General features: G+C 37.8%; 4 protein-coding genes across 12 annotated transcripts; 2 read left to right on the top strand and 2 right to left on the bottom strand.

Moving 5' to 3' along the window:
* The first annotated feature begins 13,184 nt into the window (after nucleotides 1–13,184).
* On the top strand, nucleotides 13,185–22,067 carry LOC148848064 (protein tesmin/TSO1-like CXC 2). 3 transcript variants are annotated; one of them, XM_088950190.1, is made up of 12 exons: nucleotides 13,266–13,399; nucleotides 13,703–13,816; nucleotides 14,398–14,558; nucleotides 14,654–15,434; nucleotides 16,863–17,347; nucleotides 17,465–17,539; nucleotides 19,523–19,703; nucleotides 19,790–19,885; nucleotides 19,968–20,034; nucleotides 20,376–20,541; nucleotides 20,637–21,032; nucleotides 21,691–22,067. In XM_088950190.1, the coding sequence occupies exons 4-11, from the start codon at nucleotides 14,892–14,894 to the stop codon at nucleotides 21,007–21,009; spliced, it is 1,986 nt and encodes a 661-aa protein (XP_088806316.1). In that variant the 5' UTR covers nucleotides 13,266–13,399; nucleotides 13,703–13,816; nucleotides 14,398–14,558; nucleotides 14,654–14,891; the 3' UTR covers nucleotides 21,010–21,032; nucleotides 21,691–22,067. The 3 variants fall into 3 exon arrangements, with proteins under 3 accessions (XP_088806315.1, XP_088806314.1, XP_088806316.1); XM_088950189.1 differs by lacking the exon at nucleotides 13,703–13,816 and having other exon boundaries at nucleotides 13,185–13,399; XM_088950188.1 differs by lacking the exons at nucleotides 13,703–13,816; nucleotides 21,691–22,067 and having other exon boundaries at nucleotides 13,185–13,399; nucleotides 20,637–21,220.
* Nucleotides 22,068–36,015: 13,948 nt separating this feature from the next.
* LOC148848063 (protein NETWORKED 1D-like) lies at nucleotides 36,016–53,235 on the top strand. Of its 4 annotated transcripts, none has more exons than XM_088952444.1 (6): nucleotides 36,104–36,246; nucleotides 36,401–36,602; nucleotides 37,168–37,461; nucleotides 44,726–44,836; nucleotides 46,151–50,418; nucleotides 51,811–53,235. In XM_088952444.1, the coding sequence occupies exons 3-6, from the start codon at nucleotides 37,359–37,361 to the stop codon at nucleotides 53,029–53,031; spliced, it is 5,703 nt and encodes a 1,900-aa protein (XP_088808570.1). In that variant the 5' UTR covers nucleotides 36,104–36,246; nucleotides 36,401–36,602; nucleotides 37,168–37,358; the 3' UTR covers nucleotides 53,032–53,235. The 4 variants fall into 4 exon arrangements, with proteins under 4 accessions (XP_088808573.1, XP_088808570.1, XP_088808572.1 ...); XM_088952445.1 differs by lacking the exon at nucleotides 36,104–36,246 and having other exon boundaries at nucleotides 36,464–36,602; nucleotides 37,168–37,182; nucleotides 37,305–37,461; XM_088952447.1 differs by lacking the exon at nucleotides 44,726–44,836 and having other exon boundaries at nucleotides 36,016–36,246.
* Nucleotides 53,236–54,510: 1,275 nt separating this feature from the next.
* On the bottom strand, nucleotides 54,511–58,108 carry LOC148848062 (small ribosomal subunit protein eS1z-like). The gene is made up of 7 exons (XM_088950187.1): nucleotides 58,012–58,108; nucleotides 57,867–57,914; nucleotides 57,674–57,779; nucleotides 56,361–56,498; nucleotides 56,084–56,269; nucleotides 55,666–55,866; nucleotides 54,511–54,911 (listed from the first exon to the last, which is right to left on the bottom strand). Exons 1-7 carry the CDS (start codon nucleotides 58,020–58,022, stop codon nucleotides 54,816–54,818), a joined length of 786 nt encoding a protein of 261 aa, XP_088806313.1. The 5' UTR covers nucleotides 58,023–58,108; the 3' UTR covers nucleotides 54,511–54,815.
* Nucleotides 58,109–73,910: 15,802 nt separating this feature from the next.
* LOC148848061 (multisubstrate pseudouridine synthase 7-like) lies at nucleotides 73,911–126,964 on the bottom strand. 4 transcript variants are annotated; one of them, XR_016101200.1, is made up of 22 exons: nucleotides 126,634–126,964; nucleotides 126,443–126,521; nucleotides 126,129–126,327; nucleotides 125,848–126,058; nucleotides 124,494–124,566; nucleotides 121,823–121,879; nucleotides 120,664–120,743; nucleotides 120,523–120,585; nucleotides 120,317–120,404; nucleotides 119,412–119,514; nucleotides 119,197–119,300; nucleotides 116,870–116,943; nucleotides 115,751–115,815; nucleotides 113,287–113,465; nucleotides 94,096–94,163; nucleotides 93,946–94,006; nucleotides 93,637–93,661; nucleotides 76,776–76,813; nucleotides 76,621–76,689; nucleotides 76,185–76,536; nucleotides 75,528–75,670; nucleotides 73,911–74,192 (listed from the first exon to the last, which is right to left on the bottom strand). XR_016101200.1 is itself a non-coding variant. In XM_088951776.1 (19 exons), exons 1-19 carry the CDS (start codon nucleotides 126,834–126,836, stop codon nucleotides 76,146–76,148), a joined length of 2,205 nt encoding a protein of 734 aa, XP_088807902.1. In that variant the 5' UTR covers nucleotides 126,837–126,964; the 3' UTR covers nucleotides 75,684–76,145. The 4 variants fall into 4 exon arrangements, 2 of the variants coding, with proteins under 2 accessions (XP_088807902.1, XP_088807903.1); XR_016101199.1 differs by lacking the exon at nucleotides 93,637–93,661; XM_088951776.1 differs by lacking the exons at nucleotides 73,911–74,192; nucleotides 75,528–75,670; nucleotides 93,637–93,661 and having other exon boundaries at nucleotides 75,684–76,536.
* Between the last annotated feature and the right edge of the window lie 5,706 nt (nucleotides 126,965–132,670).

The raw sequence follows: 132,670 nt of genomic DNA, 5'->3' as shown, positions 1-132,670 counted from the left end.
GATCAAAGCTTGTAGACTACACCATAAACTCCACGTAGCCATCGACATGTGCTAAAGCTTTGACATCAAAGCCAGACTGATTGAACTAGATCAAACAAGGATCACATAAGAGATTAGAACCCCGGCCTCAACCAAAGCAACGCTGGTTGCATGGATCTCAGTTTCTTGGAAGTTGGGACCTTCTTTTACTTTGTCAAATAGGAGGCAAAATATATGGAACAACCCATGAGTGGCTGGATATACCAAGGTTTGCCACCTTATTACCCATCAAATATATTAATACTAATGAAATGAATGAAGCACTTTGTTCTCGCCCATCAGGGCAAGAAGAAGTAAAAAAATGCTACTATGTTCTCTATTGGTGCTCTCAAATCACCCGGACCAGATGGTGTCCATGCTCTGTACCTGGCCAACTATATAGGTGAGGATCTCACTGCTTTAATTTGCGTCTCCCGACCTACCCTTGTGCTCATCCCAAAAAACGAATACGTTTGCATTATAAATGATCTTAGACCAATTGGTCATGCATACAAATGGATTAATGTCCCATATATACAAGGTGATGACTACGATACTAGCTAGTTCACCATCTCAACAAGATAATAGATTCTCTTATCAACTCGTATCAAAATGCTTTTGCTTCGGGAAGACAAATTCATGACAATAGAATTCTTGCCTCATAAATTGTCCATACCATGAGGAAAATGAATGGCAGACAAGCAAGTTTCATGCTTAATTAAATTAACCTTTCAAAGGTAGTAAAGATGAGGCTTCAACCCTCATTTTTGTTCTCTAGCTAGCGTGTGCCTGCATCTCCACTGCTACTACGTACTTATTCTATTTTGCTCAATTTTCTTCTTTAACGTGAATTCATGCGGCTAGTTTGGTTTGGCTATTAGAATGGATGCCTATATGTATCAAAGCCTTGATGAATGGCCGTCTTACTGATGGGACCAAATCAATGACACCCCTCAAGATGGCATTTCTTCGTTCAGCAAATTCTCAAGCTGAGGACCTTGAAATCCAGGAGAACAAGATATCAAAATGCCTTACGCAGCATCTGTCCACCTTCTCGTTGGTCCCCTCTTCCAAAACCATGTATTAAAATTAATGTTGACGATGCATCTATCCACCTTCTCGTTTGTACTTGCATCTGAACGTTACATTGTATATTGTATTTCTACATCTTGTATTTGCACTGTATATATTTATATCAGTCCTCTTTCCAAACTGAGCAATATGTACAGTACAAATACATACAAAATACGCTAGATCTACATATTTGTATCTTTACTCCTTCCAAACTGAGCCTATGAAAAGCTCAAGAAAACCACTTGAATCTGCACTTCTAGAACCGGATATGAAGTAAACAATCCACCCGGCCCGGTGGTTACTGGTTAGCCGATCTGTTTCAAGTCTCAACTTATTATGTGTTTGGCAGTGTGGACACTTTTTGGAACCAATTTTCAAGAAAAAAACGTTTTTCATGTATGTACTGACAGGTAAACACCACATAGGATACACATCAGTCAACCGTTGGGGGAAATGGTTCACCGATGCATAAAATGTCAACATTGGCGGGCCCCTATTTTTGAAGCATGCCCGATTTTTTAATAATCGGCTGAACCAAACAATGAGATACATGGGCATTTGTTGAAATGCTTATGTGGATCCAACGTGGCACTGTTTTTTTTAAATGGCCACAGTTCTAAACATCACCTTAGGCTGTATTTGGTTTGAAGGAAAAAATAGGAAAATGAGAAAAAAGTGGAAAAACCTTTACAAACATTGTATGGTATTTGTGATTTGATTTCCCTAATAAATAGAGTTGTTCAATCCTGTTAGGGCCTGGGCCTGGGCCTGGGCTTGGGCTCTGTTTCAGCAGGTCCACTTGTGTCTTCAGGCTGGTTGCTACATTGACATCATCCAATTAGTCCATTTGATTGACAGAAATTTTCATCCCTTATTTTAGTATATTCACTGCGAAAGAAAAGAAAAAGAACGCACATTAGACTTTGATGGACTGTAATAGTCAGTCAACTAGCCGACATAGAATACTACAGCCTGTCAGCCTTCTTCTTTTCTCAACTGGAATCTGCACTCCCTCTGCAAAATATTTCTTTAGTCCCTACATTTCTTTCAAGATTCAGTCACAAAAAGAATTAAACAAGTATTATTTTGATCGGTTATACTATGATCATGATGATTGATAAATCACATTCCAGCATCTCACCCGAGTTGAACCAAGTAGTAACTCGGCGTGATGGGATCGATTTGGTAGTGGAGACTGGAGACTGGGACTTTGTGGTGCAATCATAGACTCATTATTCAGAAACACTCAAGTAAAGGGCTCACCGTGCTTGTTGGCTACTTGCTGACTTTCTGAGTTCTGACTGCTGAGTGCCTGAGTCAACAACAAACCACAGCACCCTCTCAATACGGCATATCTCTTTCTCTGCATGAGCTCAGACAAAGTTTTGTCGCGAGGCACGTGCTAAAGTGCGCATGGGGGGGGGGGGGGGGGTGGACAGTCTTCTCTCGCGAAAGACCTCACAAACCCCAAAGTGTGGGGACGCGAAGGGAAGGTGCGGTTACTAGGTAGCTGCTGATTCTGGGCCTGTGAAGGTGGGGGAGTCGCGTAGCGTGATGGCCTTTTATGCAAATGGGACCACCGGCCCATAAAGAAAAGACATCCGTGATCCGTCCCATTAAATATCGCCAGACAAGAAAACAGACCAAACCAAACATACTGCTCACATAATCTTGGATCCTCGGATTGTTGGGCCCATTAGTCTAATCGTACACGTGTCTTGCTAATTCATGTACATTTGTCCTCGATCGTCATTGGGCCCAAGTGTTCGATGGCTTTCTCTTCTGCATTGATTGAGTTGATAATGATTTTATTTTTTAATTTATTTAATCATGGGCCGATCAACTTGATGGAACGGTTTGATTGGTCATCAAGAAATAAGAACGATAGAGGCAGGGCGGGAAAACACGTGCACGCTTGTAGCATTTTTAATGGAGATGGAATTTGGATAGGCTCCGATCGGCCCATTCATTCATTACTTTCATGAACCAGCGGCATTCACTCCAATGTTGGCCTGTTGGGATGTCCTTCAGGCAAGGCTTCAGTTTCTGAGAGAGTTCCACTACACCTTTCACTCTTTCAGTGAGACACGGTACCACCATCCGTAGAATACACGCATTCTGTGAATCTTTTTCCCTCCTGTGGCGGGTGGTGTTCCCTAGCAAGGAATCGAAATTCACAGTTGAATTTTTTTCCTGTTTGGGGAGTCGAGGAGTTTTACATTTTAACCATTGAATAATGTAAGCGTAGCTAATATTTAATTAGCGTTGACAACTAAATTCGAGAAGGGTTCTGAGTAGGAAGTGGAGACTGCAAATATGAAAATTAGTGCCTCCAAACACTTCATTATTTTTTTACTATGTTTCTTGCTCTTACTCTTGGCGGGTGGAGAATGGAAATAACAGTATGGGCGTGATGTGGTCCACCATGTATGATGTATGGGCCATCCACCATTATATGTGATCATAACAGCATCAAGTAGTTGATCCACAACATCCAATTGAATGAATTGGTACGTAATGGCATTTGGGTGATGGTAGTGACTGGTAAAAAATGTATCGAGTCCCTACCGTACCCATAATACAGAACACCTTTTCTGCTTCTATCCATAACTCGGACCAGTGAGCTTATTGGTATGGGACGGAGAGAAGACCGGACTGCTCATTGGGTCATGGTTTTAACAGTTGACCGGGTCTGCTAGATTGTCAACAGGGGTGCAAGTTTGGCCGGGTTGAGATTAACCCTAACCCAACCTGAGCTGTGGAACCCTCAACATTAACAGGCTAACCTAACCTAAGTTTTTGGGTTGGGCTGACATCGGACTGGATTTGGGTTGGCCAATTTTTCTTCCTCTCTTTCTTCTTTCTTTTTGCCAAATTCTTCAACTCAAGGGTTGAGGTTAATTCAATTTTGGCAATTAAGGGCATGGTTGTCATGCTAAAAAATATTCTATCCTTAAAAAATTGTTGATATACATGTATATACAAATACATGCATATCAATTATTGATATGGATAGATACATATTGAGGACTTGTATTATTTGCAGGAATAGGGTCTAGAATCAGAATCAGACATTACAATTACAACTTTATTGTTGAGCAGAATTGGAATCCCATTCTCATTTCTGGTGAAATGGCATTTCTCTATTTGATCATTCTTTGGAAATAAAATTCCACTCCAACTGATTCTAATTTCCTTTTCCACTTTTGTCTGAATCAAAGACTATAGGAATAGAGCATTCTAGTTTCGATTCCAACTATGGTTTTTAAAACTGAATCGGACAATGAACCAGTCAGTGGCCTGATTTCCGGGTCAAACGGTCCAATTGTTCGAACTGAACAGACGGCCCTTTTTGACAAAGAATAAAAAAATAAAAAAATAAAAAATAAAAACTGATCAAACCGCTGAACGGTTTGAATGCCTAGGTCAACGGTTTACTTGCCAAACCAACGATTTTTGGGGAAATAATAGTTCTAGAGTAAAATAGAATCGGTCAGGTGACCGATTCCTAGTTTTTCCAGTCCAATCCGGTTTTGAAAACCATAATTCCAACTGTAAACTAAACGGACCCTTACATTCTTATCTACAAGACTACAACCTTAACTTTAACTGAAACTTCAATCCAATCCAACTTTTTCGGCTGAGTTCAGATTGGATTTGTGCTAACGGACCCAAGTCGCAGCCCTAATTGTCAAGGCTATGAAAACTGTAAAATAAATAGGACCACAAGGGTCACCGGTTCAACCGAAGGTTGATCCGGTTCTGACAACGCATACAAGTAGAGGGAGATACATTAGTCAGCTCAGTGAGGTGAGAAGACGGGTTGTTCGGTTGTTCCTTGATCGCAAGATCGCCTTATCCAAAGGAATGTCTTCTTTAGCTGTTTAGGAAGAAAAAAGAACCAGAGATCTGGGCAGCGGATAAGACGAACAGAAAAAGAAAAGGATATATACTAATGGACAAAACAAAAAAAAATTCTCCCTCCTCATTTATGAGTTATGACCAAAATGCTCTAAAGGCGGGAAAATTGGAATGTAAGAAGGCATTTAGATCGGATATTATTTATTCTCCTCGTAGTAGAATCTTTTCTCAATCCACAACTATCCAAACAAACAAACTGTCTTTTTATCTTTTTTTTTTCAAAATTATCATAACGACCAAAACTAAATAATGAGAGTTTTGGACCGAATTGAAGCTTAAATCCAATTGGGCCTTATATTAGATTTCTTTTTGGGTGAATGTCTTGTATTAGGTTGTTAATTACAAATTTATCCCCACTTCTAGGGTTACATTTATTTTTCATGGAAAACAAATCATTAAAAAAGTTTAAAACACTTGGGGTTATTTTAGTTCCTACATCCCATATTAGATGTTAGAGCTACTTAAAATGTGAGTCAATTATGTAAAATTTATAATTAGTAAATTTAATTTTTATATATGTATACATGTATAAGTTAAAAAAAATAAAATAAAATTTCTAGACTTTTTGAACTTTCTTCATTTTAAGCACAATAAATCAAAGTTTGGAATACAGTATAGATTTGGATCAAATTTGGACGTAGTTAAATTCTCCAAGAATATGACCTAAATACAACACTGATAGACTCCAAGAGTCTACCATCCAATGATCCAATTCAATTATCTTAGGCAGCCTTTGGTAAGTCTTTCCGTGCAGTCATTATTTTTTTAAGTAGAATCCGGAATCTTAAATCCAACAGAATTTCAGATTTTGGATTTCCACTAAATGAATCGGATTCAGATTTGGTTGAATAAATCCAATCCAGCACTTCCTACTTGAGCAGTTGAGCTCTTTATTGCAAGGAACAACCTTTCGGCATTCCTATTGTCTTACTAATTCCTTCAATAAACGTGGTCCAAAGGATAGGTGTTCAACTACCTCCATCAATTCAACCTTTTATGGTCTTGCCAATCATATGTCCGCCTGAACTTCCTCCTACACAGAATGTCTTCATTATATCAATTTATAACAAAAAGGAATGCTAGTCTTGTATGTGATTTTTTTTTTTCCTTTGCTAACTTGTTATAGAGCAATCATGCATGCAACTCCTCTTCTCCTTTCAAAAATCATTTATATTCATTTAGTGGAGGCACTTAGACTTCATTTTAGCAATAATGAGTCAAGAAAACATTCCCATTGAATCTCCCTTCCTTAAGGCTGTGTTCCGTTAGACAGAAAAAGGGGTCTATTTGGTTTACACAGAATTGAAATTGGAATTAGAATGGCCTATTCCCCTCACCTGTCTGGTTTAATGTTTAGACAGGAATTGAAATTGGCTGGAATGAATTCCCATTCCCAAGGGAGGGGTGGGGGAATGCCATTCCACTAGGAATGTCCAACCAAATGGTCAATTCCTATATTAAATCCATATTCCCATGAACCAAACAGATCCTATGAGAGAAACATGAAATGGAGGGAAAGCATTCATGCTTTATGATATATATATATATAATCTACCTGGGCTGTTTAAGACAAGAATTTTAATCATCTATTAGAGCTCCCTTTTTTTTGTAGTTAGACTTAGGTCCTGTTTGTTTTTCGGTAAGTTACTTACCCGGATAAATGCAATTACTTAGGTAAGATTTTATTGGAAAACACTTATCCAAGTAAGTGCATTTACCCATGTTCTTTTATTTTTCATGTAAATAAGGCAATGACCATTTTAGCCATATAAGTCCATTATTGAAAGGGGCATTTTTGTCCCATTCAAGTGTTGGGAATTTTCTCTTAAGTGGGAAAGTTATTTACCCACCTATGAGATGGGTACCACTCACCCGGGTAAGTGATACCCAAGAAAATAAACTTTTCCTGGTCCCCGCATAAATCTGAAAATAAGAATATGAGATTCTTGGTCAATGGGAACCAACTTCACCCCTTGTCAAAATCCAAAAAAAAAAAAAGAACACCCCCTTAAGGAAATGTATGTTAGAAGGGTCTCATGTTTGATATCCCGCATCTTTTTCTAGGGAAATACCAAGTGACCATTTCAGCTATTGGAACGTCGGCTTAAAAGAAAAAGGTTATTATCTAAAGTTTCCCTTCAATTCTATTTCCATTTCTCTTAAAATTATCATGTTATTTTCAAAATTAAAACCTCCATAGAACCCCTAAGAGAATTTTTGTTAACAAAAACTTACCTTCTATCAAGTCACCGTTGGTGACCATTAAAGATGTTATCTTCACTAACTATTTCTAATGATCAAACTACTCCCCTAATTCTCTGTCAAATATTTGTTTAAAAAAAGATAAAAAACAAAAATATTTATTTTTTCTCAAATGGAGGGGATAGTAAAATAAATTTATCATTATGCAATTTTTCATTCATGGCAAACTCAAAGGGAGGGGTAGTATAGTAAATTTATAAAAACGTACACATCTCATAATGTTAGATATTTTGAGAGGGGGTCTCCAGTGGTTTTAAGGCCCTGTTCATGAGTTTACCCTGAGCAAGTGTTTCCTAAGTAAATATTGTCTGAATTCCAACATTCTTGTGTGATACAGGTCATCCAGGTAAAGGGAGGGAGGGAGAAAGCGTTATTTTAGTGCGAGTAAGTTGTTTACCACTCTCCAAGAGGGTATCAGATCAATTACCTAGTAATCATTGCTTACTGTGGGACACAATATAATGGTAAATGAGTGCAAGGATTGTGGTCAATTAACTGATTGACCAAAAAAAAAGTCAAGAAAAATTTATGAAAAGGGAAAGTAAAAGGGGAATTTAGATAATAGCCCTAAAAAAAATTCGCTATAATGTGGGCTGAGGGAACATTGGTCAAGTGCATGGTAAACCAATAGCCTAGTGGGTACAAGTGCTTCCAATTTATATGTGTTTCATTTTATCTTTAAAAAAACACAAAAAAATATTTGGTAGAGATGGAGGTTGATTGGGCCTTTTTTTTTTTTTGGATTATTATTATTATTATAATATAATTATAATATAATAACTGTATGACATTTTCAAATTTCAATGTGCCACATCATCTTAGTGATTCAAAATCAGGAAGGCTATTAACACCTCTTTCCCAAATCCTGAACCTCATCATTGCAACAATGTTTTTTTTTTTGAAAAAACAGATTGCCAAACACGGTTAATATGCATTTCTATTTTTTCCCCTGAAGTGTCAAGCAAGCTTATGAAACAGAATACTTGTTAAATGCTCTGCTGCCAAATGCCTACCTAGTGAGCCAAGTGGAGCACTCAATAAAGGGGATAGGCTTGGCTGAATGGAATAGCTGTTCAGCAGGCCAGGGGATAAGCTCTACACCGGTTATAAATACATATAGCCCACAAGCATTGGCGTGAAGTATTATTATTGGTTTTACAGCCTGCTATACAGCAAAGGCGTTCAGCTAACCCGGATTCTCAATGGAGAGGTCCACATTAAACAAGCCTAAACAACTACAGGATTAGCATTCTCATGTGGTCTGGACTTGGGACTGTCTTTGCATGGTTTTAACTTTTACGTGGATTGGGCAAAATAAGCAGATGCGCTGATCCACTTTTTGGTTGTCATTATGGCTTACGTCATTAAGCTGCCATGCAAATACCTTGGCAGCACTGCCAACAAAGCCCTGCTGCAATATTTAATTGCCCTTCGCTGCAATTTGTTTTATCCAAAAAAACTTACCCCCTTTCAATTTTGGGAGTTCAGGGTTGGATTTTTTAAGCCGAAAGTGCAGTTGGGGTAGGTATTAGCTCGAAATTGATGTCAATTCATGGGTGAACATTGATGTATAGAGTAGGAATTTTGACATTTTAAATGTTTATAAGTTTGTAATGGAATTTAGAAATTTACACTTAGTCTGCCCATACTTTTTAGTTTATTTTATTTTCAGTTTCTCAACATCTTTTCTGTTGGGATAGAGTATGATGCATGAGGTCCATTGCCACAAAATCAAATAACTGTTCAACCTAAAAACTTAAGTTTGGTGAAATACCTGAATGGATTTTTTCTTTTCTTAGGGGGTATTATTTTTTTTGGATTTTGATTTCCATTGACCAAGAAACTCATGTTCTTTTCAGATTTATGTAAGGACTAAAGAAACTTTATTTTTCTTGATAATAACTCTCCCACAGAAAAAGTTGTCAAAACTTGAATGGGACAAAAATGATCATTTTAATAATGGATTTTCATGGCTAAAATGGTCATTACTTTATTTACCTGGAAAATAAAGGAACATGGATAAAGAAACACTTACCCGGATAAATAACTTACCGAAAAGCGATCGGAGCCTTAAAAAGTGCCAAATGACCATCTCAACTACTGATTTGAATCTAATCTTAGAGCTGCATTATATGAACTAAAAAAATTGACTCTTCTGGAAAGCCTTTGAAGAATTTCATTTAACAACAATGAGATTTACATCATTCCTTTCATTACAAAATGTGTTCACACTATATTTTGGTACAGTAGAAAGCCACATTTTAAATTATATATGAGAAGCTGCTTTTGGGGCAGAATATCAGCCAATGAACCAGGTACTTGTCAAAAAATGCTTCGAATTCAGTAATTTTTGAGGATGAAATAATCACCGCAATGATCTTTGGCAATTAGTTTAACCAAGTCATTAAATGGTTTATATATATAGATTAAAGCTTGTTCGATTGTTGGTAATTTTGTTCCTAACAAATCCCTTCTCTAAATACATCAGATTCCAACCCAAACAACATGGTTTGATTATGTAAGCATGACATGGCAGTAACATTGGTGGATTTCACACACCAATAAAGCTCTGATGATGTTTCTTTTGCTCAACAACAGTCAGTGAATGGTACAGGTACCTGTGAATGACACCACTATCAATGCTTATACGGTCCAAAAAATAAAAACATTATACAAATGTATTATGGTTTTTCTCAAAAAAAAATGATATATTTTCTCAATCATATCACAATTTTTAAAATCACGAAAGAATAGCAATTAGGCAATTAAGGGGCATTCATCAATGTGTATCATTTTGTTTTTCAAAAACTAAAAAGAACTGCCACATCAGCAAATAAATAAAATTACTAAACTGTCCATCAGTGTGTGTGTTTCGGTGTTTTGCGGGATTTGATTCTACATTAACGCTGGAACAAATCATCTAACACACCAACAAGCCAGCCCTAGGTTGGTTAGGTTGGTTATCTGAGATTCTATATAATGATATCAACAAATGTCAAAATGATGAAAATCTATATTTACCTATAAAAGAGCGAATGCCCCTTTTTTCTGCAATTTTTATCAGACGTTTTCTATTCTTCTTGTCTAAACATACAATGGGCATGAAGAGGGCATATATGTCCTATACTCTTATTTTAGAAACTGTCCACCTATAATTGTTCAGAAACTTGCCACTTATAATTGTTCAGAAACTGTTCATGAATTATAAATAGTTTTGTCATAGAGATGTTATCACGTGAAAATGCACATACACGTTTACTAGTAATTATTTTAAAGTAGGAATTGTTTCTTAAGGCAATGATGAACCAATCAATTCTTAAGGTGCTTTTAAGATGAAACCTATTGAAAGAACCAATCAATTCTTAATGTGAAGTGTGAAAGATAGTATTTTAGAAAAGGAGAAAACCTATGATGGCAGAAAGATATGATATCTGAATGGCTTTGACCAATGACAACCCTCGTGAATTTGGATGAAAAGCACTTCATTGGTTCCTATTTGTATTATGTTATTTGATTGGTTGTTAGTTTTCTCATATCGTATCTTTTGGCATCATAGTCCAACCCATTTAATAGAATATCCATAAAATCAACTAAGAAGGTATTTGGTAGTCAATCTTCAAAGGCATTTCCACCTCCATGTGAACATTTCCCTCACTTATTTGTTTGAGCATTTTCAAAACATTTCAAGCAACATTGTATGCCATGGTTTCAGTGAGAAAAACTTTTGCAGAGAAACAATATTTCCACGTGACCAAAGTGTCTCTTATTTTGAGAAAATGGCAATGATACCAAACATCTCCTCAAGTTATCCTCAAGTTAAGCTATTTGGAAAAACAAGAATAAAATTATTTTTAATAATAACAGTACAACACTTCTTTTGTGAAGTTAATTCAAGCCTTTCTCTTGATGGGAGAGTCAGAATCTCTATAGCTTGCATTGCAAGAGATCATTCAGGAGCGGTTCTGTTTATTGATCTCAAAGTGTACTATATTGGGTTAACCAATATTAATGTTGCTAAAGCATGGGCCACATGGGAAGCACTAAACATTGCCATCAACATTAGGGAAAACTCAATTTTGGTTGGAGACTCGAAGTTCATCATCGATTGCCTCGGGAAGACCGTTGCCCTGTTGTGGAGATTGAAGAATATTACTGAGGAATGCGTTTGTGTGAGCTCTCTCTTCCCTGCCGGTGTCTATTTTCGTCATTCTTTTTGAGAGGCAAACCAAGTTGTTGACTGTCTTGATTGTAACACCCTTACTAGTGAGAGTGTTAATGTTGGGCGGCTTCTGAGGGATTTGAGGTTTATTCGCTTCAGTGATATGTGGGGACGTGCTATCTCCTGACTTGTGTGGCATATTTCGGCTTTATCAAAAAAAAGGGAAAATTTTTTATCAGTACCTTGAACTTTAGGGGTTGTATTAATTCAATCCCCAAATTTTAAAGCATGTATGTAGTACCCCAAACTTTTAGAATGTGTCTAATTGGCCCTTGCCATTAACAATTCATTAGTTAATTTTAAAAATATCAAAACTACCCATTAGGTGTAATCTAATTTTCTTTAACTACCACTTCCACATAAACCAATTTAAACAAAACTCCTTTCCATTTAAATCTTGATCCTAGTAAACTATGTTGTTGTTTCACCTTGATTCCAAATAATCTTATTTTCTAGCTTGTGGAATGATAAATTATTGCTTACCAACAATGAAACCGTGGGCAAGCTACAACATAATCAACAATCAATAGAACCTTTCCCTTGTAAATGCTAAGATTGACATTATTTCCCCTTGCATCCTAACTGAAATAGGAAGGTTGCAACAACTATCCATGATGGATTTTAGAAATTATAATATATAGGAATTTTTTATTACTTACAAAAAATAAAAAAAAAATTAAAGAATATATAGGAAACCATAGCAATGGTAGTTTTAACCGTTGTCAAAACTTGGTCAATTCCTGATACCATCGTTGGCTCGTTCAAATCTATTCTTGGCACCGTTGTTAGTTCTCGACACTGTCATAGAAATGGCGCAACTCTTCAGTCTCAAGGTAGGAGACAATGAATAGTATATTCTTTTAAGGGCACATGTCATCACATGATATAGATAACTGATGGGTTGTTAACGACAGGACCTATTAGATACATTCTGAATGTTTGGGGTACTGGATAGACATGTTTTAAAGTTCGGGGATTGACTGAACACCGTCACACAATCCCTAAGGCTTCATTTGGATGCAATGTAAATCAAGAATCGATGTAAAATTTACACCGATTTGGTTTTATATGCATTTGGAAAGAGGATGTAATTATTATTGACGTAAAAGTACACTTCGATTCAATTTTACGTGCATTTGGATGGAGTATAATTTTACGTCAACAATCGATGTAAAACCTCATCAGTTCTAAAGTTTTACATTGACAATCGATATAAAAACTACATCAATTTTATCAACGTAAAACATCACACTTCCACCCATCACTATTTTAAAATAAGCAACGATCACTTTCTGATTCTGTGTAAAACGTCATCAATATATTTTACGCTGATTCCAAACGCAACCTAAATTTCAGGGGTTGCACCCACGAATCAAAAGAAGCGCGGCGCCCGAATCACCGGCCAAGTAGAAATTTAAAATTTGTAGAAAATCGTAACGGTAGATGCATAAAATAAAATTGCACATAATCGCCGTTCTTAATTATTATTAAATTATAATTATACAGCTAATTCAAGAAAGAAAGCGTCACAGAGAAAGAAGATAAGAGGGAAAGCTGACGGTCTTCAGGTAACAGTCGCACTCAACGTGGCAAAGCTTACGGTGAAAGTGCCATGTGAGACTCAGAAATGGCAACAGTTTTATTTTTTTCATTGAAAAAATAACTATTTTTATTTTTGGTGGTAGGGTCGGCCGGTCGGGTTATCGCCACGAGAAAATCTTCTCTTCCCGCCTTATGCTCCTCCTTGAATCTCCACAGTTTGGTCGAGAGAGAGAGAGAGAGAGAGAGAGAGAGAGAGAGAGAGAGAGAGAGCTATGTGGAAGAGCGCTGTGAGCTCTTCGAGCTTCCCTCTCCATGGATACGCCCGATAGGAACCAGATCAGCACCCCAATTTCCAAATTTGAGGTGATTCCACGGGCTCTGGTGCTCTCAATTTCGTATCTGGTGTTGTTTTCATCTTTTCTGCACTGGTTCTTAGTGGTTTTTGAATTTCTTTTTGGTTCGGTTTGAGATCTTTACTAGCTGTTGAGCTTTTCGTTGTTACTTGGACTATGAGGAGTTGATTTAATTGTCAAAGTTTTCAGCTTGGTTATTTTAGACTGGTTTTGGGTGTTAGAAGATTAGATCTTTTGTCATTTACTACGTTCTTTTCGTTGTTTTGATGATGTTGTGTGATGCATTTTGAAGACTTAACTGGCTTTTTTTCAGGTTCCTTCATGTGTTTGGGTTGATTGGCTTCAAATTGTGGTGATTTTAGGTGTGATTAGGTTTTGCTTTCCTAGTATGAGGTGATTATAGCGATGCACTGGAGTATTCTTAGTGGTACTTGATTTTTCCCATCTCCCTTTTCATGTATCGGAGCTCGAGTTCATTTTTATTTTTATGTTTTATAAATAATAATGGAAGTTGAGTCTATTTCAGTGTCAATTTGGTGTAACTAGCTCTGCTCCGGTGCTTCGGGTTCGGTATTCTCACCATTTGATCTTCATCTACTGCTTGCAAACTTTTTGAATTTGATGTTGCATTTTCCGGTGTTTTGTTTTGTTTTGTGTTTTTTTTTTGGTTAATTCTTTCGACATGTCCTTGCTTTGATTTTTTTTTTCTGATATTTAGTTGGTCCACGAGTGTCACGGGGAGATTTTTCCCTTCGAGGTTTCTGCTTATTTACGTCTGATTTTTTTTTTTAAACTCTTTCTATTTATTTTCTTCTTCTTCTTCTTCTTCTTCTTCTTAATCATTTATTTATGTAATTTTGGTTTGAGAATCGCTTCTGGACTTTTAAAGCTTGTGCCCTATTTTTCTCTTTGCGCTTCATCATGCTTTTTTCTTCTTTTTATTCTTTATGATGGTGATTCTTCAAACTTGGAAGGCTGTATTGAAAGAAAATTTCTGTTTACATGCAGGATTCTCCCGTCTTTAACTATATCAACAGCCTTTCTCCCATCAAACCAGTTAAATCTGTACACATTACTCAAGCATTCCACTCCCTTAATTTTGCATCTATTCCATCTATTTTTACTTCGCCACATGTCAGTTCAAACAAGGAATCAAGATTTTCAAGAAGGTAACAGATGTTTCCTAGCACATATATGCAAACAATTATCAATAACTATCTTCCATTTGATATCTTCTTTCATAATTTGTTCCTTTTGCCTTCAGGTATCACTTCTCAGATCCATCAAAGTCTGGGCTTTCGGACAACAAAAATGAAGGCAATACAAGTGCAGGTGTATCAGAGATTGTTCAACCATCTGAGTGCTCTGCTGATCAGCAAGGATGCTTTGCTCCAGAGCATATTAGGGAGGTCAATGTTGAGCCACCTACTGAGAACTTGAATTTAGCTATTGAGCTTCCGAGGACCTTGAGGTATGATTGTGGTAGCCCTGATGGTGACCTGATGCCTGGCAATGATACTAAAACCAACCCTGTGCCAGAAATGGCTGTTACACCGGTGTCACTGGTTCAATTTGTCCAAGAGGTCTCGGAAGAAAGATGCCAGTCATTTGAAACTGAAGCAGAGTTACAGGAGATGCATCAGGCTGAGCAAAATAAAGAAGAAGGGGCAGGATGTGATTGGGAAAACTTAATTTCTGATACTGCTGATCTGTTAATTTTTGATTCTTCCACTGATATGGAGGTTTCTAAGGGGCATGATCAGAACTTAGTGGATCCTGAGACTACTTCCTTCACTTCTCTTATGTCAAAGCTTCCTCAAGAAAATACCAATGATTTACATAAAACACAACCTGTTGGTCCTTTTGGTTCCCGTGAACAACACAAAATGGAGGATCCTACAGCTCAACCAAGAGAATTAGAGCAGAAGGAAACAGATCAAACAAAAAACATCCTTTCAGCTACTTTTTTAAATAAGCAAGTAGTTAGCGACTCAATTGAGAAAATGGATGACAAAGCAGGAAGCAGCATCTCATTCAGTTGCAAGGTAAATGTTGCAACTAGGTTGATTGAGCTCTGTGAATATGAGTTGCATGAATTTAGGTATCCAGGACCATGAGCACTTTGATTTTGCAGCATAATGCTTTCTCCATTCTTATTTTTATTTGTACTGGGGTTCAGTGATATTTCTTTCAGTTCATGCAATACTTGTCTGTTATTGGTGTTTGTGAATTATCTTAAATTGAATTGACATGTCACATGTCTAATTTTTAGGACAATCCTTCTTTTATGATGCTGTAAGAAAACAATTAAGTTCTCACAATTTTACAATACTACAATAGATATGGCACTAAACAGAATGTAATGCTTTCTCTGTGTTCAGTTTCTTATGTCATCCATTTTTTCCCGTGTGTTTTCTTTTTTGTCCACAATGTAATTTACCAGCAGAAATGGGGTCTCTAAGAAGACAGTGGCAGAGACAATTGGAATTGTCAGAGTTATTTTGTATATGTATGGACTAAAGATCAGGCAGAAATACCTATATTCCTACAGTGATCTCACAAAGACTGTATGGGTGCATAACTATGATAAACTACAAAAGGCTCAATCAAAATAAGAATATTTAGATTCATTAGAATGAACTCAGTTCATCCTGTTCTTCCAACTATAGAGAATAAAATGTATGGTACAATTCCTTCATGCATTTTGTTCTTGTAGGTACGTCTATTGAGTCCAATGCTTGTATCTGTATACAAGTAGGAGGACATATGAAGGCAGATTTGCACTCTGCCATAGTTGTCAAGGCATCTAGGTGACAGAGGGGTACCTAGTTGCCCAAGTGATAGGAATTTCATAAAATAAAAAAAAAAAAATTTCCCTTGTTCCCTAGTTTTATATATCACTCAGCATGCATATGATTGAAAAATAGTAGGCACCTGGTTGCCTAGGCAATGCCTTGACAACTATGCACTCTGTATTGATGTGTTTTGTTTGTTCAGAGAAATAGTAATTTGGAACTCAATTTATGGTTAAAGTGTTCTTAACTAAGGAATGCCTTCTGCTTTGGCATTAGGGCAAAATGGTATGTTCATTTTTCTTGTCTAAATAGTAGATGCCAAGAAACATGACACCTGGAAATTATTGCTTGTAAATCAATAATGGGAATATTAATAATACAAAAAGAGAAATACAACTATTGGTCAAACAAAAAGAGGGAGGGAGGGAGGGAGCATTCAAATAATTCATGGAAAGGAGCTTGATCTTTTCTCTACTTCCACCTTAGAGGACCTGTTTTGCTATTCTTTTATTTTACTTTTTTCAACCAAGTGATATTTAATTATGCTAAGCTTTAGGTTGTAGTTCTGGGACTTCTTGGTTTAGCATTTACTCTGATCATTAGATTACTTGTAATAAGTGTTTATCCATAGTATTTTCAATTGTACATTAAGGCATAAGTGGTTTTCTTTGTGTGCAGCCTCACCTTGCCAACCAGCGTGGCATGCGGAGGCGTTGTCTAGTTTTTGAGATTTCTGGAGCTCACAAAAAGAAATTGGCCAATGATTCTAATAGCAGTTCTTCAGTCTCACCTCAATCGGATGGAAAAAATGCATCTGATGAAAAGCAACTGGTTCCTGTTAAGCCTGGAAGTAGTTCTTCACCATGTATCCTTCCTGGTATTGGTTTGCACTTGAATGCTTTGGCAACTACCTCAAAAGACTGTAGAATTGTCAAGCATGAATCTCTGCTGCCTGGACGACAACTCATAAGCATGCCAAGTTCGATTGCTTCTTTTCATTCTTTGACATCTGGTTCAAATTCTCTAAAATCTATGACTCTGAATTCTGTGGAGAAAGACACAGGTCTAGCTGATAATGAAGCACAGGCTATGCAAGATGCTTCTCAGGTGTCTGCTTTTGGAGTTAATGAAGAGTTTAATCAGACTAGCCCCAAAAAAAAGAGGCATGCATCTTTGCTTGATGGAACTCTTATTGATGTTTGTGATATTTTCTCACATTCCCCTTTTTTCCTCCCTCTTTCACATTGTGGATTTTAATTCAAGGTCACATTATCATGCAGGCGTAGATTAGAACATGTGGGAGAAAATGATGCTTGCAAGCGTTGCAACTGTAAGAAATCGAAATGCTTGAAGCTGTAAGTTTCTTACATATACTTTGGCTTCTGTTGAAACTCAAGTGTTTCAAATATTCTTTTCCTACCAAATTTTCACCATGAACCTTTTTACAATTTTCTTGAATCTTGATCTGATGTTTCCAAGTAATTAAGATCTCCCATAGCATTATTGTTAGGTGTACTGCTATTTGTTAGGGTTTTAAGTCTATTGTCATGGTGTCTGTTTAAATTTGGTCAAGTTTTTTGGATAACTGTCACAGAACCTTCACTCAGGTGGGCTCAGAAACATCCTCCTGTATCCCTGGCTTCTTTGAGTGAGAAATGATTTTTATTGGAAATGCAATTAAGTCTTAATGATATCACCCTTTTAAAGAATACTAAATTTGAGTTATTGAGTCATCTATGAGAGTTGGTACATTTGCACAAGGTTGCATGTTATCCATTTTTGGTGGGATATGATCAGTGTTTTAAAAGCGCAAGGCGCAAAAAAGGCGCAGGGGTCAATTTGCGCCTGAGGTGCAAGGCGCAAGGTGAGGCGCGTGCCTTTTTGAAGCAAGGTGCAAAAATATAAAAAAATAAAAAATGTCAGAAAATAAAAAAAATGCCAAAAGATAAAAAAATATTAAACATAATATTAATAAAATATAAACATAAATTATAAAATAAATGTTTTAAAAAACCTATTATCTAAAATTAAAATACATAAACATAAGGTGTAAAGCATATTCAAATGAGAATATAAAAATAAAATCAAACATATAAAACATTTTCAAGCATGTAAAACCTCTAATCTCTTTTTTCACTCAATTGCATTACTTCAAGTAGCTAATATAATGTAAAACCTATTACATTCCTGATTCTATGAGCCACCTTTGTGCCACGCTCCTCGAGGGGTGCCTACTAAACATATGATTTCCATCTATGGCTATTATTTCTTGATAAATATTATTTAATGTTTGACGTAATCCTGTTTTTTCTTCCTTTTGTGGTTTAATTAAAAAGGAATCCATTTAAAAGCTTCTTCTGGAGATCTTGAGCTTTTTTCTAAAAGTCCAGATAAAATAGTGCAGAGCTGTGGCCTGTGGTCAAGTTATTTTCTTGGGTGTCAGTGATGGAGGAATTTAAACATCAGAATTTGCGTCTGTTGTTTTGTTCTCAGTCTTGGATGAGATTGTAGTCTGAGGTGGTCCCAGGCAGCCTTTAATGGCCTGGGCTCTATTGGAATGTTTCTTTGGATGAATATATTACCTTACCTTTTACAAAAAAAAAAAAAAATCCCTCTTTGCTTCCCAAAACGTAATATTGCCAATTCTATTGGAACTGGAAATATAAAGTAGATCCTAAGAGACATGTGCTCAACTGTGGGTGGCCTAGATCCTATGTGGGAAGGGTTCCTTTATATAGTGAAGACTCTATTAGAAACTATTTTTTTTCCTTTCTGGTGTGTGTATGATGAATTGGGACTGCATATTTTTGTAGCTTTTATGAAGAAAATAATGATTACATTCTTTCTTTCTCCAGGAGGTTTTTTATCTGCATGTAATTTGAATTATTTTTTTTCTTGGATTTGGCATGCTTAGTAGACTACCTTTTTAGTTTAATGCTCCTCTTTTCATAGTAAATTTATCTTTTTATTAAGATGATACAAAAACAAGATCCCATGTGTTCTTTTTTCCATAGTAAAAGTTATATTCATGTTTCAAAGAAAAACTCCTTGGATCCTATGATATTATATTGCAAATCGCACAATTTTGAGATCCAGTTTGAATTGGATCATACATGAGCAATATTATAAATCATCTTCTGTTTTGTTTGTTTATATGCATGTAAGCAATTTTACTCGGTAAGTTCATAATTATCTGGTTTGATGTTTCAAGTTGATTGACCTTTGATTGTCACTTTTCATTATGGCATGAAATTTCATGTTAGAAAGTACTTAGAATTTAGGTTTCATTCTTCACTAGAATGCCCTCATGGTTTTAACATTCAAATTTTCTCATGTAGTTATTGTGAGTGCTTTGCTGCTGGTGTCTACTGCATAGAGCCTTGTTCATGTCAAGAATGCTTTAACAAACCTATTCATGAGGATACTGTTCTGGCAACTCGCAAACAGATTGAATCTCGAAATCCCCTAGCATTTGCTCCTAAAGTGATTAGAAGCTCCGAGTCTATTCCAGAAACTGGGGTTGGAAAATTAATCTGAACTCTTTTATTTACCCAAGAGTTTGGAATTGATGTTAAAAGTGTTGTGCTTTTTCTCTTCTCCTGCAGGATGATTCAAACAAAACTCCAGCTTCTGCCCGACATAAAAGAGGATGCAACTGCAAGAAGTCAAGTTGTTTAAAGAAATATTGCGAATGCTATCAGGTTTTGCTTCTTGTGGCTCATGGCTCATCTTATATGCTTCTCAGTCTTTTATAACTTCTGATTTGGTGGTTTGCCTTTAAAGGGTGGCGTTGGATGCTCAATTAACTGCAGATGTGATGGATGTAAAAATGCCTTTGGAAGGAAGGATGGTGAGTGTTTATTTGATGATTTCAAGTCAATTAAGATCTTAACACACTTGGAAATTATTATTATTATTATTGTTATTATTATTGTTGTTGTTGTTATTATTATGTTTTTTCTTTTTGGTTATTTTAATAAAGTAGGCGATTAGTTGAACATTAGTTTTTTTACTCCAAAATCTTGATTTATATTCTTTTCTATCAAATATAGGCTTCTTCCATATTTGTGAAGTTAATTTATTAGGTTGACAATTGTTATGTTAACTGTTCTATTCTGTTTCTTTCCCATTTACTTCTTACAGTGAATTCAGTTATTGTTTATTTAAATATTTATTGTTTCTTTTATGCAGGATCTGCTTCAATGGGAATGGAAGAAGCTGAACCAGAGGAGGAAGAAAAAGAAACTTGTGAAAAGAATGGGGTGGATATAAGCGTCCATAATAATGAGATTCTGAAGGACGAGGAGCAATATTCAGATTCTGTGTTGCCTATAACTCCATCCTTCCAGATATGCAGGTTTGACATTCTAAAAGTTGTTGGTTGGCTGATGTTATTACCATTTATTCTCAGTGTAATCTTATTGAATATTTGAATTCTATATTATACGGCAGACCATCTGAGCAACTGCCATTTGCCTCTAGTGGAAAGCCACCAAGATCTTCTGTATGTTCTATTGGGTCGTCTCCTCAGCTGCATACTAGCCAAAGACTTGGCAAGCCGGATTTGCTACACCCCCAACCCAAATTTGAAAGGCATTTCCAGCTGATTCCTGAAGATGACACTCCTGAGATTCTCAAAGGCGATTGCTCACCCATCAGTGGTGTGAAGATGTCTTCTCCCAACTGCAAGAGGGTCTCACCTCCTCACCTTGGGTTGTCCCCTAATCGAAGGAGTGGACGGAAGTTGATACTGCAATCTATTCCTTCATTCCCATCTCTCACTCCTCACCATGAAAGCAACAACTTTGCATTGAAGTTCAGCTGAGGTGCTTCCTTTTATGGTGTCGGGTACGTTTTGTAGTTGTACCAGTAGTCTAGTTTTTTAGGGTACCTGTATAATAAATATTATATTTTTTCCAAAGTTTTGTAATATTATCCAACCATTTCTGTAATAGTGTAATTTATCCTTTTACTATATTTAAAATCTAGTTTCCTTTATATATTGAATTATTTAATTATGTGCTGTCGGATGCCAAGTTTGTTAGTCATTGCCCAGAGCTTTTTATACTTTTTTTTTTTTTGTGGATGCATAGTGTTAGAGTGAATAAATTTTTATTCTCTCATATCCCTTTACGTGAAAGCCCACTGGGCTTGAAGCTTGGATAATCACAAGCCCATCCGTACCTTGTGCTGAAATTTAATTAATTATTAATGGGGCAATGTGATTTGAACACTAAACCAGTTGGTTAAACTGGTTCTGATATCATCCCAAGAAACTACTGTTCAACCTAAAAGCATAGAGGTTCTGAATTAGTTTTTTTTTTTTTACCTCTTTAACACAGTATGATGTAGTGTCATTGGATAATTCTAGTTATCTCATACGTAGTATCAGCCTCATGATTCCTCATATTTGAACTGTTTCAGTATTTCTCAAAGGTATTGATGGTTTACTGAAATAGTGAAATGGGTCAAGACCTTTGGAATCTTATTTCTTTGATATTTACAGAGATGATGATGACTAACTTGAAGGGTTGAAGGCGGGAATTCCCTCATGAGTCTTTCAGAAGAAAGTGAGTTTTTCGTTTATTTGGGGAATAATGGACAGGAGCCTTTATTTATGGTTAAGTCTCGGCTGGCAAGCCCACAAATAGCTCGGGCCAACATCGAGTAATGAGCCTTGCCTGACAGAAACAGGTTAACATATGGGATCAACACCTCAAGAAAAAATATTTAGCCAGATATATGTTTTCTGAAGCTTTTTTTTTGGGAAAATTCCAATAGGTGTCATGTATTTTTAGGCCGAGTGCCAATTTATTAGTTATGTATAAATTATCCTTACAGACTGCTAATCTTCTTTCTCAAGAATGAAACAGAATTCAAACACACTGAAATCTACAGAAACCGAAACATAAATTTTAAAAAAATTAAGACAAAGTGTCAAATCAACTGGATCCAGATTACTGAATCAACTAACAAATAATATCTGTAGCCTGTGACGAATCACGGAAAAAATTAAAGGAAAGAAGTTGTAAAGCTAAGAAGGTGAAGAGACTAACTTGCGCCTGGGAGAGACCAGAGGGGCACGTTAGCAGGAGCATGTATGAGGAAGGATGGACCTCAGTCCTCGCATCAGCCTCCGATTTCTCCATTAAAAAAAGGGCGTTTGTAAAGCAACAGGTTGATGAATTGAGATCCGGGTGCAACGACAGTCGACAGAGGAGTTTCACTTTCAGTTTCAGCGACCCGTTCGATTCTACACCAGTAGTACACCGTGTCCGTCACCGTGTCCGTCAATCCGTCTGTCCGTGGAAAATAACCAATGTATTGAAACCCGAGCGGAGGCTGATGTGAGGACATTCAGTTTCACCAGTATTGAAACCCTTCGTTCGAACAGAGTTGCAGCGGCGACGACACCCCTCTCAGTCCGTTCTCTTCCCCTTCTCTCCTCTTCTCAGCACTCCATTTCAGCAACAACCCATCACTGCCACCACCATAGTTGCCGGAGTCGTCAGGGAGCTGTATCCAGAGGACCCGAGTAACAAACAGCTCTGTAGCGAGCTGCCGAACTCAGTCCTCCATTTCAGCAACAACCCGTCACCGCCACCACCATAGCTGCGGAGTTGTCAAGGAGCTGTATCCGGAGGGCCCGAGTAACACACAGCTGACAGCTCTGTAGCAAGCTGTCGAACCCAGCCCACTATTTCAGCAAAAACCCATCACCGTGGGGAGCGCTATGCACCACTACTGTTTGAGAGCTTGAAGAGGATGAACAGTGACGGTGAACAGTAGTTCGAAGGAAAAACCGGGAAGGGTATTTCTTACACAGTTGTTGCTGATGGTTGATAAAGAAAATTTGATGACATTTCAAGCGCATTTGTTTCTTTTTCCATAACACTTAACGCTGATTAACAATAGATACTAAAGTGTCACTTGGATACTAAATTGTGCATAAAGTTATGGTACTAAATTGGTAGTCAGCCTAGGTATCCATCCGGAATTTTTTTTTTTTTTAAGTCTAAGGGTGCAAATTGGTAGGGTGGGCCAGATTTTAGTTCAACCCAGGTCCAACCCTAAGAATTGGACCTAAATCCTGACTTTGAGATTAGGCCGGGCTGTGTGTGTGTTAAACCTCTTCATGGATTAGGCTTGGGCTTGACTTTTGTCAAAATTTGAATAGGCCCAGTTTGAAGCTTGAGCCTAAAACAATGCAAAGTTGGTCCCAAAGCCTGGCCCGTGAATAGGTCTAGTATGCGTATGCATGTATGCTTATATGTATAGTTTATTAAAAAATATGCATACATGCATGTACACATGCACATGTGTCTATATATGTAGACATGGTTTTCAAAACCATACTGGACCGGACAGTTGGATTGGAGAAATCGGGAATCGGTCAGTTTTACCCTAGAATTGCTATTTCGTCAAAAACTGTTGATTTGGTTAGTAAACCATTGACTTGGGAGGTCAAACCTTTCGAACCATCCAATTGTTTTGGCTGTGTTTTATTTTATTTTTTATTTTTAATTTTTTTTTATTTTTTGTCAGAACAGGCTGTCTGTTCTGTTCAAATGGTCAGACTGTTTGACCAAGGAACCGGACCCTGACCGCTTCCTTATTTGATTTGGTTTTAAAAACCTTGTATAAAGATATACATGTATATAATCGGACTAGGCTTGGGTTGGGATAAGGTTGGGCCAGGCTCGTACTGGGCTTGGGTTGGGTTTGGGCTTCCTAAGGGCTAGGCCAAGCCTGAGAATAAAAAATTTAACCTCAGCCTCTGTGAAATTGCAGACTGGATCGATCTGGGCTTGGGTTGGGCCTGCCCAAGTTGCACCCCTAGATGCGTGGTTATGAAGTTTGGCTCCTTAGCCTTAGGCGCAAGGTGCTTGGTTGGGTTAGGACTTTAGATAATAGATACATGGTCATTGGTATGTTTCCTGAGGCGATTATGGCCTCATCAATGGCATCCATTATTTGGAGTATTATTAAACACAAGGTTCAAAGTATCAACACGTATCGTTCTGGGACCCCTCCGATATGTCCCTATAGTGGGTGTATCAGGGGGTCTAATTGGTTCAGGGGGTGGAGGAGCCCTAAACTGACCCCCCCTGAACCAATTGCGAAAAAGAATTAATAAAAAAAAGCATCAAAAGCTGTATTGATTCACCCAATACACCCATACCGGCATATTGATATTTTGAACCTTGATTAAACATAAGGTTCAAAATATCTATACAGCCTGATACACCAGTAGGGGCATTTTGGACTGTATCGGGGCTCACTCCTTTTTTTTGGTTTTTTTAAAACCTGGTTCAGAGGGATCGTTTAAGGCTTGTCTACCCCCTGAACTGGGTTAAACCCTGAAACACCCCCTATAGGTAAGGGTGTCAATAGACCAGTTTTGGATTGGACCCCATCTAGTCCAAAATCAATTTGAATGATGGATTGGATGGACCAACAAGACATATTGGATTGGACCAATCCGGTCCAAAATATTTATTAGATTGGATTGGACCTTGTCCCTCCGTAACAAATTTATATTAGATTGAGTTGGATTAATTCAATATCTGGTCCATTGATTTAAGATAAGAATATATGTGTCAATGGACTGAGCTTTGATTGAAACCAATCTAAACCAAAATGAATATGAACAGAATGAACGGTCCAGACATTGAATTGGACCGGTCCAAATTGGTCTAAAACATTTATTAAATTGAATTAGACCTGATTCATTTATAATGAATTCACATTGGATTAGATCGGATTGGATCAAATCGAGTCCAATTGACACCCTACCTGTAGGGGCGTATTGGGAAGCCTCGGATATGATATACATCGGCCGATACATATCAAAATTGTGAACCTTAAATTTTAAACAGAGAAATGTGTGAGGGATATAACGGGTTTTGGCTTGACAAATGTGATGTGGATAAGCTTCTCGTAGAAATCATCCTTCAAAATCATTGGCAAGTATTGTCATGACATCCAAGGTAGGGGGAGGGGGATCTTTTAATCTGGTGGAAACCTCCAGTAGATACTCGATAGTTCTCAGCAGATCTGATTTTCGGGCCAGATTGGCAATTTGGTAAAGGCTGAACCTTTAATTTAGGATTCAATCATGGGTTGAAAACATTGGTTTGGAAAAAGGGTGATGCCACCCTATGATCCAAACGGTCTAATTTGTTTTCGATTTCGGGCCATTAGATAGGAGACCCTAATCCGATTTTTTGGGCGGGTTAGCGAGTCGGGTTTTGGACTTTTTGCCACGTCGAAATCTCAGCCAAAGACTCAAAACAACGGCTGAAATGGTAGGGAGCCGAACGAATCGGTCAATGAAGTGTAATGTTGGTTCGTTCAAAATGCGGCATTCTGTATCCCCTCCAAAGATTACTTGTTTGCTTTTAGTTGTCATTCCGCAACAGCACAGTCAAAAAAGTGGCCTCATTAATATTATCTGATAAACGGGGTCCAGTGACAACCAACAAATCCCTACTAATTGCCTGATGCCTCAAGAGCAGGGTGTCAATGGACCGGTTTTAGATTGGATTTCATTTAAATCAAAATCAATTTTGACATATTAGATGGACCAATAAGACATATTGAATTGGACCATTCTAGACTTAATGAGTTAATGGTTCAAAGTATTTATTGAAGATTGGACCTGATCCATTGTAATAAATTTATATTGGATTGAGCCAATATTTGGTCCATTGATAGAAAATAAGAAGGACCAGGTTTAGATTAAAAATAATCTAAATTAAAATAAATCTGAACATATTGAACACACACACACATATATATAGGGATAATGACAACAAATTATACCATTCTAGCAGGTCCAAAGTGATGGAGCGCGATCCGGCTGGTCTTAGCTGTCCGCTGCCTTGCTTCCGAACGGGGTAGCAGGGATCCTGAAACGGAAGAGATGGGAAAGCTCCGGGGGGACCCGGTGTAGAGGCTCCGAAGCTCAAGTTAGAATCCTTCAAAAGCAAGGTAATACCAGATAGCGCAAAGTTTGCATACCTCCGTTGCCGGGGGGCAGGGGGCTCTTATAGTTACTTCGTGTACTCGTCTCGAGGCCCTTGTCAGATCGGGTATGATTACCCTTGCGTTTGTCAACTCGGCTGTCATCCCTTCTGTCGAGACAGAACCGTCACTGCCTAATCGTCTAACCGGAGATGGCGGCGTCAGTGGCGGTGGCAGGTGGCCTTTTAGAGTGCTGCTGCCAAACGTCAGATCCCAAGTCAGTCAGGCGAGGCGCCCTCGGGCACGGACTTCCCCGGTGTCAGGCATGGTACGACTTGTTTGGCATTGGTGCCCAGAAGATGATGCGAAGTGCTGAGCGAGGCGGTCTTGAGCTCGGAGGTATCCCGAACTGTTACAAGGTGGGTCAGTTCGGCGAAGTGTATCCCGAGCTGTTACAAGGTCAGTTCGGCGAAGTGTATCCCGAGCTGTTACAAGGTAGTTCGACGAAGTCTATCCCGAGCTGTTACAAGGTAGTTCGGCGAAGTCTATCTCGAGCTGTTACAAGGTGGCAGTTCGGCTTAGTCTATCCCGAGCTGTTACAAGGTGGCAGTTCAGCTAAGTCTATCCCGAGCTATTACAAGGGTTAGTTCGGCGGAGTCTATCCCGAGCTGTTACAAGGTGGCAGTTCGGCGAAGTCTATCCCGAACTGTTACAAGGTGGGTTAGTTCGGCAAAGTGTGTCCCCTTGTTCCCGCCTAGGCTTGGCCCCTTTTGCCGAGCTGTCATTTCTGCCACGTGTCTCATAATAAAGAGGTCGGGCCAAATCTTCCTTCATCACAAAGTATTCAAAAAATCAATTAAATCACAAAAAATATATAAAAAAAATTATACTTTAATGGATTTGCCACCAGTGGGCTCGGGTAGTTCGCCACTACAAGTCGTCACTGCAAGTGCTTGGGTGACTCTCTTTGCCATTGCAAGTTCACCGATCGCTGTTGGATGTCGAAGTTGATGATCGCCATAGGTGGTAGGGTGTGAGGGTTGCGACTTAAGAGGACTAAGGAGTGAGGAGGGAACTCGTGAACCCTAAAGGCTAAACCGAATAAGGGACTGGGGATTGGGATTCGAAAATCGTGGGATATAATTGACATTTTATTTTTTGTTTTTTATTTAAAACATTAAAAATAAAAATATTAACTTGCGAACCACTGCCCGAGTCGAATGGTTTAGCAGTCTGACTGCCCGGTTCAGCAGTTTTTTTGACTTTTCAACATTTTTTCAAATTTTTGGTTTCTAGTAAAACCGAACCCTGATGGTTGATTGATTACCGATTTTTCTGGTCTGACCGTCTGGTCCAATCTGGTTTTGAAAACCATGCTTAAAACAAGATGAACAAAATTTTCAAATAAAAAACATTATTTCTGATACCAATAAAATGATTATTAAAAAAAACTGTTTTCAGTTCTATATGTAAGGCTGAAGTGGGATACTATTTTCTTTGTAGTGTTTCTTTTTTGGTTTTTTTCTCCAAACCCTTTGAGTTTGAGGTGTGCAGTTTTATTGAAACCAGAACAAAGAAAACAATTCATGTTAGTGAACATTCCCAAAAGTGGTGTTTGTCAATGTGACCATTTCCTTCAGATAGTATTTTTTTTTTTCAAGCAAATGGGTGCACCTAACTAATGTGTTTACACTATTTTCACAATCTGAATATAGTGGAAACCCATTCTTCTTTGTTGTCTGCTTTCATTTTTAGGAATGAAGAGTCCACCGACATATTAAATCAGAAAATATGTAGCCAATAGACAAAAATCAGTAAATATGTAGTCGATCAACACATTTGAGAACTTGTTTCTAGATTTTGGGAACTTATTTACAGGTTCTAGAAAGCAACAGACATTTTCCTCCAAAATTTGAAGTCAAAGATCACAATAAGACAATGTCTGCCATGCATGCAAAAACAGGAAATTTCCATAATTCAGAGCATAATCCCTAAAATGTGAAAATCATTAGCAATTATTATTCATAAATCAGAAGTAAAGTGGAATAAAGAGAAATGCATGTGGCAGGTCTTAAGGGTCCCCCTGTTTGATGGATGGTTAGGATCTCCTATGCCATAAATACAAAGTCACCATTACTGTAAATTTCACACCTGGCAGACCCACAACATAATAAGTTTCATTCTCTGTATTCTTCAATATATATATATTTTTTGCCTCTCTTTATTTTGTTTATTTTTTATTTATAAGATAAGATCTTGTAGTTTAATAATGGATACGGCACTAAACAGAATAATTGGGACAAGGTCCAGATGATGATGATCTTAGAAAGCTTTTAAGGGGCTTGTGTTAAGCATGTTGTCTTCCTTCGAGAATTTTTCTCAGCATCTTATCAAAATTTAATAAAAGAAAAAGAAAGAATCCTATGCTAAATTGATGAGACTCTTTAGATTTTTTCAGTCTATATTACATGTGATAGCAATAGCTGGGTTCCCTTTTTCTCTTTTAGATTTACATTTAGATGGTGTGTGGCATCGATGCCGTTGCTCCAGAAAATAGGCTATTGACAAGTGCTTTAGAAAATGGTAATATAATATGTTTGGAATTGTTTTTTCATAAAAAATGATACTCTAAATTATGCATTGGAAATCTAGAAGGTGTGATTTAGAGAGACATTAAATTTGATGTTTTCTCTATTTGGAGCTCGTTGCTGCCAATAAAGACATGATATGACAGTGACGTGGATTTCTTATAATGAGTACCAATATTGAAAACAGATATAAAACATTGATACCAAACAAAAAGTGTTGCTGTTGCCCAAAAAACATCCGACAACGTTTCTAAAAAAAAGACAATTTTCATAAAAAACAATGCTTCCAACCCATACAAAAAACGGTGCTATATATACAGCATCTACTAGTAACTGGTTACAGCTAATCCAAACTCACCCCTCTCCATCAAATATTACAGGTTACAACTATGCTTTTGTTCTCTATACTTAATGCCCTTCTGTTTTGTGCTTTTCCTTTGCAAATGCTTGGGTCTAGGAAGATAGGCCTGGAGCCAAACTATAGTGGTTAGGATGATCAGGACCTACGTTTAATGGGTCCTACCTTGAGGACTAATAGGACAACAAATCAGCCTAAATCCTTGTCCAAAATGTCTGTTTTTAGAGGCAAAATAGTTGTATTCTATGAAGGGTCTGGAAAGGATGCATGGATCATACAGCCTGAAAGCATCTGACCATATGAATCTTTGGCCCACACTCTCTTGGGTGGGACCCATCGAATGATTTGTCCTTTTCTTTTAAATATCATCCATGTGATAAGTTATGAGGGCCTCAGTCTGCAACTAGTGGTCCCATGTTCCCAGACCTGAGCCAATCCATACCTCTCTCCAAATTGGTTACATCTTGGTGAGTTGGGGTCTACTACGTACATTGGCCATTAACAAAATTACTACAGTGTGCCACCTCTACTCAGCACTACTACTACTCACTGCACTGATACATGAGTTTCACTGAAGGTTTGAATTGAGATACTTGCACAAGTTCACTGGATATAGCACATTTTGAAGACAGGTGAACACTGGTAAAGTAGCAGATCCAGATTCTCCATTTGGGTTTTGTTCAGGAGCATCACACATTGCTATTCTGCAAGTTTCTTTAATTTAACTGAAGTTTGAGAAGTCAGTTCAGCCAATTCAATCCTTGTGGAATCCCAGTAGAGATTAGAAAACTCCCCTCATTTATGTTTATAAACGACCCATATGTAATATTAAAATTCTCAGGGAGGAGAGACCCGCATTAGTTTCAGAGGTTTTGATTTCACTGTTTCACCTTTGCTGGACCAACTGACCCACATCGAGGTTTTAATTGAGGGGTTGATTTCAGAAGGTCCTTGGCATCTCTACAACCACCCCACCTGTAAATACTTTACTGTTTTTATTAAGCCCCATAGCTTTTTTTTTTTTTCACAGATCAACTATACGTTTTCTGCTGCCTCTTCTTTCTCATCTTTTGATGCAAAACTAGAATCCAAAACAGACATCTATCTACGGTGTATTTGCTTAGGAACCTCTTTGCCTTTGGCAACCCAACAATCAAAAGCCTCCAAAGCTGTGGCCTTTTGTCTAGTAATATATGCATCTACATGCACGGCTGTTGATTGAAAGACCAGACTCTTGGCCAAAAACTGAATACTCTGACCTCATAGCCTCATAAGCTATTCTACTAAACAATCCAAAATTCTACGGTTCCAATAATTCAGCCTCAAACGTCTTTTCCCATAAGAAAGCCCAAAAATTAACCCTCCCGCTCCCCATCTCCCAACCTTTTTAACTTTTGAAAACTCTGTCATCCCATCCCATCAACAAGATCTTGATGGGCAAGTTTAGGGCATGTACTGGAGCGGGTCAGGTCCGAGATCTCCAATCTTTAACACAGGGTTGGATCAGTACAGACGGTTCCATATACAGACCAAAACAGTTGGATTGGATTGAAATTTGAAACCCCTTATGTTTCCAACATGGCCAAGCCGGGTCTGGATCAGGATATGGGAACTTGGGAAGGGGAAAACCGTCTCATATTTGGACCCAGAACTGATGAGCAGAATCCTTTAGATCTGAAAGGTTCTCATAACAGTAGAGTCCATGTCCAAACAATTGGAATGTGAGCGATGATTGATGGATATGATTGGTCAAAATTGTTTGATTTGTATGCCATATTGGAGATGGAGTTGCACCCGTGAACGGCCAGAGAGTGCAGCCAAGTTTGTAGCCAAACGAGGCTATAGTTCCCCTTACATTCAGGGAAAAATTTGGGAAACAAACAAATTACGTACCAGAACCAGACAACCGCGGCCAGGATTTTACCAGAAAATACAGATAGACAGAAGCTTTGACCCGGATCCTGATCAAGCTATTCTTTTGGGCCCATAGCTTATACGGGTAGCTTATGTCTGAGCGTTGATTAGGAGGAAAAAAAATTAAAAAGAAAAGAGAGAAAATTCTCGGTTGACTTAATAAAAATGAGAAGTTCTCGTGCTTCTTATCCCACTTAATTAAGTTTTAAAAATTAATACTATGGGAATCATCCCAATTCCCAATTATACATAGTATGGTAGTAATGATTCAGTTGCGTTAATGGGGCTAGCTTATTTGGTGGGCCCAAAATTTCTTGGAGGGCCCAATGGGCCAAGGTGATTGGGCCATCTTAATCGTTTGTCCACAATTCGATTATCATTTATTCGTTAGAAAATTAATTAATTAATTAATTACTCACGTGAACAACTCTTCCCATATTCTTCAGTTATGATCTAATTAATTAAATTTTTATATTAATTTTTTAAGAAAATTAAATAGATGGGAATCGGGGAATGGTCATCAACTCAACTATTCATTCGGTTTGTCTCCTACATTGGAATTTCTTAATTGGTATTGATGACCGGCGCCACCGCCCAGGCGCTGCTGCCCAGTGCCCGCCTTTAAAATTTAGAAGGTTTAAGTTGAATGATGAACCTAAAGACCAGATCACACTGTGTTTGGTTTATCGCAAAATAAGAGCTTGTTTGGGAGGGTTTCTTCGTTGATTGAACTTTATTTATATTGACTGCGCTTGGTTATCGAAAAGTTGATTTTGCTGCTCATCATGTAAGTCTATTTTCAGCTTTTGGGAGTTTTACCGAATATAAAATTTCACCACACCACATTTCAGGTTTTTCAGCTCATATAACGCTACGAAAGCCCTCTCAATTGGACACTAAACCAAACCGGTGTAATTTAGGCACCCAACTCTCTCATTCTTCTTATTTTCTAATAAACCAAACGGCACGGGTACAATTTGGGCAGCTCTACATTGAGCATTTGTTAAAATTTGAAATCCAATGCATTTGAATTTTTAACATGAGCAGCGTGTGCTATAAAGCATATCAAAATCGGCCATGACTATGGCCCCATCCTAAGGCCATTGCAACTTCAGCGGATTGAGCATTTTTTAAAATTTGAATGTGGGGCTGTATAAATTCTTTAGAGTGCCCAATTTGCAATGTTATCATACAGATACAATACAGGCACCTAATACATTCTTTTCTTCTCTAAATTAAAATAAAAAATACTCATCTATCATAATTTTGAATACAAATGGCTAATATGGGAGTATGGGACTAAATTGGCTGGAATTACAAAGCCGGGTGATCTATAACAAGTAAACACGTCAGTATTCGATACACAATTTTTTTTGGAGATGAATAGATTGCAATCCACCTCAAAAATCTGAAATTATAACCTCCTCCTAACCTATTAATAGTCTCTCTATAAACCATATCTTGCTTGTAAATTTAACATTAATTCGCGGTCAAGATTCAGTCCAACCCTAAAAATCTTAACTCCATCCTAATGGTGGACTGAACTATAAAAATCTTACAAGGCCCCTATGCCGTGTATAACTAATTAATACTGCATCTCCCCACGAGTTAATACTTAATAGTTTAGGACATGACCATCTATATAAATTAAATTATATTTTGGTAATGGTAATAACCCATGTAAGACATGACCTAAGTAGCTCCAAAAATTAAAAAGCTTAGTAAGCTATCCGAGGCATCTTTGTTGTTGAAACTTAAAAGTAATATATAATTACAAAAAACAGGGTGGGTTCTGTATTTGCAACGAAAGTATGATCTTAGACCTCTCCAGTCTTCCCTGGTTAATGAAATAACCGCGGATTCTGATGAAACCACCACCAATTACCAAAATCTGCTCTCTCAGCCTCAACACGACCAGGCCAAGTCAATACCAACTTGGAATCAAATCTTTAGCAAAGGACGATTGGTGTGACTTAAGAAGCAACACAGGACTCTTCAACTATGCGAATCCGATGACGACAAACGGCAGCTCTACTTCTGTTTTTTCATTTTGATTTGATTGGGTTTGGGACTCTTGAAACACGGACAGTCCCTCCCTGCAGAGGGTACAAGTACATTATAGTAAACTGGGCCAAAACTTTGTTCCGGTTATCCGGGTCTTCAGTACGATCTTCTCGCTGTTCTCTCACTTGTCAGAATCCAACTCGCATTCTCATGTTTGTGTGCCAACCACAACCAGGCTTCCTTGCTATTTGCGATCGAGCAAGCGAGCTGTAATCCTGTTATCTTGATATCGCAAGGCCAACTCAAACCCAGAGCTTGAGCTTTCAATGCACAAGATCTTGGGTTCAGGGCTGTCGGACCCTTAAATGGGTCTGGGGTCGCCAAATTTAAATTATTTAATCACATTGGTGCTTGTTCGGATTTGGAAAACAAATATTTTACTACCCAAAATTTATCACTTGGAGTTGGATGGGAATGGGACCCATTCACTGGTGGGTTTTCATCATCTGATCACGCAACACATGACTGAGTTCCGGGACAGCTCCATGATGATTTACGGATCCTGCACCCCCTAAACCCAATTTATTACCAAAACACTCAATGGCCATTCTGTGGGCTGTGGGCACTACTACTGCATTTGTTGTTCGTATGTGGTACTTAATTTAGGTACCATTTTCAAACAAATAGTGGAAGATCTTTTGATCAAATGAACCTTATAAATTGTAGGTACCATTCAGAAGGGAAAATCTATGATAATGGAATTTTCATTTTTACTTTCCAATTATTCAGAAAAAAAAAATCGATTCAATTTTATCGTTTTTGTTGATGCAGCAGTTGCTTTTGCTTTTAAAAACAAAATCAATTATATTGTCAAATACCTTTTTTAAATTTGTTTTTTTTTGTGTAAATATTCTTAAATTAAAATATAAGAATTGAAGACTAGCTCTGATTGAGTCTGATAAGTACCAATAATACACTACCAACAGAGCTTCCAACATGAATGCCAACATGATTTAGAGTCGCATATCTCAAAATGGTTGTGGTTTTACAAGTATGGCCTAATCAATGACAATATGCAAATACGAAATAAAGACTAGCTCAGATTGAGTCTGAATAACTACCAATAAAACACTAAGCTTCCAACACGATTCATAGTCTCACATCTCAAAATGGTTGTGGTTTCACAAGTATAATCTAATTAATGACAGCGTATAAATACAAAATAAAGACTATCTAAAAAATTGAATCCCAATAACTACCAATCACACACTACCAACAAAACTTCCAACATCATTTATAGGCTCACATCTCAAAATGATTGTGGTTTCACAAGTATAGCCTAACCAATGACAGCATATAAATGCAAAATAAAGACTAACTCGGATTGAATCTAATAACTACCAATAAAACACTACCAACAAAGATTCCTACATTATTTATAGCAAAATGGTTGTGGTTTTACAAGAATGACCTAATCAATGACTACATACAAATACAAAATGTGTTTGAAATGTGCGGGTAGAGACACATTGAAGACATTGTTAGTAGCAAATTTATTTATTATTTTCATAATATCATCACTAATATCTCAATTGGAATGCTAGAAATAGGGGTGGCAATTTTTCTGCCAATTTGCTAACCCACCCAATCCACCCCGTATCTAATCCACCTAACCCGTCCATTTATTTGGCAGGTTATGTGATTAACCCATCACCCAATCCGCCCATTTAAATGGGTTGGGTTGTGGATAACTATTGGGTTAATCATTACAAACGTAAGTATTAATTTTTTATCTTTTTTTTTAATTTTTTTCATTTGAATTAAATAATTTATAATTAATGCATTAATTTTCTAATAATTATTGAATAAATTTAGTTTTGTCTTAAATCAACACACTTCACCAATATAAATCCAAATCAATTTGGCCTGAGTCCGAACTAGTTAAATGCGGTCTAACTCAATCCAACATATACTGATACAGGTCGACCCGAATCCGAAATAGACCTCGGGCAGGATGATTTGATATCACTTGCTTTGCCTAGTTTGGGTTATTCAGTCCAACCAGTATTCACACAGCCTGACCCGACCCGATACAAGCCGATTTGGGTTGACTCGAATTCGAAATGGTTCCAAATGGGATGATTCGGTGTTTGCATGCTTTGCCCCAGTCTGGACCGTTTGGCCTGACAACATCCACACAACCCAAACTGAAACCGGACTGACCCGATCCAAAATTAAACGATTCAACCACCATTGATGTGATTAGCTCAAATATAATCTAATTAGATAGTTCAAGTTGGTCTGACCGATTTGAACCAAAGTGGTTCGATCAAACCTAAAATCCGAACATAGTCAAATGGCTCCGCCACTTGTGAAAAAAAACATGCATGTAATGAAATTTGAACCTTCATCACTTATATAAATAGTAAGTACTATTACCACCAAACTATGACCAACTTATTTGTTAAGAAAGAATTAGTTTATTTTTTATGTCCATAAATATAAGATTAATGGGTTTGGATGAATTTGATTGAATTAAAGCGGGTTTAGGTTGAACTCAACCCATTTAATTTTATATAACTGGATCATTAATAGATTAGCGGATAGCTCAACCCAAACCAAACCCAACCCAATACGCACAATTGCCACCGGTCGCCAGAACCGAAAATGGTTGACTTGGTCAAACTGATCCTTTCACGTTTTTTTAGTTTTGTTTGACAGAATATCAAACGGTCGAAGAGGACCTTAGTAATTTAAGTAATTTGTCAGTTGTTTGGTAATTTAAGTAATTTGGTTTATCTATCAGAAAGGAGAAAACAAGTGCAACTACTCCCAGTCAACCGCCCGAGAAAGAACAATGTCGAGATTCTAAGCTAAGGCTAGTTTCGTAATTTTGTTGTTTAGTTCCAAGAAACAGTCGCTGACACATAAACAGAGCAGCGACAAAAAGCCAGCGAACCCCGAAAAGCACAAGTAGAATTTGTTTGTGCTTGAGCAAAGTGGGATTAGTGATCACAAATGCGATTATAGTCCATGAACACAGCTTGAGGTGTTAATATAAACTTTGTTTTCATTAATTAACAGAGCCAAAATCTGGAAAAATAATCCAGGAACCACGTGTTTTGGAGGGCACGAGATTCGAACCTGACCGGATTAAGCGACACCCATAGTTTCAGTCCGACGGTTTATGGATTTTTTTTGTATAATCCGGCGGTTTATATATGGTTCTTAGGTAAGCACGTTCATTCTGAGAAAAATAGAAAGAGTTTCAGCATTTGTCTCCTTTTTTTTCTCTGTTCTTTGGTTATGTATAAATAAGCAAATCTTCTTCCTTTAACACTTCGCTCTCCTTCCTGTTCCCTGTTTTCCTTTACTCTTTTTGACAGAGTTCGACAGTCTACAAACGGTCACCAGACACAGAATATAAAGCAAAGCAAAACAGAGAGTGAGAGATAGAGAGACGGAGAGTGAGAGAGGGAGGGAGAGAACACAGGAATCTGGCGAAATGGGGTAAGTGGAGAAAAAGCAGCTGAGGATCTTTTTAACACAGCTGCTGATCAAAGCAGCATTGCCTGTTTTGATTTTCTGGTAAGCTATTGATCTTGTTAGTGGCAGAAAGAGCATGTTTTCCATGTTCTTTTACTTAAAACCAGTTCTTCAACCTCTTCTTTTGTGTTTTTGGATTGATGGGGCTCCAAACAGTACGCTTACTATTTCTGGGTTCATGCTTCTTGAGTCATTTGTGCTGGTTTTCTGATGTAGGCATTGTTTTATCAGCTAGTTATAATGTGTAGAAGGTTTGGATTTTTGGGTGCTCCGAATTTTACTGGACATTGAGTGATCATGTTAGATGAAAGAGTAATTTGCGTGTTGGTTCCTGGTTTTTGCCTGAATCAAGTAATTCTGAGTTATTGCAGATTCAGGAAGTTTGTTAATTAAGTTACTGGCACATTATAGCTTTTCTGGGTTCTTTAATCTCAAGGTCCCCTAGAGACTGACCCGTTGTGTAGTTTGCATGCTTAAAATGAAATTCCTGATCTCCCGCCATTTTGACATGATCTCGAGTAGCTAGTTTCATCTGTATTATTGGTACTACAGTCTACAGCTGATTTGTCTATAACTCATCCTTTTCTTTATCACTCTTCTTTTGCAGATTTCCTCTGTTTAGGTACAAGGAGTAAAGTTCAAAGCTTCAAGCTATTTTTTCATTATCAAGTCGGGTATATTTAGACTTAATTAAGCATAACTCTGGCTTGGATTCATATTCCCGGTTTTTTTTACTGGTACAAGGATCAGGCTCATGTGAGATCAGAAGAGTTAGTACTGGTGGTGTTGGCAGGAGTCATGGCAACCCTTTTACATGCCGAGTCCAGACGACTGTATTCTTGGTGGTGGGATAGTCATATAAGCCCAAAGAATTCAAAATGGCTTCAAGAAAATCTAACAGGTGTGTTGCTTGTTTCCCTTGTCAGTTTTTGCTTCAAGGTTGAACTTGGATTCGGTACATGCATTGCTTCTCTGTTTCAAAGAAAATGAAATTCATTCTCGTCCAATCTTCTACATACAATTTTCTTTTAGATCAAAACCTACCGTATTTTCTTTGTTAAGTTGTGTAGTATGTAAATATACTAGAGAAATAGTTTGAAAGGAAGTAGCAGAGGCAAGAAAATAAGAAGAATATTGAGGGATGGGATTAAATGAGAATAAAGAAATTTGCACTTCTGTTCAGTTTATGCGTGGGGTTACAAAAGGAATGATGGAAAAGGACTGTTATGCCATTCACAAGTTAAAACCATACAAGATATAAATAGCCTAAACTAAAAGGACAAAAAGTGGCCTCAAGAAGAAAAGAAAAAAATATGCAGGCTTATTTTCTACAGAAGTTAATGTGTTGTACAGAAAACAGGAGATAGTGAGTGTATCACTATCAAGTATCAGCCACAGAAACGTGTTACGGTGGTGCTTCAACAACATTGTCTACACCATGATTTTTCAGAAATGGTGAAAAATGCTGGTTGTATCCAGGGCTGTAATTGGGTTGGATTTGGATCTGATCCAACTACATCTAATTATCCAAATCTGAAGCATAATGTTGATTATAAACTTATAATGCATATGGGATAAATCTATATAAATATAAAATTGATTATAAACTCAATTATCCAAAAAATGTTGATTATAAACTTTATATAATTCTTGGAGTCCAATTATGATACCAGAGAAGCATAATGTCTAAAAAAATTTATAATCAATCAACTGGAATCATAAAAATGGCAATCAATCAGCTGTTATTCATCAATGGAGGGGGTTGTTTGGTCAAAGTTATTCCGGTATCATACTTTTCTGACATAATAAATATTGCCTCGTTATTGTATATAAAATTTAATAATAAAATCCAAGGTTCAACGTATCAATACTTTCAATGTGCAAAATTCTTCTTTTTATTATTTTTGGTTCTGACATTTTGTTAATGCATATGTCACATCAACTTACAACATTTAAAACTAATAAAATCAAACATCTCTTAATGTGGACTATGGAGTACTGGTGACCTGAAAAAAACATGTGTTGTATACGGTATGATATGTATTGATACATTTTTATTTACACAAGTTCCTAACATTATTTCTAAATAAAGATCAAAATATCGCAATATATATCATTTCATATCGTATGAAACCAAGGTTTTTAAAATCGAATTGTACAATGAATCGGTTAGGGTCCGGTTTTCAGGTCAAATGGTCTAACCATTTGAACCGAATGGATGGCCCATTCTGATAAAAAATAAAAAATATTTAAAAAAAATAAAAAAAAATGACTAAGACCATTGGACGATTCGAATAATTCAACCACCCGGATCAGAGATTTGCTGACCAAATCAACGATTTTTGATGAATAATAATTCTGGGGTAAAACGAAATCGGTCACCTGACTAGTTCCAGTTTTTTCAATCCGACCGTCCAATCTGATCTGGTTTTGAAAACCATATATGAAACGCATCACATATGTAAACACCATTTAAAGAGATTTGGGGGGAGGGTGGCGGGGGTTCTAGGTCTAATAATTAGAATCTAGCCTTGAAACTTTATCTTTGAAAGAATAAAATGGTATCATAGCTTAGAAATGTGCAAAACCCCCTTTTTGCATTTCTCACATACCAATACTTTGAACCTTATTCCAAACCGGATTAAATTGAAATGTGTGCCAATATGGGTTTTTGTTGTGAATTGTGATAGTTTATCCACTAATCTTTGGAGTGGATGGGACTCATCATTTACTCCTAATAGTTAATGTGGTTTCTCTTTTGTTGGCTCCTTGATGTTGATAGATGCGTAAACTTTCTCTTACTTCATTTTCTTTCTTAGTATTTCATTGTCTGGCAATAGTAGAAGAAAGGTGCAATTTGTGTATTTATGTTGCCATTAACACTTAAAATGGTTAATTATAATAATTTCTAATGTCTTACGTGATTCACCCTGCTAGCTAGATGTCCATCCATTAACTCATTTTTGTCAAATACTTTCTCTTTTACTTAATTGTAGGAAATGCTGAACTTGTATCACATTTGCAAGGTTTTTTCTTATGATATACATTACAAAAGAAAGAAGAGGAAATGAGAAATGCATGCTAATGGCTTCTTAGAACAAATTTGATTGCTTTGACTCTGAGCTCACTTGAATTAGGAGATTGTTTGAGAATTAACGTTTTCCATTTCCTTTTGTATATTATCAATGCCAGAGTTTTCTCAGACATGCCTCAACTAAGCCCTGTTCCAATTATATGGTCTGACACTATGACTACATGAATCCCGTTCCGCCATTTCACTACTTAAATCCATGTCCTTTTGGTCTGCCCCTAACTCTTCTAGACCCTTTTAACTAATGATTTCTTCTCATTCTAACTATAAATGGTCTTCTCTATAATCAAACCATCTCAGCCTATTTTTCCTCATTTTATATGACCCATTCGAGTTCACATCTGAGCCTCACAAGGGGGGCACCCCACCATACCTTATAGTACATCCCAACCTTGTATTGGGAACATCTCCCGAAGATATCTCATCATTTCCATACTTGTCATTGAGAGATGTTCCCAATACAAGGTGGGGATATGCTGTGGGGCACCCCTTTGTTGGGCGCAGTTTTGAACTCCACCCATTCAAATCACTCTCAAGCAATGTTTTAAAAACCAACCTGGAACTAGAACCGCTTTGACCACCAGTTTCCGGGTCAGTGGTCCAACCATCTGGTCTGAACAGATGGTTTGTTGCAATTTAATAAATAATAAAAATTTAATTAAAATAAAAACAGTCAAAATCGCTGTTTGGGTCAAACGGGTTGACAGTTTGACCACCTGGATCAGCAGGTCACTGATTAAGTCAATGGGTTTTGGCAAAGGAATGGGTTAAGTGTGAGATGGAACTAGTTGCCTGAATGGTTTTCGGGATGAACGGTTTGACCATCTGAGTCGATGAAAACCATGCTCCCAAGTTCCTATGAATAGGTTCATTTCTGATCCCAGCTTTTCTTGTTTTTCCACTCATCCATCTCAAGTTTCATCTCTCAAGTTCCTCTCATTCATCGTCTTTTCGGCATGTTTCTTAGGATACATATATACTTTCATAAATTTCTAAAGTTATTTCTTTTCCAAGATGTACACACTTGGACCATGAATTTCTCTCTCAAAATGTTTCTTTTTTACAATGTGAGTGCAAATTCTAATCCATGCTTCTATCAATTAAAAATGGAGTTTAAAAGGGGATGGTTATTGCTTAGGTATAGCCATCTCCATATAGTTGGGAAAACACACCTCACAAGGTAAAGCAACAGCAAGGAAAAATGCATCTAAAATTTCTTAGCACCCTCCTTTGGCTCATGGGCTACACAAATGGCCCCCACCCCAAATCCCAAATCCCAAATCTTCGCTACAACCAACCAGAGACGTTGCCAACGAGCCCACTGATGCCTTCAGTTTTGATAGCCCTAAATCAGTTACTTTGTCTCATCATTTATCAACAAGTACAACTATAGCTGATTGGTAGTGTTTGATTTCTTTTTCATACAGCACCTTCTTCTTCCCCTTTAATCTTTCATAATTCCATTTTTCTTCCATGATTGACAGATAAACAAATTGCACCATTTCATTAAACATTAGGGTTATCGTCTGGATCTTAGCATGAGCATTGATTTGATACTTAAGAGAAGACCTGGTTTAGGTTCTTCTGCAAACAGGAATCTATTTGTTCATAATGAGAACTTATAGAAATAACAATTTTACTTGAATGATCCATCAAAAAAATAAAAGAAATTTTACTTGTATGCTCCATCACATTCTGTGCATGAGGTTATGCTACGTTATATCAACTTCAAATGGTTAAAAGGGTATTCACCAAGCAGCATACTTGGTGAATACAAAGCGAAGTATGCGCTTCATCAAACTAAAAGCACAGTTAAAGACAGTGCACAAGAAATCTAAAGTAACGATTACCTAAGATGGCCTATTGTTGGTTACTTAGAGCAGCGTTCTGCTGATATCACTAAGGTTGCTAGCTCAAGTCCTTGTTTTGGTCAGGTTAGGTCTTCTCAACAAAGTATAATGTAACATGCACTAAAATAGCAGAAATATAAATGTGATAAAAGGGGCTAAAATAGCAGAGGGTGGATGAAAGGCTCAGTTTAGAAGGAATACAAATACAAATACGCAGAGTATAAAATCTTATATTTTGTATATATTTACACTGTACATATTTGTATTTGTACTCCTTCCAAACTGAGCCAAAAAGAATTATATGGAAGTGATTCAAATGCCCATACTTTAATGAAGAATATAACACATTGAACAGAACGGAATGAAGAAATAAGATTCATGCAGCTAACTCCATATAATCGGGACAGGGCTTAGATGATGATGATGGTTTAGCAAAAGTTATAGAGTAGCAAATGCCAAATGCTAAGTCGATAGTAAAACACACATGTCATGGTCATAATAATGGTGCATACATTTAATGCACTTTATGTGTTGGTCCAAAAGAACTCTTCAAATTGCAGAAGTTGAACTTGCTGGTTAGTACCCTATTATGTGGCTTAAAGCATCATAGATGTGCTTCTTCACTGTGCTTTGGTAGATTTTGTGTGTTTTTGACAATACTGTATGGTTATTAAGTTCTCAAATATCTCTTTCAACAAGTTTACCGACCGGGTATATATTGTTGAGCTCAATAAAAGGATCTTTGTGTGCATCAAAATTGTTTATTTATTGTTAAATGCAATCAGAGATATGACACGAAGATGGTTTGACAACACTCTTAAAGACCAACTCATCTAATATTATACTAGAGGAAAACCCTCATATCAGAGGGCTTCTACTTAAGACAAGTCGTTACCTATTTTCTCAAGAAGAGTGTTGAGAGTATGGTTTTTTCCACCCTAAGAAAAAAAATGTGGAAATAGTCAACTCCACTCTAAAATATATACATATATATTAGACTAGGGGTAATCATTTCATCCCAGTCCAATCTACATATATTTAAATATATGTATTTCCTATATAATGTATACATGTGTAAATGCTATTTTATGCTAGTAAGTGTGTACATGACAATTCTAGATGATGATAATGATATTAATAATGCATCCAAAATTTTCTATAAATTTTATGCATTTTCATACAAATCTGATTACATAAACACCTCATCCAAATATGCGATAATTGGATCAAGTTGTAAAGTTTCAAGTATCATTGATAGGCCTACTTGCTTTTCTAGACTCTTCTTTTGTAATGTTTTATCTTTTTGGTTTAGCTTTTTTTATTCATTTATAAAAAAATATAAGATTTAAATAGAGAGAATTGAATGAAGTGAAAATTAGTAGTTCAATTTATAATTTAAACCTCACAATTAAATAGTGGATAAATTAAAAAATGAGTATTTTAGTCAAAAAAAAATTCCACAATCTTATTCATATTTTTAATAGTATTGTAGATATAGAATTATAGATGTGCTCAATTTTTCTATATTTTTTTTGTGTAAAAATAATTTTGATATGTCACACTTACTTTTTGTTTAATATGATAAATATATGATATTGTACATGCGCCTAAATGGTCTTTTTTTTTGCAAAATTTATGTATTTTTTATTTTTTTATTTTATTAATTTTTATTATTTATTTATGACATTAAATGTTAACACGTTTGACCCAAAAGTTGAATTATTGATCTTTTCCAAAGTAACATAATTTAATTTTTGGTCAGCTTTAAATTATGTATTTCATTTTCATTAACAATAAAAATAATTCTTTTTTATTACACTTATTTTTTTTTCATTTGATTAATAAAAATACCATAAATGTACCTATTTTTTCTACATTTTTTTATAATTTCTATATTTATTTTTATTTTAAAAAATTGATTACCTAGCTATGACTTCATATAGGTTAATCAATTTGAATTGTATGCTTGAATTGCTTAGCCACCATTTGGATAAATAATGGTTTTGTTTTAGTCAGTTTCAAAATATATGGGTTTATAACATTTATTAGTGAAAAATAACTTAAATATAAGATTTAATAAGAGAAGATGGGAGTTAATAACTTAAGTATTAGACTTAATGAGAGGGGAAAAAATGATGCGGAAAGTAATAATTGAAGTTACATTTTCAACCCTTACAAATTAGAAATGGACTAAATACACAAATATGGGATTTTAGTAGTCATAAAGCTGGCATTAAAACTATAATAAATGACTTTTATACCCTTTCTAAAAAAATAATAAATAAAATGTAATTTTAGTCCAAAAAAACTTTAACTCTGCATGATAGGGTAGAATCAGGCTGGGCTTGCAAGTGTTTCAGGCCTAGAACCCAATCTAGTCCAAGCCCAAGTCTAAGCTAAAGCCCTTATCATAGGTGAAAAGCCTAGCCCATGATCAACCCTACTTTAGACATGTGACTACCTGTTAAAAAAATAAACAATTATCCACTTCAAAATTCAAATGATGTGAGACTTATATTAACCTTTCTAAATGAGTCATAAAGGCCTTCAATGGTGTGAGTCCCATTTTTTCAAATGAAATAGGTAGGGGTGGCCACGAGCCGAGCTCTTCATGAGTTACTCAAGCTCGGCTTAGCTTGGTTTCAATCGAGTTCGAGCCCAATTTATAGGCTTGTTTATTGATTGAGCCAAACTCGAATAACTATATATATAATTATAGAAAATAGTATATATAATATTTTTATTTCAATCGAGTTCGAGCCTTGTACTACCTTGGCGAGCCAAGTTCGAACCTTATACTATTCGGCTCAGCTCATATCCACCCTTAGAATTAAGTAATTAATTACAATTAAACCTGATTTAATTTTTTGAATTAAATAAGAAACCCAAATCGGATTAATCTCAAACAAAATAAATAATAGGCGTATATAATTGCCCCATACCAAGTACATGGTGTCATTAATTAGTAAGGGGAATAATAATTAACCATTGATACTACCAAGGGATAGGGGCCATTACTTGGTGGTGTAATGATAAAATCTCGGGCAGGCAAGGAGAACCATGTTGGAGTTTGAGTGAAAAAAAGGGCAAGGTAAGGACTATATCCAGTCTATTCAATGGCCTTTTCTATAAACCAAGGGATGCAGACAAGTATTTCTAGACAAGAAAGGAACTTGATGAAAGAGATGCAGATTCATAATCTAAGAATAAGAAATAAAATGCAGGTTCACTTGGCAAGAGTGGGATATTTATGGACAAACTTCATTTCGGAGAGTGGTTTTTCTATTATAAATTTTCTTGTCTTCCCTCGAGGATATCGATTAGCCAGAATTCGGGTATGATCTTTTCCTTTCCTATTTCCTTTTAATAAATTGTCCATATTACTTCATAGGGAGAGACGAAGTAAACAAGCACTATCATTTGTACTGCAGTTGATGAAATACATTCTTTCAAAACAGTAACAGGGAAACATTTTTAGGGATCGGCTTGTTATTTGGATGCTAGTTTTTTTTAATGCTTTCTTATACTACCTACCTGAAAGGCTGAAAAGAATAAATCACCATTTGCTGATCTTCTCCGTAGTTTTGATAAAATACTATTTCTTTTCGGTTGTTTGTCTTTACGAATCATTTCTTTACTGAAAACAAAGCATGAGGCACACATTTTTATTTATAGAAATGCTAGGCTAGAAGGGGTGCTTGGCACAATTGGTATGCATCTTTGTCATTCTTTCTTATAAGATTAATTCTAGACCAACGTTTTTAAAACCGAGTCGGACAATTAACCGGTCAGGGGTCCAGTTCCTGGATCGAATAGTCCAATCATTCAAATAGAATGGATGGCCCGTTCTGACAAAAAAAAAAAAAAAACTGACCAAACCATTTAACGGTTCGACCACCCGGGTCAGTGGTTTGCTGACCAAATCAACGGTTTTAGGGGAAATAATGGTTCTGGGGTAAAACAGGACCGATTACCTGACCAGTTCCAAGTTTTTCCAGTCCAACCGTCCGGTCTGATCGACCATATGGTGATCCTAATTTTGTCATACGCACGGAGCACATGTTGATTGGTATATGCTGTTAAGTTATGGGACAGCCCATGTATTTGAATGTGGCTCAGAACTCATAAGTTACTTGAATTGGAGCTTTAACCATCTTCTCCACCTTACCCTTTTGAAAATTTTCCACACTTAGGTTAATAGCTACAAGTAAATGGGTCTAGAACTTTGGATATGCATGTCATCTTGGATCGCTTGATCGTAATGATGAAATTCAGGAGATAGTCTATTGATGTGAAAAGTAGAATGTTCCCATGTGCATGCCTGGGGAACTCAATGCAGTGTGTATCATTCAGAGTGCCTGTTACACAATGTCTCATTATGCTGGACATTACATATTCCTGTAAAGGTGTCTGAAGGCATTGTTTGGCTTCATTTTATATGATGCATAAATGCATTGCATCTTCCTGCAAAGGGACCTGAAGACATGTTTTATACGTTGTGAATCTGCAATAATGTAACTTCTGATCGTGTTAGCTTATGTTTTGTCTGGTTGGTATCTAACTAACTGCTAAGGTAGTTATGTGATTGGTTGGTGCTGTATATTTTGTTTGAACAAATCTGATTGATGATGTTTGTTTTATTTCAACAGACATGGATTCCAAGGTCAAAGCAATGATCAAACTCATTGAAGAAGATGCAGATTCCTTTGCAAGGAGGGCAGAGATGTACTACAAGAAACGCCCAGAGCTTATGCAACTGGTTGAAGAGTTTTACCGAGCATACCGTGCTTTAGCAGAAAGATATAATCATGCGACAGGGGTGCTCCACCATGCTCATAAGACCATGGCAGAAGCATTCCCCAACCAAGTTCCCTTCATGCTGGCTGATGATTCACCTGCAGGCTCTTCCACCACTGTGACTGAGCCTCACACACCTGAGATGCCACATCCAATACGTGCATTGCTTGATCCTGATGATTTGCAGAAGGATTCTTTGGGGCTCTCGTCGTCCCATTTCCATGCCATAAATAGGAATGGTGCTTGTTCTGAAGAATCTGATTCTGTAACCAGCAAAAAGGGGTTGAAACAGCTCAATGAGATGTTTGGACCGGATGAAGTGGCAAAACACCAAGCAAAGTTTTCTGAAGGAAGAGCAAGAAGGGGCCTAAACTTTCATGAGGTTGAAGAACAAGAAGTCAGTCTGCAAGACAGGGTGTTTCAGTTGTCAACTGAGAACCAGGCCATGTTTGAGTCTGAACAAGCAAGTAAAGCTGAAACTGAGGTTCAAACACTCAAGGGAGTCCTTGCAAAACTAGAAAGTGAAAAGGAAGCTGACCTTCTTCAATACCAACAGAGTTTGGAGAGGTTATCTATTTTGGAGAATGAAGTCTCTCGTGCAAAAGATGATGCCACAGGATTCCATGAACGAGCTTGTAAAGCAGAAACTGAAGTTCAAACCCTGAAGCAAGCTCTTGATAAATTAGCTGCTGAAAAGGAAGCTTGTGTTGTTCAGAATCAACAGTGTCTGGAGAAGATATCTAGTCTTCAGACCAAAATCTCTTATGCAGAAGAGGAATCCAGAATATTTCATGAACGGACAAGTAAAGCCGAAATTGAAGCTCAAATCCTTAAAGAAGCCTTTACTAGATTAGAAGCTGAAAAGGAATTAACTTTAATTCAATACAAGGAATCCTTGGACACAATATCTAACTTAGAGATCAAAATTTCTCATGCAGAGGAGGACGCCATAAAGCTTATTCATCAAGCTAATAAAACTGAAACTGAAGTTCAATCACTAAAGCAAGATCTTGCCAAATTAGATCTGGAGAAGGAAGCTGCTACTCTACAGTACCAGCAGTGCTTGGAGAAAATATCTAATCTGGAGGCTGAACTCTCTCATTCACAAGAGGAGGCCAGGAAGCTTAACAATGAGGTAGAGATGAAGGTCAAAAAATTAAACAGCATAGAAGAACAATGTATTCTGTTGAAGAGAGAAAAGCAAGCTTTACAGATGGAAGTGGACAATTTGGTGAAAAAAGTCAGGAACCAGAATCAAGAACTTCTGGAGAAGCATGAGAAGTTGGAGAGACTCCAGACTTGCATTCAAGAAGAGCACTTGCATTTCCTCCAGGCTGAAGACACACTCCATACTCTGCAGAATTTACATGCTGAGTTTCAGGAAGAACAGAAAGCTTTGACATCAGATCTCCAAAATATGATTCGGATGTTGAAAGCCATGGAGTTCCAGAAGCAGGGATTGGAAGACAAAATCAAACAAGTTAGGGAGGAAAACACAAACCTGAAGGAACAGAACTTATCCTCTGCTGTCTCAGTAAAGAACCTGCAGGATGAGAATTTTAGCTTGAAGGAGACAAAAACAAAACTTGAAGTGGAGGTTGATCTCTGCTTGGACCAAAAAAATGTTCTTCAGAAAGAGATTTACTGTCTTAAAGAGGAAATAAAAGACTTGAACAGGAGGTACCAAGTTATAATGGAGCAAGTGATTTCGGTGGGTTTGAATCCAGAGCACATTGGATCATTTGTTAAGGACTTGCTGGGTGAGAATGCAAAGCTGAAAGAAATCTGCCAGAAGGACAAAGATGAGAAAGCGACTCTTCTGGAAAAAATGGAAGGCATGGAAAATCTTTTGGAGAAGAATGCCCTTCTAGAAAATTCCCTGGCAGGTTTGAATGCCGAGTTGGAAGGACTAAGAGAGAAAGTCAAGGTATTAGAAGAAGCATCCTGCTTGCTTGAGGGAGAAAATTCCTCTCTTTCTGTTGAGAAGACCAGCCTGGTTACCCAAGTAGATATTATGGTGGAGAGCATGAAGAAGCTTGCAGAGAATAATGCCTTAATTGAGAGTTCCTTTTCTGATGCAAATATCGAACTTGAAGGCTTGAAGGCAAAAGCAAAGAGCTTAGAGGAATCCTGCCGATCTCTTGACAGTGAGAAGTCCATCCTTCTTACTGAAAGAGATGCTTTGAATTCTCAGTTGGAAATTATTCAGCTAAGATTGAAGGACCTGGAGGAAAGACATGCAGAATTAGAAGAAAAATACTTGGCTCTGGAAGAGGAGAAAGACAGCACACTTTGTGAAGTGGAAGAGTTACAGTTCTCCTTGGATATAGAAAAACAAGAACGTGCAAGCTTTACCCAATCCAGTGAGACCAGGTTGGCTGCTCTGGAAAGACAGATCTTTCTCCTACAAGAAGAAGGCCAGAGGAGGAAGAAGGAATTTGAAGAAGAAGAAGAGGAAAAATCCATGGAGGCTCAAGTTGAGATCTTCATCTTGCAGAGGTTTATTACAGATATGGAAGAAAAATATTTCTCTCTGTTAATTGAGTGTCAGAAGTATTTCGAGAAATCCAAGTTTTCAGATAATCTGATTTCTGAATTGGAGCACAAAAATCTCAAGCTTCAGGTAGAATCAAGATTCTTGTTTGACCAAACCCAGAAGCTCAGAACAGGGATTCATCAGGTCTTGAAGTCACTTGAAATTGATTTGGATGATACGTGTCAAGATATTATCAAAGAGGAGCACATGAATCTGAAGCATGTTCTAGGAAGAATTAGAAGCATGAGAAGTACTCTTCTGCAAACTGAGGATGAGAAGCTACAGATTCTACTTGAAAAATCAGTTCTGGTAACTCTGCTAGGGCAACTGATATCAGATGTAGCAGATCTTGGCTCAGAAAAGACTGTCCTTGAACAGGATTTCAAAATCAAATCAGAGGAGCTACTGATGCTGCAAAATAAGAAACATGAGCTCCTGGAGATAATTGGAGAGTTGAAACTGGAGGTGAAGGCAAAGAAGCACCAGGAGGTATCCTTGAAAGCTGAGATTGAGAGTCTACAGGCAAAGCTTTCAGATTTGCATGACTCTTACCATGGATCACATAAAGAAAATTACAAGTTGCTTGAAGGAAACAGCTCTTTGAGGAAGGAGTTGTCAGAGTTGAAGGACAAGATGTGCATGCTAGAAGAGGAAAACAATGCTATCCTCTATGAAGCAATGGCTTTGGGTAATCTCTCTTTGATTTTTGAGACTTTTGGCACTGAGAGAAGTGTGGAATTAAAAGGGCTTAGTGAAGATCTGGACTGTCTTACTGGGGTTAACAATGGCCTAGAGAAGGAAGTTAGAGAAATGGCAGAGAAGTTGGTAATTGCTCAAAAAGAAAATTTCTTTCTCAAAGAATCAGTTGAGAAGTTGGAGACTGAGCTGAGCAGAGTCAAGAATATGACTGACAAGTTAAGTCATCAAATTGCAACTGGAAAAGATCTGCTCTGTCAGAAAGAAATGGAGCTTTTAGATGCAGAACAGAATGTCACATTTATGCAGAGCAAGAATGTAGAGTTACATAGGGATATTGAGGCTCTGAAGAAGGAAAAGGATGAGGGAAAGGTGATAATGGGAGAGCAACATAAGCTTATTCTTGAGCTATCTACAGATAACATCCATCAGAACAAGGAGATAGTGTGCCTTCGTGAAGCAAATCAGAAGCTTGAATTTGATCTGGGTAAATTACATGGAGAAGTAATAGCACTCAGGAGCAGAGAAGAATGTATGCGTCACGACCTGCAAGAGAGAAGAAATGAGATTGAATTCCAGGAAGCTGAGGCCACAGCATTCTATGATGGCCTGCTGATTTCCAGTATCCATGAAGCTCTTTTTAAAGATAAGGTTCTAGAGCTTATTGCAGCATGTGAGGCCCTTGAAAGTGAAAGTTCTTCTAAAAGTATGGAGATTGAACTGCTGAAAGAAAGAATTGGTGTCTCGGAAAGGCAAAATGGAAGACTGACAGCTGAGTTGGCTGCATATTTTCCTGTCATGCTTTCTCTGAGAGATACTATAGCTTCTCTTGAAGAGCATGCCATTTTTTGGAAAAAAACCTTTATATCAGATAGTCAGGAACCAAAGGTATGTTTCTCACAGAATGGTAATAAACTTTATCTCATGTTTAGACATTCAGTCAGTTCAAACCATGGCTAGCTGAGTCAACTTAATCTGGTGTGAGATTAATATGGTCTCTTTTAAGCTTGAAAGATGTATATCGTTTAGAAAAACTTGATTTGACTCTCTCTCTCTCTCTCTCTCTCTCTCTCTCTCTCTCTCTCTCTCGGAAAACAGATTACACAAACCCGGGGAGGGGGCTCTTTCTGGTCTCAATTAATTGATTAGAGTCTCGGTTGAATCATTGCATGATCTGCGAAAAGTCCAAAAGCAATGCTGAGTCTGAAGTAAGAAAGCATTTATTTTAAGCCATCTAAGTACTTGCCTGACTGGCAAGTGCATCTGTCTAGGTTTCCATATTGAGTTGAGTTCTACAATGGACTGGAAACTACCAGGCTAGTCAAGGCATTTTCTAGCCACTGACTTCCACTTAAGCGCACACACACACAGGCACTCATGTGGACACAGACATGAAAATAATTTGAATACACCACTAGGAAAGGTAAATACCATGCAAAACCATATCCAGGAAGGGACAAACCACAATATGGCTCTTTCCAATTATTAGATGTTATATACACATGGCATGCTTGCATTAGCATACTATGCATTAAAGAAATAAAGGGAAAATCCACCTGTCTGACTGTCTGTCTTCACATGTTGTATTATATAGATAAAATTAATTGTCACCTGAACATTTGCCTCTTCTGTTTGGAACCTGTGTGATTTAGGCATTTCATGGTACCTTTTTTAGTTGGCTGCATGGAATGTTCTGGACAATAGTTTCTTCACTGAACATGTCATGTATTTAGAGAAAGAAAAAAGAGGAACCATATTTTGTATGTAGTAGATTGAATATGTTACTTAAGCATCGCCCATTACATTAGGACTTACTGCAATTTTGGTAACATCGGCCTTCAACCACATTGGAAATTCATTCACATGCCGATAGCTGTTCTTATATACATTCCTGAACATTATTAATTAGCAATTCCATGTTGTTTTAATGTTGAGGGTGGGCCTTGGTGCAATGGTTGGGTTGCTCCATTGGGACATGGGTTACTAGGGTGTTCCAATGTTGGAAACAGCCTCTGTATGTGCAAGGGTAAGGTTGTGTACATCTGTCCCTCCCCAGACCCCTCATTGAGGGAGCCCTGGGCACTGGGCTGCCTTTTTTTATCTTGTTTAGATGTTCCTATCACATGGTTAAAACTCATTGGAGGCTAGAAATTAGTTGTATGCCTTAACTTCAGGTGGCCAAATGAGATGTTTCCAACTTCTTCAGAGTTTCTATGTAGATATTGTATGTGGTTCATTTTACTTACCCCCATGGCTTACATTGTATACACAATTTTCCAGGATGCTGAACTCACAACTCAGATTCATGAAACGGGCCATCAAGAGCCAAGTGAAGATCAAAGTGCTGCTGTACCAGATGGAGTTTCAGACTTGCAAGAGCTGCAGTTTAAGGTTAAAGCAATTGAAAAGGCCGTAATAGAAATGGAAAGGCTTGTATTGATGGAAAGCTCAAGCAGCAAAATTAAACTAAAGGCAGAAATCAAAGAGTGTGAGGAACTAAAATCAGAAAGCAGTGACCTCCGAGAAAATTATCGAACAGGAGAAGGCATTGTGATGCGACCACAAAATGGAAGCATGGATGAGGGCAACGATGTTGTCAAGTTTCAGAAAACCCAACCTGAAATATCAAAATTTAAGGATGGACTAATAATGAAAGATATTCAACTTGATCAGACTTCTGACTGTTCGTCCTATGATCTTGGAGGTGGTCCACATGGGGCAAGCAGGAGAGGAATTGGTGAGACAGATGACGAGATGCTCGAGTTATGGGAAACTGCTGAAATGGACTGTAGCCTCGAGCCAGCAGTCAAAAGCACATCCAAGCTGATGTCTTGTATGGAGGGTGGCACAGAGTACCATCAGGCAGAGTCAGCAGAAGAGCAGAGGAGGGAGTATTTGCAAGCTGAAAAGGAGTTGGGTGTTGACAAGCTAGAGGTAGCCAAGAAAATAGCACAGCCACGGCAACAAGGAAACAAGAAGAAAATCCTGGCTAGACTTGCTTCAGATGCCCAAAAGTTAACGAATCTACAGATAACAGTGCAAGAAATGAAAAAGAAGGCAGAGCCATCCAGGAAGAACAAGGATGCAAAGGTTACCGAGTACGACACCGTGAAAGAAGAGCTGCAAGGTATTGATGAGTCCATCAGACGGTTGGTCGAGATCAATGGAAAATTGACGAAGAATGCGGAGGAGAGCCTTTCATCCTTGGAGGGGAAAGCTGCGCCAGAGTTGGAAGAGAAGGCGAAGATACGGAGGAGGAGAATCACGGAGCAGGCACGACGAGGGTCTGAAAAGATTAGTCGATTGCAGTTGGAGTTGCAGAGGATCCACTTTCTTCTGTTGAAACTTGACGAGGAGAAGGAGATAAAGGGAAAAAGTAGACACAGTGACAGAAGAGTGAGAGTTCTGTTGAGGGATTATCTGTATGGTGGTGGAGGACAAGGACAGGGTGGCCACGGGCAAAAGACTCCATTTTGTGCATGTGTTAGGACTAAGGGATGATAAGGGAATTAAGTCTAATCTCTGACTGAATATTTTATACCTCCTAGAGAGAGCCCATGGCATGAGCCATCTTTAGTGTAGAGAAATTGTATATGCCAGCCTGATCTTTCAAATCAAAAGCGGCTTTTTCATATGGCATGAATTTCAGAGAGGACAGTGGACACAATCGCATCAAAGTCATTAACATCTCGATTTTTTGTGTTCTTTCTTCTTCTTTTAGAAGTTCGAACAGGAATTTAGGTTATTTGGTCTTGTCATCAATACTTCATATGTTCCCTTCGTTGGTGATATGGGAGGTCTCCAGGTTCTGGCCTCCATGTCCATGCCCCAGATGAGCTGGCTACATGATCTGCTGCCCTATATGCACTTCTGTATACCGAGTTTTGTTCAGTTCGCCGTTCACAACAGCAGATATGGGCTTGCTTACAGCTTTCCATAGCACTATCTATAATCAGTGCCATGTTGTCTCCCTTCATGTGAATTTTGGTCCGTGTGTTTTGAACGGTCCATTTTAATGACCATACAACCCAAAGCCAAGCCTCCACTTAAATCCTTAACACCCTCCTAAATGCCCAAGCCAAGCGAATGACAAGTGAGGGTAAAACAGTATTTACACTTAGGTACTCACATCGTGTTTCCCTGGACCCAAGATTAGCCCCTCAGCTGCATATGACATTCCTTATTTCAAGAACTTACCCTTTTAACTGTTAAAATACCCTTATTATCAACCGGTTTTTAACTAAAAAGGGGATAAGTCCTTAAAATAAGGAATACCAAATACAGCCTTCATCTTCTTTTCTTTTATTTTTTTAATCAAGACTCATAATCTCTAGACCATACCCAATAAGCCATAATCTCTAGACCATACTCAACTTTCAACTTCGAATATCTTCCTGGCACCGGCCAATAATCAGCTTCTACAGAGGATTACAAGTAAAATCTCTGTAACCTCTAATACTACTTGGAAACCACTCAACTGCTGGCCCAGATGCTTGAAACATTGGAAGGTGGAAATTGGCAACTAATAGGCCTCACTCCGTATATGGGCACATTCTGGGGCCCACACTCTACACATCAGACCCACACCATGCTGCCTAACCCTTAATTGTCTTATAATGGCCCAACTGTGAAGATGAATGATGGGAGTGGAAGCATCACCTTCAGGAGAGCTGTCTTCTTAAAGGGCAAAAGGGATTCCAAATTAGGGAACTGAAATAGCATATTTGAACGGGAAGCTCAATATCAGCATTAAAACTCGCAATAGATGTCACTATGCTCAGTTTGGTAATAGTACGTATGCAAATAAGTAGAGTGCAGAACTTGTATTTTATACTATTTTGTATGTATTTGCACTGTACATATTTGCATTTGTACTCTTGGAGCGAGTGTTCTACCACCTTTTGTGCTGTTGGAGTGGAGACTATCCTCGTAGCAATGGAAGATTACATCCTTGACAATCCACAAAAGTTGCCTCTGGGCTTTGTTAAAATAATGTACTTTAAAAATAAAATGATAAAACATTTCATTAAGTCGAGGCCCTCGACTTTTTGTTCAACTATGGAACAACAAAGAAAATAAAAAAAAAAATCGGAAGCATTTAAAATAAACATCTCTATGAGATTTAAGGTACACATTTTCAAGTCAAAACCGCTTTACTTCTCACAATCTACTCAAAAATTCTAAATAGGAAAAGTCTCTAATTAATCTCTTTAAGAGAAGGGATCTGAAAGACATTGAGAATTGAAGAAATCTTAAAAAGAAAACATATTGTAAAAAACCTTCATTTATGCTCCAACGACCTCAGTCTCCCCTTCTGCAATATGATCGTCTGCTGGCCTCTCCATTTTCACACCAACATCTTCCGAATAGTCACCATGAACCTGTAATGACAACCAAAATTGGTTCAGAGTCACCATCAGCAGTACAGCAGAACATGGTAAACCCTTTCCGTGAAAGTAGACACAGACGTAATAAAATTGATGCAGCAGTATCCTGGACTGACCTACACAGTAAATTGATGAGGCAGTTTTGTAAAGGTTTCCTTACCTTTCCCTTCCTTTCCTTACCTTTTCCATCAAACAAAACATTGCCTAAAGTACCAATAAAGGGGTCAAACTATATCTTTTCTACAAAAACATTTTTCAGCTTTTCATGTCTCTTCCAGGATTTTGTACTTGCTTTTGTTTTGATATGCATTTCCTGCCATACACTCAGTCTCGGTGTTTTGGTCAAAGACTCAAAATACATTATTTGCTTATTTGGATTCGAGCTAACTACTATTAGATTAGTATGCTCCCTACAAATCATGGTGTTTTTCCTTGAAAGAGTTACATAACAATCACTCTCTCCAACTTAATTTGACCTGAAAGCAAGTAGGCACCTATAGAAATTCCAATGAAAGGCCTCTCTATGCAATTGAGTTATTGGCATTATGTATACATCTTTTCTACAAAGTTTCTTTCAATTAGGAGAAAGTAAGAGGAGCCTATAATGATATTAGTATCATCACTGAAGTAAAAGTTTTCCCAGTTTTACAAGCCCAAGTGCAAGCATGTCTTCTCATCTTCGATAATTATGCCACGACTAATCCCTTAAAATTGCAAAACAATATGTGAAAAGGTTCGAGGGACATACCTCCATCAACTTGCCAAGATCAAACTTGGGAGCCTTCAAGATCTTGACTTTACGAATGAAGACATTTTGTAGGGGATAAATGCTTGAGGTGGCCTTTTCAATCTCCTTTCCAATCACCTCGGGTATGAATTTCTGCACTAATTCCTTAAGATTACAAGAAGTTGCCTGGTTTACCATGATTTCTCTCATCTTACGGCGGATCTGAAAAATATGAATAGGCATGACATCAATCTTGTTACACATGCAAGGTGGGCAAAGACACTAGATGAATATGCAGCTCTTATGACGATTGATTATGAAAAAAAAAACTGTGATATGAGACAAGAAACAAATGCAAACCACAACTAAGTCTTCATTGCAAACATGCGATAACCACGAAATCTGTAGGAGAAAACAAGCTCTTAAATATTAAATCTACCTGTCGAATTTGGCTGGATTGTGCATAACAGGTCCGTTTGACCTGGTTAGGACGTCTCTTGGTGAATCCAATGCAGAACATCCTTAGGGTGTAGTTGTCTGTTGTCTTGACATCCACATGGGCCTCAATCAATGTCTGCCACTTTCGCACCAAAGACCTCAACTTATCTGTGGTGAAATTCATCCCCTGAATTATCCTAACTCTGTTAGAATCTTATTATTTATCAATCTCCTATAACAAATTAGTTATAAATGAAACCACAAATGCTTATATTTACCCAAAAGTCAGTAAGCACATTCCTTCCTTGGACATCCTCAGCCCTCAGCCGGATCTTCCTGTAGGACTGGTCATCATCAGCCTGCAGATCAGCAAGGGATATCTCAAACACTCGGTGTTTGAGTCCTTCAGAAGCAATCTGTAGAGATAAAAGAAAATTGTAAGACTACATGCTGCCTGTGTAAATGGCAGATGTCATACTCTTCCAAAAGCACATAAAAACAGGAGAAAAAGAAAACAAATATTAATTATTGTGCATACTGCAGTCAACAACCAAAGTTGAGATTTGGGCTCTGAGCTGTGTTAGGAAGTGAAACGGGACTTCCCATTTTTACAATCTTGTCAGAAATGACTGCAGAGGAAAAAGAACTGCAAATCTGGAAGTCCAGGAAGCTAGCTACAAAGATTTTTAGAACCAAAATAGCAAAAGGGTTATCTTTTAATTCATTATTTATGAAACTTTTTTTATTCTGTTAATTATCAAAAAAGAAACCAGTAACCATGATAGGCATGACCAACCACTGAATACAAATTTCCAAAAAGTGAAAGTATAATGCCAACCCCTGGTCACATTTTTAATGAACTTCTAGGGCAACAGCAAATGTCAACAAGGAGAACAAGAAATTTTCACATTTCAATGATTTCTCATAGAGCAATTCGTAGAACACATCCACAAAAAAGTAGAAATAAATTCCCATAGGCCTAATATTATGGCTCCAATATTTGACATCTAAATTATTATTTGCCTCTTTTAGGCTTGCTACAGCCCAGGAAAGTTAATTGTAAACAAGTAGCAGCTCTAACAAAGTGTCATGAAAGCTTGGCTCACAGGCACAAGCATGTCTAAATTGTCCGGCAGATATCAAGTCATGGTGGATGGTTAATGAAACCCGTGATGCACAACAGTTATTCTCACAACAAAGAGATAATGGAGAGTAACAGAACCGCCTATATCTATATTTACCAAATCGCAGTAGAGACTATAGGTGTTTCTTAATTATTTCATTAAAACTCTATCTAAAATATATTCAAGTTGAGATCTCAAAAAACTACTACATCATCGAGTAGCATACGGAAAGAACCAAGGACAAGGGAAGAAATATGTAAGGCTGAAAAGATTAAAAAGTATATACCATCATTGCTTTATCATTTATATGCTTCTAATTACTAAAGCTTTCGTCAGCAGATTTTTGGTGCTCTTGCACCAAATTCTTTAATTCTAGCATGGAGACTCGTACAAAATATTTAAAGATTTCAGAACAAAAGCACCCAATGATGAAAAATTATCAGATGTAAAAGGAAAGAAAAAATGACCTTGGTTCCCTGAGTTCTAGTAACGAGGGTCTTCCCAACATTTCTGGTAGTGAAGATCGAAGGTGCCTTGATGTCATACCAATCCTTCTTGGCGAAGGGGTCGACTCTGTAAGATGAAATCAAAACCAAATAAAATCGCAATAAGAAATATTACAATGTCAATCTACAGTTTCTAAAGTTTTATTCAACTCACGCCTTCTTCTTTCCTCCCTTCTTTCCTTTCGATATCCTCTTGTTCTTCCTGTTAGAGAGAAAAACAAACAAAACCGAATAAACCAAGCTCAATAGCTGCAAGTAAAGACTGTAAAACGCAGGAAGAAATGACAAAAGAGATGTACCCGACCGCCATTGTCAAAGGAGATGAGGTTTCTAGGGTAGCCTCCGAAGCAGAGCACGAAGACGACTCTGAGTGCAAAATACCCTAATCCTCAACCCTAAAGATATGCGATTTAACTCACACATATAGCTCCAGCGCAAATAAACTCATACCCTCCGTTTTCAACCGAAACTACAAAATTGCCTTTTTGTAAAATTACTAAAACATCCTAAACTCGTTTTTTCTTTATTTGATTAATAATATCCAAAACTCACAGTTCGTTGTAAACATGGGCTTTTCTTTTTATAGATAACTAAATAATAAAAAGATTCATATACTAAAATACCCCTTATAATTTTATGGATTTATTAAAATCTATATTATAGTTAGCATTTTACTAAAACACCGCTTATAATTTGTAATACATTTAATCAATCTTACATGAAAAATAACAGTATTGACCTAATGTTCATTTAAATAAATTTAATCAAAATAAAATAAAAATAAAAATATCATTTTTCCCTTAATAAAACTTGGGCAACCACTTGGCTACATTTGTTCAATTTTGTTTTTTATACAAAAAAAAAATTGCTAGGGGTATTTTTAGAATAAAAAATCATAGGCCTAAGGGCAAAACAAACATGCTTAATGAAATCGAGGACCTAAGGCCCCAACCTCAATTCTGAAATTAACCCCCATCCCCGTTCCCTAACGGGGATGGGTTCCTCATGGGGGCCCAAATCCCCAAAATATTTTTAGATAATAGTATTTTTAAAAATAAATAAAAATTTAAAATTATAAATAATGTTTTACATATGTTTTGATATATATAATATATAAATAATATAATAGTATATTTAATATAAATAATATTTAATACACACACATAGAGGTCGGAGTGGGGCGTGGACCTCAATCCCCATCCCCGACCCCGACCTCGATTGGAGATTCCTATTAATCCTTGTCCTCGCCCCTACCCCGCCAAAGCAATCCCCATCCCTAGCCCCATTGGGTCGGGGAAGTTAAGTCCCCGTCAGGGATGGGGAAAATTGACATTCCTAAAAGTGTGTTCTAATAAATGACCCTAATAAAAACACATAAGAGTATACAATTGTTTTCATATTTTATGTACTACTTTTAATAAAAATTTAATAATACAAAAATAATAATAATTAATTTCAATTAGGTTTATTTATCAAACTAATGAAACCAACCAACCCAATTAACTCGACCTGAGTTTGTCGGTTTTCTAGTATTCTAGGTTGGTTTTGGTTAAAAAATTTCCCAATTTGATCAAGTTAGATCAATTCCACTTTGGCCATTTGTAAACCGACTAGAATCAAACGACCTAACCATGGATATATATTAATATTTTATATTTTAAATATAAAAAAATGGGAATTTTCCCATATTTCTTAGTCTAAAATGTTTTATATCATAAATCTATTTTTTAAATCTATTATTTAATAATCACATTGTAAATTTTAAAATTAAATTAAATTTTTTGAACAGATTGACCAAACAAAAAAATTGACCCAAACCAATACAACTTTAGTGGGTTGGTTTTTAAATAAATAATAATTTTAAATTATAAATAATATTTTAAATATGTTTTGATATATATATATATATATAATATAAATAATACAATAGTATATTTAATATAAATAACATTTAATACACACACACACACACACACACATATATATATAATCGAGGTTGGGATGGGGCGTGGACCTCAATCCCCATCCCTAACCCCAACCTCGACCGGGGATTCCTATTAATCCTCGTCCCCGCCAAAACAATCCTCATCCCCAACCCCATTGGGTCGGGGAAGTCAGGTCCCCGTCAGGGATGGAGAAAATTGTCATCCCTAAAAGTGTGTTCTAATAAATGACCCTAATAGAAACACATAAGAGTATACAATTGTTTTCATATTTTATATACTACTTTTAATAAAATTTTAATAATACAAAAAAAGCAATAATTAATTTCAATTAGGTTTATTTATCAAACTAATGAAACCAACCAACCCAATTAACTCGACCCAAGTTGGTCGATTTTCTAGTATTCTAGGTTGGTTTTGGTTCAAAAATTTTCCAATTTGATCAAGTTAGATCAGTTCCACTTTGGCCATTTGTAAACTCACCAAAATCAAACGACCTAACCATGGATATATATTAATATTTTATATTTTAAATATAAAAAGTGGAAATTTTCCCATATTTTTTAGTCTAAAATGTTTTATATCATAAATCTAATTTTTAAATTTATTATTTAATAATCACACTGTAATTTTTAAAATTAAATTAAATTTTTAAGTTTCAATTTTTTGAACAGATTGACCAAACCAAAAAGTTTAATCGGTTTCAACTGACCAACTCCCTAAACCTGACCAGGTCAATTTGGTTGGTCAAATAGCTTACGACTACACCGAACCAACTCATGAACACTCATAATTTCAGCGAACTTAATAGTTTTATCTCTAATAAACAACAATAGTTTCATCTCCCATAATTATTGAAAATTTATAGAAAAAATACACAATTATTGAAAATATATTGATAATGAAAACTACAATAATTATAAAAAGTACAAAAATACAGTAAATACTAAAATATATATTAACTTAGTCGATAAATAGTATAATCTCAAATAATAGTTTAATCTATATTAAATATTAATCAATAACTTATAACAAAAACACAATAAGTACAATAAATTAATTTTAAAATTTTCAAAAATAGTAATGTAATCTCCAACAATTATTTAAACTTTTCTATTAAATAACTTACCAAAATAAATTTATAAATACTTATTGAAAATACATTTATCACAAAAGACAATAAGTATTAATTTTAGTATATATAATTATATAATAAATATAGATTAAGAGTTTAAAGTTATTATTAATAAATATTATTTTTTTGAAAGTTATTTTCTAGAATTATTACTTGATATAAGTGAAATTAATTATTTATAGTATTATGTAAAAATATTAAATTATTATTAATTTCAATATTACGTTATAACTACTTTTCTACTTTATAGATTTTTTTTTAAAATTTAATACATAATTTATTTATTTTATCTATTTAAAATCTAGTTATGTTAAATATTTTGTTATTTAAAATACTTAGTTATTTAAATGCTTAAATAATATGTAAAAGATTTAAATTTTAAAATATTAATTATTTAATGAATTTAATTTTCCATAAAATAATAATTTATACTATGATTACATAATTTCATTATTAAATCTGTAATATATTAAATTACTATTTATTTAAATATTATGTTATAATTATTTTTCTACTTTGTAGATATTTTTTTTAAATTGATTACATAATTTTGTTATTTTAACTATTTAAAATCTAGTTATGATAAATATTTAGTTATTTACATATTTTAATAATCTATAAAATATTTAAAATTTTTTGTAATTTGAATTTTATTTATTCAAAGCTATTACATATTATTAAATATTTAAAAAACATTTAAATTGATAATCCATGAAAACATAATTTAAATTGTTAGTACATAATTTTTTGAAATATTTTATAAAAATATAAAATTATATTTTTTTGTGTTTTTAATAAATATTTTAGTTATTTTATAATTTTGTTAGAATATTTAAATAATTCTTAAATTTTTTTAATCCATAGTTTCTTTAGATAGATATAGATAAAACGTATAGGAGAGGGTAAATAGGAATTAGAGATAATTTAGGAGATAAAGTCTCTACTAAATTAGAGATAATTTTGGATATAAATAGGAGTTAGAGATAATTTAGAAGATAAATAGGAATTTAGGAGTAATTTTATGAGAAGAGATTATTTAGGTTATTGGGAAAGTGCATCTCATTCGTTGTTTAAAAATGACATGGAATTAAAAAATAAAAAATGAGAAAATAAATAAATAGCTTCTCTCAAAGGCGAGACATGCTGGTGGTTTAATACATTTTACTTTGTGGAAATTGTTTTTTTTTTAATTTTTTTTAAATAAATAAAGAAATCATATTCTTTAAAAAACTTGATTTTTAATAATAACTAGCGGGGATTGAGCGATGCACGGGATTTATTAAGAGAAAGCTAAATAATAAAAAGTGCGATACACTAAAATACCCCTTATAGTTTTATGGATTTACTAAAATCTACCCTATATTTAGTATTTTACTAAAACATTACTTATAATTTGCAATGTGATTTAATCAATCTTCCATTAGGTTGGCTTTGGTTCAGAAATTTCCCAATTCGACCAAATTTGATCAATTCCACTTCGCCCATTTGTAAATCGACCAAAATCGGATGACCTAACTATGAATATATATTAATATTTTATATTTTAAATATATTTTTAATATGAAAAAGTGGGAATTTTCCCATATTTCTTAGTCTGAAATGATTTATATCATGAATCTAATTTTTAAAATTATTATTTAATAATTGCACTCTAATTTTTAAAATTAAATTAAATTTTTTAGTTTAAAACTTTTGAACAGACTGACCAAGCAAAAAAATCAACCCAAACCAATACAACTTGAATAGGTCACTTTTCACAAAAGGTTAGTTGGTTTCAACTAACCAACTCCCTAACCTGACCAGGTCAATTTGGTTGGCCAAATAGCCTACGACCGCACTGAACCAACTCATGAACACTCATAATTTCATCTAAATTAATAGTCTTATCTCTAATAAATAAAAGTAGTTTAATCTATGATATTATTGTAAATTTATAGCAAAAATGCACAACTATTGAAAATATATTGATAATGAAAACTACAATAATTACAAAAATACAATAAGTACTAAAAATATATTAACTTAGTCAATAAATAGTATAATCTTAAATGATAGTTTAATCTCTACTAAATATTAAGTAATAACTTATACCAAAAACACAATAAATACAATAAAATAAATTTAAAATTTTCAATAATAGTAATTTATCTCCAATAAATATTGAAAGTTTTCTATTAAATAACTTAACAAAATATATTTATACATACTTATTGAAAATACATTTATCACAAAAGACAATAAATATTAATTTTAGTATACATAATTATATAATAAATATAGATTAAGAGTTTAAAATTATTAATAATAAATATTTTTTTGAAAGTTATTTTCTCGTATTATTACTTGATATAAGTGAAATTAATTATTTAAAACATTATGTAAAAATATTAAATTATTATTAATTTCAATATTATGTTATAATTATTTTTCTACTTTTTAGATTTTTTTAAAATTTATTACATAATTTATTTATTTTAACTATTTAAGATCTATTTATCTTAAATAATTTTTATTTAAAATATTTAGTTGTTTATATACTTAAATATTATGTAAAATTTTTAAATTTTAAAATATTAATTATTTATTGAATTTGATTTTCTATAAAAGCATAATTTATAATATGATTACATAATTTCATTATTAAATTTGTAATATGTTAAATTATTATTAATTTAAATATTATGTTATAGTTATTTTTCTACTTTAAAAGGAATTTTTAAAAATTATTACATAATTTCGTTATTTTAACTGTTTAAAATCTAGTTATGATAAATATCTAGTTATTTAAATATTTAAATAATCTATAAAATAATTCAAATTTTTTTGTTATTTGAATTTTATTTATTTAAAGCTTTTACATAATATTAAATATTAAAAAATTTAAATTGATAATTCAGAAAAATAATTTAAATTGTTAGTACATAATTTCGAGATATATTTTGTAAAAATATATAATTATTTTTTGTGTTTTTAATAAATATTTTTAAGTTATTTTTTATTTTTTTAGAATATTTAAATAATTCTTAAAATTTTTAATCCAAACTTTCTTTAGATAGATATAGATTAAAAGTATGGGAGAGGATAAATAGGAATTAGAGATAATTTAGAAGATAAATAGGAATTAGAGATAATTTTGGAGAAAGTGGGGGATAGTGGGGGAGGTAGTTTAGGAGTAATTTTAGGAGAAGAGATTATTTAGGTTATTGGGAAAGTGCATCTCTTTGGTTGTTTAACAAATGGCATGGAATTAAAAAAAATAAAAAATTCAAAAAAAGGAGAAAATAGATAAATAGCTTCTCTCAAAGGAGAGACATGCTGACATGGCAGATATATATATATATATATATATATATATATATATATATATATATATCATTATTTTAACTATCTAAAATCTAGTTATGATAAATATTTAGTTACTTAAATATTTAAATAATCTATAACATATTTAAAGTTTTTTGTTATTTGAATTTTATTTATTTAAAGCTTTTACATATTATTAAATATTTAAAAAACATTTAAATTGATAATCCAAAAATAATAATTTAAATTGTTAGTACATAATTTCGAGATATATTTTGTAAAAGTATAATAATTTTTTGTATTTTTAATAAATATCTTAAAGTTATTTTTTAATTTTGTTAGAATATTTAAATAATTCTTAAATTTTTTAATCCAAACTTTCTTTAGATAGACATAGATTAAAAGTATGGGAGAAGATAAATAGGAATTAGAGATAATTTAGGAGAAAAACTCTCTACTAAATTAGAGATAATTTTGGAGATAAATAGGAATTAGAGATAATTTAGAAGATAAATAGAAATTAGAGATAATTTTGGAGAAAGTGGGGGAGGTAGTTTAGGAGTAATTTTAGGAGAAGAGATTATTTAGGTTATTGGGAAAATGCATCTCTTTGGTTGTTTAAAAAATAATATGGAATTAAAAAAAATAAAAAATTCAAAAAAAGGAGAAAAAGGGAGAGACATGCTGACATGGCAAGACCACTTTATATATATATTTCATTATTTTAACTATTTAAAATCTATTTATGATAAATATTTAGTTATTTAAAATTTTAAATAATCTATAACATATTTAAATTTTTTTGTTATTTGAATTTCATTTATTTAAAGCTTTTACATATTATTAAATATTTAAAAAACATTTAAATTGATAATCCAAAAAAAGCATAATTTAAATTGCTAGTACATAATTTCGAGAAATATTTTGTAAAAATATAAAATTATATTTTGTATTTTTAATAAATATTTTAAAGTTTTTTTTTAATTTTGTTAGAATATTTAAATAATTCTTAAATTTTTTAATCCAAACTTTCTTTAAATAGATATAGATTAAAAGTATGGGAGAGGATAAATAGGAATTAGAGATAATTTAGGAGAGAAACTCTCTACTAAATTAGAGATAATTTTGGAGATAAATAGGAATTAGAGATAATTTAGAAGATAAATAGGAATTAGAGATAATTTTGAAAAAAGTGGGGGATAGTGCGGGAGGTAGTTTAGGAGTAATTTTATGAGAAGAGATTATTTAGGTTATTAGGAAAGTGCTTGGTTGTTTAAAAAATGACATAGATTTAAAAAAATAAAAATTCAAAACAAGGAGAAAATAGATAAATAGCTTTTTTCTCAAAGGAAAGGCATGTTGACATGGCATGACTTGTTTTAATATATATATACTAGTAGGGACTTGTGCGATGCACGGGATTTATTAAGTGAAAGGTAAATAATAGAAATGGTAATTTACTAAATATGCCTATAGTTTCATGGATTTACTAAAATCTACCATATAGTTAGCATTTTACTAAAACACAACTTATAATTTGCAATGTATTTAATCAATTTTCCATTAGATGAGAGTGGAAAATGATAGTGTCGACCCTAATGCTTATTTAAGTAAATTTAATAAAAAAATAAAAAGTAAAATACCATTTTTTCCCTTAATAAGACACGGGCATCTACTTTATTAGCTATATTTGGTCAATTTTGTTTTATGTATAAAAAAACTGTTAAGGATATTTTTGGAATAGTAAATCATGGGCAACCACTCTATTGGCTATATTTTGGATGTTTTAGTAAAATGAAAATTATAAGGTAGGTTTAAGTAAATATGTAAAACTATAAGGTGTGTTCTAGTAAATGACCTTAATAGAGACACATAAGAGTAGAGTTCACATCTACGCCCCACAAGGGGGCACCCCACAGCGTCTCACAGCACATCTCCACTGTGTATTGGGAACATCTCCCGATGATAGTACCAGAACAGATGGTGTCATCTTCAAGAGATGTTCCCAATAAACGACGGGGATATGCTGTGGGACGTTGTGGGGAACAAATGTGAACTCATAAGAGTATACAATTGTTTCATATTTTCAACTTTTAAATAATTAATAATTATTCATATTTTATATACTACTTTTAATAAATTCTTTATAATACAAAAATAACTATAATTAATTTCAGTTAGGTTTATTCATCAAATTGATGAAATCGACCAACCCGATCAACTCGACCCGAGTTGGTCGGTTTTTAGTATTTTAGGTCAGCTTTAGTTAAAAAATTTCCCAATTTTACCAAGTTGGATCAATTTCATTTTGACCATTTGTAAACCAACCAAAATCGAACGACCTAACCATGGATATATATTAATATTTTATACTTTAAATATAATTTTTAATATGAAAAAGTGAGAAATTTCCCATATTTCTTAGTCTAAAATGTTTTATAACATAAATCTATTTTTATAATAATTGCACTATAATTTTTAAAATTAAATACATTTTTTAAGTTTAAATCTTTTGAACCGATTGACCAAACAAAAAATTTGATCCAAATCGATACAACTTGAGTGGGTCAGTTTTCACAAAAGGTCAGTCGATTTCAGCTGATTAGCTCCCCAACCCAACTAGGTCAATTTGGTTAGCCAAATAGCCTACATCCGAACCGAACCAACTCATGAACACTCATAATTTTAGCTAAATTAATAGTTTCATCTCTGATAAATAACATTAGTTTTACTCTAGTAATTATTGAAAATCTATAGCAAAAATACACAATTATTGAAAATTTATAGAAAAAATACACAATTAATAGTCTCATGTATGATAAATAGGAATCAGAGATAATTTAGAAGATAAATAGGAAGTAGAGATAATTTTGGAGAAAGTGGGGGATAGTGGGTGAGGTAGTTTTGGAGTAATTTTAGGAGAAGAGATTATTTAGGTTATTAGGAAAGTGCATCCCATTGGTTGTTTAAAAAATGGCATGGAATTAAAAAAAATTAAAAATTAAAAAAAAGGAGAAAATAGATATTCCCGGCCACCTTGGGAGGTCGGGTCAAATCCTCAGCCACCTCAGCAGGTCAGGTCACCTCAGCAACTCGGGTACCTAGGATGGTGACGAAGCTCGAGAATCTCGGGATGACTAAACCTATCGAAGTGACACATAGTAGATCTTTAAGAGCTTGCCAATCGTCTCTGAACTTTTCGGGATCACGCCGTGTAACCGTAGGCATTATCCTCATCCCGCCCGAATCGGGAGAAAATAGTAAGCCTTGTCAACTAGCGTGATTCCCGCCTTCTAGTGCGTAATAGACCCCTACGGTTCGGTCCGAAGTTCTGGGAGCATTTCAATAGGCCTGTGGGAGCCTAACTATATAAAGGCATCAACCCCCTTTACCCAGGTATGCGCGATTTAATGCATTCTAGCTCTCCAATTCTCAAACTTTCAGTTCGCTACTTACCCACAGTATTGACTTAAGCATCAGAGTGACATTGCCGGATTAACAACCCCGGGTCCTCTGATCCACTTGTTTTATAATTTGACTAGTCATCTATGCAATCACGTTCGAGCTGTCCTCCAGCTAGGAACATCTAGATCGCACACAATCAGGTTCAAAATTATAATAGATTGGGTATGGTTGGTTCAAAACTGGTTTGAAGTTGGTTTCATTCAGTCCTCGTTAGAACCTACGCATTTGTTCATCCCAACCCGTACCCTCACTCCCTATTCAAATCTAGTTTTCGTCCTCTGACACCGTTCTGAAAACACTTCCAACCACGTATTGAAAACTTCTCATATATATAAACCGGATCTACTGCTCTACCCTGGTTGGATAGGAAAAGTGTAAAGAAAATTTGTGCTAGAAGTTTTCTTCTCTTCACTTCTTCAATAGTTAGGTAGAAAAATAGATGGTGATCGAATAGAGAAAATTTGTGAGCTTGTAAGCTCTATAGGGTTAGAATATCGAATTCATCCAAACAAATTGGGAGCGATAGAATAAGCTCTTTAAGCCACTCAACAAGGTTTGATTAGGTGTATGTGTATTATGAAGAGGTAATGGTTTCTATTTTCGTTCATTTTTCTATTTTATTTAATTGTTTCAAACAGTTTTCAATTGAATTGTACTTATTAGTACTCATAAGCTTTTTTATTTTAGTTTTCTTCAACTTATTCCTATGGTTATATTTATTAATACTCAAATGTTTTCTTATCTTGAAACTACTAGAGATGCAATTACACAAAAGTTGAGAAAGAACCCTACAAAGAGGTAATGGTGATAGTTATTTCAACTAATTTCTATCATTATAGTTTTTGGTACTCAACAGATTTTTTATTCATCTATTCATTATTAGTATTCTATTTATGTACTTGAGATTTTTTATTTGAGCTTAGCCATCCTCAATTCATTTCCATTGTTATAATTATTAATAGTCAATTGCTTATTTATTTGAATTTTTCTATTCATTGTGGCATCATGAAAAAGCAACCTCAACACTACACAATGTTGAGGCTTGAGAAGATATTAATGATATAATTATAGAAAATTGATAAAAACCCCAGAAATATAGGTAATGAATCACAAACAGTAAATTCAAATCTAGTTTGACAGTGATCTTGTTTACCGCTCTACCATCAACACACATACGCCAAGTCTCATCCTTTTTAGTCACAAGACGGGTTGGCACAACACAAGGGCTCGTGCTTTCTTTCACCAAGCATTTATCTAGAAATTCTTAAACTTCTCTTTGCATTTTTTTCATGTTCTTTTGGCTCAGTTTGGAAGGAGTACAAGTGCAAATTTGTAGAATGTAAATACATACAAAATATAATGTTTTACGCTCTATAAATTTACATTTGTACTCCTTCCAAATTGAGCCTTTGGACTCATTTTGTACGCTAACAAGCCTTGTTAGGTAAGGTTGCACCAAGAGTAAGATCAATGTAGTGGTGCATATTTCGCATCCAGGGAATGCCATGGTGGTAGTTCTTCAAAAACAACATCAACAATCTCTTCAATAAGGGGTTTCAAAATTAAAGAGGGTCCATTTTTTCTCTTCAATCTCTTCTATCACCACAAGGGCATGAGTTTCATGCTGGTTTATGACTTCCCTCTAATTGGGGAGGACCCAATATAACCTTTACTCAATCCATGAAAAATGAGTAAGCACTTTTGAACCCACCATGAATAGTCGTCTTCCTATCATATTGCTATAGGTGGCCAAGAAGTAAATGACAAATGTCCATAGGAACAACGTCGCACATCACTTCATCTGTGTACTTCTTACTAATGGAAAATTGAATCAAACATCTTTTATCTACTCATACCTCATTTCCTTTGTGAAGCCATGAGAGTTTGTTTGGGTATGGGTGCATTCAAGTTTTGGGGAATGACAAGAGATTCTCTATGGTCTGCATAGATTAGTTATTCTTCTTCATCTAAGTCTTCCTAATTAAAATATTGAGAATCCTCATTAACCTCTTCTTCAACAAAGGAAACCATCTTATGATTGGGGCAAATCAATTGCAATGTCACCAAATCCTTGGAACTTTGAAACACCTAACTTGCTTGACATTAAATTTGTAACAATTATTTTAGGTGTCATAGTATGCTTGGAAACAAGGGTAGTCCCTTGCTTAAAGAAAGTATGATCAAGAGGCGAAACACTCCTCCCACGTACATGACTCCTTAAGTTGTTCCACTTGTGTTGCAAGCTTGACTACATCATTGTAAGCCCAACATGGTTGTAACTCAACTTTGCAATTTTTTTGACATAACCCACAAGATAACAGACAATTGTTTGCTCTTCCTCCTCACTAACACCACACACCGCATCATGAGATGTTCAAATTTAGTAGTATAGTCTTCCATTGAGAACTCCTTTTTCCTGTAATTGTGAATTTTGAGAAAAGCATCCTTGCGATAATTTTTAGGTGAAAATTTCTTCTCAAGTTTTTTCTTCATCTTTTTCCATGTTACAATTTGACTCTTTCATTCAAGAGCTCATCAATTTTTTGAGATTTTCCCAACAAGCAATAGTATGTTTCTTTAGTTTGATTGCTATGAGTTTCTCCTTGAGGTGACCAGATACATCTTAATAGTCAAAAATTTACTCAACAATGTGAAGCCAATCAATGAAATCTTCTGGTTACATCCTTCCTTCAAATTCTAGCATCTCCATTTTGATGTTGAAATCTTGTTGGAAGCTATCATTCCTTTGAAAATGATGATGACGAAAAGCCTCTTCGCTCATTTCTTCAGAACAGGAGTTAATTTAATCTTCATCTTCATTAGAACATTCATCCTCTAAATGATAACGGGGCTCATCATAACTCAAGGCTTCAAAACATTTTAAACATTTTTAGCATTGTTGCACTTGCCTCTTCAAACCATCCATTTCGACATCATGAAGGTCTTGTTCTTGTGGAAGAGAATTACCACGTCCACCATGTGCATGTCCATGAACCATTGGAGAAAATCATAAGTTTTGAATCCCAGATGAAGGAAGAGTGCTCTAGTACCAACTTGGTATTAGAAAAAAATCTCAAAAATGGGGTTGAAAAGAGAGATGCTAGAGAGAACCCAAAAGGAAGCTCGCTATCCTCCAGTAGCTTTGAATTTCTTAGAGGGGTACCATTAATTAAGATCTGATAGGATACAGTCATAATACACTCCATGACCCAAGACACCTATTTCTCATAAAGATCAAACTTTTCAAGCACCTTTTCAATAAATTCTCACTCCAACCTATCATATGCCTTTTCCATATCAATTTTACAATCCATCATACTTGAACTCTTTTATATATATATAGCAAGAAATATTTCATGGGCAATGAGAATGTTAACATTAATTTCTCTATTAGTCATACGGGCATTTTGAAATGGGAAAATGATATTATCCAATAGGTGCTTAATCCTGTTAAACAAAATTTTAGCTATAATTTTATAGATGACATTACAAAGACTTGTAGGGGGTATTTTTTTTTTTTATAGTTTTCACATTCTTACTTTTTGGGATCAAGGTGATAAACATTTTATTTATGATCCCACAAAAATTTCCACTATGAAGAAAGATTTCACAACTTCCCCAACAATATTCCAGATTTTTTTCGTAAAACAAGAGCATTCAGCCCATTTAGCCTTGGGGCTTTTAGCTCCTTGATCATTCCAAGAACTTCAAGAATTAACCCAACTATTTATTTCTCTAATAAAATTCTAGATTTCATTAGTACCTTCGGATTTGAATCTTTGAACAAGCTTGTCACTAAAATAATATGAGATTTTCGTTTGGTCACTATTCCAAGATCCCTTATTGTTTTTCACAGCCAAAATTCTATTCATTGATATTCTAATAGTGGTGCTAGTGTGAAAAGAAGTTTATTATTCCCCCCATTTAATCCAAACAATTTTAGATTTTTGGACACAAAAGGCTTCCTTACAAGCAACGGTATTATCAAGTTGCTTTTGCAGAGCACCCTCAAAATCTAGAAAAGCAATATTATTAGGTCTCCAATGATTTGTTTTTGAGATGCCAATCTAGTCATAATACTTTGTTTTCTTTTGAAAAGATCACCAAAATTAGGGATGCAACTTGGGCAGGCCCAGTTCTAAAGTTTACACAAGTTGGGCTTGGATTTTTAGTCCTTGGGCTAGACTAAGGCCTAAGAAGTTAGGCTTTTTTATTTGTTGGTCCAAACCTGAGCCTAGCCCTTAAGTAGCCCAAACTCGGTCTAAGCCCAATCCAACTATACATACATATGTATGTATGGGCTCATTGACCAACCCGAGCCTGGCTCAAGCCTAGACCTGTTCATGGGCCGGGTAGCCCGATGGCCTGGCCCAGGCCAGCCCGCACCCCTGTCGGGCTTGGTCATGTAATTAGGCCCACGGGCCTGACCTCAGGCCTAACACAGTAAGCCCGACTGTGCTTCGGGCCGGGCTTGGGACTTGTCAAAAAAGCCCGGCCCGGCCCGACTCAACATTATATATTTTATAAAATATATAATATGTATTTTATATATTATATAAATAATATAATATTTATTAAAATATATATTTATAATTTAATATATATACATTTTTTATTCTTTTCTTTATAATCTCTCTCTCTCTCTCTCTCTCTCTCTCTCTCTCTCTCTCTCTCTCTCTCTCTATTCAACCGCTTCAGTAGTAGTAACAGTATGGGCTAAATTTCGGGCTCGGGCCCAAGCCCGGGCTTCGGGCTTTTTATGAGGGCCAGGCTTGGGCCCAAGTTGTAGGCCCGACAGTCGGGCCGGGTACAGGCTTGGACCTTAGAAAAATCTATTAATACAGAGTGAAATCCCGACCTGACCCATGAACAAGTCTTGGGCTCGAACACAACCCAAGTGCATCAAATTACAGTGTAGGTTGGGCTCGGGTTGGGAAGATCGGGCTTGACCTCGGGCTCAAACCTTAAGCCCAAACTTTAGGATCGGGCTCGGGTTGATCATAAACCTGGCCCAACCCACCCGACTTACACACCTAATCGAAATGATTTATATTCCAATATTTTAAAACTTTAATGAGGCTATTTCTTTTTTTTTTCCCAACAAATTAAAAATCTCTTTAACCGTTGACGCCTTAACTCCATGCTTGCCTCACCACTTCCCCAATGTTTGGATTGAAACATCACATGGCTTCAAACATAAAAGGTTTGGTGCCCACCGAAGGCATGCATTTAGTATGAAGTAATAGAGGAAAAAGATTAAATGCAAGGAAAGGTAAATTAATGAGATTTGCATTGGGGAATAATCTCCTCCACAAGTCAATAACTAGGACCCAGTCAAGCCTTTCCATGGTGTTGTTATTTTCCATGTAAAATGGTTGCCTTTCATGTCCAAGTCGATGAGATTGCAATGCATGAGCTCATTAAAAATATTGATCAGACTGGGACGAACCTCCCCACCTCCTCTCTTCTCAGATGACCTGAAATTGTTCGAGTCCCTAACAACACACCAAGCTCCATCAGTATGGGAGGCAATTTCTTTAACTAATTTCCATACTATTCTTTGTTCATTTTTATTTGGAGGATATTTTCTCGTACTGTTAAAAGAAAAAAAAACATTAAAAAGGAGATTTTCTCGTACCACACCTTTACCAATTCCCAATATGAGAAATCATTTTTTGTAAAAAAATAGGGTTCAACTATGATATGAAAAATATATGATATTTAAAAAGCATTTGACCAATCAATTGGAATGATAAACATGATAACGAAGGTGTTATTAATCAAAATTCATGGGTGGGTTTTGATTGGTCAAATCTCTTTCCATGCCATAACCAAACATCAGCTAGTCTGAAAAAATGGATTTCAAATGTGATGCTGATGGGGTCATTTTTCAAACAGAAATAATGCATGGATTCCAAACACCAGCTTAGTAAATGAAAGTAAAGCAATGTTACTGCCTGTAACTGTGTACGATATCTAGGTGTAACCTATAGCCTAGAGGGCTTGCTAAGCGTCCATGGCGAAGCTGGGAACCTGGGGCATAACCGCATAACTAGACATGTTGGAGATTGACTAGATTGAAATCTCCTTGGTTACCACAGAGCGTCAACTTGCTTCTGCCAACGAATGCCAACCAAATAAAAAAGAATCATCCTTGAGGTTACGTTTGGAAATGATGCAAATAGAATATAAATCCTGATTTAGGGTAAATTTGCACTCTAATTCACTTTTGCCTGTATTTAGCAACATTACATTTATGCATTGACAAATGACAGACCAATGCATACTTACATTGATAATAAGATGTAAAAGTACTTCAATAAAAAAGAAATAAATTTGCATTCATGTGGGATTTGGATAAAAAAAAAAAAACATAAGCTTTATTGAAATTCATGTTTGCATCCATTACAGCAAAAAGTCTAAGAAGATAAATTTGTCAAGTGTAAAACTAATACAACTTTGCAATTTATATGAATCGTTTTACACTCTACATATTTGCATTCACACTTATTTGCATCGTTTCCAAACGAAACCTTCAGTTCTGCTTCCCGGCTCCTGGAGAAGTTGAATAGTCGATTAAGCCTCTCTTCAAGCTCCCTCGAAGATCTAACAGTATATCCATGACCATGGGTGACTGCAGATGAATCACTAATCAGGGAAGCAAATAATATTGTAATAGATTTTAATTCTATCCCGCAAGGAAAAACAACCCAGGAACGAAAACAAGAGGCAGTGGACGAACGATCATAATACTTTCCTCAAAAATGTAAAAGATGCAGAACCAATTTCCAATTTTCAACTTTTCAGGATCAGCCTCGTACCCAAGAAGATTATTCCATTTCAAACTTTCAAATATAACATGATTACTAAGCACATGAGAAACAAAATTCAGAGTGATAATCTCCAGTATATACAACCACCCAAAAAGAAAAATCCTTGCCAATCCCTTAAACATTCAAGGATTTCTGGATATACGTTACTAGATATAACCTCAACTCACTAGATGTTTCACATTTTTATTTAAAACAAAACCTCGGAAAATGCAATAGCAATTTGACTGCGCAAACCATAAGAGTCATAATTATTTTAGGGTTTCACTTTCACCCGTTACTTATTAGACAAATTGGATATGGGGTACGTACAAAAGAAATTTCATCACTTGGTTGTCTAGCAAAAAGCGGATTTTATTTTGCTTTCTGTTGTGCGTGGCTGTATGCAGTTTCTCGATCCACCTAATAACAAACAAAATTTTGTTTTTGGATGGGAAGTTAAAAATTTCATCACTTGGTTGTCTAGCAAAAAGGGATTTTATTTTGCTTTCTGTTGTGCGTGGCTGTATGCAGTTGCTCGATCCACCTAATAACAAATAAAATTTTGTTTTTGGATGGGAAGTTTCTTTTGCGGCATGATATTTTACTAACGCTAGTACATATGCAACACATCAGAATTTATGCTATCAGTCCATCATTGCATTATACACATGTCAGGAAGATAAAGTTAGTGTCATTTTTTACTAGTGTGCAAGATCAGTACTAGATTGAACTAGGGGTGCATGAACTCAAGAGGAATAATTGAATCAAACACCTACCCATTAATCAAAACAATAAAATATATCATTTCTACTAATTCCCGATAAATTACGGGGAAACCATTGTACCAAGAAACCGATGTTCTCTTTTCAGATTTATGTGGGGACCAGGGGAAGTTTATTTTCCTAGGTAAATTAACTTTTCCATCTAAGGGAAAGTTGTCAACACTTGGATGGGACAAAAATGCCCCTTTTAATAATGAAATTTTTATGGCTAAAATGGTCATTATTTTATTTACCTGGGAAATAAAAGAACATGGGTAAATGCACTTACCAGATAAGTGCCTAAATATTATCATGCTGCCAATAAAACATAAGCAAACACACACATAAAAATCAAGTTAAAGAAGGTACGCTCTAAACATATGGGGCGAATCTTACCTGCAACTTTCATGTTCCCCCTGCAGTTTGTTCATCACGTAATCCGATTTATCATTTCCAAGAAAATATCATATACAAGTTCCAAGACACCCTACATCTTCATTGGTGAAAAATTAGTGGTTCTGTGTTTTCTGAAAGGCAACCTGCATATGACAAGGAAAAATCAATATTGCTCAGCCTTTTTTTTTCTAATTTTTTTATGGATATTACTCAGGCATTCAAGGACAGAATGTAGTATGTCTAGACTAGAAACATCAAGCCGGATGCCCATTTCATGCTTAAAGAATAAAGTTTCCTAAAATACAAGTCAACTTTCCACAGCACATGGAAAAAAGCCGAAAGGGGATATCAGCTAGTTCAGTTTCCCCCAATACTCTCTGTTATATCCAACCACTGTAAATCTAACTAAAGCATCACTTAATGTAGTTCTTTCAAATATGCAAAACATACACATGGTAGCACAAGTTTGCACATTTTAGTGGTTAATTAAGAATGCCCCCATATTCATTATCCCTTTACAAGCACACAGCCTAAAGCATGATCACATGTGAAACATACAGGTTAATTAGGACAACAATAAAATGTAGCATACTTGATGCACTATGATTCAAACCCAGATTAAAACAGGACATCTGCAAAAGCTTCGATAGAACATACAGAAGTTGATGTTTTTAGCAGCTCCCTTATGGCCATTGTGGCATAACAAGAAGCTGGAAGAGTAAAGCCTAACTTCAGAGCCACCTGGGGTTCCTGAGAATCACAACCATGGCCACGATTACCATGCAGTCCCACTTCTTTCACATCCTCAGCCTCACTATCGTACTGTGTATATGTTGTGTCATTTTTTAGGTTCACTGACTGCTTCGCACAGCCAGTAGTGCAAATCTTGTCCCCACCTGCATCAGTGCAACCCTCTTCTCTGATATTATGTACAGGTCCAGTTTTTGCAATAACACCCAAATCTGTCTCCACCAAGGGTACATTACCATCTATATACTGGATCAATTCCCTGCAATTTAAATGAAGACCCAGAACTCATTATTAACAATGATAAGGAAATAAGGTTTTATTGATACAAAAAAATCAAGCATACCAATCAAAGTCAATTGGCTTCTGGAAGACATGCCTATAGCCTCCAGTCATACAGGTTATTGAGAATTCCCTGGAAGGGTGATCACATGTATTAAAATCTGCTATGGAGATTGAGAAAGATGTAAGATCTGGAAAATTTGAGAGCCAAAAAGTTACTTGGTACTGTGTACGCTCTCCATCAAGCTGATGCCATCCTGAGATGTTTGTTAAAATGTAACCAACAAACAGCATAAAAAATCATAAATTAATACGATCAAACTCAAATTTTCCCTGATAAATAACAGATGCAAGGGAAAAGCTTTTTCTTCCCTCTTACAAGCTAATGCAATTTCCTTTTTTTTTCTTTTCTTTTATTATCCTTTCTTCCTCTTGTAAAAATTGAAATATAACAGAAAGACGGTTTATTATCTCTGTTCAGGTTAATAAGCATGAAACTTATTCAATAGCCATTCTTTCTTTTAAGAATACACATTGATTTATCTGAACTTCCAATCCGCATGGCCATTCTTTCTTTTCCATGTTACTATTAACAAAGCAGTTTTTTTTCTTTTTCTTTTTTTTTTTAATTATGCTCAGTTTGTTCGCACTAGTAAAACACATAGGAATGCAAATTCTGGTTTGTTTTTTGCTTTAGATTTTACTTTGCTTCAGGTGTTGTGTTAGGGCACCAAGCAAAGATTCAATTGATCAACTTCAGAAGCCTCCCATATGGAGGTAGTATTCTAGAAGGCGGCCACATCAGAAAGAAGCTCAACCAACTGGTGTAAGTTGACAAGCTTCTAACTGTAATCTGTTTCTGTAACCTATACTATGTTACAAATTGTCAATGATATAAGAAGCAATGGGAAGAGAAGAATTCATCTGTGTGTATGTGTTCTCAAGAGGTTCACCACCCTTGAAGCAGAGCCACCAATGTCAAGTACCTGGTCATTGTCAATAGATGGTCGAGTTGACCATATGGAGATCCAGTTACACAAGGTCGCCAGTGATTTGTAGGAGGTAAAGAGACCTTGGTGGCGGTGGTGGTGCAATTGGAGAAGGATGCATCCAGCAGCAACCACAACAATGACCAAGAAGGAGGAAGTTAGGGTGGTGATTGGAGGGGCAGTGGCATGATTGGTGCTTGGCCAAGCAGGATTTCCCTACCTAATGCTGAGACAATCCGGTTCCTTGGATCTTTAAAGATGAAAGATGATTTGACTTCCACGAAACTCCTAGACAACAAAGGGTACCATAGCCTCTTTCCATTTAGAGGGCAAGGCTATCTTGTGGTTCCAATGGTTCCACAGAGCCAACCTCAGGCCTCTTGGGTCAATTTTACAAAGGTCCTTTATGTGCAGTTTGGGCCTACTGGGTTTGATGATTATGATGAATACTATTTTCAGGTAAGGAAAGAACTAGAGAGGCTGCCAAGGAAACAATAATGGTGAGAGTGATACAGTGGGTAAAATCCATGGAGATGTTTGCTGCATGCTCAACTAGGATATCCTGAAAAGCTGGAAGGAAGTGGCCAATGCTGAGTACCATAAATCCACTACAAGCCCTATTTGATCTCCGCCAGTAAATGATTACATAAATTTAAACTTTGATGGAAGCAGTACAGGTAATCCGGGTCCCTTGGGTATTGGTGGGGTGTTTAGAGACAATGAAGACAGAATTGTTGGCCTATTTTCAGGCCCAATTGGAGTAGGTGATTCATTAAGGACTGAGGTGTTGGCTGTCATGGAGGGACTGCAAAAGGCAAAGGACATAAATATAAGAAAGCTGATTATAGAAGGTGATTCAAAGCTGGTACTGGAGTGGCTACAGAAGGAAGAAAAAGGTATTTGGATTTTTAACAATGAAAATAAAAGGTTCAAGTGCTTGACACAAAATATGGAGGTGAAGTTTAATTGGGTAAAAAGAACTGCAAATGGGTTTGCTGATGTATTAGCAAAGCAAGTGGTAGGAATGAGTAATCTGTTCTGGGCTCAATTGTAATAGCTAAATTATACTACGGAGAGTTAAGAAAGTTTACCTCTCCTGTTCTTGTATTGTTTCCATATTAATCTTAATGAAATCCGATTATTGTTTAAAAAAAAGATGAATACTGTTGAAATTAAAACAAACTGGGTCTATTAGAGACTATTAGTAGAATTTGAAAAATTATCCACCCAAGTCCAAAGGTTGGCCAGAAAAAGCCCTTCTAGGATGTTTCATAAGGGGGCTCAAGGAGGAATATGGGTGATGGTCAAGGCCCTTCAACAACCAACAGTGTTAGCTGTAGTAGGGTAGGCCAGACTTCAAGAAGAAAAGCTGAATCGGCACAAGTGCAATTAGGCCCACCACTCGGCCCACTTTTGAAAACCCCCCAAAGGGTGAAAACCTTATAGGTTAAGCCTCCTATAAAAAACCAAACCATTGTCCCATTCAAGAAGCTCTCGTGGGATGAAATGCAGGCCCGGAGAGAGCATTGTTTGTGTTTCAATTGCGATGATAAATTCAGCATGGGACACAAGTGCAAGAACCAAAAGCCTTTCTCTTACAAACTGACTAATTTGAGGATGACCTTAGAGAAGAGGGGCCAGAAGCTTCATATCTTACAGATGTAAATGGGGAAGTGGGCCAACAACTTCCAGAAATATTTTTATAGGCTCTTATTGAGCTGCCATCGTCCCAAACTATGTGAACGGAGGGCATTCTAAGGGATTGGTCAATTTCTGTGCTAATGGATAGTAGTTGCCAGTCGATTCCCACATTCATGATCCATGTGGCTGATGGTAACAATACTCACTATTAGAACCACGAAGGTAATAGACCCAAGTTGCATCAAGGTTTATTCAAGAAGAAAGCCAAGAGAGCCACATGGCCATAACTGAAGTGTAACAACCAAGAGCCGGAATCCAAGATTTGATTCAGTGTAAGCCTATATAAGGTAGACTGCTACAGACATCAATAACAGAAGTTAATACTCTCTCTCTCTCTCTCTCTCTCTCTCTCTCTCTCTCTCTTACAACAGGAGGCTAGACACCTCAAACGGTCTCTGAGTTAGGCAGTACCTAACAGGTTGGTATCAGAGCCATGCCAACAAAACGAGCTTTGGCCATGGACGATCGAGTTGATCACATGGAGGTCGAGATTCACAAGTTTGCAAATGACCTTAAGGAAATAAAGGAGGCCATATCAATGGTTGCTGCCAGATGTGAGCAGACAAACCAAAATAGGGAAAAAGAATGTGACGAAGAAGGGTCCAACCACAGTAGTAGCAGGAGATCAGACGGCCACAATTGGAGACTAGGGAAGCTTGATTTTCCATCATATGTCAGAGAACACCCGATTTCTTGGATTTTCTGAGCTGAGCGGTATTTTGAGGTCCAGGAAACGCCGGTGGCTCAAAGGGTAGTAATTGCAGCCACCTACCTCGAAGGTGAGGCTATCTAGTGGTACCAATGGTACCAATGGTCGCATCCCCAACCGACCTGGGAAGATTTCACCAAGGCCCTCTACATCCGCTTCGGTCTGTCAGGTTTCAAGGATTTCTATGAAGCACTGTCAAGAGTAAAGCAGACAAGGTCGGTAAGGGAATACCAGATCCAGTTTGAAAGACTGGCGATGCGAGTGCACAGATGGCCAGAGAAAGCACTCGTGGGATGCTTCGTCGGCGGTCTGAAGGAAGAGATACGTCTCAAGGTAAAAGCTTTGCAACCCTCTACAGTATTGGCGGCCATAGGATTAGCAAAACTTCATTAAGAAAAGCTTGACCGATTATGGCAAGCAACTCGGGGTTCTGGACAGACCTTCAAACCCAATATCCAGGCCACTAGAATTGAAGGTATCTTAGGAAAATCACCAGTCCAGGGAAGTAATGGGTCTACAACTTAGAACCTGAATCAGGTACCCATAAAAAGACTCTCCTGGGCCAAAATGCAAGCCCGATGAGACCGTGGTATATGCTTCAACCACAAAGAAAAATCTGGACTGGGACATAAATGTAAGACCCAACAAGCTTTCATGTTAAACTGATGGACTGGACCCTCTTTAAGTAATAGATGACCAGAACCTGGTACCAATGGAAACATATAGCATATGGGATCCGGTACTGAAATCATCCAAGATCTCCCTTGAAGCCTTAATAGGTCTTTCTTCAGCATAAACCATGAGAGTTCTTGGCATCTTGTGGGGCTGCCTTGTAACAGTGCTAGTGGATAGTGGTAGCACCTTAAATTTTATCACATGTATTCTAGTTAAACAATTGGGACTACTGGTTCAGCCCACCAGACTATTTACAGTACATGTAGCAAATGGCAATAACTTGAAATGTGAAGGAGTTTGCATAGGGGTTGATCTCAGAATCCAATCCCATATTTTCTCAGTTGATCTGTACCCACTAGAATTTAGTGGGGCTGACATAGTCCTAGGCATATAGTGGTTAAGACTATTGGGTCTGGTGCTTTGTGATTGGGCCAATTTAACAATGGGCTTTGAAATTCAAGGGTTGGCTCCCTCGAGTCTCACCCAAACCAACCCAGCATCCATTCAGAAATGTTGTCACACTATGCTTATGCATATGGGTACCCTATCCACGCAGTCCAATCTAACCATAGCAGAAGAGGCCAACAGATCTACTGAACATCAAGCAGCCCTGCAACAATTGTTGTTGGAGTTTCAAGGTGTTTTCCAAGAATCCACCACTTTACCTCCAACCCGAGTACATGACCATCACATACCCCTGTTACTGGGAGCAGCACCACCCAACAACAGGCCCTATTGATACCCTTATTTTCAGAAGCAAGAGATTCAGAAACAGGTTCAAGAACTCCTGGACAAAAACATGATTCAGCCGAGCACTAGCCCTTTCTCTTCACCTGTTCACTTGGTAAAGAAGGACAGATCATGGTGTTTCTGCATTGACTACCGGGCACTTAAAAAAATCACAGTCCATGACAAATTCCCTATCCCAGTAATATGAACTGTTAGACAAGTTAAGGCATGCATCTCATATTCTCCAACTTGGACCTATGTGCAAGATACCATCAAATCAGAGTACATCCAACTGATATATCCAAGACAGCCTTTCGAACTCATGATGGGCATTTTGAGTTTCTAGTCATGCCATTTGGTCTAACTAACACCCCATCCACATTCCAAGCCTTGATGAGTTATGTCTTTAGACCCTATCTTCACAAATTCATACTTGTTTTCTTTGATGACATTCTAGCATATAACCCTGAATGGCCACAACATTTGGAACATTTGTAGACCACTACCTAGGTCATGTGTTAAAAAATGGTAGTGTTTCAGCTGATCCGGACAAAATTATATGCATATTACCCAAGAATGTCAAACTAAGGGGTTTTTTGGGCCTCTCCGGATATTACCACAAATTCATAAAAGGGTATGAATTGATCGCCAAACCCTTAACACAACTACTGAAGAAAGATGCATTTGTCTGGAACACTCAGGCCCAATCAAAATTTGATTCTCTTAAGCAAGTAGTCAGTTCACCCCCTGTGCTGATATTACCAGATTTCACCAAAGAATTTGTGGTACAGTGTGATGCTTCAGGAGTTGGGGTCGAGGCTGTGTTTATACAAGACAGAAAGCCCATAGCATACTTCAGTAAAGCATTGTCTATGCAAGCACATGTTAAATCAGTCTATGAAAAAGATTTAATGGCAATTGTGATGGCAGTACAGCATTGGCATTCTTACCTATTAGGACACAAATTCATCATTAGATCAGATCATAGAAGTCTGAAATTTCTCGTGGAACAGCAGGTGCTCAGCACAGAACAACAAAAATGGGTCTCCAAGCTTCCTGGGTTTTGATTATGCAATTGAATACAAGGCAGGAGTCTCCAATGTGACAGCTGATGCCCTTTCAAGAAGTCCAGAATTACAGCCCATGATCATTTCAAATCCAGTCTACCCATTGTTGGAAGCACTAAAACAAGAAGCCCTGGCCCATCCTAGCTTGCAAAAACTGCGAAATGCGTGTAATCAGAATCCAACTACAACACCTGGCTACACTACTATGGATTCCATGCTATTCTATAAAGATCGGAAGGTCCTTCCAGCATCATCAAACCTTCTACCTGAACTCATTCATCTCTTCCACTCTTCAGCACCAGGAGGACATTCAGGTATCTTCAGGACTTATAAACTCATTTCAGGCCATTATTATTGGCCAGGAATGAGAAAAGCCATCCAAGACTTCGTTTCATCATGCGGAGTTTGTTAACAACAGAAGTATCTAGCACAGTCACCGGTTGGAGTGCTTCAATCATTACCCATTCCCTCTGAAGTATGGGAGGACCTTTCTATGGACTTCATCTCTGGACTACCGTCTTCCTCCGGTAAGTCAGTTATTATGGTCATAGTGGGTCATCTCACTAAATACACCCACTTCATGGCACTATCACATCCCTATTCAGCAGCTATGGTGCAGAAAATTTCACTAAGGAGGTAATCAGATTATATGGCGTCCCTCGCTCTATTTTCTCTGATAGAGACCCAGTTTTCATGAGTCAGTTTTGGGAGGCTTTCTTTCAACCCCGGGGTACTAACTTGGCGAGGTCATCAGCATATCACCCTCAATCAGATGGACAGAGGTGGTAAACCACTGTCTAGAAACATACCTCTGCTGTTTCATTGGTGATCACCCCCAACAATGGCTCAAATGGCTGCCTTGGGCAGACTTATGGTATAATACCACATACCATGTATCAGCAGGCATGACTCCCTTCCACACCGTGCCTTATATGGAAGAGAACCCCTGGCCATTTTACCAATGAAAGGGACCAACTGCAGTAGCAGTAGTGGATGATCACCTCACACAATGAGATCAAATTTTGCAGGAGCTCAAAGCTAACCTGACCCGGGCACAACAGCTCATGAAAACCAGCTATGACCGGAAGCATCATGATGTTTCATATCAAGTGGGCGACCTGGTCTATCTTAGACTTCAGCCCTACAAGCAAGTTTCACTAGCTCAACGTACTTGGCACAAGCTGGCTCCATGCTTCTTTGGTTCATTTAAAATCCTAGAAAAAATTGGTCCTGTGGCATACAAAGTAGACCTCCCTTCAAAAAACACATCAGTGGTGATGTAGTTTATAGCTCCATGCTACCGGTTTTTTGACTTTTTCTCCAGACGGCATCCTGCAAACAGAACCCCAGAAAATTACTGACTTCAGATAGGTTAAACAGGGTCAGCACATTACCAAAGAAGCAAAAGTCCAGTAGAACAACCTACCAGCAGAGGATAGTACATGGGAACCATATGACTCACTGCAAGAAGAGTTTCCTCATCTCAACCTTAAGGGCAAGGTTAACCTTGAGAGGGGAGGTACTGTTAGAACCACGAAGGCAATAGACCCAAGTTGCATCAGGGTTTACTCAAGAAGGAAGCCAAGAGATCCACGTAGGCATAACTGAAGTGTAACAACCAAGAGGCCAAGAATCCAAGATTTGATTCAGTGTAAGCCTATATAAGGCAGACTGCTACAGACATCAATAACAGAATTTAATATTCCTCTCTCTCTCTCTTACGCCAGGAGGCTAGACAGCTCGAACAGTCTATGAGTTAGGCAGTATCTAACATTCACTGTGAAGGCTTTTGTCAGCACGTCATTCCGGTTGCAAAATTATGAAGTCACACCAGATCTATACCCACTTAAGGTTAGTATGGCGGATGTGGTCTTGGGTGTGCAGTGGCTAAAGCTTTCGGGTCTAGTTCTATGCGATTGGACCAAGATGACAATGGACTTTGCAATTAATGGGGTATCATTTCATTTGCAAGACTGCATGGATAGTGGGCCACAGGCCAAGTCCTTGCACTCTATCCTGAAGGGAGGTAGGCACAACTATCCAATGTTCATGTGATTGGGTCTGGAACCAACCAGCCCAATTTTGTCTTCTGGTGCATTGGACCCAGTAACTAGTACGCCTCTAGAACTGCAGCGGCTTCTCTCCCATTACCAAGATGTTTTCCAAGAGTTTGCCGCTTCCATGTTGCCATGATCACTGGAAACCAATCACTCCCGGCCTCCCTGGGGTACTGCCAGCCAATGTAAGGCTGTACAGCTCATACAGGTACCCACATTTCCAAAAATCTGAAATAGAGAAGATTATTCAAGAATTGTTGGCAAAAAAATTTATTCAACCTAGTTGTAGTCTGTTGGGACCCAAAACTCCGTCCGAACCCAACTACAGGTGTGGAGCAAGCCACCACCGAGCAACATTTCACTAGAAGACAGAGAGGCTAGCGTGACACGCGGCAGAGCCTCCCAGAGTTAGTTACATTGCCACCAGAAGATATTCTCTTCATGATTGCATACATGTAGGCCAGCTATATAAGGCCCTGATCATGTAATAAGTGGTGTGAATGAATATCCCTTTCATCTCTCTCTCTCTGTGTCATCTTCTTCCTACCTTTTCCCCTTTCCCTCCCATCTTCTGTTTCAGGAGGTTAAGCCACCTCAAAGGGGCTTCTGAGGTGAGCAGTAACTCATTAGATTGGTATCAGAGCCAGGCTATCCAAATCCTAGGTTTCACGATGCCACAGACAAGTTCCACTACCGTGGATGAAAGGGTCGACCAGCTTGAGGTTGGGTTTCACCAAGTGTTGAACGAACTCAAGGAACTCAAAGTGGTCGTCTCCAGCTTCGTCTCTCAACAACAGTCCGGCGAGACCAATCACCTAGAAGGAGCGGAAGCCTCTGCTTCTAGTAGCCAAAGAACAGGGGATTACCCCACTGGAAAAGTCGCTAAGATCAACTTTCCCAACTATTCTGGTGGAGATCCCATTCCTTGGATCTTCCAAGTAGAAAGATATTTCGAATACCACGAAACTCCCGCACACCAGCGTGTCTCCATCGCCTCCATTCATCTAGAAGGAGACATGATTCTATGGCTCTAGTGGTATCGTCGGAATCATCCCCAGGTAACTTGGGCAGAGTTCATCGAAGTTTTGTGCATCCGCTTTGGGCCGACGGCGTTCGTGGACTACGGCGAGCTGATCACCCGGTTGAAGCAGATTGGAACGGTAGCAGAGTACCATATCGAGTTCGAGCGGATGGCAACCAGGGTACACGAATGGCCAGAGAAAGCCTTAGTAGGATGTTTTTGGGAGGTCTTAGCGAGGATATCCGTCTGGAGGTGAGGGCTCTCCATCCGGCAACTATCATGGCTGTAGTGGGATTGGCTCACCTGTAAGAAGAAAGAATCGACAACCTTCGTAGAGCTAGCAAACCAACCTACCCGAATTTGAGGACGACTCCACGGGTCAATCAGCAGCCCATGAAACCGGCTGGTGATCATCAGAAGCCCATATTGCCCCGGCCCACTATGCCCTTCAATCATCTCTCATGGGCTGAGATGCAAGCCCGACGCGAGAAAGGCCTTTCTTATAACTGTGATGATAAGTTTGGACCGGGCCATAAATGTCGGGTCCAACGGGTGTTTCTCCTACAGACAAAGGAAGGGCCGAAAGAGACAGACCTAGAGCACTTAAATGATTGTGAACTCATTTCAAATGGGCCAGAACCTGTCGAGACCGAGACCTCCTTACACGCCCTCATGGGCCTCAACTCTCTTTAGTCCATGCATGTAGAAGGAAGATTGATGGGCCGGACCATGATGATTTTGAATGACAGTGGCTCTACCCTGAATTTCATCACTTGCCATTTAGCCAAGTAGCTATGTATGACCATACAACCCACTCCTCTCTTTCCAATCCATGTGGCTAATGGGAGTCCGATGTCGTGTAATGGTGTATGCAAGGAGAAAATCCTCATATAGGGCCATAAATTTGTGGTGAATCTCCACCCATTGGATTTCTCGGGGGCTGATATTATTTTGGGGGTTCATTGGTTGCGTGTTCTGGGCCCTGCTCTATGTGATTGGGCCAAAATGACAATGGATTTTCACCAGGATGGCCCATCTTGTCATTTACAACGGGTGCGGCCCCTTGGTCCACAAAGTGACACTTTAGCCTCCATGATACGGGACTCCAAGGATGTTGGCCAACCCATATTTATGCACTTAGGCATTCGGCCCACAGTCCCAATTCTGGACAACCAGGGTTGTGTTCACCCCACAGAACCCCAATACAGGGCCTTACGGTCAATAATCGATCAGTTTGGCGATGTATTCGAGGAGCCGAACCAATTACCTCCACCCTGGGCTCATGATCATCAGATACCTCTCTTACCCGATTCTAATCCGGCCAATATGAGGCCATATAGATACCCTTACTTTCAGAAGCTGGAAATTGAGAAGGCAGTGAGAGAAACATTGGAAAAAGGGCATATACAGACCAGAACCAGCAATTTTTCATCTCCTGTAATCTTAGTAAAGAAGAAGGATGGTAGTTGGTGCTTTTGTGTAGATTACCGGGCCTTAAATCAGATTACTATGAAGGACAAGTTTCCTATACCCCTCATTGACGAACTATTGGATGAGTTAGGAGAGGCGCGAGTGTTCTCCAAATTAGACCTGTGGTTCGGGTATCATCATATTCGGGTCCGCCAGGCTGACATCCACAAGACGACCTTTAGGACCCACAATGGCCATTATGAGTTCTTGGTTATGCCTTTTGGACTTGAACGCCCCCTCCACCTCTCAAGCCCTCATGAATGACATCTTCATGCCATTTCTAAGGCGATTTATTCTGGTGTTTTTCGATGATATTCTAGTGTACAGCAAGTATTGGGACACACATATGGAACATCTGAAACTCACGCTCACAACTCTACAGGGGCACTAGTTACATGCCAAAATGGCAAAGTGTTCCTTTGGACAAGGACAAATTCAGTACTTAGGCCATGTGGTTGCAGCAGGTCAGGTAATGGGCTTACCGGATATTATAGGCACTTCACTAAGGGGTATGGGCTTATGGCCGCCCCTCTAACACATCTATTAAAGAAGGATTCCTTCAGTTGGATTGATAAAGCCCAACGGGTTTTTGACGACTTGAAGACAACAGTTTCCAGCCCTCCAGTCCTCACTCTTCCAGACTTCTCTCAGCCCTTTGAAATAGAATGTGATGCGTCGGGTGTAGGAGTAGGGGCCGTCTTGATGCATAAAGGGCAGCCCATTGCTTATTTCAGCAAGGCTCTCTCAGCAACTCACCAAAGTCAGTCCACTTATGTCAAAGAAATGATGGTTGTGGTAATGGGAGTGCAAAAGTGGCGTGCATACCTATTGGGACACCAATTTGTTATTTGGACAGACCAACGAAGTTTGAAGTACATAGCAGAGCAAAGGGTGCACACCCCGGAGTAGCAAAAGTGTCTTAGTAAACTGATGGGCTTTGACTACCTCATAGAATATAAGCCAGGGCCCACAAACAGAGTAGTTGATGCCTTGTCACAAATAGAAGAGTTAGCCCATCCGACCTGCTCTCAGCCCAGCTTCCCTTTGTTTGAAGCTATATGGCAAGAAGCCAGGTCTGATCCGCAGTTGCAGGTCATTAGAGATAAGTGAAGGCGAGACCCTTCACAAGTTGCTGGTTACCAAGTTGCGGGGCCTGATCTTTTCTTTAGGGGTCGGTTTGTTGTTGCCCAGAATTCGACCCACAAAGCTGAACTGCTAAGGTTGTTTCATGACTCCACCTTGGGAGGGCACTTAGGGGTGCTACGGACCATAAAGAGTCTCAACAGCCACTATCATTGGGTAGGAATGCGTAAGGATGTATTATAATATGTATCCAAATGCCAAACCTGCCAACAGCAGAAATACTCGTCATAGTCTCCCGTTGGCCTTCTATAACCTCTCAAGATTCCAAATCAAGTGTGGGAAGACCTTTCCATGGACTTCATCACGGGTCTTCGTCATTCTACAAGAAAGGAGATTATCATGGTAGTGGTTGACCGTCTCACTAAGTACAACCATTTCTCTACATTACCTCACCCTTACACCGCAGCAATGGTGGCTGACATCTTCATCCGTGACGTCGCCAAGTTGCATGGAACCCCAAGATCCATTGTCTCAAATCGGGACCCTGCTTTCCTGAGTTCATTCTGGAAGGAATATTTTCGGTTGCAAGGAACCCAACTGCACCCCTCCACGAGTTATCACCTGCAGACTGATGGGCAGACTAAAGTTCTTAATCGTTGCTTGGAAGCCTACCTTAGATGTTTCGTAGGGGAAAAGCCCCAACAATGGGCTCATTGGCTTCCATGGGCAGAATACTGGTACAATTCGACTTATCAATCGACTGCTGGAATGACACCCTTCAAGGCTCTTTATGGCAGAGAACCTCCTCCCATATTACCTTATGAGTATGGGTCATCTAAGGTGGTAGAAGTAGAAACATGTCTACTTGCGAGAGACGAGATTCTTAGATTGCTTAAGTCCAACTTGACAAAAGCCCAACAGTGAATGAAAGCCCGCTATGACACTCACCACCGCCTGTTAGAATTTCAGGTGGGTGACTTCGTTTACCTTAAGCTCCAACCTTACCACCAGATCTTTGTGGTAAGATGGGCTTGGCACAAGCTAGCACCCAAGTATTATGGGCCTTATAAGGTTCTGGAGAGAGTGGGCCTTGTTGCTTATCGATTGGACCTCCCTGCAACCTCAAAGCTTCATCTGGTGTTTCACATCTCACTTCTTAAGAAGGTGGTGGGAAATCATACACATGTCTCACCCAACTTACCCCAATTCATTGAAGAAGGGGACATTGACACGGAGCCTGTCAGAATTGTGGATTTCCGTTGGGTTCGACGAGGTGGTCAGGTTGTGCCAGAAGCCAAGGTAGAATGGGCTGGGCTTCCTCCAAATGATGCCACTTGGGAACCTTATCATAGGCTGAATGAGAGGTTTCCAAACCTAGACCTTGAGGGCAAGGTCAATGCTAAGGGGGGAAGAATTGTTGGGACCCAAACACTCCCTCCGAACCCAACTATAGGTGTGGAGCAGGCCACCACCGAGCAGCATTTCACTAGAAGCCAGAGAGGCTAGCGTGACACACAATAGAGCCTCCCAGAGTTGGTTACACTACCACCAGAAGATATTCTCTTCATGATTGCATACATGTAGGCCAGCTATATAAGGCCCTGATCATGTAATAAGTCGCATGAATGAATATCCCTTTCATCTCTCTCTCTGTGTCATCTTCTTCCTACCTTCTCCCCTTTCCCTCCCATCTTCTATTTCAGGAGGTTAAGCCACCCTTGAAGGGGCTTCAGAGGTGAGCGGTAACTCATCATAGTCCCTATTCTTCACCCGTCTTGTTGGTCAAAAAGAAGGATGGTATGCGATGTTTTTGTGTGGAAGGATTTGAATCAAATAAAGGTTGAAGACCATTTTCCAATCCCATTAATTGAAGAACTGTTAGATGAGCTTTACGGGGCTGCCATCTTCTCTAGATTGGACTTGCATTTAGGATATCATCAGATAAGGGTTTATCTCGATGATATTCCAAAAACAGCCTTCAAGACCCATGATGGACACTATGAATATCCATCTGAAGCATTTTGGACACCACCTTAGCCATCCCTTGGCATAACCAGCTATATGCTAAAGCCTCCAAGTGCATCTTTGGGAAGACACAAGTGCGGTATTCAGGTCACTTAGTGGGTCAAGGTAGGGTTGTGGCTGACCTAGACAAGTTCCGTAGCATTCAAGAATGGCCCAACCCAAGTCCATTAAAGAAAGGTCTTCATGGATTCTTGGGCCTTACGGGCTATTACAAGCACTTCATACACAAGTATGGTCTCCTAGCTATGCCCTTAATGCAACTCCTTAAAAAGACAAGTTTACATGGATGGATCAGGCATAACAGGCACTCGACAATCTGAAGATGGCCCTCTCCACCCCACCCACACTTCGGCTTCAAGATTTCACTAAACACTTTGTGTTAGAGTATGAGCCTCCGGTGCAGGGCTTGGAGCTGTCCTATTACAAGATGAATAGTCCATAGCATACTTTAGTAAAGCTATGGGGAATCAGGCTTCTTCCCAGTCCACCTATGAAAGGGAATTGATGTATTGAAACCTACTTACAGTGTGCTATGTGGGGGACTATCCTAAGCAATGGGCTCAATGGTTGCACTAGGCAGAATTTTGGTACAATAGCTCCTTTCACTCATTGGTGGGAATGACTCGGTTCAAGGCATTGTATGGTCAGGACCCGCCTTCTATCCTACCCTATGAGGCAAGATCGTCTGCAGTTGCAGCAATTGATCACGTCCTTATCACCAGAGACAACATTCTTAAGACCCTCAGCCAATTTCAGTTGCAGCAGTGGAAGCACTGTGTTGTTGAATTCAATGTAGGGGACTTTGTCTAACTGAAATTGCAGCCTATCATCAACACTCAGTGGTCCAGCAGAAGCGGCATAAGCTTTCACCATGTTACTATGGCCCATTTCAAGTTCTAGAATGGGTGGGTACAGTGGCAGATCAACTGGATTTTTCAGCCTCTACAAGGGTCCACCCTGTCTTCCACGTATCTGTTGTCAAGAAATCTATTGGGCCGACGATCCTATTATACAGTGATGTTGCAGTTCACAGATGGCGGTGAAGTTCTGCTACACCCACAGAGTGTTGGATTAAGTCAGGTCGTCATTCCATCCATGAGGCTTTGGTTTTATGGGAAGGGCTGGGGAGTTGTTAGGACACCGAACAAGGATTCAATTGATCAACTTCAGAAGCCTCCCTTACAAGGAGGTATCATTCTAGAAGGCGGCCACATCAGCAAGAAACTCAACCAACTGGTGCAAGTTGTCAAGCTTCCTAACTGCAATCTGTTGTCATCTGCTTCTGTTTCTGTATCCTGTAATCTGTTACCAATTTTGTCAATGATATAAGAATAAGCAATGGGAAGAGAAGAATAACATAGAATTCCTGTTTTCTCTCTTTCTGTGTGTGTGCATTGGGCAGGTCCCAACATTTTGTTTACCTCATCTGCACTTTAAGCACAAAAAAGTAAGAGCTAAAATAAAAGTATATCAGAATTAGCATGCAACAATGATTATTAAAAGAGTTATATCTTGAGCTTTTCATGTTAGCTTGCAACAAGGATGCAATAGTTGCACACTAATATAGTTTTGTCGGAGACACTCCTGTGTGGAATCCTGTTTCTTTTTGGAGAAATTTCAATGATAGAGAATTGGGGAAAATCTTTGACCTACTGTCTTTGATTGAGAATCAGAATTGTGATGTTTTGCAAAGGGACTCTAGAATTTGGAAATGGCACAGCTCCAGTAAGTTTTCAGTAAAACCTTTCTACAAGAAGTTATCCGAAGGAGACTCAGGATCTTTTCCTTAAGTAGAAATCTGCTGAATTAAAAAATATAAAAGAAAAGTAGTTTCTTGAAGAGAGAAGAAAGAGAGAAGGAGAAGAAGAGAAGAAGAGAAGTTGAAAAGAAAAGAGTGCAATAATCTGGCTGCCCCCTTCACTTATTATTTATACTAAAATAATAGAACAGTACAAAGACAACTATGCCCTTATAGGGCGGCAAAACATAAAACAGCATATATAACACTCAAAAACATAATAAAATTTGGACTCACATAACTACTGTGGTCCCCACCTCCTATCTAACAACTAACATAAAACATCTACTCAGAAAAACATCACAAAACTAATTAATCTTCAACACTCCCCCTCAAGTTGGGAGTAAATGTCACACATTCCCAACTTGCGTAGATCATGTTCAAGCTTGTTCTTTGGCACCCCTTTAGTGAGAACATCAGCCAGCTGCAACTCTGAAGAGACATAAGGAAAACAAACTTCCCCAATTGTTACCCTTTCTCTTATAAAGTGTCTATCAGCTTCAATGTGTTTTGTCCTATCATGCTGAATTTGATTGTGGGCAATATTGATTGTAGCCTGATTGTCACAGTATAACATCATAGGTTCCTCTGCTTTCACCCCAATCTCACTCAAAAGAGATCTAACATCATAGGTTCCTAATGTCTAGATCCCACCAAAAACTCCAAGAACTGGGCAATCTATAGCAGAGCGATCAGCCCTTTACTACTTCATGCAGTTGGCTGATCTAGGGCTGCATGAGAATGCTTCAAGAAACCCTAGCCGATGCTCTGATACAAAGTAGAAATCTACTGAATTTAAAAATATAAAAGAAAAGTAGTTTCTTGAAGAGAGAAGGAGAAGAAGAGAAGAAGAGAAGTTGAAAAGAAAAGAGAGCAATAATCTGGATGCCCCCTTCACTTATCATTTATACTAAAATAATAGAACAGTACAAAAACAACTATGCCCTTATAGGGCAGCAAAACATAAAACAGCATATATAACACTCAAAAACATAATAAAATTTGGACTCACATAACTATTGTGGTCCCCACCTCCTATCTAACAACTAGCATAAAACGTCTACTTAGAAAAACATCATAAACTAATTAATCTTCAACACCTTACAAGGAGATTTGGGGCACTGTGGCCCCCTTGAAGGTCAAGTATTTTACTTGGTTGGTGGGTGCTGGACAAATGCCAAACTAAAGAATACTTATTGAGAAGGGGATTCACATTGGACACCATTGATTGTGTCCTTTGTGAAGAGCAGCTCAAATCTACTAGACACTTGTTCATTCACTGTAAATTCACTAGCAGATTGTGGACTCGTTTTCAGAGTGCAATTCAGTGGAAAGGTTTCTATCCTAATTCTGTTGGTGAACTTCTTGGCAGGTGGCACATTCAAAATATGAGCAGGAAAGGTAGGTCAGTTTTGGCAATGATTTCTCTAGCCATTTTCTGGGCTACTTGGATGGAAAGAAATGCTCAGCATTTTAAGATCAAGAAGAGCTCAGTGGAATCCGTAATAAATTCTGCTTTTGATCTGATCAGAAACTCGCTATCTGCTAGCATGATTACCAGTGGGGATTTCAACCAATCCTTTTTGTCTATAGACTTTTTTTTATTCACACCCTGTGATCTAATGTACAGAATCTCATAGTACAAGTTTTTTTTTTTTGTCGGCACATTGTGCAAGGGTTTATAGTGATTCTTAATACATTACTTTGCATTACCTTTTTCAAAAAAAATTGTTTATCAGAATTAGTATATCCATACCTTTGCATTGATGCAAATGAAGCTTCTGCAAACAAATGAGGCCTAAATTAATTTATTTTATTCAGGATGCAAACAGTGATATTACCCAGACAACACAGCCACATCACAACCTGCTCAATTGTGATACAAGTACAATTTCAAATCTATTAAATATTTATAGTTGTGAACGTTTATTAAACAACAGAATGAGAAAAAAAAATCAGTGGGAAAGAACTACCATGCAACACATACATGCACAGTGCACACACAGCAACACATACATGCATGCATTACAGAATTTAGTGATAATGAAGAAAATAATCATTGTACCTTCTTTGCCAAATCATGGTAAACTTGAGCAATATCATGTGTTGGATAGAGTACTCTTGAACTACCAGGAGGAGGGGAACAAATTAAGTTTAATTCTCAAAATAACATCTGACAAGCTTATGAACCATAGAAGTTGTAGATTGATCTTACCCAGGCAAAGGAAGAATAACATCAGCAATTGTATAATCTCCCCTCTGGAGATCCTCTGCATCTACAGCCTGCCTCAAGACAGAAAGCTGTCTGAGCATTCACAAAATCAAGCGCACATGTAGTTCTGCTTCATAGCACAAAATGTTTTTGCCCAGGCAGGAATATTCTTTTTTTTTTTTTGAAGAGTAAAGAAGAAAATTTTATTAAAAAGAAAAGAAAGATACAAATGTGTTGGGTGTCAAGATAACACCCAAACAGCTGAAGTCTGAATACTAAGAAAATAAGATTACATTAAGACTGGGAACTCAAGAACACCCCAAAAAATTTCTACTAGATCTACACTGTTAAACTGCTCAAATTCTGGAAGAATCAAGACCCAGCTTGAAACAAGCTTTCAACAGAGGCCACCTCCATGTCAAAAGCTTCTAATTTGTTTTCCTGTAATAAGGCCACCTCCGGAATATGTGTTCTGATCAAAATCCTAATCCGCGCTCTCCTCTCCTCCTTCAGGCCTCAGAAATTTCAAGATGACAGCTTCGTTCTGCTCCCCCATACTACATGACTCCCCCCACCTCCGTCCCCTTACTCTTCCTCTGCACAAAAAATTTCCTCACCCCCTTCCTAATCCCAGATTTTCCCCGTCTATTTTTCTCTTTCTTTTTAAATGGATATGGAAGAAAAGAAGTGCAGATTTTTCTCCAGGAAAAAGGGCAGTTGACTGATGAGTTGATAGATGTTAATACCAATAGAGTAGCCCATCAGCTGTTCACTATAGAGATTTTTTTTATCAATTGCACACTATAGAGGTCTACAAGAGTCCTATGTAGACGACATGATACAGGAGTGGTTACACATAATAAACTCATCTATGTAGTCAGGCTATTTTCCAACTAAAATTGGGCTGCTCCTTAAAAACCCAGGACCATTGGGGATAAGAAACACTTTCAGGTATGCATCAAGAAGGATCTTATGGCCCACTCAGACCCTATTTTCACAGACAACTTTCTCATGGCCAAAATAAAATCATTGTTGAACATGGTTGTCAAGGTGATGTGATGCCTATGCAAGAAGGTGTATGCTGTCTTTTTTTTTTTATTATTTTCCTATTTGTTAGGATTCAATCAACACACACAGTGGTGTATGCTGTTTTGAACCCTCGAAGACTTCAAAACCTGAACCAATAATCAAGAAAGAACTTAAATATTGAATTTTTCCTTCTTTTCTAGGCCAAAAACAAGGCTGAGCCCCTATATTTTCTAAGTTTTTTTTTTCTTCCTTTTTTTTGTTCTCATGAATATATTGATCTTCTATGTTTTAATATGAAATTTATACTTTTCTATGAAAATTATAGATAATACTAGCAAAAGATGTTTGTTGGTTTCTAAGGAACCTAGTAAATTACCCTAGGGTTCATGGTTTTTATTTAAAAAAAAATCCATTGCCTAGGCAGTGACTAGGTGATAACTGATAAGGTGCTCCCCTGTTGCCTAGCCTCACTCCGGTGCCTTGAAAACTATGTTATTACAACAGCCATGGTATACTACCTTTTTAGGAGTTTAGCATGTGAAGATGGGGCAGAGACAAATGGTAAACAACTTGCTGACAGTAGTGATAACCCCTGGAGATTCTGACACTCTTTGAGAGAGGTTAGAGCTATAGTATCTGTTAGCGTAGGGGTATTTCTGTCTTTATACCTTGATTAATGTTGCTGATCTGTAATGTTGTGTTGGAACATGTGCTCTTAACTTAAGGGCACATAGGTCTTTTCAGTCATGTTTTAATAATAATATAAATACTTATTGGCCGACTGTGAGAAGTCAAGTTGACTCTTTCAGTTCGAACCGGAATTCTCTCTTCTCTCTCTCTCTATCACCTTTTCTTCTTCTATGTAGAGAACACTGATGTGGGCCCCACTGCAGTGGTCCCCACTATGTTCGTAGGACAGCAGTGTAGTTATTTGTTTCAGTTATAGTAGTGTCAATTTGAGTCAGTTTGTTAATTCAGTTGTTATTTATTTCAGCTTTTATTTACTTTATTTATTATGTAAGTACCAAGGGCAGATGTGTCCTTTCCATTATGTACTAAACATAACCTATAAATATTAAGAGAGTGGCGGCGGCAGATCAGCAAGAATCTGTCCCTCCTTTCAACAACTTGTGTTCTCTTGTTTCTCTTCTATTCTCTCTCCTTTCTCCCTCTTTTTCTTCTGTTTTGCAAACCTAAAACCCATTAGGATTCAAGACTGATTACAGTCTTGATCTTCTACTTGGTATCAGAGCCTATCTAGGGCTTCTCATGTGTATCTAGTCCAGCCGACCACATGAGGACTAGCTAGGGCTGGAAGCTTTGAAGAAGTTTTTCGGTGGCTGAATCTTGGAGATTACCAGGAGAGGTTCACAGCAGTTGAAGACTTGCCACGGCTTGCAGAGAGTTGGTAATTAGGAAGAGGCAGCGAAGGTTAGGGTTCAGGTAACCCTAGAAGACAGTAAACCGAAGTACATAAGTAAGTTTTTTTTACTGAGTTTCAGAGACTGCAATCAGTCGAGATAGGTTGGACCTATCTAGAAAGAGGGGCCAAACTGTGTTCAAGTTTGTTCTAGGGTTTGGCTTGCCGAACTGTGTTTAAGTTTCTTTCTAGGGTTTGACTAGTGGGCTGAACCCCCCTCTTCAAAGGTGATTAGTTTTTAGGGTTTCATATTGCCCTACGACAAGTCCCACTTGTGCGGATTGCTTGGAGAGTGCAGCTGAGCACTTACTTCAGACCTACAGTTGAAACCCTAATTTTGCTCACGCAGTAGTGGGCCCCACAATAGTGATTTCAGAAAATAACATTTCAGATTGATAGGCTGCCTGTACTATGCATGCCGATTGATTTCAGATCAGATTTGAGTTGATTTATTGCATATATATTGTGATAGGCGATTGATTTCAGATCAGATTTGGGTTGATTTCAGATCGGATCATATCAGATTTGTGTTGGTTTCGGATCAGATTTCATACTTGCTTGTTTGACTCTGTTTTCTGGTATAGTTGCTCTAACAGTTTGTAGCCACTGAATCTTGATCAAAGATGGAGTTTAAGGGTCAGGGAGAAAGTAGTTTTGGAAACCACAATTATGGTAGTGTATCTGAAACCGGGTTTCAGATTACAACTATGAGATTTGATGGGTCAAATTATTTGGAGTGGGCGCAATCAGCCATGATGGCTATTGGAGGAAGGGGAAAACTGGGTTACCTCTTGGGAGATGTGAAAGAACCTTCCAAGGAGGACCCAACATACACCAAGTGGGTTCAAGAGAACTATTTGGTTATGGCATGGCTGTGTAATTCTATGCAGCCACATATCAGCCGAAATTATTTGTGGGAAAAGACAGCCAAAGAGATATGGGATGTTGTGAAAGAAACCTATTCCCAACCCCTTAATGTTGCCAGAGCCTATGAACTGAAGTGTGAGGTGAATAGCCTTAAACAAGGAGAGAAGTCAGTTTCTGTCTACTTCTCTACCTTGAAATCTTTGTGGCATGAGATTGACCATCTAGAGACCCTTGAGTGGGAGAGTCCCAAAGAAGCACAGACTCACAGAAAGCAAGTCGAGACGAATAGGGTATTTGAGTTTCTGGCTGGTTTGAATTCAGAATATGACATTGTGCAACAACAGATATTGACAAGAGATAGTGTGACCCTCTCTCAAGCATACTCCCTGATGCATAGTGAAGAGACTAGGAGGAAAGTCATGATGCAGCCTTAGCCCTCTTTCCCAGCCTTGACAGCTGTTAAACCCAAGCCAGGGGGTGACTCAGAAAGGGACCGGAAGAAGGAAAATAAATGGGATCCGGTATGTGAACATTGCAAGAAACCCAAGCACACAAAAGATACTTGTTGAAAGCTACACCCTCACTTGGTCCCAGCAAAACTAAGAAATAAGAAAGGTAATGCTCATATGGCAGTGAACACTGATTCAACATCCTCATCAGGCACATCCCTAGAGACTTTAGCTGCTGTTCGGGTTGCCCTCATACTGTTGAAAAAGGAAGTTGGGAGTTCAGCTCAGCCATCTCAGTCACCATTAGCTCCTGCCACATCTGCATTTGCACATTCAAGTACTCGAGTCTTAGCTTACCATGCGTCAGCTCCAGGTAATACTGATCACTACTGGGTAATAGATTCAGGTGCATCTGACTATATGAGTAGCTTGCCATCTTTGTTCACTTCTACTTGTCCTCTGGCCGAGATAGAGTATCCATTGCTGATGGCTCTCTTGTTGCCATTTCAGGCAAGGGGGACATCAAGCTATCGGATACTATCTCTTTATCTTCTGTCTTGCATGTTCCTAAGCTTGATACTAACCTACTTTCAGTTAGTAGTATTACCAAACACATGAACTGTTCAGTAACCTTTTTCCCTGACCGATGTGTTTTTCAGGATTTGGAGACGAGGAAGGTGATTGGGACTGGCCGTGAGACGAACGGGATCTATCTGCTTGGAGAGAGTTCTCGTCGGGAGGAGTCAGTGGATAAGAAGTCTTTTGTTTCCCAGTCTGTGAATTCGGTTATGCTTTGGCATAACCGATTAGGTCATTTATCTTTTAAGTCTTTGAAGAGTCTGTTTCCTGCTTTATTTGAGTCTGTTGAGTTATCAAAGTTGAGGTGTGAGAGTTGTGAGTTTGCCAAACATTGTAGAACCTCTTATTCTTTAAGTAATAAAAGGAGTAATTCCTCTTTTGATATTGTGCATACTGATGTTTGGGGGCCATATCATATCTCTTCTATGGGTGGGTACAGATATTTTCTACTGTTTGTTGATGACCATACCCGGTTTTCTTGGGTCTATCTTATGCGTTCTCGGGATGAGGTTCCTGCTCTGACCCAAAATTTCCATCAGATGGTTCCCACTCAGTTTGGGACCAAAATCAAAGTCCTTAGATCTGATAATGCAAAGGAATACTTTGCTCAGCCATTGACCTCCTACCTTCTTAGCCATGGAGTTATTCACCAGAGCACTTGCCCTTATACACCACAGCAGAATGGCATTGCCGAAAGGAAGAATAGGCATATCTTGTGTGTGTAATTTGAAGAGCTATACTCAAAGTAGCAAGGAAGAGAAGAGAACCACAGAACTGAAGAGAATGTCGAACTGTACTATCCAGTCGACCAGTCCATTATTTATAGATGAATATAGTACAAGGTACAAGAAACTACTGGGATGCCCCTGATTAGTGATGGGACACCCAGATGACTCTAACATTCTAACACTCCCCCTCAAGCTAAGCATGAATATCAATCATGTTTAGCTTGCCAAGTATGTCCCTGAACTTCGTTGATGCCAGCCCTTTAGTTAATACATCTGCAATCTGCATCTCTGATGGAGTATAACACACAAAGTTCTCCTGAAATAATTCTCTCTCTGACAAAGTGTCGATCAATTTCAATATGTTTTGTCCTGTCATGCTGCACAGGATTGTTGGCAATGTTGATAACAGCTTTATTATCACAATACAGCTTGAGAGGACCCTCAATATTGATACCAAGCTCATTAAGGAGAGTCCTGAGCCATAAGAGTTCAGCAACCCCGTGTGCTATAGCCCGGTATTCTGCTTCTGCACTTGATCTAGCCACAACATTCTGCTTCTTACTACGCCATGTGACTAGGTTTCCTCCCAAGAATGTACAGTAACTTGAGGTTGATTTTCTGTCTCCAACGGACCCAGCCCAATCAGCATCAGTGTAGGCTTCAATTTCAAGTCTGCTGTTTTTTCTGAATAGAATTCCTTTCCCTGGGCAAGTCTTCAAGTATCTGAGGATTCTTTCCACTGCTCTCATATGAGGGGCCTTTGGTGAGTGCATGAATTGACTGACAACATGCACTGCATAGGCAATGTCTGGCCGAGTAAGGGATAAGTATAACAGTTTTCCTACCAACTTTTGGTACCTTTCCTTATCACAGTATTCCTCGCCCATTGATTCTTGTAATCCATGGCTTGGTTCTATTAGAGTGTCTGCTGGCCTGCACCCCATCATGTCTGTTTCCTCTAGGAGATCTAGCACATACTTTCTTTGACATATGTAGATTCCTTCTCTTGATCTAGCAACTTCAATTCCAAGAAAGTATCTCAGATTTCCCAGGTATTTGATCTCAAATTCTGAAGCTAAGAACTCCTTCAGCCTCTTCATCTCTTTCACATCATTTCCAGTAATCACCATATCATCCACATACACAATGAGTGCTGTAAGTTTGTCATCCTGTCTCCTTGTAAACAATGTATGATCTGCACTGCTCTGAGTGTACCCTACTTTCTTCATGGCCAAACAAAGTCTCTCAAACCATGCCCGGGGAGATTGCTTCAAACCATATAATGCTTTCCTTAGTTTACATACCTTCTTTCCAACATCATATCCAGGTGGGGGTTCCATGAATATCTCTTCATGAAGATCACCATTTAGGAAGGCATTCTTCACATCCAACTAATGAAGTTCCCAAGAGAATTTTGCTGCTAGTGACAGTAGAACCCTGATTGTGTTGAGCTTTGCTACTGGGGCAAAGGTTTCCTTGTAGTCAATTCCTTCCTTTTGTGTAAATCCCTTTGCCACAAGTCTAGCCTTGTACCTCTCAATTGACCCATCTTCCCTGTGCTTTACTGTGAATACCCACTTGCACCCAACAGTGCCTTTCCCTTCTGGCAGGTCCACCAATTCCCATGTCCTTGCTTTCATTAGGGCTTTCATCTCCTCATTCATGGCTTCTTTCCACCTTGGATCGGATGTCACCTCTGAATACCTGGAAGGGACACATACAGAGGAAAGAGCAGACACAAAGGAATGATAGGCAGGGGATAAGTGTGAGTAAGAAACATAATCGGCTATGGGATGCCGAGTGGTACAAGAACGAACAGGCTTACGAAGAGTAATAGGAAGATCCAAATCTGAATTGAGTGAATCAAAATTACCTTGGATTGCAGAGACAGATTGATCTGAGTTCATCTGGTTGCAATCATGAGGTTGAGGGGCCTTCTTCCTTCTACTGTATGTAAGTATCTCTTTCTCTTGTTTACTGGAACCTTCAGAAGCATCAGCCGAATCTGGAGAAGCAACTGGCACAGTGGAAGTCTCACTAGGTTGACCCGGAATGTTACAACTAGTAGTAGTGGAAGGTGATGAAATGGGAACAAAAAAGAAGGGAGAATGAGAATCCTCTTCCAACCCACTACTCTCCCCCTGAAGAGGATTCTGAGAAGACTGGAAATAGGGTTGAGACTCAAAAAAGACTACATCCCTAGTGACATATTTTTTCTTGGAGACAGGATCATAACACTTATACCCCTTCTGCGTAGGAGAGTACCCCAAGAATATTCCCTTTGTAGCCTTAGGATCCAGCTTGGTCTTCTTTGGATCCTTCACATGTATGAAGCATGTACAACCAAAAACCCGCGGGAAAAGAGGAAATTCTGGAAGAGTGGGACACAAAACAGAGAAAGGGGTCTTCATACCCAGTACCTTAGATGGCATCCGATTTATCAGGTATGATGCAGTGAGAACAGCTTGAGACCAATATTGCTTGGGCACATTGTGTTGGAAAAGAAGGGCTCGAGCTGTATCCAATAGATGTCTGTTCTTGCGCTCAGCAACCCCATTTTGCTGAGGGGTGTAAGCACATGATGATTAATGTAACATGCCTGCATCTTCCATGAATGAGTTCAGGGATCTTTCAAAGTATTCAGCTGCATTGTCTGAACGGAATTGCTTGATCTTTTTATCAAATTGTGTTTCAACCATCTTGCAAAACATCATAGTTATCCGGGGAACTTCTTCACGTCCTTTCAACAAATAAATCCAAGTGCACCGAGAATAATGGTCAATAAAACTGATAAAGTAACGGAAGCCATCAATGGAAACAATGGGTGAAGGACCCCAAACATCAGAATGAACCAAATCAAAAGGGGCTTGAAATTCATTACTAGAAATTGGATACATTGATCTACATTGTTTTGACATTTGACACACATCACAAATTAAACTCTGACTCGGAATGCCCTTACATAATTCGGGAAACAACATTGCTAAGGAAGAAAAGGACAAATGACCTAGCCTAGCATGCCACAAGTGCAGCCTAGCTATTGACTCCACACTTTCCGGGCTAGTAGTAGAAGGTTGCAAGGCTGAGCTGACATCTTCATCAAAATAGTAGAGGCCCCCATACTCATGACCACTCCCAATCGTTCTCCTCGTCAATCTGTCCTGGAAGACACAATGAGAAGGAAAGAAAGTTATACTGCAGTTCAAGTTTTTTGTAAGCTTTGAAACAGACAACATATTTGAGGTAAGACTAGGAACATGTAGGACTGATTTAAGAGAGAGATCCTTGCTTAGGTCAACCACCCCCTTTCCAGAGATGGTGGAGAGGGACCCATCAGCTACTCTCATCTTATCCTGGCCAGACAACAAATGATATGTGGAGAATAAGGAGGACATATGTGTCATATGGTCAGTGGCTCCGGAATCAATCACCCAAGAGGTAGAATTAATGGAACTAGATGCACTAAATGCAGAGGTTGTACCTGATTTGGCAAGAGAGGTGGAAGCTAAAGAATTGTTCTTCATACGGGCTAATGCCCGACTGAGAACCTCTACCTCACTAGCTGTGAAGCCCAAAGTACTTGGTCCAGAGGAGTCGGCAGCCTGCCTTGCGGTGGAAGATGACATTGTCTGAATACTCTGTGAGTTGTCACTACTGTTGTTGGTGGCAAGATTCCCATTTGCTGTGTGGCCCTTATGTTGCCTTTTGTCCTTTCTCAGAGCACCTGGCTTCAGATGAGGGTACAGGACCCAACATTTCTCCTTTGTGTGTTTCTCACCACCACAATGTGTACACTTGAGGGACTTCTTGTCTGAAAATCTATTCCCCTTAGTGGAGACTAAGGCTGAATGTTCTCCAGGTAGTTCTGTTGACTGTGTCTGGGAGTCAACTTGCATCTCCTTTCTCCTTACTTCTTCATTCCTCACCAGGTAGTAGACATGGTGAAGCTTAGGTAATTCATCTCTCCCTAGAATCTGTGACCTTATACCTTCATATATAGGGTCAAGACCCGCCAGAAACTTGAAGGCTCTGCCCTCCTCAATCTGCTTATCATGCCTTCCCTTATCATTAGCATTTTCCCAATCCAAAATCAAATGGTGGTCAAGCTCTTCCCAGAGGCCTTCCAGTGTTGCAAAGTAGGTTGCCACGGACATGTCTCCTTGCCTTAGGGCTGCAATGTCTTGGTTCAGCCTGTAGATTCTAGCATTGTTCTTTTTCTGGCCATATGTCTTAGATACTTTCTCCCAAATTTTAGAAGCTGTGGGGAAGTGATGAACAGTTCTGGCCACCCTAGGAGTCATAGAGGCCAGCAACCAAGACATGACTGTGGCATTTTCCTTGCGCCACACGGTGTATTCAGGACTGCCAATTTCTGGTTGTTTCTTGTCTCCATCCAAATAGCCTGTGAGCTCACGAGAGGTAATGAACAACATTGCTGAGACAGACCACTCTCTGAAGTTATACTTATCTAGCAGCACACTTGTAATCTGCAAGCTGTGCAGATTAGGGTTTTCCAAGTTTGAGGACCTTGTAACAGGTCTGTTATCTCTAGAGGAAACTTCACCGGATAGTGAGGACATCCCAACTTCAGTCCAAGAGTTGTTCACAGTGTTGTAGGTGGTTCTGTTTAGGACTGGCCGAAGTGGTCACAGTGTTCACAGTGCTGGTAGAAGTGTTCACAGTTCGGGTACTGTGCAGTGCTGTTTAGGACTGGTCGAAGTAACTGAACCAGTTCACAGTGCTAGTAACTGAAGTTCACAAAGTAGGACTGATAACCGACCTGAAGAGAATCTGTAACTGAAGTTACCACAGTTCTGCCCAAGTCTTGCTGGAGCACGAAGCTGCAACTGTAGAGGAAGCTCTCCCCCTTTCGGCTAGTGCTAGGACTGCTGAAATCAGTCCTCAACTAGGTCTGTCCTATACAGACCTCTCTTAGTAGCCCAATAGCTACTATTTGCTGGAGATAATCTAGTAGGACATCTACTTCTGGGTCTTACTTCCCTTGAGTCCTACAACCAAGAGAAACCCTAGGTTCGAACTTGCTTTACTCTCTTACACTCCTAGGTCTTCACTGCAGCAACCCAGAAAAGGAAGAGAGAAGATGAAAAGACAGCAAGAGAAAAGAGTGCGCCTGTTGAAACCAGGAAGGAGCTAATGCTCTGATACCATGTAATCTGAAGAGCTATACTCGAAGTAGCAAGGAAGAGAAGAGAACCACAGAACTGAAGAGAATGTCGAACTGTACTATCCAGTCGACCAGTCCTTTATTTATAGATGAATATAGTACAAGGTACAAGAAATTACTGGGATGCCCCTGATTAGTGATGGGACACCCAGATGACTTAAATCATTAAACAGGATTAGGCCCATTAACACAAGCCCAGTTACAAGATAAGTTAAACATAAGAATGGGCTAATAAGAACTCTTATCAACCAAACATCACTCTAACATTCTAACATCTTGGAGGTGGCTAGAAACATTATGTTTACCTCCAATGTACCTATTCGCTTCTGGGGTGATGCTATCCTCACGGCAGTTTATCTCATTAATCGAGTTCCTTCCCGGGTCCTTGATATGAGAACCCCCTTTTCCCTTCTATACCCAGACGAGGAGTTGTTCATTGTTCCCCTTAAAACCTTTGGTTGTACTTGTTTCGTTCAGCTTCTCGGGCCTCATCATTCCAAGTTTGAACCTAAGGCCTCCAAATGCATTTTCCTTGGTTATGCACAAACTCAAAAGGGTTATTGCTGCTATGATCCGGTTTCAGGGAAACGGTTTGTCTCCATGGATGTCACCTTCTTTGAGGAGACACCCTATTATCCTAGGGTTTCTCCTCAAGGGGAGAGCAGTGAGAGTGGGGCTATTTTGAGTTTCTTTCCTCAGGGGGAGAGTAGTGAGAGTGGAAGTGGGGCTGTTCCTTTACCTATTCCACTGGATAATGAAGATTGTAGTGGTGAGGGTGGTCAGAGGGATCCGGAGTTGAGAGTCTATCACAGACGATGCAGGCAAGTTGATCCTAGTCTTCGGCAGTCCCGGCCAGCTCCAGTTCCTTCTGCGGCTCCAGATCCAGAGCCTACTGAGATACCTCTCACTGTTGCCACTTCCCCTCCTGTGGATGACCTTGATCTCCCTATTGCCATTCACAAGGGGAAACGACATTGCACCACTTCTACAGCTCACAGCAACTCACAGTTCTTATCCTATGATCGTCTATCACCATCTTACCGGTCCCATCTCACTTCCATTGCCGATGTCCCTATTCCAAGAACAGTGCAAGAAGCCTTATCAGTTCCAGAATGGAAAGATGCAATGCAAATCGAAATGGATGCCCTGTTGAAGAATAATACTTGGGCACTGGTTGACCCACCAAAAGGAAAGAAACTGGTGGGATGCAGATGGGTGTTCACTGTGAAGCATAATGCTGATGGCTCTATTGAAAGGTACAAAGCTCGGCTTGTTGCAAAGGGGTTCACTCAGACTTATGGTATAGACTATTTGGAGACCTTTGCCCCAGTAGCCAAGATGACCACCATCCGAGTTTTGTTATCCCTTGCAACAAATCATTCTTGGCCCCTGTTTCAGATGGATGTTAAAAATGCCTTTCTGAATGGAGACTTGCAAGAAGAGGTTTACATGCAGTTGCCTCCTGGATTCTATGATACAGAGACAGTTAAGAAGGTTTGCCGACTGAACAAGGCATTGTATGGTTTGAAGCAGTCACCTAGAGCCTGGTTTGATAGGTTTAGATTAGCCCTTGGAAGGTTTGGTTATGTCCAGGCCCAGTCAGATCATACACTATTCATCAAGAGGGTGGAGTCCTCTCTGACACTACTAGCAGTATATGTTGATGATATTGTGGTGACAGGAAATGACAGTCATGAGATTGAGTCCCTCAAATAGCTCCTTCATCAAGAGTTTGAGGTGAAAGATCTTGGTGCACTACGGTACTTTTTGGGTATTGAGGTTGCTAGATCCAAGCAGGGGATTTTTATCTCTTAGAGAAAATATGTTCTAGATCTGTTGGCGGAAACTAGAAAGTTGGGTGTTAAGCCAACTGATATACCCATCGAACAAAATCACAAGATTAGTGCAGAGGGTGGGGAGCCTCTTGAAGACAAAGTAATGTTCCAACGGTTGGTTGGAAAGCTTCTATATCTCTGCCTCACTCGGCCGGATATCAGCTATGCAGTTAGTGTTGTTAGCCAGTACATGCACTCCCCTAGAACTTCTCATCTTCTTGCGGCAGAGAGAATATTAGCATACTTGAAGAGATGCCCGGGTAGAGGTATATTGTTCAAGAACAGTAATCACATGAGGGTGGAAGTCTATATAGATGCCGATTGGGCTGGAAGTATTGATGACAGAAGGTCTACCTCTGGACATTGTGCCCTGGTGGGAGGTAACCTTGTCTCTTGGAGGAGTAAGAAACAGAGTGTTGTTTCCCGCTCCAGTGCTGAAACAGAATACAGGTCAATGGCCAATAGAGTGGCTGAAATCTTATGGCTGAGGTCACTACTTGAAGAGTTGGGTATTGACTATGAAAAGCCCTTAATGTTGTATTGTGATAATCAGGCAACTATTAATATAGCCCACAACCCAGTGCAGCATGACAGAACTAAACATATCGAAGTTGATCGACATTTTGTGCAAGAAAGAGTCACATCACAAGAAGCGTGTCTTCCGTACATCACATCTAATATGCAGCTCGCGGATATCCTCACCAAGGCTGTACCAAGGAAGAAGTTAGAGATAGACCTATCCAAGTTGGGCATGATAGATATCTACTCCCAACTTGAGGGGGAGTGTAGAGAACACTGATGTGGGCCCCACTACAGTGGTCCCCATTGTGTTCATAGGACAGCAGTGTAGTTATTTGTTTTAGTTATAGTAGTGTCAGTTTGAGTCAGTTTGTTAATTCAGCTGTTATTTATTTCAGCTTTTATTTACTTTATTTATTATGTAAGTACCAAGGGGAGATGTGTCCTTTCCATTATGTACTAAACATAACCTATAAATATTAAGAGAGTGGCGGCGGCAAATCAGTAAAAATCTGTCCCTCCTTTCAACAACTTGTGTTCTCTTGTTTCTCTTCTATTCTCTCTCCTTTCTCCCTCTTTTTCTTCTGTTTTGCAAACCTAAAACCTATTAGGATTCAAGACTGATTACAGTCTTGATCTTCTATTGTCTACATTATTGAACTCAGTCAGGCCGAACTCTAAGGCAGACCTGAATTCTATCATGGTATCAGAGCAAGGTTAAATCTGCCTAGATTTCTGCTTGCCTAGGGTTCATTCTCTACGCACCCTATCTAGGGTTTTCCTCTTTTTTTTCTGTGTTCAATTGGAGATAAAGGAAAGGGCTGAAAATGAGTGTTCGCCCTCTTCCCTTGGAGGTCTCTATGCCTCCAGTCAGGTCGTATGTGGTCGGTTGCTGTGATTTCTGAGATCGCCCTCTCCTAGTAGAGGAAGAATAGAGGACCGAACTGTGTGGGCAGTGGCTGTTGTGTGTGCAGCAGCTGTTGTGTGTGGACTGCTTTCATGCTCGTATGGGTGTTACTTCAGCGATAAGGTAAGAGATTTCAGTGCATGATATCTGTTATGGATTAAATAGGAGGTGTGTTTCAGACCATATGCTAAGGGTTTTGGCCAGTAAGTACTAGGGTTTATGCTGGTTTCTTTGTGCATTTTGAAGGAAGAGATATGATCATATAGTGGTGAGATTTCAGGTAGTTGTAGGAGTAGGGTTTGTGGTGTGAGCACACTTTTTAGCAACAAGTGCTGAAATCAGTGTGACAGGTGTGATCTAGGGTTTGTGGTGTAAAGAGCACACATTCCAACAACAATTAGTGCTGCAATCAGTGTGACAAGTGTGACCTAGTGGTGTGTAGTGTGCAGATCTCAGTGATAATAGAATTCAGCAAGTGTGCAGAATCAGTGATAACATAATGGGAGACGATAATGATTATAAACCTAGTGTGATGGTGCCTACAGACTACCTGGATGTTCAGATGACCTCCATTAAGTTAAATGGAGAGAATTATGTGCCTTGGGCTAAATCTGTTGAAGTCTTTCTGAAGGCAAAGAAGAAGGTAAAACACATCAGAGAGGAGAAACCCTCCTCTGACTCTCACGAGTATGAAGACTGGGAGCAAGAGGATGCTCATACCATCACATGGTTGTGGAACAGTATGGAACCCAGGATTAGTGTGAACTTCATGTTCCTTAATACTGCCAAAGATGTGTGGGACCAAGCAAAGAAATTGTATTCGGGGCAGGAAAATACAACCAGAGTTTATCAGCTTTATCAAGAGTACTTTAACCTGCAACAGGGCAATCAGAGTCTTGAGGAGTACCATGCCAACATGAGGAACATACGTAATGAGTTGAATGTCTATCATCCTCTCACTTCTGATGTCAAGATTCAGCAACAACAAAGAGAGCAGCTTGATGTGACTAGATTTTTGTGGGACTAAAGCCTGAATATGAACTAGTACGGGCTCAGATATTAGGGGGATCAGCTCTTCCGTCCCTAGAAGAGGTATTTGCTCGACTCCAGAGGATTTCTATCGGATCTACTGAGAACTCTAATATCTCAGATAGATCTTCCTTTGCTGCATCGAGAGGTCGTGGTGTTAGAGGTGGAGCTCGGGGAGCTCAGTCTGGCCGTGGTGGTGGTAGTGGTTCTGCATATGGCCGAAGTGGCAATGGTGGGTCTACTTATAATTGTGGTGGTGGTCGTACTGGGAGCAGAGATTCAGGGGGAGCCCGTGGTAGAGGACGTAGCTCAGGCCAGAGGAAGTGCACTCATTGTGGTATGGATGGACATACCATCAACCATTGTTATGATCTACATGGTCCCCCCTCAACCTGGGCCAATCATGCCGCGACCAGTGACTCAAGTTCCAACATTAGACAGGAGAATCATTCATCTGACCAGATGCCTCCTATTTCCACAGATGGTCCCATGAAGGAGATGGTGAGTGTTCCCCATGATGAATATGAGAGGTTTATCCAATCACAACAGAACACGACGACTTCTGCTCACTCAGGTATGGCGTGTCTGGCATCTACACCCAATCCCTGGATCATTGACTCTGGAGCCTCCGATCACATGACTGGAACTCCAATTGTGTTTTCCTCCTTATCTCATTGCTCAACATCACAATCTGTCACCCTTGCTAATGGTTCCACATCCTCAATTTGTGGTGTTGGTAATATTGAACTAGATCCTGTATCCCTCTCATCAGTTCTGTATGTTCCTAAATTGCCTTTTAACCTTATGTCTGTTAGTAAGCTGACCAAATCACTTAACTGCTCCATTACCTTTTACCCTTCTATGTGTGTCTTTCAGGATCTCAAGACGGGGATGAAGATTGGTGGAGGGCATGAAGCAGGTAGATTGTATTATCTTGACGGTGGTGGTGGTAGAACTTCAACAGCTCTCCAGTCATCTCTTTCTCCTCTCCAGTGGCACTGCCGATTTGGTCATCCGTCGCTAAAAGTCTTGAAGTCCTTGGTTCCGTCCTTGAGTCAGCTTTCTGTTTTGGATTGTGAGTCGTGTCAGTTTGGGAAACACCATCGTGTTCCCTTTAGTTCTAGGGTTGATAACCATGTGTCGAGTCCTTTTTCTTTAGTTCATTCAGATGTTTGGGATCCTTATAAAGTGATGTCATATAATGGATACAGATATTGTCATTTTTGTGGATGATTTTTCAAGGATGATGTGGCTCTATTTAATGAAAGAAAAAAGTGAATTGTTTACCATTTTTCAAAAATTTTAAGCTGAGATCCGTAACCAATTTGGTACCCACATCAAATTTTCCATTCTGATAATGGTCGCGAATATTTATCCTATCATTTCAGGAATACCTAGACCAACACGTCATTATACATCAGACCTCGTGTACCTACACCCCACAACAAAACGGGGTGGCTGAGAGAAAGAATCGCCATCTCCTTGAAACAGCAAGATCCTTAATGCATCACATGCATGTTCCCAAACCTTTTTGGAGTGATGCAGTGCTTACCTCTTGTTTTCTAATTAACCGGATGCCCACGTTCATCCTTGATGGTCATTCTCCGTTTCAGGTCTTGTTTCCCACTTTGTCTCCGTTCCCTCTTACGCCGAGAGTTTTTGGGTGTGTCTGCTTCGTCCATAATCTGGGTCCCGGGAACGACAAGTTCGATGCCTGTTCTCTCAAGTGCATCTTCCTTGGCTATTCTCGGACCCAGAAAGGGTATAGGTGTTACCATCCTGGTTCTCGACGGTCCTTTGTGTGTGCTGATGTTAGTTTCTTTGAGTCTACTCCGTTCTTTTTGGGGTCTGGTGATGCTTCTTCCTCCTCATCACCTCCTCCACTTCCACTTCCTGTTGTCGATCCTCCTCCCTTTGTTCCAGTCGTGACCAAATCCTTGCCTCCAGTGCCACCACCTGTTGAACGCCCACATATCCGTCATGTGTATACACATCGCCCACGTGCACCAGCTACTACTCCTCCGGCTACATCTCCGCCGACGGATCCGGCACCACACCCGCACTTAGCATCTGAGATTGATCTACCCATTGCTTTGTGGAAAGGTAAACGTACTTGCACCCTTCATCCCATTTCTAATTATGTTTCTCTGACTCACCTTTCCGCTTCCCATTGCCATTTTGTTACCTTGTTATCATCAGTTATTGTTCCTAAAGATGTTCAGGAAGCCCTTGCCTCTCCAGGGTGGTGCCATGCCATGGAAGAAGAACTCTCAGCCCTTCATCATAATCATACTTGGGACCTCACTGCTCTTCCTCCTGGGAAGCAAGTTGTTGGTTGTAAATGGGTTTATACGGTTAAGTATCTACCTGATGGTAGTGTTGAACGCCTGGAAGCGCGATTAGTTGCAAAAGGGTACTCTCAAACCTATGGTACTGACTACACAGAGACCTTGTCACCGGTTGCTAAGATAGGGTCAGTTCGTGTTGTGATCTCTCTTGCAGCCATGTATGAGTGGCCACTATATCAGCTTGATATCAAGAATGCCTTTTTGCATGGTGACTTACTCGAGGAGGTCTACATGGAGCAACCTCCAGGGTTTGTTGCTCAGGGGGAGGATGGTAAGGTGTGCAGACTAAGGAAGGCTATATATGGGCTTAAACAGTCTCCTCAAGCATGGTTTGGTAGGTTCAGTGAGGTGGTAAAGAAGTTTGGTATGAAACAGTGCAAAGTTGACCATTTTGTATTTAGTCATGACTCTCCGGGAGGAAAAATACTGTTGGTGTATGTAGATGATATTGTCATTACTGGGAATGATAACATTGGTATTGACAGGCTGAAGACTTATCTGCAGGATCACTTTCAGACAAAGGATCTGGGTAAACTGAAATATTTCTTGGGGATAGAGGTAGCGAGATCCAAGTATGGGATTAACCTGTGCCAGAGGAAGTATGTGCTTGATTTGCTGGAAGAAAATAGCCTGTTGGGTGCCAAACCAGTTGAAACACCCATAGACACAAATACCAAGCTAAGCAGTGATATGGGTGAAGTGTTTGAAGACCCTAGCAGACACCGATGACTTGTGCGCAAACTGAACTATCTAACCATTACCAAACCAGACATCTCATTTGTAGTTAGTGTGGTAAGCCAGTTCATGCAACCTCTAATCCCTCATTGGAATGCGGTTCTGAGAATTGTGAAGTATCTAAAAGGGGCTCCAGGTCGCGATCTGATATACAAGAGTGGGGGAAAACTTGAAATAGAAGGGTATTCTGATGCTAATTGGGCCGGTTCTATGTCTGATAGGCGATCTACTACAGGTTATTGCACGTTTTTAGGAGGTAACCTAGTGACATGAAAAAGTAAGAAGCAGACGGTTGTGGCAAGAAGCGGTGCAGAAGCAGAATATAGGGCTATGGCGCACACCGCTTGTGAATTAGTGTGGCTAAGGAACCTTCTACAGGAAGTAGGGTACAACATTAACACTCCAATGAAGCTCTATTGTGATAATCAGGCTGCAGTTCATATCTCCTCTAATCCAGTGTTTCATGAAAGAACCAAACACATTGAGGTTGACTATCACTTTGTGAGGGAGAAGGTGATGAATGGAGAGCTAGACACTACACATGTTAATACAGGAAATCAGTGGGTTGACTTATTTACAAAAGGCTTGAGTCGGGGAAGAGTGGACTACATATGTAAATATTTCTGTCTTTATACCTTGATTAATGTTGTTGATCTGTAATGTTGTGTTGGAACATGTGCTCTTAAGTAAGGGCACATAGGTCTTTTCAGTCATGTTTTAATAATAATATAAATACTTACTGGCCGACTGCGAGAAGTCAAGTTGACTCTTTCAGTTCGAACCAGAATTCTCTCTCTCTCTCTCTCTCTCTCTCTCTCTCTCTTTATCACCTTTTCTTCTTCTACATTACTGAACTCAGTCAGACCGAACACTAAGGCAGACCTGAATTCTATCAGTATCAAATTGAATGTCTTGCTCAGGTGGATCTTGAGGTCAGAAAGTCCAACAGTTAGTATATTCAGAAGGTATCAGGAGGGCCAAGCTGTAACTTTAGTGTGTTTTCTTTCTTTTCTCTTTCTTCTTTTTCCTTTTCTTGAGGTTCTTTGTTGCTCTTGGAAGATAAGCGTGTTTGTCTTCCTACTGTAATTCTTCTATTGATGAATTAATGAAAGTGTTATTGATAAATATATATATATATATATATATATATATAAACATTTCATATTAACAAGCATCATAGGCCATACCATGGGCCATTTCATTGATTTAAGATGAAAGAATGAAATAATTACATGGTCACAAATACAACCAGTCAATCCAATTTAATAGACTAGCCACAGTTATCTACCCCCCAACAGTCCACTTTCTTTCAATCTTTTCAGCATTGTTGACTTCCAGTAATGCTACTTTTATATTATTAATGATCAAAAAAGAGAAAAGAAACAAAAAATCGAAAATGGTGGTGATGTCCCTCTAAAGATGCATAATATGCTTACATTTGAATAGTGTACATGTACAAGTGCCTGCATGGAGGAATAGAGGGAAGGGAGGGAGATACAAGAATAGGCAAGTTCTAACCAAATAAAGCCCAACATAACACTAACAGAGATTTTGAGTTTCTCACCTTCACAATACTACCCTTTTCTTTGGGTAATGTTGCTTCAGTAGTTTCATCCAAGTCACTGCAACCAAATTTGTCATTACAGCTATCATCTTCAAATCCACTGCTAATGGCTTCAGTTGGCATTCCTGTAGAACCACTTTTACTATATACCAAATCTCCTATCACAACTCCATCAATTCCTACCAAAGACAATATTATTTTGTCAAGAAGCATGTATTCAAAAGTTCAAATAAAAAATAAGGGAAAATTCCACTTTAGTACCCTGAACATTGGGGTAGTGTCAAGTTAGTACCCGAACTTTCAAACATGTCACTGCAATACCTAAACTTTCAAAAAGTGTCAAGTTGGTCCCTGTCGTTAACCAACCATCAGTTATCTGTTGAAAACATCAAAATTACCCTTCAAAAGAAGACACTGATCATTGTCTACTACCTTGAGACTGAACCGGTTATCTTCAAAGAAAAAGAGAGAAAAAACACGAAATATGATAGAGGGAAACAATAACTGAAAGCAAAGAAATAGCTAGACAAGAATGTGTTTCAGATCTAAAGGTAGAAGACAATGACTTCATTAGTCTAGAATCTCAAACACCTCAGCCGGTTCAGTCTCAAGGTAGAAGACAATGAACAGTGTCTTCTTTTGAAGGGTAGTTTTGACATTTTCAACAGATAACTGACGGTCAGTTAGCAGTAGGGACCAAATTGACACTTTTTGAAAGTTTAGGTACTGCAGTGACACATTTGAAAGTTCAGATACTAACTTGACACTACCCCTAAATAGACTTGTTCATGGGCCGGGTGGCCCGACGGGCCGGCCCGGCCCCCAGACGGGATTGAACAGGTATATGGGCCGCGGGCTTAACCTCGGGCCAAAAAGCCCAGCCCGCAATAAATTCGAGCCAGGCTCGGGAGTTGCCAAAATAGCCCGGCCCGGCCCAACCTATAATTAAACCTAAAAACCCTAGTCGAACACCCCTCTTTTTTTCACCTCTTTCCCTTATTTTTCCAATCGAACCCTTCTTCTCCACATCCTTTTTCCCTTCTTTATATTCTTTTTTTAATGTAAATAAATTTTGAATTTATATTCTTTTTTTAATATAAATAAATTCTAATTTATATTGATTATTGAATAGGGAAATTTTCTAATTTTTTATTAGGTCGGGCTTCAAGCTCGGGCTCGGGCTCGGGCTCGGGCTTCGGGCTTTTTATCAGGGCCGGGCTTGGGCCCAAGTTGTAGGTCCGTTGGTCGAGCCGGGCTCGGGCTCGGGCCTAACATATTTCCATTAATGAAGAGTAAAAGCCCGGCCCGGCCCTGGTCTACCCCCAAAGTTCAGGGTACTAAAGTGGAATTTTCCCAAAAAATAACACCTTTCCTCAGGGTGGTTGATGTAGATCCCTTTTGTGTCTAATGATTTGTTTTACTTATATGTATCAACAAGTTAATTGAAATAAGGGAAATAAAAGAATAAAGTCAAAGGAAAATGGCTAAGCAAACCTAAATTATCACTGGTACAAGGCATGATAAGTGAGGGAATGCAACTGGAGTTATGGTGGAAAGAGTATACCTTAACATCAGAAACATATTTCCATGTCTCTGAAGAGATGATAACATTCTATACTCTTGATAGTTTGCATACACTCATAGCTAAGCAAGCTAAGTGAATTGCTATATATGTTTTTTATGCAATAATGCATACAGATTATTTGACAAATAATACAAAAATCACTTTATAATTTACAAAATACAAAGAAAAAAAGTATCCAGCTACATCAATCACAACAGAATTATTTGGAGAAAGGCAGAATGAAAACCTTTTCAATTCCATGTCAAAACTAACCAAGCCCATAACCATCAAATGTCTATCTAGCCTCTTTTCTGTTTCACTATGTTATATCTGTTGAGCTGCTAGTAACAGAACAACGACAGACTGTAACACATCACAGTTTTATGCCAACTGTCCTCAACAAAAAAGAAACATGAATTTGGGACATTGTTTTCCGAAACCCCCATGTGTTGAGGATAGATGATACAAAACTGTGATGTGCCTAGCATTGTTTGCCACTAGCAGATCTGGAATCATGTTTATGCTGTGCTCTGAACATTGCAGTGGACAATGTCAAACAATTAAGTTATGGGCTCAAGCCCAAGATATGGCACAAAGATTACCATACAGTATCAATTTAATATTTTAGCCTCAAACTGTATCAAAGAATTTAAAAACGAGGCGCCGTGAGTCCTGAACTTAAAAGCAACAAAATTCTTAAGAGGGTTTATTACACCTTTGTCATTGATTAGATATCCAACCATTATTTGAATAGAATGAGACAAGAAGAAGAAAACAAGAATAGATAAATGCATAGTATTCCTTTCAATACACCCCATAATACCATTCCTTGAATCTACACTGGTTATTTCCTTCATATGACAAGCCCAAAATTATCTAACATGCAAAAAGACTACATACCATGTCTTTGCACCCTAATACTTGCAGCATGGTTCCACAAGTAACTTTGGTAGCTATGGACATACCTAAACACAGAATAGAAATGCCAACATTACCAGAACATCCAAACATCCAATCTCGGCATTAGAAGACCATTGGGTTGGCTACTGAGATTTAAGCAGTAAGATGCACCTAGGATAGGTAGCCTAGATGCATCTTATATTCATTTGCATAAATGTGGTTATGCACTCACAATAGATCTGATCAAGGATGGTACCATTGCTTGTAAAATGATAACAGATGGCAATCACATTACCATCACCATCACCACTGAATCTACAATCTTCTTTTTTTTTAATTGAAAGGAAAAGTATGGCATCACTGAATCTAATCTTGATGCCTTAGATACATCTAATGTTCCATCACATGAGTATGGGTGTGTCAACCTCTATAGTGCACACAACAATGTGTTCAGTCCATGGTCATCATCACCACTGCAATCATTACCATTACCGACTTTACAATCTTCATGTAGTTGAAGAATTATAAATTATTTAAGTTTTATGGTTCTAAATAAGAAGAAGCTCTCTAGGAGTCTTGTTCACTTTATTACGAGGGTTTTAGCTTTTTTAATTGGTTTAATATTAGTATCCATGCTCCTACTTCCCAGAGTTATTAAAAGTCTAAATATATTACTAGTATCAAATTACAAATTCTTTCATTTTTTCTTCTTTCTTTATTTTTTCATACTCACCAAAAAAGAGTTGTTGAAAAAAATAACCTTCTTAAACAAATAAAACAGACGATTCCTCCTAACGTCAACAACTAAAAACACTAAAAGATTGAAATGTTAGTCATACAACCACTTCAATGAACTCGCTGTCAAAATCAGTGATTGATTAAGCTTATGACATTAAGACTGTAACTTAGAAAATGTAGAACATAAAGTTCTCGGCCTCTCGTGAAGCTTCATGAAACATTGATGTTTGAGATATAATGAACAAAATATTACTAATACTTCACAGGCATGTAATTGTAGAGCAACAACAAAAATTTTTCTTGCCACTTAAATTAAGAATTTTGCAAAAATACTAACAAATTCCAGAGAAGTTGCACTCCATATCTAGAATAGTATCTTACATCATTCTCAGTGTCCTTGGTATAGCCTTCAAGGCTTGCAAGTAGTTACCGGGGCACTTCTTCAAACATTGGAGCTGGTTGAGAAAATAAGAAACACGTTATTTTTTTTATCAGAAAAACACATTATGTTAAGCACAAAATGCAAGAAATATAAAAAGATAACCATTGCACCTTTTTTAAATTTTTTATCAGCAAGAAAATTGTATTGTATTAAAATGATAATCTGGATATTACAATGGCATGGAGTATCCACCCATAATCTTTAGTGTGTTTAGGCTTCTTGTAGTATTCACTGATAACATCTTTCTTCCCAGTGTTAACCTTCAGCTTCATCCCGGCATTGGCATAGTGGTCAACCTGCGGTTCGACATACTAAACTTGTCTTCTGCTCTCCTCACTGCTCACCATAGCATAAGCCTGAGACAAAGTCACCTCATCCTTTGCTAAAACGTTATGCCTCACAATATCATACTTTGGGTTGAATCCAATGAGAAACTCAAAGACCCGATTTCTCTCCACCAACTTCCTATATGTTTTTGCATCCTTTATACAACCCCAAACAATAGTCTCCATCAAATCAATCTCTTGCCAAAGAGATTTCAGCATAGAGAAGTAGACGGCTAAGGGCTTCTCCTCCTGTCTTAGATTATTCACATCATACTTCAATTTGTAGGCCTGAGCAACATTTAGCATTTAGGAATAGGTCTTTGTGACACTTTCCCACACTTCTTTGTAGTTTCTATCCACAGGTAATGCTGACTAATGTGTGGTGGTTGCAAAGAATTCACTAACCAACCCACTACTGTGTAGTTTTCCTGCATCCACCTTTCATAGGTAGAATCGTCCTCCTCCAATTTCTTCTTGCTCCCAATAATGTAACCCCATTTCCCTCTACTACACACATGTATCTTAATAGATTGAGACCAAGCTAAATAATTGGTCCCATCTAACTTCATAGTGGTCACAACCCCAAAAAGATTTTCCACTAACCCCCCATGTCTAAACCCGGAATTTGTGGAATATTTGGTCTCTCCTCCAATTTGCTCCATTGAGTGAACAAAACGAGTTTTACTAGGCTAGATTTGTCATTCTAAGCAAAGAACAACCCTTCAACCTCCCAAAAACAGGGTTTCATAGGACCCGACATGATGGGGAGGAAGAGAGAAACTTCAACCGTTCACACCAAAGGTTCCAAAACTCAGTCCAATCAAAACCGCCCTCAATAAAATCAAAAGTCTTACCTCTAATCCCTAGGCGTCTAGTTCAAAATGTCTCTACAACCTATAACAAGATTTCTCCAGTTATCTAGGGTTTTCGAGAAGAATCTCCAAGAACCTATCTTGGGCTTCAACTAAGGATGAAAAACTTCCACAAAAACTCTCCAAAAACCCTCCTAACTAGGCTGCATGAGTTGCTGATTGATCAACCGATCAGTTCTCCATACACACTGTGTATGGGCAAAGAAAATAGAAAGAAGTCGAAAGTGAGAACCTGCTTTGATACCAAGTTGAGAAATACACCTGCAGTAATTCAGAAAATATAGGAAAAGAAAGAAAGAAAGAAAGAAAGGAAGAGAAAGAAGAAGAAAGCAATTTCAGTAGTAGGTTGTGGAAGAAGAGAAGGGAGGAGAGAAAAGAAGAGTTCAAACTCTCTCTCTAGCCCCCTTGATCTCTTTTATTAACTTAATTCTAAAATTAAGTACAATTACCTGGATGCCCTTAATGAGGTGGCCAGCACTAAAGAAATAATTAAAGAGAACAAAAAAAAAGCTCAAAAGTAAAGCCAATAACCAACAAACGTATACTTGAACACTACTTAAAAGAAATAAAAAACACTAAGGCTCATTCTGCCCATTCTCACTACAATATTATCTATCAAATTTACCCTTTTAGGCATAAAATATTATAAAAATTACAAGAAAATTAGGAAACCTTTATATTATTAACTCAACAATCGGTTCAGATCTTAATCAGTTCAGAACAAGCAAGAACCAAAACCGGACCAGTTATTAATTGGGACAAAATCACAGAACCAGAAATGATATAATTGGTTTGCATTGATCAGGTAGAACTGACCCATTGACAGCCCTATGTATTGAGGATCTCCGCAAGGAGGCAAACAGTAGTAATTTCTTAGTTATATTATTGCCATATTGGGATTACAGGTAAGTCTGGTTTGAGTAAGTTAATTATAAGCTATCCATTTGTATTTTTACGTTTTCTTATCATCACTTCTTTAATACAGTTCTTGATGTTCTGAAATCGATCAAAAGAATATTAAACACATATAACACACATGCATATGAGCATCAATCATGAGAAACTTACTATAGCCCTTTCAGCAACTAGATGGTGAGGCAATTGTCTAAGAGTCCCCTCAATATCACCACTGTCCTTATAATACTCACGTGCCTTCCGTATTCCTTCACGCTGTTTTTTTTTCAAAACAGTTAAAGAAAAAAACGGTTTTTCTGATTGTGCATCAGAGCCTAAGCACTTATTTTTTATCTGAGGTATAAACCCTCTCTTTTCAAAAAGGATATCCCCTTCTCTTGGATCCAGAATCATGCTTACAGCCATTTTCCACTCCCCTCGAAGTAATGTGGCTCCAATGAAGTGATTTGGCATTGAACCACTCCCAAAACGCTGAAAACCATTGCAACATCAATTCAATAACTTCAGTAACCATAAGAGTGTAGGAACCTTCGTAGACTCATCATTAGCTATAAAGAAATGCAAAAGCTGGGGAAAAAAAAGAAAAAAAAAAAAAACATACTGATTAAAAGAGGACATGTGTCACAAAGGAGAGGACTAAAGGCACCATCCTCCTTTGCAGTACCTTAATGTGACATACCAAAAGGAAAGGATTCATCATTCTATGGTTCCAATCTAGGACTTTCACAGTCAGTGCAAGAGGTCCATCACAATTTACTGGATTATCTTAAGCATAAACCATTTGGACCTTTCTAGGGCCCATTCACTATAATGTGAACAATCAGTGCAAGAGGTGAAATTATTCAAATAAATCTACATATTGAACATGCATGCAACAAGAAGGATCATGAAGATACATGAATGGTTTGAGAGAGATTCAAGTTTTGATAAGATTTTACTGTTAGTTTCAGCTGGGTAAAGAGACCTGCCAAAGCATAGCTGGTGCTCTTGATACAAGGCATCCAAAGAAGCCAGTTTTTTGCGGGTCTGCCTTTTTGGGGGAATAATTGTACGTAAAAGGGGTATTGGCAGGGTAGCTTGGGATCTATCCAAGGACCAGGTTGTTTCCATTTATATATTCATACTAGGTACTGCTTGTACATGACCCATGTAATGTGCTGTTCTTAAGCAATAAAGTTGCTGTTACTGATCAAAAAGAAAAAGAAAAAAAAAAAACATCATGAAGTAGTATATTTTAAGTGACAATGAGAATCTAATGAAACAGAAGAATTACTTGCAAGCCATAGTAGTTGATAAACCCCTTCTTTCCCAAGGCATCTACGGCTGCTTTAATAGTATCTTCAGAATCTGCAACAACTCCTCTGAGAAGATATGTGAATGCATACCATGAAGATTTGAACCAATAAAAGAAATCATAATGTCATTTTGTGTGCGTGATGTTTAACATCATAAGTAAATTATGGGAAAAAGGTAACTTACCTCAATGTGATTGTGAAACGATTTCCTAGGAGCTGCCCGAGAAGAAGTTCTTCTTTGACATGGCTGGAAAGACAATACATATTTAATATATGTTGACATTATAGAATAATAAAACAATAAAGGAGCTTGTCAAAATCTTACCAAAAGTCTCCAACTTTGATACCAATTAGTCTGTCATTGAGAGCAGCCAACCTTTTTGCATATTGCTTGAATACAGTTACCTGCAAAGAAGGAAGGAACTCTATGAGGACCTTGTCCTCCAAATGAAGTCATCATCACAAAGCTTAAAAAAGAGAATTCCATTCACCAAAAAGATTTCATCTTTTCTTATAGAAAATAAGAAATTTTCATTAAAAAAGAAGAAAATACAGGTGGGCAGGTATACAAGTTTTGTGGACCAAGCATCCCGGGAAAGTCTCCTCGTCCACATAATACTCTCCATCCTCATAGCCTACATTCATCAAACATCCTGCTATCTGTCTTCTTCCCACAGTATCAAGCCCTTAATTTTCCTTTCCACCACCTCTTTTAAAAATCAGATTACACCCCTCTTCTTGACATCTCACCACATCCTTCTACAAATAAACCTCCATCCACCTCCATGGTTGACCTAAGATCTGTATCTCTCAAATAGAACCAAAAATAAAAAATATAAAAAAAGAAATCACCTTCATCTTGCAATTGTATCCTCATCAGAATTAACAGAATCCCTTCTTCTGTAATGTAACTTTCACCTCCACAGGGATGAGGTGCTATACACAAGTCCTGTAGTTAGCAGGTTACAGATGCAAAGCTTGACAAGCAGTGCACACAGTGGTGAGTGATCATAAAGATGTTAAGAAAGAGCTCTAGCTTTTAGTCTAGCCATGATCTGAAAAAGGATGAGCAAAGCATGTCTGGTGAGGTGTTGTATCTATAAGTCAGCTTTTTTGATATGTCAGTTAGTATGTATACCAAGACCTCAGAATCTTGTAGCCCATATACTAGTGAAAGAAGATAGATCAGAAACAAGGTCTTTGAAATTTGTAAGTCAACCTCCAGATTGGATATTTTTTTTCTATTAGTCACTCTGGAGAATCGATCTGTAATTCAATCATGAATGAATGACACTCATGCTTGCCTCTTTTGTGGGGAAAAAGACCATAAGTAGGGATAGCAGTAAGGATGTCCTAAACAAGGGGTGCTTGACACTTGTGAATATCCATTCATTTATTAGTCTTCCAATAGGAAAAAAAAAAACAATGTAACAATAAAAACAACTATAGACATGTGAAGCACAAAAAATGAGCAACAGATTTACCCTTTGAGTCGAAACAGAACGTTTATCTTTTGTACCCGCAAATCCAAATGATCTTTGCTGTCAAAAACACAATAGTCAAAAAAAAAAGGTGTTCTGAAAGTTCAAGGACCATAGAATATAGATATCCAAAAGTAACAGATTATCTGAAATGATTGAATAAATGGAAAAACAACAGAATCCGTAGTTTATAACCTATAATAAAATAGAGGAGCCACTCTTTTTTGGTCAATTTCCTTAATTTTATTTCCAATTCTACCCTTACACTTTGGCCAAATTACAAAAAAATAACAGTAAATAACACCAGGATCTTACATCAAAAGTATAGGCCATTGTCTGTTTGTCAATCAGGATGATTATTTTCTCCGCATTTGTTAAAATAGTTGAACTGTGGTTTAGCTATTTAGGTTGAGAGAAGGTATTGGATTTTTAGGCACTTGATAAGGGAAATCAGAATTTTGTCATCCCACATGAATTGCTCATTCAATTGAATGCCTGGATCTGCTCTTGCCAGGGAAGGAGTGTCTAGAAGGGAATTAATTTGGGGAGCACCTCATCCAGGGAGGGATGTATAAAATTGTTTAGTGGTTTGTTAGTGTTAATGAATTGAACCAGGGCAGCTTTCATCTGTTGTAACCTTATCCTTCATTCCTATAAATAGGGGTGATCATGGGCCAGGCCAGGCCCGGGCTAGGTTTAGCACCCATGATAAATGCTTCAGCCTAGACCCAGGCTGGGCTTATGGGCATTCCAGACCTAATGAAAAAAATTAACTATTTAATTAAATAATATATAATACATGAAGAAAACACTGCACAAACCCAAACTAGGCTGGGCTTGTCTAGGTTTTGGGCCTATTCCACAAAAATAAAGGAATGAGCTTCATTTAATTCTTAAACTTGGTTTAGCTTGGTTTACCTATTCTTTTATAGATGAAGGCAAGGCATTCATTTCCATTCTTGAGCAATGTGGGACATGGAACAACACTCAATAGTGGGTTAAACCAGTGGGGTTGTTTGTTGATTTTACAGCAAGTAAAATTATGAGAAATTGGAAGGAAGGGGCTGGTTCAGATCAACATTAGATTGTTACCAGTCCTGTTTGGTCCCCTCCACCCCAAGGTTTCACTAAATTAAATTTTGATAGGAGTAGCACAGGCAATCCAGGTCCTTCAAGCATTGGTGGCATATTCAGGAATGAGGAGGGCAATATTATTGGTCCATTTTCTGGGCCAATAGGTGTAGGAGACTCTTTGAGGGCTGAGGTTTTGGGCATGATGGAAGGGGTTCAAAGAGCTAAGGATATGCACATTAGTAGGCTGATTATTGAAAGAGATTCAAGGCTGGTGGTGGGTTGGCTACAAATGGAAGAAGCTGGGTTGTGGAAATACAACAGTGAAAGGAAAAGGTTCAAATGACTGACTCAAGGAATGGGAAGTAAGAGTTAATTGGGTTAAAAGAACTGCTAATGGGTTTGTCGATGCTTTGACAAAACAAGGGATGGGAAGAAATCAGTTGCTTTGGGCTCAACTGTAACAGTTTAAATTGTGAGGAGAGTTAAGACTTTTTATCCCTCCTCCTTGTATTTTATCTTTTTATCTTAGTGAAATTTGCAGTTATTGATCTCTCTCTCTCTCTCTCTCTCTCTCTCTAATAAGAAATCAGTTGCTTTGGGCTCAACTGTAACAGTTTAATATGTGAATTGTGAGGAGAGTTAAGAATTTTTATCTCTCCTCCTTGTATTTTATCTTTTTATCTTAGTGAAATTTGCAGTTATTATCTCTCTCTCTCTCTAATATTATATATATATATATATATATATATATATAATATAAAAATAATATATATTAAGAATATATATTATATTGCAGGCTGGGCTGGGATTGAAGTGTTGGGCCCAAGCCCAACCCTGAATTTTCTGGACTTAATGATACAGACCCAGCCCAGGCCAGGCTTGCATACAAAAACCTGAGCCTGGGTCCAGAAGTTTTCAGCTTGCATACCAAAATGGTATTTATACATGGGCCTCCAATACTCACAATGCACCATAATTTATTGCCTTAAAAACCTGATTAAAAAAATTCCAACCCTCCTAAGGTCAACCTATCAAACATTAACCCTTGCATGTGATAGTGCATTTAATCTTTTGTCTCCCATATTATTGCACGGGACCATTCCTCACTCTGGGGACACATATTACATAGTCCCATTATAGGTTCAAATCCTAATAACTTGTGTGTTGGATACATAATGATCAAGACCCATCATTCAATGTGTTAGACATAAAAGAGGACATATACCTAAACCCATCATGATCAAATGACTTTCAACCATGTGATTCCATGCATTGTTAAATCTGGTATGTAATTACTGGGGCTGGGAATTGACTTGTAATTTCTATTGTCAAGTCATAGATGTTTAGCCAAAGATGGCTTTGTATTTCTTTGGCTTCGACCCAATTTTTTGGATAGTGAGAAGTTTCTTAAATAAATATGGTTGCTTATCCAAAAAAATTACCGTCTTTTTCTACCAATAAAAAAAAAAAAAAAAAAATAGCTGTCCTTTCTTTTCTTTTCCCTCCCATTATTCCCCTAGATTAGTAAGTGGCAAAAGATAATGAGACAATGAGATGCAAAGTAAGAAATACATGAAAAAAGAAAAAAAAACAAATGCACCTGGATACCAAGCATTTTTCCGAAGAGTCCTAGAACCTCTTGAGTGTCTTTGTTCTCTTTATAAAGGTGAAACCTGAAGGAATACAAAGATGCTGCATTTTAATAATTTAGCAAATTAACCTCATATGCTGAACTCAAAATGATAGGAAATAATATGGTTCTGAAATACAAGAAATCTAGCATGATAACATAGAAGTAATATGTCTCTTAAGGTCTAGTGGTATGCATGCTAGGCGCTGTCCCCTTAAGATCCCTCCAATCAAAAACATGTAACACCAGATCACCATTTCTAGAAAACCAGCAAAGAAAACACAAAAGAGCATTCCAATTCAACTTTGGCAGGTTTCCAGATATTAACAAGCGGAACTGTACCAATCATTTTCTGACCAGATGCTTTTGTACATAGCATAAACATCCGCCTTACCTTTCTTAAGAAAGTTGCATCACAAATATTAGATGGTGAACAATCAATCCAGTGCAGAACCATCTTTAAAGTAAGGACAAAAGGATTACCAGATCAAAGATATTCTTAATTCATATAGAGAGGAATTTTTCATATACTAATAGGACAAGACTCAATTTATGATCTCATGGCCAGTCAAAGTGGTGACCATAAAATTAAATACCAAGAATCTGCACCAAGGATTTTGTAGAATAAAATTTCTCCCTTCTTCTGCAACCTGCCCACTTTGGATCTATTTACCTTTCCCTGACATGGTGGCTCTTATGATTTTTGAGAAAAAACAAAACAGAACATATCTATCTGAAGTTAATGTACAAACAGTTCTGCCTGAATTTAGATATTGTTCTTTTATGATAATAAGGGTGATCAGAAAAGATGAACTTTTCCGGGGCTAATTGTAAGAAAATTAAAATTCAAGAGATGAATCATCATCAAATAAATATGGCACAGTTAAAATGATTACAGGTTTTTTATTTATTTATTTATTTATTTATTTATTTTTTGATAAGCAAATGACTATGGATTTTTAACAATCTCTTTGGCATGCCTCTTCTAATGGAAGGTCAATCACAGACCATGCATATTTGTTAGCATTGTATATTACTACAATACAGTGTTAATGAGGTAGCTGCTTCATTCAGAAGAGACCATGCTTTAGGTGACATTTATATGTGAAATACTTGTTGGCTGTCCTTTTTCTGCAATGAAAGTTTATTATTACCAATAAAAAAGGAGTTCTCACCATCCAAGGCAAAACAAGAAAGGCTAGAAAGAACAACTTGAGTAGGTATTTCATGAATTCCCTGCTTGTATGGTATTTGATTATGATATAACTACAAAACATAACAAGAGTTTATAACAAAAGGGAAAAAGAGTACAGTAGCCATTCACCTAAGGAACTTGCCAACATGCTCAGGCCAATTATTCGAACCTCTGCTGTCAAAGGGCTTGTCTTTCCTGTCCTTTCGTTTCTTCGAGTTCCTGGCATTGCTATCTTGCCCTATGGAACTTAACCTCACACGAATGCATTTCAATGTATCATCTGGTCCGTCGACTGTGTCCGTTAGAAGGAACTTAAAATGCTCCTTGAAGAATTTATGAACTGCCTGAAAAACTTCAAATAATCAACAATAGGTAATACTCGATCGAAATGAAAACGTCGAATTCAGAACTTGCCGTTCTATGCGACTTATCAGAATCCGGAGAAAGAACAATTGGAGAGACGTTGCTTCGGCCACCAGAAGTAATTTGATTGAGAAGAGATTTTAGAGATTCTGCATCAGAGTCGCCAGCGAGGGCCCTAAATAATTCAATTTCCGATGGATAAGTTTTATATGTTTGGCCCCTTTCCTTTTCCATTTCTGCTACAATCTGGCAATTTAAACACAACGAATATCACATTCTCGATTTGAAAAAAAAAATCGAACTCGTTGCACGCGTTTAATCAAATGTATGGGAAAAAAAACAAACAAGTAAGTTAAATTACTTCAGGAGGTGCATCCAAACACGTAAGGTGAACAACTTTTCCATCTGAATCTACTTCATTCACGATAAAATCGGAATACCTGCAAAAAATGCATTGAAAACTTAAAACAGACAAATAAAATGGGGGAGGAAGTGAGGAACAAGAAAGAAAATGTCTTTTGAAGCTAAATAGAAAACGGAGAAGATCGAGACCTTTGCTTCAGAACGGCGTGAAATCCAGGGAGATGAGAAATGTAACTGTAGATGCCGACGCCGGCTTCATTGAGGGTTGTCATAGCTAGGGTTTCTGCTTTAGTGGAGTTGCAGTGGTAGTAATAGGGTTTTAGCTTGAAGGGTTTTAGCAGAGCCAACACGGTGATGGAAGGTGGGAAGCTCCACAGTTTGTCAGACCACATTGACCGTTACGCGTGTACACTGTACAAACCACAATACAGATTTGGAGGTTGGAAGTTGAAGTTAGGAAGTTGGAAACTTGGAACTCGAATGTCTTCGATTTCCGCTGCTGCTTTTGATGGGAAATTCTATTAGGTGCATTTGAGGTCCATGTTTATAAATGCATATTATCCATACAACGTATGGTGGCCCACCAAAGTCACCATTCTGGATAATTCATCCACGATGGACGATGCTGCAAATGGATCGAAACTAATCGAATATATAACCGGATATGGGTAGATTCATCGGTTCCTATCTATGGGATTATACCGGATTCGAATCCAATTGGAATTGCAATTGGATATGGAATTAAAAATCACCAAATTATTATACATTATTATTAAAATGAACTAAAATGATATGGTATTTCATAAGAACAAAATAAATTGAAAATTAGTTAGGGAAAATTCCATCATTACCTTATACTTTGGCTCAACTTGCAATTTGGTCCCCGAAATAGTCTATTATCCGAACTTTCAATTTGTGATAATCCAATACCTGTTAATTAACCGTCTAATGGGTAAAAAGATATAAATACCCATCCCATTTTCAATAACTGAGTTTAAGTAATTTTTTAAATGATGAAAATAAACTCCACTACAATAAACTTTTTCTGTGGGTGGGAACCAATGTTCACTGTTCTAACCATCTGAATAGCATCAGTGTTGTTTACTCTCCCACTGCTCATTCATTCTTTAATAGCATCGGAGTGTCTACCCCGGGTAAAAGCAATCCAGGCACTTTAATATTGTTTCTTTGTAGTTCTCTCTAAAGAACTATATAGTTCATCGATCAATTTAACTTGACATCTAAACTACCACCTATCTTGGCCCCATTCAACCCGACATCCAAATTACTTTTCAGTAGGAAATCCTCCGGTTCAACATCTGAGTCATCAACCAGCAGGAAACTGCACGACCCAGGTACGACATAGCTACTTCCGTTCTAAATGGTGTTGAGAGTTTAATCTTCTGCTACTGCATCATCCTCTTTGAGATGTGCCGAGGGATGTAAACTTTCATCTTTGTTCATAAAACCCTTGCCTGTTGTTTTTGGTTCTACCTCCGAAACTACAACAGAATACTCTTCCTCCCATAATTTAGAACAAACAGAAATCGAAAATTTCAAAGATAAGTGCAAATCAGGAAATATCCATCTAAATTATGCAATTGGGTTCTTTAATCAAATGCTTCTCATGCAACCCCCGCCTCCCATTAGGGTATTCAATCTTGTCTTAGGTGCAATTGCCAAGATCAAAAACTACTTAGTTATTGTTTCTCTCTACAGAAAATTGAATCCAATCGGTGTCTCTCCCGTTATCATTACGCTAAACATTCTATTAAATTTGTAACTCTTGTCATGTTCCATTTGATTTAGCAGTTTTCGGGGAAATTCTGAAACAGGGTTACAGCCCAAACACTTTGACTTTCACATCCCAGATTAAGGGGATTTACATGGATTATGGGATCAATGAAGCTGCCCAGATCTTCCAAAAAATGATTTGAGCAGGGCTACATGCCCACCGTAATCACATACGGAACTTTGATTAATTAATGGATTATGTAGGTCAGGAAACACAACCCTACCACTGAATTTGCACAACCCTACGTACAATATGGTTATTGATGGCCTTTTGTAAAGATGGTTCCATAGATGAGGCTAAGGAACTCTTTGCGGACATGATGAATTTGAGGATTTCTGCCGATGTGGTTGTTTACGGCACTTGGCGGAGATGATAGTTCCAAAGATGAGGCTAGGCTCAATTTGGAAGGACTACAAATACAAATATGTAGAGTGTAAAATTATGTATTTTGTATGTATTTGTATTGTATATATTTATATTTATATTTCTTTTCAAGTAAGCTTAAGGCTCAATTTAGAAAAAGTACAAATACAAATATGTACAGTACAAAATAATATAAAATATAAGGTTTTGCACTCTATACATTTGCAATTGTACTCTTTCCAAACTGAACCTAAGGAACTCTTTGCCACAATAAAACTGTTTAAAACTCTTGAATGTAGTGCATTTGAACCAAGTATTAAGATATACAACTGCCTAATATATGGAATATGCAAAGCAGAATTGCTTGAAATTGCTTAAATGGTTGGTTAGTTAACGCCACCTCTTCTGATTGAAGAGAAAGGGGAATATGGTAAAAAGAAAGAAAAAGGGTAAAATGGTCTGAATATTATTATAAGGGTTAGTTTTGGCATTATAAAATTATTTAAATTGCATCTGACCTCACGTGATGGCTCTGACTAACAGTGAGTTAACACCTGGATTGTCATAAATTGAAAATTGGAATATTAAATTATTGTATTTTAAAATTTAAAAACCAAATTATCACTTGAACAAAAAATACAGAGTATTGATCGGGAATTTTCCCAATTACTTATTCAGGGGTGCTATGACTGGTCAAAGCTCTTTGGTACAACGTATTTTTTGTATTATAGATATTTCCGTTATAAAATACATACATACATCTAACTTTTTCAAAATTGGCTTAGGCTAATCCTACCAAAGTTGCAGCCCTAGTGGTAAGGGTAGGTGAGCAATGACCTATACGCAAGAGTGGGTTTGCCATGGCCGAAGAGTCTATCCCTTGAAAGGTGAAAATTACACAAAGTGACGTGGCTTCCCTGTTTCACATGGGTGATGAATTAGGTAGGAGCAATCATAATGATAATGTCTAGAATTTTGGTAGTTATGAGCATTCTAAATTGCTAAAAGTGATATTTGCAATATCAAATAAGGGCTAGTCTATTGGCTTACAAAGTTGTGATGTAGATTTCCAAACTAACTCTGATACAAAGAATCTCTCGTGAGAAGCACAATAAGTTAATAAACCTAGGGTTTGTTCCCTTAAATATGAAAGGCGTGATAAGTTATGGAAGAACTGTCATATATAAATGAGATTCTGTCTTCCAATGATAGTTTTTATGGTAAAAATGACAAATTTTCAAGTAATGTCACTACCAAACTCTCACTTAGTGATGAGGAAGTGAGGATATGTCCATTCAACTTTTGACATGGTGATGTTGGAAAATTGTGCGAGGAATGTGAGGGAGAAGGTTTTACCGGGTGAAGAATGATAGGAAGAAAGCAACCCACAAATCATATTTAGAGGGGAAAGAGAAGTGGAACGTTTTAGTGAAAAAAAATCAAAGTTTTTAAAACCGAATCACACAACGAACCGTTTAGGGTCCGGTTCTTGAATCGAACGGTCTGACCATCCAAACCAAACGGTTAGTTTATTTTTGACAAAAAAAAAACAAATAACGGTTAAAAACTGTTGAACGATTCAAATAATTTAACCACCAGATCAGTGTTTGCTGATCAAATCAATGGTTTTTGGTCAAAAGATGATTCTGAGGTAAAACAAAACTAACTGATTCCTGATTTTTCTGATCCAACCATCCAATCCAATCCAGTTTTAAAAACATTGAAATAAATAACGAGATAACCATAAAAACTAGAAAGCAAGTGGAATAGATTAAAAATGGGTCAGTTATTTAGACTATAATTTCACGTATTTATTAAAACATCCCTATAGTTTCCAAATGCGCTGAGTAGAAAATGTGAAAGGGCATGTATACAGACTTTTTTTATTTCAAAAATATCATTCTCATATCAACCTTTCAAGGAAACAAAACCATCTCCCTTCATCCAAACCAAACGTTCAGTCTGCAGTAAAAGGTGAATTTCATAAGATTCCTTTTGTTGGCAAGTAAAATAAATAAAATTTACCCTATATAATAAAGGAATAATAATGACGAACCAAACCACTAACGAGTCAAACTTGATGTAAAATTTTGCCAACCCCGGCCCTACTTCAAAATGAATGGAGCCTAAACAAATCAGAGCTCGTGTTATTGTTTTGAAAAAGGTTATAGTCAATGTCGTGATCAGAAAAGTTGTTTATCAATTAATCTAACAAACGGGGAAACTGATGAGAAACTTCTTTTCACCTTTAATTTACTGATCAAATTTTGCACTTTAATTACCAACTACCCCCTAAAAACCCCTCAAATGGTGTGTTCTGTGTTCACACAATGGAAACTATCCAGCAAGATCCAAGTGTTTGAAATATTCAAATCATCTTCACTCAAAATACAAGAAAATGATTTCAGATTTCTAGAATGCACTGGCATGTAAAGGGTAAACCCATGCATTTGCTTGTGGTTGAATAGATATTTGGTTAGGGTGGGATTGTCTCATTTGGGTTTTGACATCAATTTAGGTCCAGTCAAGCGTTTATGTTTAGGGCTACTCTTGGGTTGCCCTTTAACTTGATTCAAGTGTTCAACTATGATATGGGAAAAACAACTGATCAATAAACTATAATCATAAGCGTGATAATGATTCAAGTGTTATTTATCAAAATTCATGGGTGCGTTTGGATTAATCAAAACATTTCTATATCATATCTTTTCCGTATATAGATTTTCCCATTGATTCAATCCATTTAATTTATAACTTACATTATTAGAGATAATTGGGAAGAATTAAGAATTAAGAGGAAATGAGATATTTAATGGGAGAATGGATATATATTAGATAGATAGATAGAGAGAGAGAGAGAGAGAGAGTGTGTGTAAGGGTATCAATGGACCGGTTTTGGATTAGATCTGGTCCATTTTTAATAAATTTACATTGCATTGGGTTGGATTAAGCCAATATCTATCCATTGATACAAGCATAAGAATATAAGTGTCAATGGACCGGGTTTGGGTTGAAACCAATCTAAATCAAAACAAGTTTGAAAAAATTAGATGATTCAGACATTGAATTGGGCCAGTACAAATTGATCCAAAATATTCATTGGATTGGATTGGACCTGATCCATTTATAATTGACTCACATTGGACTGGATCGGATTGGACCAAATATAGTCCCATTGACACTCCTATGAATGTGTGTGTGTGTTAAAAATGATCTTAAATGAGTGAACAATGACGTGGGGTGGAGACGGAGCAACAATGATCTTAATTGAGAGAGCAATGACATAGGTGGAGATCGCATTGATGCCCCACATGAACATCTCAGTGTGTATCTCCCATACCTATCATTATGAGATGTTCCCAACACATACTTGGGATGTGCTGTGGGGCACCCATGGAGTGCGCTCTGTGGGGTGCACATGGAGTGGGGACAGGGCAAACATGATCCTAAATGAGAGAGCAATGGCATGAGGTGGGGACAGAACAAGGTGCACATGAGAGCCTGCCGTTGCCCTAGTTTGATCCCACACAAGATGAGATCACATCTCCGCCCCACAAGAGCTGGATGTTTTCAATACACTGTGGGGCGGAATTGTAAACTCAATCAAGATAGGGTTTTTATTATGACATTTTTAATTTTTAATAATTTAACTTAAAAACAAATAACCCATGCATCATGTATCAGAAAATGAGAGGAAGAGGTCTACGTGTGCATTGAAGTGAGTTGGCTTTGGCCTTTTTCCTCAGTATAATATGGATATATATGTTTTAAAATAGGGATGCCAACAGGTGGGTTCATTTCATACTTGCCTTCACCACCCAGCCCTCCAGGCCTCCGATGTATTCACCCAAACCTGAACCGAGCAACAATACCATGTGATTTCTAAACTCGCATCAGCTTAAAAGGTTCGACCAATACCAAACTGACCTGACCCACAGTCTTTCTATTATATACTCTTTATAATACATCTTGAAAATTCAAAGTCATTAATTTAAGTTGAAAATTGGTGAGTCCCATGATGTCACTTCCTCTATTGTCAAACAACAGGAATCAAAATCAACATGAAAA

Source organism: Nelumbo lutea, chromosome 6 (assembly GCF_056320005.1).
Source record: "Nelumbo lutea isolate HS-2025 chromosome 6, American lotus-T2T, whole genome shotgun sequence".
Classification (NCBI taxonomy): Eukaryota; Viridiplantae; Streptophyta; class Magnoliopsida; order Proteales; family Nelumbonaceae; genus Nelumbo; species Nelumbo lutea.
This window is presented reverse-complemented; position numbering and strand designations above follow the sequence as displayed.

Bases quoted from the DNA above. Each gene is read 5' to 3' on its own strand.
- LOC148848063 (XM_088952444.1), top strand. From the start codon at position 37,359: ATGGCAACCCTTTTACATGCCGAGTCCAGACGACTGTATTCTTGGTGG. The intron at 37,462-44,725 runs GTGTGTTGCTTG...AATAAAATGCAG, and splicing joins GCTTCAAGAAAATCTAACAG to GTTCACTTGGCAAGAGTGGG. The intron at 44,837-46,150 runs GTATGATCTTTT...TTATTTCAACAG, and splicing joins ATCGATTAGCCAGAATTCGG to ACATGGATTCCAAGGTCAAA.
- LOC148848061 (XM_088951776.1), bottom strand. From the start codon at position 126,836: ATGTGGTCTGACAAACTGTGGAGCTTCCCACCTTCCATCACCGTGTTG. The intron at 115,816-116,869 runs GTAAGATACTAT...TTCTGTGTTTAG, and splicing joins CCAAGGACACTGAGAATGAT to GTATGTCCATAGCTACCAAA. The intron at 94,007-94,095 runs GTAAGATCAATC...TCCTCCTGGTAG, and splicing joins GTTATTCTTCCTTTGCCTGG to TTCAAGAGTACTCTATCCAA.
- LOC148848062 (XM_088950187.1), bottom strand. The intron at 57,780-57,866 runs GTGAGTTGAATA...TTCATCTTACAG, and splicing joins AAGGGAGGAAAGAAGAAGGC to AGTCGACCCCTTCGCCAAGA. The intron at 56,499-57,673 runs GTCATTTTTTCT...TTATCTCTACAG, and splicing joins CTAGAACTCAGGGAACCAAG to ATTGCTTCTGAAGGACTCAA.
- LOC148848064 (XM_088950189.1), top strand. From the start codon at position 13,349: ATGGATACGCCCGATAGGAACCAGATCAGCACCCCAATTTCCAAATTT. The intron at 13,400-14,397 runs GTGATTCCACGG...GTTTACATGCAG, and splicing joins CCCCAATTTCCAAATTTGAG to GATTCTCCCGTCTTTAACTA. The intron at 19,704-19,789 runs GTTGGAAAATTA...CTTCTCCTGCAG, and splicing joins AGTCTATTCCAGAAACTGGG to GATGATTCAAACAAAACTCC.